The 123,464-nt window shown below is 36.2% G+C and overlaps 1 protein-coding gene across 6 annotated transcripts; it reads right to left on the bottom strand.

Annotated features, from left to right (window-relative positions):
- Nucleotides 1-31,369: 31,369 nt before the first annotated feature.
- Nucleotides 31,370-120,363, bottom strand: PRDM5 (PR/SET domain 5). Of its 6 annotated transcripts, XM_085222822.1 has the most exons (17): nucleotides 120,115-120,360; nucleotides 114,765-114,848; nucleotides 102,795-102,917; nucleotides 90,464-90,647; nucleotides 87,591-87,765; nucleotides 86,413-86,505; nucleotides 86,030-86,151; nucleotides 82,298-82,377; nucleotides 76,126-76,210; nucleotides 74,684-74,841; nucleotides 69,483-69,569; nucleotides 67,929-68,022; nucleotides 65,102-65,262; nucleotides 63,658-63,751; nucleotides 50,743-50,828; nucleotides 39,179-39,283; nucleotides 31,370-34,084 (listed from the first exon to the last, which is right to left on the bottom strand). In XM_085222822.1, exons 1-17 carry the CDS (start codon nucleotides 120,205-120,207, stop codon nucleotides 33,920-33,922), a joined length of 1,989 nt encoding a protein of 662 aa, XP_085078948.1. In that variant the 5' UTR covers nucleotides 120,208-120,360; the 3' UTR covers nucleotides 31,370-33,919. The 6 variants fall into 6 exon arrangements, with proteins under 6 accessions (XP_085078948.1, XP_085078947.1, XP_085078945.1 ...); XM_085222821.1 differs by lacking the exon at nucleotides 69,483-69,569 and having other exon boundaries at nucleotides 120,115-120,363; XM_085222819.1 differs by lacking the exon at nucleotides 74,684-74,841 and having other exon boundaries at nucleotides 69,483-69,574; nucleotides 120,115-120,336.
- Between the last annotated feature and the right edge of the window lie 3,101 nt (nucleotides 120,364-123,464).

The raw sequence follows: 123,464 nt of genomic DNA, 5'->3' as shown, positions 1-123,464 counted from the left end.
CTTGTGTGTTCACCACATATTACTGTTTTATTCCCCAAATCAAAATCCTTTCTAATAGCATATAAATTAAAAGTGTGTCTTAAAAAATACAAGGTCAGTTTTGTCAGATCCAAGTATTACTTCATTCTTCTATAGTAAAACTCTAGTACGGAGTTTTTTTCAGCAGATAAAACTCAAAAATTTTGTTCTGCCTAAAACTCCATACATAGATGGCTAATTAAGATTTTTAATTACTTTATTTTAATGGAATTGCTTTATAGCATGCTGCTCATGAAAGCCCAACAGAATACAATACAAAAAATGCAGACCACAGAATTTCAAATAAATTAAAAACAACCCAACAGAATCTTAACCATTTCACTACATGACATTTCTTAATGTTTGCCACTAATTATAAAGTCATTTAAGTCCTTCTAGTTTGGCCAGTGCTTTACATATATGAGATAAATGTTTTTTTTTCTTGGAAATCTTGCTTCTCATGTTTCTCACAACAGACAAGGAGCAGCATTACACAGGAATAATCAGGCTTCAGGAATATGTCTGCAGTTATACTATAGCTGAACTGCTTACATAAATATTACACATGCATTTCTAATAATCATAGCAAATTTTCTTTTTAATTTGATTTATAAATCTGCTTCTTTTTCTACCGGAATTACTAACAGACGCTGAAGAATTAAAACTTTCATTTAACAGTTCACAATGCAAATATTATCAACTACAGTGCAATTGGCATTTTTGTATCCAATAGTAGAACTATCTGAAGACAAACAGGAAACAAGGCAGATTTTCTATTTCCATACTTCTCAGGCAGGAAATTTAATTTTTTTGCCTTCTGGAAGGGTTTCAGTTGTAAAGATTTTTGAAAGAACACAATGGTGGTATGACCTAATTTAATGGTTTTAAAGAGAGGAAACACTAAATGGTAGGGACTATATTATAATCCAGCATCTTGGCCTTTGTTAGAGATAGAACAACTATTGCCCTGGGGTTTCAATGACTTTTTGGATGATCTTAGGATCTTTGCCATTGCAGCCCTTCCAGGTCACAGATAAATTTCTTTAAAAAGTAGCCTAACATTCTGCACAGGTACAGTGGAGGGAGACCCTAATTAGTCCTTTCTTCAAACAACATAATAAATAGCAGGCTTGCTATTTTAATGTTCTATTTTTTCTCTCTGTTAACATTCTTCTCTTAATAAATCAGTCAGCAATATTTAAAGATTAATTTGTATCAGATTATTACCAAACCTTTAATGGCAGGATTCTCCATAAAACTTCAGCCCTTTATCTGCTGTTTAGATCAGAATTAGAAAGTGCGAGTGATAAGACAAAAAATAATTCTAGCTGCTGTTCATCCCACATTTTTAGATTACATCAACTGACCTTGAAAATTGAGCCATGTTTTGATCAATGACCAGCTGCATCCGCCTCAGGATAACATCAATTATTTACCCAGGCCTGGCAGTACACACTGAAGTGGTGTGAATTATTTTTGCTCCATCTTGAACCAACTCTGGCACATCCTGAGTTGTCTGTTTGAAATGATCTTCACACACGGGCACAGGATATTTGCACAGCTGTGAATTTGGCATCCCTTCTTCCCTATCTAAAGACATATCCTACCATTTGACCTCTGGAGGGAAAAGCAGAAGGACAGGACATAAGGTTAATTTCTGAAAACATTTAAGAGTGGTACTGGGATTTGCTGACAGAAAGGAGATAGCTACAGAACAAGGAACCCAGCATCTTCCATAACAAATGGGAACTTACACACCCTAGAAGCGTTGCCTTTTTCATTTACAGGATGCTCTGTGGAAGAATACTTAATTTCTTCTTGAAGATACAGAAAAATATCTGAGAATTCTTTTTCTGATGAGAGAATCTGTGAGATTTATCCATTTGTGTCTCCACTGAGCAGTATTTGTTGCAAAACAAGATAGAAAAATACAAACCCTTTAGAAGGATTTACATGTATGAGGTGCAAATCAAATGTTTCTGTACTAAATATGTACATGCACAAATATCTATCTTAATATGTTTATACACTCAGAGGATATTGCGTATTTGTCTATATATTTTCTGGAATTGGTTATGAATGCAGGATTACCCTGGCAGCCTCTCTCCACCCCCAGTATTTACACATTCCTGGATTTGCCTAAGAGGATTTGGATGTTTTCAAAGACAGGGAATGCCTAGGTCTTTCACAGCACATGGAAATAAGATGCATTTTTGCTGGAAATTGCTACATGGGAAAGGAAAGGACCGAGGAGGAATCTGAAGAATTCCTACGTAAGTTCAACTCCCTGTTGCAAATTCAGTGGAAGTTTGGATCTGTGTGTCTTGATCTCATTTTCCAATAATTTGCATGTATGTTAAACACATACCAACTTCAACCTTTAAAAAATTTATCGCAAATGAGCTTCTGTTTAAATGCTGTTAGATAAACAGTAGCCAAAAAGTCACAACACCAACAAGTAATTGGAGATGATTACTACAGCCATGAAATGCTTTTGCCAGGAGCAAATGCATAAATATTCTTGGTGTTGTACCCTAGCATATCTTATGCAAAATGCCTGCATTTAATATTTATTTAGATGTGTGCAATGAGAGATGAAGCTATGGATTCTGTCAAATCCCCTAAGGGGAATCGGATAGAGCCAACACATCAAGGTTTTCTTTTGATGCTGTGTTCTGTAATATCTTTGTATGCATTGCCCAGCTCTACGCATATAAGATTAGAAGCAAAACAGATCAACTCTGCAGCAGATGCTATGTGACTTGAGAGGTGGCAGTGCGTTCCTTACTGCACTATCATTTCACATTTCCTGTATCCTTGAAAATTTTATTGTGGGGGAGGCAGTAGCAGCAAAGATATGCAGTGATGATGAAGCATCATTTTCAGAGTGCATTCCACTTCTTCAGCTGTATTTTGGGGATTTACTCTAAGTGCCTATGCTCAATGTACTTTCAAGCCATAGGGATACTCTTTATTCCTGTACATCAGCATATACCTCTCTACACATATCCTCCAAAGTATATTCCCACTTGCAACACAGAACCCATCTGGAATTGTTTCCACTGGCACCCTGTTTCTTTTTTAGATCTTTATATTCAACAAAATCACATAGACACACAAATAAAAAAAGGAGGAAGCATAAACTTTAAACATAAATTATGCACAAGTTCTTCATTCTCCAAGTTGCATGGCTTGTGTAAACTCAGTTAAATGGTTTAATTAACAATATTTTTACTAGATACGTAAGGACTCTGATTTTTATTCATTCCAAAACAAAAGGCTTATAGTGAAATATTGAAACGACTCTATCAGTTCTGTGAAAAGGGCCACATGTTTTCACTAGTCAGTACCATTAGTTCTATAGTCTCCATAAGCATGTAAATTTGTTTAGGAGAACACAAAAATCTCCTTTCCCCACTGTTGGTACATCACTGCACAGGTCACAACTGCCTCATCCTAAAGATGCTCTATGTCCCTAATACATGACAAGTCAGGAGCAGCTTAGATCTAGGATATGGATTATTTAAGTATTTAAGCATTAATAGGGATTCTCACAGTGGATTGCTATAAATTACGAGTGAACTTTTTGTCTTTTTTTAAGAGGAGTGTGTTTCCTTGCTGGACACTGCTTTAGAACTTAATTCACTTTAATGCAATTAATCCTCGGGAAGAAACAGCTCTGGTGAACATGGAGGAACCATTCCCAGAGACTGCAGCCACTGATAACAGACAGAGCTATCACCAGAACAAGGAAGATTTAAATCACAGACAGGACCCTGGAGACTCCCAGAGCAATACAAGCAGGAGATCATAGATCATTGATAAAATAGGATCCTCCAATTCTAGCTTAGCCACATTACAGTGAAAATAATCTTAACAGCTTTTGTGTTAAACAGCTTATTAAACCTCAGGAAGGACCTACAGCTGAGGCTTTTTTGAACAAACGTGGATCTGGAATTCCATTTTTTTCCTGACAGAGGTAGAACATGATTATTTCCATAAGGCCTAGTAAAAAGGATTTGGATGCCAGAGCAGGTCATGTCCATTTCTGTAAGCAAAAAACCAGCCTGGGACTTGGGAACTCTGACAGAGACTCCGCAACCTTCCCCAGGAACTTATTATGCAGAAAATGTAGATTGTATATCAAAAGTAATTCAAAAGACCACAGCCTTGAAACAAGGCTGGATTAGAATACACTAGAATACCAATGGGAAAGATCAAATTTAATTTTGGCATCCAGAATCAAACTCTGCAGCAATAACAATTTTTTGGCTCTCTTTTAGCTTAGTCAGTAGCACTGACTTTGCAATTGCATTTTTCACTATTAAGAAATAGCAATTATCCCTCCTTTTATTCATATTTGTCACAGCACATTCTAGTCAAGTGCAGAAACTTTTTTTCTGAAAAATGCGACAGAGCAAATCTGAAATTCAACCATCGCTTCTTCCTCCCTTTAAAGGAAGTAGAAAAAAAATAAAATCCTGAAAGAGCAACATCTGTAAGCCCCAAACTCTTCCCCTCTTCATTTTTGTATCAAGAAATCTACTCACATAGATTAATAAATATACCATTATTAACAAAACAATATGAAAGAAACAGCTGAAATTCATGTTGTTATACACGTGGAAAGGACAGAGAACAATGAGAGAAGTTAGAAATGCAATATCACATTAAAGAGAAACTAACTAACTACAGGCCCATTTTCCTTCCTTTTTTTGGGGTTTAGAGTTTTGTGTGTATTATAAACCCAAAATACAAAATAACGCTGATACTATAGGAGAAATACTTCAATACTGGCCCTGCACAAGACAATTCAATAACTCATCTAACTACACAAATCTCAAAATACATAAAACAGGAATCAAATCAAATCTGGGATTTCCAGCAAATAGCTTTCCTAGCTACGCATTACAAAAAGTAGCAAAAACTCATGGCTGTAATATTGCACTAACACAATTCTGTGAATATAGAAAAATGTCAACCAGTTTTCAAAAAACAGGTGTTAAAAGCTATGTTTGAGGAATAACATATTTAACACCTGAAGCCTAATTATCTGAATATTCTCAAACTGTTCAAACAAAGTTTGCCGGAAAAGTATGTGATAGCACCGAATGGCCTTTACAAGATCTTGTAGTCAAGTGACACCATCCAAAAGGCTTGCAATGCCATACAGAGAGACAGGTAGACAAAAATCTTGAACCTTCCAGCAAAAACCTTGAGCACTTCATGGATGTTTATGTCCTTTCCTTTCAACCTCCCCTTGCAGAAACACACTGCGTGTGCTTAATACATCCATATTACTTTTTATGCTATAGAAAAAATATTGCAAGCGTGCCCTTCAGGCAATCAGAATAACTACAATCAATGTCACAGCTAATATGAACTGACTGAGAAGAAACAGGAGACACATTTTCAGATGTCTTCCATACTTTACCCTTTCCAGCTGACCTAGATGGACTCCCCAGCAACACCCTTTATTCATGTATTGTATAAATTACATTAATGTTTTTCAACCACGTATTGCAATGTCTAAGGGTGAATAAATTGTAGTGAGATGGAAAGGATAACAATTAGGACAATGATAAGGGAATGTTGAACTTAAGAATACCTATAGACAAATAACAAGCCAAAGACTAGCTGTCATCTGCTTGCAAGCACCTGAGTTCTCAGCATTTATTTTACACTCAGCTTCTATACTACGAAATTATGAATGATGAGATATTCAAAATGAGTGATTGTGATTATTCAGTCTCAACTTCTACTACACCCAAAAGAGCCTTTCTACTATCTTTAACTGGAACATCCATCAGTCAACAAAGCATTTTTGAAAATCCCCACCTTGGAGACAGGAGGGAAGGACAGGCCACTATAGAGACATTAAGAAATATCGAAAACCTGCAAACTGTTTTGTCCCCAGCTCTTTTCAAAATTAACACTCCCAGACCCAGCAAAGATGATTGACAGACAGACCTCTGTCCCCACACAGAGATGATCACAGAAGTGAGGGTTGCATTGCTAGATACATCCTTCTACACTCTCCACAAAGTCTGCATAAGGCAAGGCATAGAAGAGTTCTTCAAGCACTGTATTCTCTTCTGTCTTAAAACATTCAAGTTTTCTTTCCCTTTTCATTACTAACTCCAAGATCACTATGGAAAAAAGACACAAGCATCCAGTTTCTAGATGATCTGGCACAATAATCATGTAAGGCTATGACAGGAGGACAGACATTCCTTCTATTCCTTGTTATTCTGCTGTCACGGTTTGTTTTTTTTCCTGGCAGAAAGTAAGATTTGTAAACAATGCAAATCATGCTTCAAGCAGCACATTATCCCTTGTAATGCAAGGCCTCTTAAGTGGGAATATTTCACAACAGAGCACAGGAATCACACAAGTCAGCTATTGCTGATATGACACTGTTCAGAAAATGTTTCTTTCCCCCCTGACATGGTGTACGTGTGAAACAAAATTAATCAAGTCTTCAATGGAAATTCTGCCCATAGAAAAGGCTTGCATGGCACAAAAGAATAAATTAAAAAAAAAAATCTGTCAAAAAAAAGTCATTAGAATATTTTCTCTCAATCTTTACACAGACTGCAGCATTTCACTGTGGGTGAGATATTGTTGTGCAAATGCAGGAGGCCAGTGACATGTGAGGATGTCCCCAGTAGACTGATCAAAGATTGAAGACCCCAGCTGTACAAGGGCATCCTCAAGAGCACAATATAGCTATGCTTTGGCAACTGCATCCCACCAGAGTGTGTGTAACGTGTGTCTCACCAGCATTAGTGTGCATGTTTGAATCCGTTAAAATAAATTCAGTAGCTTCTTTTTCTTTTTCTGGATGGATGCAATTTGAAAGCAAGGGAGGAAAAAGCACTAGTGAAGCACTGAGAGACCAGGAAAGTCGTAAAGAGATGAAGTAGGAAAATAAACAGAGGGAAAGCAAGCATCAGAGAAAAATCATGGAAGTTGGATTGAAGTGTAGAGTCCCAGGATACCTAGACACAGATCCTGAGGCAGGACAGCCTACCTCTCTTGCAGCCATTCATCCTTACAATTGTCTTTCACATTTGCATTCACTTTTCATCTCACCTCACAAAGTGGAACAGCATCTGAGTGCGGCACAGTGGTAACAGGTGGTGATAATCCCACAGATTTCCTTGAAGATATTATGGGAAATGAAGTTTTCACTGCCTAGCCCATGCTCCTTATGGAAGAATGTGAGCAAGAGCACAGGGGACAGCTGGGATGCAAGTATATGCTTCTGATTAGAGGGGAAATACTGCGCACTCTGCATGAAGGCTCCAGAATGAAAAATATCCTATGCCAATGTCTGCATCTTGCCCATTGTTTCAATGATACTGGTTCCTTAGCCAACTCATTTCAGTGGGCTTCCCAAGCAGGGGATGTATTTATGGACAGCACAGAAAACTTGTCAGGTCTTGCCCAGTGCCAAAAAAGCTCCACTTACTTATTCAGTGATAGAGAGTTCTTACAAAGCCCAAAGGACAGTCCTTTAGGTGTTCTTCATAATTTAAAACCATGCTCCCGAGTATCAAAAATCACAGACAAAATCTGTTACATTAAAATAGAATTTTTAGCAAGACAGAAAATATTCCTCTTCAGGTAACACAATTTTTGAGACATATCCTAAACATTATCTTACTTCACTAACAGCCAGTACTTAAAAAGAAAACAGAAATAGAACATTTACGATGATTTTTCTCCTGAGCAATATGACTAATAGCTAGTAAGTCCTGGTAGTGATAATGCCATTTTTTTCTGTCCTCTTCTCATTGATCTTTAACTCACTAAACATGAGTAATTTTCTAACAGACACAGCATCAATCTTTTAATCATTTGTGCAATATTAAATACAGTGTAATGCCTTAAAAAGGAGTGTGATCTCTAGAACTTTGTCTTCATTTACTATTATTGTAATTCTATTCCAATAAAAAAGCATTGACAACAAGTAAGATTGAGTTCCACTGTGCCTGAAAGAATTACAAAATGATTTGTGACAGAAGCTATCATTACCTTAGCCTCTAAAAGCATTTTAGTTGTTTGGCTATAATTTCATGAAGATCTTAGCATAATTGACCAGTACCTTTTTTCTTTCTTGTTCCACAATGTTTACAAAAAAATTGTTTTATAAAAACACACTTTTTTTTTTTTTTTTAACTGACATTTAATACATGGGCTTCACCAAATGGTATTACCATATCCATAAATGTAATGTATTTGATCATGAAGGTAAATAAACAAACAAGCAAAATACCCCCAACAGTTTGCAACTGTCCCACTGATGCTAATCCTTCTTAAGTCCAAACCTCACGCTAAGCAGCATGAGGTCAGAGTGGCTGCAACACAATGTGCAATTTCTATATGATGCTAAGGTCCAACAAATAGACATTACCTTGTTTTTAACGCATTTTTTCCAGACCTTTGATGTGGATACAGAATGCACACCACTTGGTTTCATTTCAATGTTCCAGTTCACTTTGCTTCTTGCTTCACATATAACGTATGTTCAGTTTTTTGAGGTTTTCTGCATATTACATCACTTTTACAAGTGACCTCATGAACTTGCACCACTAATTCAAAAGGATTAGTGACATTTGCTTGATATTTCTTTGAACTTATTTCTAATAAGGGATGGACTGTTAAACAGAAGTTCATCTTCCTGAAAAAATAACAGAAAATAGGCTTTGGTATCTGTTAAAAACATTTGCATCAGCAGGCAATCTCCTGTTACAATAGGAAATTACTTTTGATAACAGAAAAAACTTTGAGCAAACCTTTAGACTCTGTGGAAATACATTCACCCCTATTGTCTTATTCAATTCCAGTGGCTCAGCTAACTCAGCTTCAATTACTGCATCCCAAATTTGATAGAACACATAATAAAATAGCTACAGTAAATTGTCCAGAATTCTAGAGCATATGTGATTCCAAAGCATTCCCAACTGAATCTGAGGATATAAGACATCCAGTAGCTGACAGTTCTCAAACAATATTTTGCACTGAAAATACCTTTGTTTTCTTTTGGACTTTTGAAAAAATCATCTCTTAATTAGGAGAAAAACATAAACCATGCAACCATTTTTTATTTTCCAATTTCTAAGTTGTTACAGTGTGACAAACATTTAGGTTTTTCTTTTCTTATTCAAATTAAATGGAGAAACACAAGAATGAACAAAGGAGTAGACAAAAAACAAATAAAAGGAAGTGAGTGCAGTGCAAAAACGATGCAAATTTTTAAATGAAAATTGTCTCTATCCTGTCTGGGTGTTAAGACACTGCTTGGTCTGTAATGTCACAAGTCATGGTTCATAAACAGACTCAGCATTCATTTCTTTGCTATTCTGGGCCTCAGAGCCTTGAATTATAAATCCAGCTTTTCCAAGGAGAAAGACAGCCACTCAAAATAGGACCCACAAAAATCATCTTTTGAGGATGCTGATGAATCTGCTTCCCTCCCACCCCGGAGAGGCACATTCCAGTTTGTAGCAAACTCCTCCACTGTAGGCCACTACTATGGAAAAAGGAAAAAAAGCCATCTAATTTTCCCAAATTGAGATCCATTCACTGAATCAGTGCATTAAAGGAACAGATACAAACTCCTTGTACCTGTTCTAAGTGAAAGTGGCAGCCACTGCTGTGATTAACATAGAGCTTTTTTTCCGTTAGTTTCATTGCAGGGAAATGAGCATGCAAGAGATGTAGGAAGTTACAAGCCAAACACAGGCACCCCACAGGTTGGAAGCAAGAAACAAATGGTCAGTCCTGTCATGTGTAATGGTGCCTTCTGCAAGGAAAGAGTTGCAAAACGCTACTTATCTCTGGAATGGTATTAGTAACAATTTATAAAAAAATAGCATCCTTTCAGGCTTAGGAAGCAATTGAACAGGACTTCAGTACATCACTAGAGCATCACAGTAAATCTAATATAGTTCCTTTTTATATTCAAATGAACAACCAGACATATATGTACAATTAAAAATATCCATGTTTTCTGCCTTTACTAATCTTTCTTATTTAAGAGTTTTTGTTCACTAGGTATATGTAGGTTATACATTCTGCAAACAGGTAATCAAATAATCTCCAAGATACAAATAATTTTTGCCACACACATATTCAGCTATGACTTGTCCGGTTCATATAAACACAGTTGAGCAAGAAATAATGTTGAAACTTGCTTCTTCAAAACCTAAGTATGAACAAGTTATGACTGAGGTGGTGGTGTAAGCTCTGGAGAGTCTTTTACAAAAAAAAAAAAAAGCACCCTCAAGACATTAATTCTATAGTAAGAAGAAATATTTAATTCTGTAGTAAGAAGAAATATTTTTTTATTGCTAACAAAATGTTCATTCCCTATTATTCCACAAGAATTTCACCCCAGATTGCACTGGAAATATCAATATCAATGAATTCAGAAATAACTACTTGTGGTAGGATCTTTCTTTTCAAGTTCAAATGCTAATATGTCAGCACATAAGTGCAGAAGGGAAAAAAAAAGAAGATGACACTTATTTCTTGGCATACTTGAAAAATACTTAACTCAGAGATCTTCTCTGCTACATTACAACAGAAGAAATGGCAGACGAGTCTTTGGCCTGAGTGAGGTCAGACCTTCACAAATGTTTCTTAGTTGTCATATCTGGTTTCTCACAAGATGGGATAAAGACCACTTTTATTCTTACATGTGCCCAGTACACAACAGGGAAGGTCCTCTACATTTTACTGAAAAATAGAGGACAAACAAGAAAGTAGAAGGCAAACAGTTTCATCTCAACAAATCTCTAAATAAAATATTTCCCCTTTCATCTCTTTAAAGAAGCATGCGTCTTTCATCTACTGCATTTCACAAAATGTTATATAGAGAATTAAAGGTAGCAGTGCATGCGTCAGCTAAAATTAAGTGTCATGTCAGTTCAAGAATTTGGCACAAAATAATACTATATATACTGTTATCCTATAAATATAAGTCAGCTTGGAAATTGGCCAGTGCTGCACCATTTAATATACAGTTTGCATATCATCACATAGTTTAAATATCAAGACCTATTTTTTTTTCACATGGGGAAAATAAAATTAAGGAAAAAAATAATTACAAAAACATAGCCCAATTTTAAGTTAACCTCAAATCCAAAGAATAGCCCCCAGGCAACCATAAATTATGTGTGTCCTCATTCAATTGAAAAGCCACTGCTACAAGAAGGGATGGGAGGTGGGAGAGTTCTGCTGATCAAATAAACCACAATAACTTAATGCTTGCTTAGTATTACAGAGTTTATTTGAGCAGATAATGTAGGCTGAGAATGTTGTTTCAGCCCCATGGTAGATTAAAACCATGTGATGTGCTTTCTCATCATCTACTCTTAGGTCCTGATGGCAGAAAATATCAAATGCCAAAGTAATGCCTGAGAAAATGCAGGTCCTACGTGCCCCACACATCTCCACTGAAGGCTAACCAAGCTAAAGAACATCTTTATACTAAGGCTGATCTTCACCATATAATAACAAAGGAAACTATAATGAGAATGTGCCTCACAATTCTGTTAAGTTCAGTGCATAAAAGAAATGTAAAGTTTACAGCTCAAGCAGTTTTCTAAAACAAGCCAGTACACCACTCCATCTGACCCTCTGCTTCCATGAAAAGAAGAAAATATACAATTTGAAGCACAGTTGTTCTATTTACTATGAATTCACAAGTGGGTTGATCTCAGTCTGCTGGCAATGCTGAACAACTTTTTTTGGTCAGCAATGTCTGTGTCCCATCAGCTGGGTCAGAGAAATAGATCTTCAGCTAACTGAAAGTCAACATAATTCTTTGAACTTCTGTGCATGTGTTTGTTTACACACCACCCACAGCAAAAGCTGAGAGTTTCATTTTGCAATTCAGTTTTCTTATTTTTGAGTTTTTAAATTTGATTTTTACCCTATTTGCCTGGATGCAATTTCCTTGAATAACTTTATAACAAAATAAATTTCTACAGACAGTAACTCATCGTAAAAAAAATCTCTGATCTGAGAAGCCTGAAAATATCAGGGGAGGACTTTTAACACTGTTAACAAATATTTCAGACTTGAATGCCAAAAGCCGGGTTCAGATCAGTGTTGGCACACTTGATTCTCAGGGGAATTTAACACTACTGAAAATGGCAAACCTTATAAGAAATTGCTGATGAGTTTCTTCGTTGACTGCTGCCTCCTGAAATCTTGCTGAGTTTTCCATTTTGCTCTTCTACAGTGAGATATAACCAGAGAATACCATCTGAGAGAAATGAGTTTGTCTTGAACAAACACGCATTAAAATACTTGAACTATAGCTAGATAAATAATGTCCATTAAGTTCTACAAATTATTCTGCTTCCATGAATGTATTGGAACATGAGTTTGCCTATCACAACACATGTTTTACTGCACTTATCTTTCAAGAGTCTAATTGGTAAACAAATTTCAAAGTTACATGCCTGACTAAGCAAGGAAGATGATTTTTGAATTACCTATAAATCCTAGTTGCAGAGCAATCATACCTTATCCAATGGGAAACAGAAACAGTGCCATGTGACATATATGAAATTTTAAAGATCACTGAATTTCAGATATTAGATTAACTGAAAAATGCAGCTGCAAATTCCATCAACGAGGAGGCAAGAAAATATATGCAGCCTCATAGATACACCTTCAGCGGATATGTACATTAGATTAAAAAAGTTACTCAATGTAGACTTTTTATTCAGCTGTAGTTAAAATGCAAATAGCCCGTGAAAATTCAGTTTGTTTTTCCACTTCCTGTGTTATGCAATGTACTCCAGTTACACAAGGCTGTTTTTTCAGCTGGTTCACAGCATGGCAGCGTTTGCAGACCAGTGCTGATGTTTCATTAATGATCTTCATAACAAGAAGATCATTGTTTTCTTTTATGTAAATGCTGGCTAAATTACAATCACATCAGAATTTACTACCTTCTTTTTTGGTGGCCCAGTATTAGAGAGAAGGTCATGCTTCCTACCAGTTAGGACACTTGAACAACATGTAGACAATTTTTGGTGTGTGCTTAGTGATTAAAAAAGCCACATGGTTAATGAAGTCTGCCAGCAAAAGAGGAAATCTCAATTTTACATGTCAAAACAAGAAGAGGACCTGGTTTGCTAGGTGACATCCAATCTACTCAGTATAAAAAATGTTTTTGTACAGCTGAACACTCGGCTAAGGAATCAGATCTAATGACTCCCTCAGAATACTGTTCCAAATTCTAGCTTTCCCCAGACTTCAGATCATGGCTAAGACAATTCATTATTTAATTCCTCATTTATCATAATACACTAGAAAGAATACTTTCCATCCCTTATCTGAGCTATTGATCTTAAGTGTAAGCTCACCTGTTTGGAATAGCCTCTTGGGGTAGGTGCAAAACAGTGCAAACAAAAATACAAGATTCATCTGTGACTGAGAACAAGCAGAAGATCCCTGTAAACACATTAATAACCTCAAACAAAATTGTAGTTCTTAGAGTATGATTTCCAATTGGAAGTCAATGAGTTTTAAATTCACAGATCAAGAAATGGCCTTTCCCAAATCAAAGTATTTCACTGTAGTAATGAATTGCTCTCATGTTATGAAAAATCCCACTCTCCATAAGGTCTGACCATTCATGTAACATCCGGTCGTTGTTACACACTGAAAACAAGGTTTTCAGACCCTTGTCTCAATATGTGTATTCCAAGTCCCACTGCTACTGTCACAAGCAGCCAGACTCAAGTGCTTTTCTGAATGAACTTAACTATGCTGACTGCCTCTACTCACACAGCCCTGAAAGCATCAGAAAAACTCAGTTTAAACAAACAAACAAACAGAACAAACAGAACAAAGCCAACAGAACTTTAGCTGCCCAGTAAAATACTTACAGCATTCAGGGAACTGTACCAGCCACACTGTGTCAAAGTATAAAATACTTTATAAGATATGACAAAAATAACAGAAAATAGTTTTTTAAGAACTTTGAACTGAATGTGGTTACTCATGTTAGAACAAACTCACATGCAAAGGAAATGTTAACTTTTCTCTACAGAAAAAGCTCCTGATTTTCACCACTCCCAGTCACATTTTCCCAGGTTGTATCTTATCCCAGTAAACCACAGCAGTGCACAGCCACAGCAGTGGGATCTTGAGCAGGGATCAAGATCTGGCAGGTATTTCTGGAGGAAGACTTCCATAAACACTGTGAAAAATATTGTTTCAAGTTGTGAAATCAGCAGGGAATCTCCACTCATTCTGTACTTTTGTTCTTCTGCTTGGAAGGAATATAGAAGAGCACATCCTTCCAGATTTCTTGGAGAAAGATCTAAACACCAAGAACAAGCAAGCCAGGCAAGGAAAGGTTGAGAAGTTGACATGTAACAGCAGTATCTAAGGGGAAAAGGTAAAGAAGAAAAAACACTTCTAGGGAAACAGATTTTGCATTACACCTAATCCACTCCAAAAATTCTACTGAAGTAACAGAAAAGGTTTGGAGAAACTGAGAACACAACAGCAAAATATAACAGGGAAGTACTGGCATCTGCTAGGACTTTGCAACAACCAAAATTCCAGTTCCCTAGATTTCACCTACCACTCTAACTTCCATGAAATTATGAGTTCTTTCTGAGTCTCATTTCCTTTAATCCCAGTCTCTTAGATATTGTCTCACTGGTTTACATAAAAAGCTAGGGAAATCTACCTGAAATTGCACAAAATCTGCTTTTCCATAGCCTTTCTGCTCATAGCCTAGGTTTACCCCAGAGTCTTTCACACAAAGGTGTATATACTTTTACTAAGACAGTAAGACACCAAATCCAAAATGTCCTACAGATATTGTGAATCACTGCTGCTCTTCCTCCAGTCTCAAACACAAGAACACTTGTGGCCTCTCTGGTATCAGACAGCAAAATCTATTTTAATAAATTCAGCAATTTGGGGTAGATAACAGAGCAGCAGTGGCAAATGGTGCAAATAGACTGAGCTGCAAGAAGAGGAAAAGCCATTCTTTTACTGCAGATCTTTATGTCTATTTACTGTGTAGAGTCCAAAAAGATCTTGTCAATAGGTGGCAGACTGGATTAAACTTCATTAAGATGAGTTAGAAAGGATGGATGTACCTTTCACTTAAGATAGTTGTATAAAGCTATTATAGTTGCATCAGTCAGATTTATGAAACTACATATATATTATATATGTATCTATACATACCAAAGCTATGCAGGTAGAAGTATTTCACTGCATATTTTGGGAGACAGAAGTGCATCTGTGCATCTAAGGACAAGCTCAACAATAGCAAAGCTAGACAGGAAGCCAAAGCAAGCATTGTGGGTGTGTGAAAAGAATGGTTCCAAGGAAGAATGTAACGACAGACTTTTAGATTTTTATAATTACCATTACAGAGAATTTCCTGGAAGTGTACCCAAATATGACTTTTTTTCCCCCTCAGAAAAGAAATCTGGTACCTATTTTGTAAACAAGCAAGATCTCATTGGTTATTTTCTTTAAATTGCCATTAGTTTCATGTCTTGAACTAAATAACTTGCAAAACCCCAAATTTTGTCTAGTTCTGCAAGAGAAAAATAACATTCTAGTAGTCTGCTGCTAGCATATCCTAGCTAGCTATTCTAGCAACAGCACTGTAATAACAGTGATATGGGGAAAAATTCCAGCCACTAATGATATAAATTTGATAATATGGCCAAATTAAAGTTAAATAAATATATAAATAAGACTGCTTTTCAGTCAGCAATGCCAAGAGCACTTAGAAATTCAGAAGAGGAAAAAAAAAAGAAGATTCAAAATAAAAAGGAGAAAAAAGACACAACACACTACAATCTAGATAAAAAATAAATCAGGAGTTAGAGATTTTGCAAAAGATAGCAAAGCACCATTTAAAGTGCTTCCAGAAGAAAAAGCTGGACAATGAATTGCACGGAAAATATAAAGCACAGTTTGCTAAGTTTTGTACTATGATAAATGGACTAAATGCTCTTGGCCAGTCAGAAGCCAAATCCAGAAAAGCTTGGAGCATGTCCAAAAAGGCATTTACGTTTCACACATCAACAAGATAGGAATTATTACTGACCAACCTCTGCAATGATACATTGAACAAGCCATCTCCATAGGCACTCCCAAATGTGCAATTTTGCCCATCTCTGCTTTCGCTACAAGTTTATTTGTGGGTATGTCAATACTGTAAGTCCACTACTCAGCAGCAAGATTTACGATTTCCAAGGCTGAACAAAAGCCCCTGTGATTATTTCTTTCTTGGCACATCTATGCTTCAAGGCCCTTCAGAGTGGACACAGATGGTAGTGCTTATTGATTGACGGCAGTGTCAGCACAAAATCATGAAGTATTTTAAGGAATGGACATTTATTTCTGAAGTCTTTGTTCCACAAAAGCAGATCAGTACATCACCTGAAAAGAACTTGTAGGAGCAGTTAAATCTATTGAACATTTTCACGAATGTTTCCAATTTGTTAAGTGTCCAGCAATACTGCCATGCTGAGGTTCTCTGAGGTTTGGCTACAAACCTCGTGACAGGGATGAAAATGATCAGGATGCTACAGGCAGCCTTTCAGTACACATTCATTTACACCAGTGTGAAGTGTGCATTATCTATGATGCATTGTGGGGTTATAGATAATTAGATTATTATAGGTGGAGCCCCTCTGGCAACATGGGAGCTGTCTCTCTTCCCATGTCACTTCACATGAAGATGAATACATCCACATTTCTCAGCTCTGTGCAGCATTTCCTGTTCTCTGCAGCTTTCACATCAGTCATTTGCAGCCCCAGAGAAGCTGATGTGTAGATGTAGGATGATTCAAACAGCCACTGCCATACAGTTTAGCGTAAAGAAGCTCATAATGAATTAGCATATTTATCTGTTTTCTCCTTAAGTCTATATCTACATGTCCATTCTGGCCTACTGCTGAATCACTACAAAGGCTGGGCAAATCAGATGCAACTATTGTGGTTCTTGGAGATCATAAGTATCTGCAGTTCCTATTCCAGTCAATGGATGGTAGAAGTATTTGGATTATCAGCACAAAGGGCAATTAACTGCCTTATGCTTCAATTCTCACACCCATAAAAAGGGAGGAATTATTCTTTTTTCTTACAGTGCCAGCAAAATATTAGAAGAAAACTGCTGGAATAATATGATTATTCCTATTTCCCACAGACAACAGTGGTCTGTCATTATGCTGGTTGCTTTATTCCCTGTTATCAGCTGACTAGCTGCTCTTCCAATTAATGAAACAGACAGAGCAATGAGCTGGATGTCCTCAACACTCTTCACAGTTTTTCCCATATGACTATTTATGCCACCTGTCTGCTTACCCCTCCTTTTCTCTGAGCTGAGGACACATGTTCTGCTGCAACAAAAAATTAGTAAAAATGTCAAAAAGGGAAGTGTCAGAAAGCATATGGCAATAGTAACAGAGTTTTGAATACTACCTTCCTCTGCTTGATAATTACAAGGAAATGGCAGCAGACCTAAATCATGATTAGGTAGGAGTGGCTCTAGCAGTAAATTTAGTAGCCCTAGCAAGCCCCATTCAGCAGCTCTTTTATTACAAATTATTATTGCATAGAAGTGAAATTCTTTGGCCTCATTTCAGTAATGACTAAGGCAGGTTATTGTCTCTGGAAAAAAATTTTGTTCAATGTGATAGAAGCAGTCACTGTCTATGAGAGAGAAAATTATGTAGAAATATTCAGTTCTAATTGAGTTCTAATATTCTAGACTAAGCTTTGATTTTTCTCCTTGATAGCAAAAAAAAAAAAAAAAAAAAAAAAAAAGGGGGGGGGGAGGGGGAGAATACTCCGCAAACGAGATTTTAGCAGCAGACAGTGGTTAGAATATATGTTGCTTTGGGCTGCCATAATACCTATTAAAACAGCTAGACATTTTCTTGCTGCCATAAGACCCTCTGCCTTTACTTTGGGTCAGACAAGTTTACATAAAACAAAGCACAGGGTGCAAGGTAGATCTAGTCCGATTGCATACATTTTACTCCTGGAATCTGCTGGGCATCTTAGAAAATCTGACACTAAGGTCTAACAGCACATCATGAATATAAGTAATTAAAAAATCAGCTAATTAGATTGACAAGTTGAAACCTGTACAAATCTGAAAAGCAGAAAACCTAATGGAACACACTCAGATATTCAAGTGCACTTTACATGCGCAGCCCTTTGGTGGCTAATATACTGAACAGAAAACATCAATAGTTTGCAGAAACAGAATGCATAAAGACTTAGCTACTAAATAGCGCTAACTGCTAGATTCTTACTTCCTGCCTTGTCAGTGACACTGTTACCTTCTAAAGCAACACTGGACAGCAATTAAATAGGGCTGTTATTCACCACTAACTTAACAAAGGAAAATAAATGAATGAGCTTTTCCAGGCTGCAGTAGTTCCAGATTGTCTCTCAAAGGGCTGCATCAATTACTGTCACTTAATTGTCAGCAGTATGACATGATTAATTGGTGAGATCCACATTTTTGCGTGCCTTACGTCACATGCAACTCTGTTTCCCCATCTGTTTTTATTGGTGTTACAGCCCAAAACGTTCCACACCATGTACCTTGTCAAAAATATATTGATGTCTCACAACGGACACAAGCTAAAAACAACTTTAAACCCTACAGATCACCTAGATGTGCTGAAAATAAAGATATAAAGAGAAATGACTAAAAGATTTAGTAGAATTTCAAGCGGAGATGAAAAAAAAAAAAAAGAGCAACAGACTTTAAGCCTTCTTCAGCAAAATGAGACTGTTATGTTGGCAGAATAAAGGAATTTGTTGTCAGGACTAAAATATGTGCAAAAGTTTTTTTCACTACTTCAGAGAAAATAGCACTTTTAAAAAACCCCAAGGCATGTACGAAGTAAATTGTTAGTTAGCAAGAACAAAATGTCAGTGTCAAAAAATCTTTTAGTTCCTCACATACTATTTAGGATGCTGTTTGAACACTTATTTACTTTTCTAAAAGCACACAAGTTATATGGACTCTCACAGAAGTCAGACCATGCATTGACATGTACTCTTGGAGTCTTATAGGGAAGAAATACACATGTACACTATAGATAGTGGGTAAAAACAGTCCCATAAACGTAATAAAGAGCAGTATGGAAGGAAAAATTATGCTAAACATCAACTTATGACTGTAATAAAGTCAAAGCATATTTAATTTCTATGTAGTCTTTTGTTTTTTTTTTTTTGTTGTTGTTTGTTTGTTTTTCTGTCATCTGCAGAGATGAATGTATTTAAAAAAAGAAGTAGCTAAACATTATTTCCAGCCTAGTCTTGAAAGTCATCAGGACATTTAATATATCTTTTGATACCCATTATCTTTCTGAGATCTGTTATTCAGAAATTGTGCCATTTTTTGAATCTTCCTTAAAACACTCCTTTCTCTCTTACCTGGAAAAAAGGTGCAATATATGAAATCATTTTCAGCATCCAGAAGGCTGTTTTTATAATCTACCCCCTAGAACCATAATATCCAGTTCAGAAGATGCCATGAGGAACACTATTGCTTTTACATGGGAATTATGCTTGCCCTTTCACACTTCCTGACTTTCTGATCATCTGAAGCACTCAGCAGATATTTACACTATGATAGTCTTCCTTTTTTGTTGCTTTAGCTGCCAAGATCAGAATCATGAAAATAGTACAGAGAGTAACTAGAAGTGTCTCATAATTACTGGACCATATGCTAGTAATTCTGCATTGATAGCACTTGTCTATGATACAATCAGAAAAGGAAGCTGGTAACAGTCCCAAGTCCCCCAAAATTCACATGTTACTCCTGTTTCCACTGAAAAGAAATTATGTTTTAGTATGATTTCTTAAAACTCTGTCTTCATAGAAAAGACCACAAACTATAAAAACAAACAAAAAAAGAAGAAACAAAAAAAGAAGAAACAAAAAAAGAAGAAACAAAAATATAGTTTTTGATCAGATAAACTAACATAACTAGATAAGATAACCAGAGTTAAATCAGGTAACAACAATGCATGATAAAAGTTTAGTTTCCAACAAGAAATAAATCTCCAAAGGCTCTGAATATTTTTGTTACTTTCTCGAAGGTAGAAAAAAATATTGGGTAACTTCATACTAATAATGCAGATAGAAGCACAGAGGAAAAAGGGTAAAAAAAAACAAACAAAACAACAACAACAAAAAAAAAACACAAAAAACAAGTATGAATATTCAGGCCAAAACGCAGTTAGGTGTACTTTTGTCAGGCTACACGCCATATCTGAGTAGAGATTATCACAGTACTGCCGTTATGGGTAAAATGGCAAGACAGGCTATGACAGTTACCTTCCCGTGTTGCTGTATAGAACAGAAAAAAAGCCTGCAGTTGACGGATCTGTCCTTTACCTGAAGGCTCACTGATTCCAGAAGGGAGGTATGTAATCCTCTGGTACGGAGGCTCTCCGATGCTTCCGAGGTGCCATCAGCACCTTGGACAGGGTGAGTCTGGACGGAGTGACTGGCACGTGCTGCAACCCCAATGGGAACCGCAGAGAAAGCAACCCCCGTGCTCACCTTCTTACAGGCTATAATGGCCTAGGGATATTTTTAACACAGCCCTTGGACAAATTTTCACGGCTTCTGTTACACACGATGAAATTCTTCAGTAGGTCAGTAACCAATGCATCCTGAAAGAGAACAGGAGTCCAAAAAATAACGCTATTGATGCGAGCTGTTGCCAGTAACTGCTGATAGCAAGTGGTAAAACAAACAAACACAAAAATCTAAGAGAAGAAAAGTAGGACTAGATCAGGCTTTAATTTTTACCTCCATTTTGTTGTAAAGTTCCTAAGACTGCTCCTTCAGAATCCTCTCCCTTCAGACCACTGCCTCCCCTAAGGAAACTAGCAATATATTTCATATTCCTATCTGAGAATTCACTTTTCAAACATTTTTAATTCCCTACTTTGACCCCATGCTATTTATTTCTACTTTCTTGTCCTGTTACTGTTGTATTTCACAAGACACAAGAGGAGGTATCTAAATTTTGCATTGACCATTATATAGCTACAACTATACTAACAGGTCATTTTTTATTAGCTGTGTTTTTCTGTGTCTACACACTATGAACATACCACATATCTTTTTCTTACTAGCATATGAAATTTAAAACTACGTTGGCTTAAAAAACCAGAAACACAATTAAATTGATAAATTTAATGACTTCGGGGAAATGCCACAAAGGAGCAGAGTCCTAAAGCATACATTCCAGAGTTTTTTTCTAGAAAATTTACATTAGTCATAAGATCTTTACAAAGGCCTATAGTCTTAAAACCTTAAAATATAGATGTATAGTATTTAATACATTAGAAATCCACAAGAGGGCAGAAGCATAGGTAAACTACTGAATGTAAAAAAGACATACACGTAGACACCAGATAAAGAAAAGCTAGACTATATCGTATCTTGCTCAAGATTTTAGCATTCTGAAATACAGGTGGGTTTTGTGTACATTCTTATTCCTGTTGTTTGGTTGTGTGTTTTGTTTGTCTTGGTGTAGTTGGTGTTTGTTTGTTTGTTTGTTTTTTTAAAGGAGAATTTGACCACTTACTAGAGGAAATCATAATTGCATTTACTTAAACATATAAACTTGCCATATGGTGAAAATATAAAACCTATTAACTAGTTTCAGACAATTCTTCATTTGTTCTGAAACTGACCAGCTTTGGTTTGGTTCCACAGAATCAAAATTATCACAATTCAGTCATTCATATGTATTCACTGATTTCAGCTGGAACACCATTCATCACTGCCAATGATATAATGACTTCAAAATCACACAGAGGAAGCCAGCATTCTCAGCTTGGCAGTGTTATGATCAGTTTGTGTAACAGCTAGCTCAACTCAAAGCTGCAACTGGAGAGATTTAGTTCTCACATACAGTACCTCATACCGTTCCCTGACAGGACAGGACAAAGTTGCTTCAACTGACTTGGAAGCCTACAACTTCAAAAGATATTTGAGTATTTGGGACTACAGCCATAAATAAATGTACTCCTAGATATACTTTTACCCAGTGGAGCTTATGGTGCCAAGTTAGATGCCAAGATCCATTTTGTAGTATAAGTATAGGAAAGTCTAAGATGACAAAGTACAGGAAGGAAGTTGGCTCACGTAATCAGTATAACGTCAGAAGAATGATGTGGTCCTTCATTGTAAAGCAGGTAACTACATACTTGATTAGAGATTGTTTACTCTAAATTCTCTCCTCCACAGTACCCAAGCAAGAATAAAAATTTACATGAAACAGACTTGTCCACCACAATCTCTCTACTAATATTATCATTATCTGCAAGATGAGCAGTCTGTTTTCAGTTCTCACCCTTCTCCACTAGCAAAGGTACCCAAATGTAGCAGTTTTTGCCACAAGTTCAATACAATTTAGATGCATAACTATTCAGGTTGTGAAAGGTTTGCAAATAAACATATGCTAAGTTGCCATCTGACTTACCAACTACTTCTGCAATGCTTGCATGAGAAAATGCCTTTGAATTTTTGCCACTAATCAAGTACATAGTCTTGCACTGATACACAGGGACATGAGCAACATCTGTGTGAGCTCAGAGGTTAAGTACTTTTAAGCACAAGGGATTTTCACACTTAGGAGAAATCTACTCATACACAGGGATGCTTCTGCTAGTTTTGGACATGGAAGCAGTATCCTGTGGCTCATCAGCAGGTTGTTCAATGAACCTTATCAATGAAGGACCTCCCTACTGGTGTCAGTTTTTTCCTCATAGACACTATGTAGAGATAGAGTCAGTTCTCTGCCTAATAGGCAGACCAGGTTTTCATCCTTTCACATACAAAAGTGGACCCAAATTGTATTGTTTTATCATTATGTAAAACTTAAATTATATTTATAACATTCACCTCTCTCTGTGTACACATTTTGATCTATGTATGCACATGCATGCATACATACACAAACTTTTAAACTTAAATAAAAACTCCACACAATTTCTTGCATCTGTATTGGCTATAGCATTTCATTTTCTTACACCAGTATAAATCATACTCCCAAAGTAAAATTGAGAAAGTATGAGATAAGAACAAGAAAATATTTTCAGTTTTCTCAGACTCCTCTTCTCCATGCCTCTGTGAACACATTGCCAAAATCTACAGCAGATGTGGATTCACCTATGGTTAAGTCTGAAAAGGAATAGAGACCCAAGAATTCATCCGTGATTTATTTTGCTGACTTCCTAGAAAATGTTGTTCTTTATGTCTGGATCTTCTCAAAATATGTAATGATGAATACTGAGTGGGAAAAGAGATGGTAAGAACAGTCACATTATCCAGCCGGGATCTGCTTACAGAAAAAGCAAAGGCAAATGCCACAGCCATTTCCAGTGCATACCAAATACACAGCTCTAAATTCTAGACTTTAGAAGTGAATGACTTCAAAAGTTGTTTTTATCTTTCTGAAAACATATTTTGAAGAAAAGCATGTAGGTATTTATCCTTTAACGATGAAGAACTACTGCTAAAGTGAACCACACCCTTGTGGACATTATAGTAGACCGTCCCCTGAGCAGAACTCCCTGGATTCTAATTTGAAAAGCAGCACAAATAACCACTGGGAACTTGCAATTACAAAGTTGACTACTGACTGGGCTTTTTTATTTACAAAGGAACCTATCCACAATTAGGAACGAAGTCTGCAAGGAAACCATACATATTGAACTTTCCAAAGTTTAATGTATTTATTCACCTTACTAGTAACTTACAATGATTGGTACTGTGCTGAGGAGTAACAGCCTACAACCGTGACTAAGAACTCTTCAATTTATTAATTTTGCATTTATAGTAGAAGACTCTACTCCTAGCTCTACTGCCTAGGAACTATATTTCTGCTTACTGACAGAATGTTAATTTGGATTAACATGTTCCATATTTGAATAGGAAAATACTGACTTCTGCTGATAGTCTTTTATAAAAAAAAAAACAACAAAGCATGTGCTAATCCTAAAGGATGAAGTTGTTATAATACTGAAATACTCAGAAAATAGAATCCAGTTCAGAGTACATAGCAAACAAGCACAGGGCTAGTAACTAGTCAACTGAAACCTAAGCAGGATGATTGATTTTAAGACTTATCAATTAACAAAAAAAAAGACAATCTCAGCTGATAGAGTAGATTACTTATAGTCACTGAAATATACAGAAGTAAGCTGCCATTTTGGTACAAAAACAAATGTACTAATAGACACAAGGAAAATGAACAGTAGTTTTATTTCTGAAACAATGGGCTGCTATCCCTAAGTTTTAAAAGAAACAATTAAACGTGCAGAGCAATCACAGTGATTTTTCCATCTGACTGAGAACAGCTAACTTTTAACCAACAGGCAGCCCCTTTGCCACCTCTCCTGTGGCCAGCTGAATGAAGGGTCTTCAGAGTTCTACACTGACATGAAAAGCCTTCCTTTGCATGACAAATTTCTAGAATCAGGAAAATAAAACTGAAATCCAAATAATGAATTATACAGCTTTTTTCACTCTAATCCTCATTTCAATTCTAAGGCAATATTCAACCTAACTTGTTTTGCTATAATTACTGACTTGATGAAAAGTATGCAAACAGAAAGGAGAAATCACTGCTTACCAGCCAGCCTAATTCCACTGTAAGGAAGTGAACAGACAATTTAACAGCAGCTTTGCTTTGTAGGTCAGTATATCTGACATCCTTTATAGCTCCAGGAAAGGGCTTCTTGATTTTATGGTCTTTCTCTGTACATAAAAGCTAAACATAGCCTTGTCAACCCACACAATTGTCTTGGAACCCTGTGAGGGGATGCTTTAGAAAGGGATAACCTCACCTGTTTGGCCTTACCCAAAACAACTTCCAAGGCAGAAGAAACCTCCTATTGCATTCCTTTGAGAAACACTCCTAGATCATGTCACTGAAACAACCATAAGATATTATCTCAGATGCACACAGTGAGTTTTGAAAACAGAAGTATAGAAAAAGATTAAACAGAAGGGGTTCTTGCACAATTCAAAGCTGCTCAAACAGCACACGAGGATATGAAAGCTCAAGGCTTGGGACTGTTTATCCAGAATATCTGTGTAATTCAACATTTTCTTCAGTGTAAAAACAAAACAATAGCAGATTTTATCCATGTAACCTGCCAGTGTCAACACAAATTGAACTCTGTACTCCAAACCAAAAGGAAAGTAGCATGTAACCCTGGTTAGAAACAGCAAGCTCCAACAAAGAAAAAAAAGATACGTCTTGACTTTTCACAAAGCACTGAAAGAAGTGGGCTTGAAAAATGAGCCCATGTGAACCTAATGAGGTTCAACAAGACCAAAGCATTGCATTTGGCTTGGGGCAATTCCAGATATGAGTATATACCGGGAGATGAACTCACTGAGAGCAGCCAGTGGAGAAGAAGTTGGGGATCGTGGTAGATGAAAAGCTGGACATAAGCTAGCAGTGTATGCTGGGCTGCATTAAAGGAGGGGTGGCCAGCATAGAGAGGAAAGGTAGTGTTGCTCTCTACTCTGCCCTATCTAGAGTACTGTATCCAGGCCTGGGGCCTCCAACACAAGAAAAATGAAGAGCTGTTGGAGAGGTTCTAGAGAAGGGCCACAAAATGGTCAGACGGCTGGAACACCTCTTCTGTAAAGACAGACTGAGGTAGCTGGGCTTGTTCAGTCTGGAGAAGAGAAGGCTTCAAAGAGGCCTGCTAATGCATTTCCACTAAAGGGAGCTTATAAGCAGGAGAAAAATCAACTTTTTACATAGGAAGATGATGATAGGACAAGGGGGAATGGTTTTAAACTAAAAGAGGAGAGATTTAGGTTAGATGTTGGGGGTAAGTTTTTCACTGAGAGAGTGGAGAGGCACTGGCACAGAAGCTTTGGGTGCTTCATCGCTGGAGGTGTTCCAGGTTGGATGGAGTTCTGGGTAGCCCAATCTTGTCCTGATTTAGTTGTTGGCAATCCTGTCCAAGGCAGGGGAGTCGAAACTAGGTATTCTTTGAGGTCCCTTCCAACCCAAGTCATTCTATGATTCTATAATCACCAGTCTACCTACTACGAAACTGAACAAACTACATACAGATGTTGATGATGTAGAGAACAATCTTTCTGAGTTTTACCACAGCATAAAGAACTTCTTAGAAAAATCAGTATATATATTTTAAAAAGGGAAATGGTTTTCCAAGTCTTCATACGTCTAGAAATACTTTTGTTGTAAAATGGATTTATGACCTACCCTGAATTTAGCAGGTATAATTTGTTAAAAATTTGTTAAAGAACATTTTGAAGGGTAAGGCATGACACAGATAGAAAATAACTGCAATACTGGTACCAAAGATTCAACCTGGATAACTTTGCACTGAAGATGTCTAATCCAGCAGCAACATTACCTGTTGTAGCATTTACTCCCAGTTTTATTTGAACAGCTGTCAAATCAAAAATGAACTTGTGGATATAAGAGCTTAGAGTCTTCTCATTAAAGAAGGATAAAACAACAACAAAACAACAACACACCAGATTTTTATTAATGGTGCCTTTTTGCAGAATGCCCTTCTCAAAGACAAATAAAACTGAAAACTTTGTAATATGCAATTTTTAAAGACAAAGATTTCAACGTGTTTCTCACCTATACTCACATGTCTCTTTTGAATCAAAGAGCAACTGTTTTTCACCTATGCTTGCCTTTTACAGAACTGAGTTCCTTCTTGTGGAACTCTGTTTTAAGAAAATCATAAAGAATGTAATTTCCAAGACTTACTTAAACTTCACTCATTCAAGGAGCTGTGAGAATCCATCTTCGTTTTTTGGCTCAAAGCTTGCTTCCTGAGGTATTTCTTGTGATAAGACTCTGACTGATTTATTGAGGAGGCAAGTGATGAGTGCTACAGTGTGACAATTAACATCATTTTGTGGACATTTGAAAGCACCTTCCTCAATTACTTTGGATTTGAGCTGTCACTCCAAAGAGAGTTGACTCAATCACTTTGGACTTATAAATAAGTGGGTACTACCATTGAAAAGTGGCTGTTGTCACTGTGGTCACCATCGTCATCAACAGAACAACAATGTCTGATGACACACCACTACTGAAGACCAATGACTGAACTACAAACCACTGGATCCATGGTGGTGACTATCTCCCTCTTGCTTCTTATAAAGACTCCTTGCTTCTTCTTTCCTATTTTTTCTATCACCCTCCTTCCCTTCCCATTACCCTAATTTATAATAGTGTCTGTCCTCCCCTTCCCCATGTCCCTGATTAAGATTCATAATAAACTGGTTAGATCAAAATTTGAACCGTTGTTTCTTAATACGCCAAGTATACAGATATCAAAGAACCTCCTCTCCCTCCTATAAATTGGAGTGAGACAGGAGCATACACAGAATCAGCCTTTAGATCACTACAACATGATCTCATCTTTTCATACGAGACTATATCTTATAGATCTGACCTATATAGCAGTTTATGCATATGTGTGTATGCACGTCTGTGATACACTACAAGCATGCATGCAAGACTACAATCTGATAGACTAATACCACAACACTAGTTTTTTGTCCTTCAGAAAACATTTCATCTGAGATTTCAGCTGCATAGAACAGAAAAGTGATAGGAATAGAAGGCATTTAAATTATTTATAAGTAGATTTATAAATCATCTCAATTGAACAGTGGCAGTTTATCCAATTAGCACATCTCAAATACATTTCTTAAATATATCGCATATGCCATTTCTCCAAGTCCAACTCCACTTAGGCTGCACAAAGACTGACAGCAACGGGAACCCTCTCAACACTCAGTTGACTCTGGTTACAAGAGATCACTGAGCATTCAGTGCAGCAGGCAACTCCGTTAACCAAAATTCAAGTGATTGAAGTTTCACTTCAAAATGACACATATCTCCTGATAACACAATGCTCACTCCAGCCACAAGCTCATTTCAAATAATTTTTTCTTAACCACGAAGCATTTGCCCATCACTTTCAAGGACTGCATCAAAACACATTACTGCACACATTTCTACTAGTAAGTGAAACACTGTGTAGTTTTGTTTCTGCTGCTCCTTCTTTCCTTTTTTTTTTTTTTTTTTTTTTTTTTTTTTTAAGATCAGGCCGAGAACACATACAATGATGGAGATCCAATAATAATTTTTTCCTACTGTAGCTGAATTCCAGAAACACAAACGGGTCATCAGATCTCTCAATCTCTCATCCACACAAAGCACAAGTGGTTATTTTCTCCTTGTTTCTTTTGTCACTGGAGAGTGATGACATTTTGCATGTAATGTACAGCATCTGATCTCACTCCTGTTGTAATATGAGATGCAGGTGATGTTAGCAAACTAAGGGATGCGTGCTACTTGAACATAACAAACAGGGCATTAAACAACTGATGCAACATAACAGCTAGTATTCTGAAAACACTGAGTCTGCTAATATATTGCCTGCCCTTGCTTACAGGGTATTACAGATTCACTACCAGTTTACAAGGGAATGGCAATATGAAACAGAACAGACTAAAACAAAGACGGCTATTAAATAAAACTAAGAGAGGTAGCCTAAAACATTCAGTGAACAATTCTCCAGGTCAAGCGTACAGGAATTTCCTTCAGAATAAAATTTGAACTCTGCCTATTTTTTATACCAGTTTTGTTTGTTTGTTTCTAATGTAATTCTCTATACAAAAATAAATAAATAAATAAATGTTAAGTGAATCCTAAGGAACACACTTAAGTGTGCAGACTCTTTTACATTCACTTGTCTTACTGTTGGGGAGGGAGAGTGGTAGCGTTCCAAAGCATTAAATAGATCCTTTTCAGAGATGAAGAAATACAAATACTGTCTTCTGTTGGCCAAAGGTGATTGGTAATGCTGTGGCCAGGTGTCATTCTCTCTAACAGTCCAAACTATTGGCTATGTTAATAATGGAAAGTCATGAAGCCAGCTCTGTTAGGCTAGTTATAGCTTAGAATATGATAGGAGTTACAGCTGTAGAGCTGTATTCACTGAACACATTTGAATTTTGTCAACTTATTTTTGTCTTTTGTATACACCAAGGCACATTGAGAAGGTGGAATAACTTAGGGATGCAAAGTAACATCTGAAAGGTTGTCACTGATAAACAGTTCACTTATGCCACAAATATTTATGTAACTGCATTTATAACACTTTAGTATCACTTGAACTCTAAAAGTGACACTTCAGAGGGACTAATTACAATGTCTTCTAAATTGAACTTGTTATGAGTGGCTGCCAAACAACAGACAGATCCATTTGTGTATGGTATCTAAGCCACACACAAGAGATCAGTGGATCTCAGACTACATTTTTCAGGGAAGCCATGGTTTATACATCAGCACTTGAACTTCAGGCTGGACAACCAGATTGCAACTGCTTAGAGCAGAAATCTTTCAACACAGTGACTTTCTTCATAAGCTGCCACAAGGCAGACAGCAAAAGAATATCCTCCCCTCTTTTAATGTAAATGTAATGTAAAAGAAAATAAATCAATTTCTAGTTTGGATTCAGAATTCCTTTACTTTTCCCAGCCCTCAGGAAGCAAAAACATCTCAGTAGATCAAAATGCTTTTGCTAGGTTGAAATACTCCTAGACTTTCTTCCCTATAACTTGCACACTCACTGAAAGCACTGGTGAGATGAAGAAAAGGAGGCAGAGCTAACAGGGTAGAGATGGTTATGGGTTTTTTTGTTTGTTTGTTTGTTTGTTGTGGGAAATACAGATTGAATCTAGCACGATAAACAAGTGACAAAATAGTCCTATGATGTAATTTCTTCAGACTGTGAGAATAATTTATATAATCACATATTATGTCATCAGCTCCATAAAATGTCATTGTTATGCACTGCAAATAGCTCTAAGGTAAAATAAACTACAGTAAGAGGTCTTTGAAGAATAATGGCATTAGTACATATTGATGCAAATGGAGAACATTAAAGGCCACAAGTTAAAACACAGACCAGAAATGTATATTCTTTTAACAGAACCACAAGTTTTGCTGCAAAACACATAAAATGTTTTGAATATGCTATGTCTGTACATTTAAACACAACAAAATCGCACAGAACACATTTTTTTTTACTTACCGTATTTCTTCCTCCTGATTTTTAATTAGAATTTGCTAGCATGAAGGATCCATCAAATCCTTGAAAATCTTACAGGCAAAAAGAATTACACGTATCTTTTGTGTTTGCTGTTATTATCACGTTAATGATTTGTATCAGCTTTTGGCTGTATATCTGATCAGACTGGAAAGCAAAAGGAAGGAGCTTGTTGCTGTTCCTATCATTAGAGATGGAACTTTCTCAATGTTAACTGTAATAGAAAAATAAAGAGAACAAATTCAATGTCATGATCTGGAGAAAACCAGGCAATAAAAAGAAAACACAGCCTTCTAAAATGACAGTGGCACTTGTTTTTTCAGGAGGATTCCTAACTCTTCATATCAGTCTGTATTACACAACTCACCGCGGAGGAGTCAATATTTTAACTAATGATGTTTGGTTTTTTTTTGTTTCGTTGCAACAACAGTTAACAAAGCAAAATAAACATACAAATACATATACAAAAAAATCAAAAATTACCTTTAAACCAAAATGTTTCAATTTCTCACTTCTCAAAATCACCTGAAGGGAATATTTGCCAATGGAAGATTTTTACTCAAAGGAAAAAGTTTGAGGTTTTTTATGTTTTGTTTTTATTTGCATAAAAAAGGTATGATCAAGTAGAAATATACAAAGGTAAGTCTGCATTGCATATAAACTCCACTATACAGTTCACCACCATGAATTCACCTTCTGCATGAAACACAAGCACCTCATGAAAAGAACAGGGCAGTTCCTAGCCGAGCCAGGTGCTGGTTCTATAGGGGCTCAGACAGATCTGTAACCACTTTAGTCCGCATGGGAAGATACTTGTCTTCTTACATATCTACAGTTATATGAGGTGGAGCTGGGTTCCTGCACCTATCTGTGTTTTCCACGAAGCATTGGAAGCATTAAGAAGAACACTACTCCACTCAGCTAGCTGCTGCAATTGAATAAATACGTGATTACTATTAATATGTATAAGGTAATTTTTCCAGCAGCAAAATAAGTAATTTACCATTTTCATCCACCAACTTTCAGCAATTAGCTAAGATTCTCAAATAAAATTATTAATCCTAAACATTTAAAATTGCAGACCTCTGGCAACAAAATATGAAACAACAACATTTTAAAAATGATCCCTCTTTTTTTTTTCTTTTTGCAAGGTGATTCTCTTCTTAGTGTTTCTTTAGTGTAGTCACTTAAACTCTTCTTTTTTGTTTGTTTTTTTCTTATTTTCTTCTGCTATTCCCTGTGCTTTAGTTTGCACTGAGTACAGGGAAGAAAAAATGTAAAGGAAGAAAAATATTTAAAAAATCTGTAAGTCTCTTTTGTGATGTCCTCCTATTCCAGCCACATTAATTATCTTTGCAGATTATTAATAACGTAGTTAAATTAAAAACCCTAAATACAGTCAGACATCTCAGTATTCGATATTGATTCTGCTGTCTGAACAGGTTAACTACATGATTTTTTATAATAACTGCAAGATTAAACTATATTTCTTTGGATTTACAAGTCTGATAGAAATAACATTCCCAAATAAGTAGAGAAGTATTCTTCAATCAGCCTGGTAATATCTATTTCTATTATATTCATCTTATATGTGTACAACATATTTGATTTATATGGAAAAACATTTAGATATGGAACTCCAATTTTCATATAACTCACAAGTACCAAAAAGGGAAGAAAGAGGACTTCGTATATTTTCACACACAGATTGGAGATGCAGAGTAGTAAATCTTTATAATTGCACTTCTTTAAAGTCTGCAGGAATCCTAAACAATCAGAATCAATTAAGTATATGCATTTTAAACACACAAATCGAATAGAACAAAATAGTCAAGTGTTACTGAATAATTTTAACTTGTGAAATATCAGCTATGCAGTTTATCTTCAGAACTAATACTCTGAAAAACTACTAAAACACAGGAAAAAAAGTTCTACATTTAATTGAAATTAAAAAGAACATAGATTTTATGACTTTACACAGTAGAGATTACAACATAACACAAGATTACATAACACATACATGTAGTCTTGCAACTTTCTCTCACACACCAGCTTGACATCTAAGTAACTTGTTCTGCACTGAACTGGTATGTTAAGGAACAATATAATATTAACTGTGTTCTTCACATGCAATTCTCATTCAGAACCCTCTTCATATGAATTTATCTCAGTATGTAAATGCCATGGATTATTTTACACCATTACAATACAGTCTGGCAGACTACGCCTGTTGCCTAACTATGCCTTATTCTTTTTAAATATCTAGGGGACACGGTTCTAATTTCAAATTTGCAGATTCAGCTAAAGATCACACCACCGCCAGCAGAAACCTTGCAGGTAAATCACTAAAGCCAAACTGGTCACATGTAGCTCAGGAAAGATCTATTGCTATTTCTGTGCTGGTTGAAAAATCTATCACGAAAGACAGATCTGAGAAGAGAGATTAAAAAAAAAATATCGTGCTGTTCATTCAGCTGTTCCCACTGCAGTTCAGAAAACCTGAACTCTCTTCCCATAAAAACTAGAACCAGGATGTTTCAACACAAGTTCATTTTGTAAAACATGGTCTAAAATAAATATGAAAAATTTGCCAGTGACAGTCTTAATATTAACTGCTGATTAACTGGATTTTCAAATCCAATCACTCTCTGAAGTTACATTTTTTTTCTACTCTTGTAGATAACAATTTCTTAGTTATCTAGATGTGATATAAAGAAGATATGCAGTAATTTTTTTCCAGAGTTTTACTCCAGTAAACAACTCAATGTGATATTTCGGAGAATTTCATTGTTACCTAAGTTTATTTCTCCCATGGCTCATTAACAAGATTAACAAAACAAAGGTAGTTAAATGGGATGAAGAAAACTAGGGCATCTGATTTAGCAGTAGGAAAGACTGGGAACCAGCTATTCACCAGAAAATCAAATGCATACTAACCAGACAGCTGGAGCTGCTCAAGTCACTCACTCAAGAAGTCTTCCCACTTGCCTTGCCAGTCACAATGATGAGTATGAATATAATAGTTGAACTAAATTGTTTATTTTTCTTTTACTTCTGTCATGTTACACGCAACCACAATCATTTCTGTTAGTGTCTAAAATCTAAGTTGACAGATTTCCACAGTTTCTATGTCCATACATCCTGACATCTCAAGAACTAATTCAAGTTAATCAGTTCCATCTAGAATAAGAAAGCTGTAAATAAAGTGAGATAAAGTCATGTCACAATAAAATGCGGCATTATAAGAATTGAATAAAACATGCCTGAATAGAATCAGCAATCAATTACATAGAAAAATTCTGTCTGGCTTCCACTTTAAGATTTGTAATGGAGCGTGAAGCTTAGATATAGAAATAGTTGCAGACAGCCAGGGGTTCAGCTTTAGATGTCCAAGCTTTCCAGGCTGCATCACTAATATCTAGGTTTCTAAGGCAGGAGTTGAGAAAGCAAAATTTATTTAAAGCTGGTTGGATTTTTTTATTTGTTTGTTTTAAATTGTCTCTTCAACTTCTTATTTTCAACTTCTTATTTTACTTCAAGTGAATGTCTTTGTTTTTGTCCTGCTACCATGTAAAAAAGTGAGAAAAATAATATGCGTACACAGTTGTTTCTCCTGACTATGCCTACTAGTCAGGTGAGAAGTCTGGAGTATGTACACATACAAGTGGAACACTTTGGAACATGAGATCCATTCTTCTCACACATCATAATTAGCTGTCAGTTTCACCATGGACATTTTCCATGTGCACTTTGAGGTAGTCGTTTCTTGTAAACTTCTTGTGGCAAAGCTGGCATTCTGCCATTGGTCGATTGGGGTTGTGAGTCAGCTTGTGTCGAATCAGCATTTTCTTCAGGCTGAAGGACAAATCACAAACCTAGGCCAGAGAAGACAATACAAAGACAACAACAGAGGTCTTAAAACTTCAAATATGTATAATTTTACATCACTGAAGCCACAGCTATGCATACCTGCAAGACTTAATAAATGAGTTTGTCTTCAAAAGAATAACTGCTTCAGAGAACACTTCTAAGATTATTACTTTGTCTTTCAATGCTGTACCTTAACAATCTGCAACACATTGAGGTATTCCAGTAACATTACTTTTTGAAAACCTATTTTTCTTTCTGGACACAACAAAAATTTAGACAAAAATCTCACAAGCATCTGTCAATTTAACATCAAGGGAATCTCAGCAGAATGAGATCTGTGGGATCATAAAAATCAGTTCAAATTGCTCAGTTATGAAGAGGCAGAAATGAGAAAGAAGGGGTTCTCAAGACTGCAACAAAGGTTAATAACAATAAAAGAGGAAGCCCAACTGTTGCGGTGATCTTTTGCCTGGCCAAAGAAAAAGATAATAGTTGCAAATTAAAGTGCAATTCCTTTGCTCTATTACCGGCGGCTGCTTCTTCCCTTCCTCCTCTGCACTCCATGCTTTCAAGTCCACTCTACTATTTGAACAGACAGATGGATAAGGGACTCAGCTATGCTAAAACAACCATTTCTTACACAAACTTCTGTACTGCAGTCAAAATGAAAGGTTAACAATAAGTTCAGCTAGGAGGAGTTAGAAAAGAAAGAAAAGTTAAGAATCTGTAGGCAAGACATCAAGTTACTCGATGTCATGTAGTTAATGCTGTCACATTCAACTTCCATCCAAGTATATACTGTAGGCATGAATTTCCCAGAAAAAAATATTTTTAGAATGCATGCTCCTGATTTGACAAATGAAACAGTCAGTGAACATATCAGTAGATAAAAATGAACATGTACAGGCTTGCAATCCTAGAATTCCAGACAAAAACAAGTCTTGTGCAGAGGAAATTCACGAGAATCCAGCAGAATCTCTCTGATGGAAAACAGAATTTTAAATTTATATTGGTATCAAACTAGTAATGAAAATGCTGGATGACTCTTTTTAAAAGCAAAGTGCACAAACAGAATTGACTATACAAACAGATAATTGTGACTTGCGGAATACATATACTTTGGTATACTGATAGACAGTCAGCTGAACATAAGCCAGCAGTATGCCCAGGTGGCCAGGAATGCCAATGGCATCCTGGCTTGTATCAGGAATGGTGTGGTGAGCAGGACTAGGGAAGTCATCCTGCTCCTGTACTCAGCACTGGTGAGGCCTCACCTCAAGTATTGTCTTCAGTTTTGGGCACCTCACCACAGAAAGGACACTGATATAATGGAGCAGGTCCAGAGAAGGGCAACAAGGCTTGTGAAGGGCTTGGAGAATATGCCCTACGAGGAGAGACTGAAGGAACTGGGGCTGTTTAGTCCAGGGAAAAGGAGGTTGAGGGGAGACCTTATTGCTGTCTTCAAATATCTGAAAGGTGCTTACAGCGAGAGGGGGTTGGTCTCTTCTCACTGGTGACAGGTGACAGGATGAGGGGAAATGGACTCAAGTTGCACCAGGGTAAGTTTAGGTTGGGTATCAGGAAAAACTTCTTCACAGAAAGGGTTGTTAAGCACTGGAATAGGCTCCCCAGGGAGGAGGCTGAATCATCATCCCTGGATATGTTTAAAAGCCATTTGGATGTGGTGCTCAGGGACATAATTTAACAGAGGGTTGTTAGAGTTAGGGTAGTATGTTCAGGTTGCGGTTGGACTCGATGATCTTTAAAGTCTTTTCCAACCTGAACAATTCTATGATTCTATGAATGCCAGCTAAGGCAAAACCATACAATGACCATAAAAAAAGCAACAGCCTGAGGCAAGTTTTGTACCAAAAATATTTTTCCCAAGACAAGAACATTGTATGTGCTATTGCGATGGAACATTTCTGAATTTATGACATGATGTAACAGAGAGAGCTATTATACAGCGACTGTAACTCTCCAACTTTTTTCCCTAAGCACATAATTACCTCTTTCAGCCCCAAGCAACAGTCACTCTTTGTTAACGGATGATGAATGTTACTTACAGCATTCACTGGTCGGGTCTTAATACTTCTTTTGTCAAGTACCATTTTCTATTTCTCTTCCACAGAAACACTCATGTACCTAATCACTACCATCACACTTGCTCTCACGTTTCAATGTGTTAGAAGTATCATGTCTTTGTAAACACACATTTCCTGGAAACTAGGAAGTCAATCATGGATATACACACATACGCTGCATGTATTCTGTGCATCTTACATACACCTCACAATTTAAAAAAAAACAAAAAACAGTGAGAATATAACAGGTAGGGTTCAAGATGCCAAATTCAGCTTCCATTAACTTCCAAAAATTTCAGCAATGACTGTATATTGTATTTATAAAAAGAGAAGACAGACAATTTGCAGAAACACCCCAAGGTAGAAGGAGAATCTGTAGTATCCACTTTGAATATGATGAAAATGTCAGAACATAAAACCACAAAACAAAAAGAACCAGCCTAAGAGCCATTCAGACCAGTATTAACCTCCCTCCAAAAGTTTTCAATAGCAAAAAAGGCTAAGGAGCAGGGCAAACATAACATAAATCTCTCTGTGATGCAGTAGGCCAATCAGTTTTGGAGATTTCCTCAGAAGTTCTTAGTATTAAAAATGAACTATTCATATAAACATAAAGATAAATCTCTTGATTTCTAAGGTGAACTGCTTATAGCACAATCTCATGGTAATTTTTTTCATTAAACAACTGGATCTAGAACCACACGTCCTGCTGTTGCTTTAAGGCTCTAGGATATTTTACTACGACACTTCTTCAAAAAGAAAACAGGGAATGCATTACCTAAAGTTATGACATATCTTGTGCTGTGCTCAAGCATATAAATATCTTATTTTAGGACTTTGCTTCATATTTCAGTTTTACAAGCAAGGCTGACATTTTATGGATTTACAACCATCTTGCTTATTTACACTGGTATTCTAATCATTCTCTCCAAAATGATAGAAGTTTTGATTGAATAGGGAGGATGGAGACAACTGACGTGTAAAAGTGCAGAGTCAACTAAAGATGGAGTGGTGGGAAATACTGCACTGGAAATAAACCAGGATAAGTAGCACTTGATCTTTCTGTCCCAAAAGAATAATATCTTGTCTCCGAGGAAACTGAAGTTCAAGTGGCCTTCCAGTTAAAAACAGGCAAGTCTTCAGAGGACAGAAAGCCAATATACGAGGATATACATATTTTGTGTTTCTGTATTTCAGTTTTCATTTTCCCTTGTGAAATATTAGAAGTTTAAAATAGGAATATTCAATTTCCACTATCATCAGTGGAAAGTGAAGTCTTTGATTCATTAGAAGTAAGGTCTAAAACTGCTTTTGATGATTGATAATACACAGAAATGTAAAGAAAGTGCAGCACCTTCAAATGGGCTATATGGATTACTTTTACATGTAGCACAAGCCTGTATTACATGAAACAGGAGAGCACTGAAACATTTGAGCAACTGAATATTGTATGAATGAGCAGTAGTGGCAACTGCTGTGCATGTTAAAACCCTGAAAACTCAGCAGTCTCTGTAGTGTGTTGTTGGCCAAACATGCGTGCTGAAGAATGATTTTAGTGAAACATGACAGTAATTGAAAGCATTAAAAAAATCTGCAATAAGTGAAGGTACGTAAGAATTCTTGGGGAAGGATGAGGGCTAGGTATAGATTACAGCTGTTTCAAGAAATATCATTATTTGGGAAAATAAAATGCTATCTGGTTAATGAGGAAGACTGAAGAATTATTTGAAGTAGGAAAGTACATTTCCAGGCAGTTCCTATAACAAATTAAAGAAAGAGAAAAGAAAAAAAATAAAGCAGCCCTCCCCATATTGGTCTCAAAAAGCATACAGAGACTTTCCCCAAAGTGTGGGAAAGGTTGCTCTTACACTGCAAGTCAGCCAACAGTTGCTAAACAGTACAACAATCTGAGAACTGAAAATGTTACTGACAATGATCTCAAGCTAGAGAAATCCTCAAGATACTATCTGTAACCAGGATAAGATTATCCCAAAAGAATACAGCAAATCTCCTGACTTATAGACATTAGTAAAATTGCTACTATTGAGTCTGAAATTTTTCATTAAGTCTTAATGAAATGTCAGACTATGCCATTAAAAGCCAGATCAATTAGTAGAACCTTCTGACTTTCATGCAAAGTGATTATTCTAATCTTGCATCCAACTGTAGAAATTTCTGAACAACTTTACAACTCTTCTGACTGAGCCACCTAGAATGTAACTGAAAATGGGCAGTTTGCTAGAGACTAATTCAATCAGTGCTAGAATTACAAAACAAAGAACCTGCACTCATTTTATTCCTTGGACTGATGCCCTCACTAAATCCTTGAACAACAATTTTAAATCCAGTATTTGATAATTCTGAATGTCATTCCTTTCCAATTGTTTCTGCACAATCAACCTTTTCACACACCCTGGAAGTGATGAGATGCATTGTACACAGGATGGGATATACTGTAATTGACAGTGATCTATGAGCTGTAATACAGTATTCTGTGTTTCAGAATTGCAAACATACACAGCATCTGTGATTTCTTCATTGTTCAAAGAAAACACATGGATAGTTATTGAAAATAACACACCAGATTTCATTAAACAAAAATAAGAAATTCTGAATTTATACTTGTCTTACTGAACAACATCAGAAGCATTCAGATTCCATGTAATGTCTTTAATAACTTTTTCTGTATAAGCTGCTCTCGCCAAGTATTAACCTGTCAAACAGTCAAAGGGAAACCCAACTAGCATGAATTTGTAACATGCAACACCCAAATTGCATTAAGAACAGTGAAAACAGCACTTATGGCAGTCAAAACCATTAAAAAAGTGAGTGCAATGCTCTTGGCAACTGCAGAGGATACGTAAAATTCACCAGAATGGTCTTTCATGAGCTAGGCAAAGACCCTATTAGGGGTAACTTTATGCCGCGGCTAATGGATGGAAGTCCATATTCTCACTGAAGATAAGCCTTGTTCCTGCACTGAAGTCAAGAAAACAAAGTGATAGATCAACTCACATCACACTGAAACGGCTTCTCTCCGGTGTGGGTTCTCATGTGCTCATCTAGGCCTCGTTTTTGACTGAAAGCCTTGTTACATTCAGAACATTGGTATGGCTTTTCCTGTATGAAATGACAACAGTGAGTGAAAGTGAGTCAACACAGAGCCCAAGTCATTAAAGGAGTGGAATTCCATGCTGGATGATGGTGCAAGTTTTATATTCTCTCCAAGGGATTACAGTCAGTGAAAACAACAGAAAACGACTTTCAGATGATTAAGTGAAAGCTGGGAAAGCTGTGGCCTGACAGTTTCCACTTCAACACCCACTTATGAATTAATTATCTGTTCCAGTCTTTCAAACCCAGCCATTTTGGAAGTCTGTTTTTTGTAACATGAAAGGTATGAAAACATAAACTTTCAATGTGTTTTCCTTCATCCACCACAAAAGCTTAAAGCAAAAAGACTAGTAAGATGTCTATAAAACCTTACATTCTTTACCAGGTTTCCAAGCAAGGAAAGAAACGAGGGGAAGAACTGGGGGTACAAGAAAAGTTTGCAGTAGAGAAAAAAAGCTTATTTTGAAAAAAGTGATGACAGAAGGTTAATCACATATTCACTGCAGAAACCCAAAAGTACAGATGGCAATCTAGCCATCTGTATTTTTTTTAGAACTATTGGTTAGCAGCTACTGTAACACACGATGTTATAAAAGTAGCAAGTTCACTGACCTCAAATACTTAAATATTAGAGGTATGTATGGAAAATCACTTATATAGAGATTTCCATCTTCAAAGTTCTTCCATAATACATAAATCTACATATAGGGAATTCCTTCTTTATTCCACTACATTTACGAAAGAACCACATGGAAAACAACATCTAAATAAAGTAATTAAATATGAACATAAGTATTATGGCACTACAAATTGCTCCACTGATGATTCTGAAGGTCTAGAGGCACTTTTATTTTCAGTCAATTGTACTTCTTCCGTTTTCACCCTACTTTCTTTTTCCAGTGTTCCCTAATTACATATTGCTTGAATTCAAAAGACAGATAGATGCTAAAATATCCACTAAGGATTTTTTACTAGGTAAAATTGAAAATAAAGACTGACAATCGATAGGCAATAAAAATGTTAACAACTCCATGAATTAACAAATAATAATAATTAACCTTATATGGTCTTTTGGGCGATAGTGTGAGACTGGGAGAAAAGGGAGACTCCACTAAGGGAGAAAGAACAACTCAGGTAAGGTTTTGAAGCTAAAAATTGACACTGACTTCCTATTCTGAGTATGTAGGGGAAAATAAATCTCTCTATATTGCTTAATCCTGCCAGGTGCTCAGCATAAACTGTACAAATTAAACAAATAGCATATCAATCAGTGCTGCTCTGGGTAAATCCCGAGCTCTTTCTTTAGGGCAGCTCTTCACAGTATCCAGAGTTCTTCTGTTGGAAGCCATGAGAGTGTACTCCTCATGAAGTTCCCTAGAAAAGGTTCTGTCAAAGAAATGTTTCAGCTTGCAGTGACAGGAAGCTCTATCAACATGGAAAAGTAGTTCTTCAGTAATATCAATTTTACATTTGAGTATATTATGAAATTTTTAAAAGTGCATTCTAGTTTGATGCAAGACAAAACTGCTGACACAGCCTGACTATAAGGTGTCCAGCTGCACATCATTAAATAGGCCTAATAAAAGCCCTAAACAAAGTTTTCTTTGCAAGATTCTCCTTACATGTTTATCTTCTTTGTTTTTTTTTCCCAACAAAAACTTAATTTTGTAATTTCCATAATGCTTCAGTGTACAGTAAAACATAAATTACTTATAAAAGATCTCTACTGATCTTAAATTGCCATTTACTGTAAAAACTCCGAAATGAAAATTTTTTCTGGACTGCCTGAAGAGTTCGTGAAGCATTATTTTTAAGGCAATATATGGATAAGCCATATGAAAAGCAGGTTACTGCAACACTTTAATTGGCTCAGCATTATGCTCAACATAAACTACATTTTCTGTGAGTTCTCAGAAAACAACCTTTCTTTGCATGGGTTGTTTCACAGAAAGGGAAAATGTAAAGTATATGATATGTGTATCTAAAACAGCTCTGAAAAAATTCAATTATTGCAAACAGCATCAGGTGCATTTACTTCCTTTTTATCATCTTGTTCTAAAGGAAACTGAAGGGTTAAACTTGATAATGATTAACTTCATCATTTCAGAGCCAGATGGGCTTCAGAAGTGCCTAAGTTCCATTTTAGAGAGAAAGCCAATATGAACACCAGGAAGTTAGTCATAAGCCTGGGCAAGAATATTGCCCCTGAGGTCATATGCATTTATTTGTATGATCTGTAAAATTCCCTACTGCAGGGAAAAAAAAAAAAAAAAAAAGGCATATCTATTTATTCTCTTGGCATTTACATTCAAATTCACATTGCATCCAATGCTGCCTTTGATCTTATTTTAGATCCCTTACATCTGTATTTACCATTGACTTCAGCAGACACAGTTTTGATTCACATCAGCCTGCTCTCTCCATTAAACTGCCTTTCATTCATATCTGTGTCCATTAAAAAAAGCATAAGATAAATTATAATAAAAAAGCTGTGTTATCCAGTTATATATATACACACATATATATGTATGTTTGTATGTATTTAAAAACACAGCAAGGAGTCTGAAGAAATTGAAATGCCATCAGAAAAAGACAAGATGGACAATGATGAGATTTGAATAAAGTTGGAAAAGGGAATAACCAGCTGACTGTCAACAAAACAGGAAGTCAGTGGAAGGATCATATAAGTTTGACTTCAGAGGAGTTTAGCAACTGCTAGTAGTATAACTCTACCCTCAGTTCTAAAGGCATCTGCCAGCCCATAGATATGATGGCAGCAAAGCCAAAGGACTACATGTGTTTCCTTTTATTGATGATTCAAGTGAGGAAGGGAGCTGGGAGATTGAGAGAGAGGATTTGGCTGATACTGAAGTGATTTAATATTACTCTTTTAAGTATACCAGGTCTAAATAGAAATATATAGATGGGGATTTGTAACGTTTCTGCCTCTAAACACAGAAAGACAAGAAAGGTCTAGGAGAGCCTAAATGAGACTTGCCATTCTGGAAGATGTTTCTCTGTAAAAATGGTACTCTAATGTAGAAGCATCCATCTTTGATGATTTTTAGTATATCAAATTAAAAAAAAAAAAAAAAAAGAGAGAAGAATTTTAACAACAACTGTGATAAATAAAACAGAATCTTCTCTCCAGTGCACACCTTCTCTGCCTTTGGATGGCAGAATCATAAATAACTTCCTTGGATTCTACACAAATTGTGCATTGCACTGAAAAAAATGAGAACAAGACAAATTTTAAAGGCCATTTGATGCCAACTTTAACAGATTGGTAGAACATGTGTAAAGTGTATCCTGCAACAACAGCAGATGGAAATACTTACGTGCATAATATCTGAACTGCTAACTGCTGCTGTAGTTGTCTGTTGCTGTAGTTGTAGTTGTTGCTGTGTAAACTTGTTAAAATTGATTGCAAAGGAAAAGCATTAATGATTTTGGTATGACCCTTTCCTTTTAAATCTGGAACTATCTGGACCCTTTCCTTTTAAATCTGGAACCTGGAACTATCACATCCGTTCATCATCAGCAACAAGAAAAACCACAATCCAGAAGATAGTATTTCCAAATAAAATACAACTCAAGATTCAAAGTTAAGAGTGTAAAGAGTTAAGGATAATTCTGGCAACTCTTTCAAAGATGGCAAGCGCAAGCTAAAAGTGGGATAAACCCATACTCAAGAGACCCCATTCTTTACCTTTTTGAGTAATTTTCTACAGTGATTGCAGAGTTATACTACTCAAAGTGAACTTCTTGACTACCGGAACATTACTCAATAATCCTTTTCAGAGCTTAGAATTTTAACTGACATACAGAGCATGCTTAACATACCACAGCTATCCAGAACTGTGCTCATTTTTTAAATCTCCTGAATTCAGCTGATTCACTTCCTATCAAAAATCCACATATTGCTCATTTCTTTTTGTAGATCATATTCATACATTAAAGCATTCATGAGAGTTATTAGAATGTCAGGGAGAAATACACTGACCATCTTAAGTGTTACATGACAATCAACAAGCCGGATGTGAATTTTCTTTGTGCTGACAACTGAACATTCAGGGAAGACAACAGAAACAAGGAAAAACATATTACATCTTATATTACTTAAATAATAGTAAAAGATAGTAAAAGAATTTTTTTTCCCTCTGGAAACATATGAATTTATCTCTGTAACACAGTAGTCTAGAGGCAAACATGACATATTTGGGGAAAATGAACAATAAGGCTGCTACCTGTTATCATACTACACGCACAAAGCTTCTTGGTAAAGCCAGAATAATTCTGAAAAGATCTCAATCCAAGTTCCTTAGTAAACAGCAGATATAGAACTTTTAGGGGTGTGATCTACTAAAGGAAACATAAGAGCTAAAAAAAATAAAGTGCTGTTGAAAATATTAGCAAGAATGGAAAAATGTGGACTAGAACAAACATGATCACTCAGAAAACATTAAAGTATATTAGCCAGGCTTGCAGCTACCAATAACTGACGTCTCAAACTAGCATCCCTGGAAATCCAGAAGCTTAGTCACTCTAAACAACCTAGGAAAAGCAGTGGTGTAACCTGCTGTAGAATTTAGGACAGACATATACTGACTTCTGGGAGTGTTATATTAAAGGTCATCTTAAGCATTCAGAGAAGTTTAAGACATAAATGTTTTATACTTCACATGTGCTGTTCCTTTGTATGCTTTAAATCCTTTGCTAACACCTGTAACAGCCTATTTTATTCATCACAAATTACAAATGTTGATGTGTCCCTCAAACTACAGTGAGAAGCTATTTGGCCAACTAGAGGTGACATCTACTAAAAAAGGTGACCAGAACAGGTACCATTTTGGTCAACAGTCCCATCTGAAAGGGAGCTGAAGACACAGAACTACAAGAGCCTGGAAGGAGTTCAACCTAAGGTAACCTAGACAGGGTTCATGATGCATACCTGTAAACTACTAAAACTGCGAGGTGAGCTGCGTGTAACAGCAAATGTCTACCAAAAGTAAAACAGAACATCAATGAATAAAAAGACAGAGAGAACCTGAAGGATCCTTCTGTTTGGTCTAGAAATCCCACAACAGATAGTGTCAGACCATGCTGAGGGAGCCAGGCCAAGCAGGTAGCTCTTAATAATAAGACCTGTTAGACAGTAGCTATGTTAACAGACTGTTAAGCCTCAGCAAATTCCAACGTCAATACACATTTTTTTCTATACAGAGAAAGACTGATGGGTAGTTTCACCATCAATGAAATGGTGACATGTAATATAACACTCAATTATTTTAAAAAGATCAGCTTTCATCTTCACTGAAGGGTAGGAAATTGAGAAATAGTGCAGTATGAAAGACAGTAAAGTGTCTACTGTGGCTTATGTAGTTACACTTCAGCCCTTAAAACAAACCATTAAGCTGATTAATGTCAGGAAAAAACCATCAGTGACACTTTCTTCTAGGTCATCACCACTAGCAACACATCCCCCGTTGAGAAGAGAAGCTAAGTCACTTCAGATCACAGATGGTGCAAGTTAATGGAGTCCAGTTTTGTATGTAAGTGTGAAAAATGTGAAAAAACTAACAAGATGCTCTCTTAGTAATTGGAGGGGGTTTAGAAGTCATAGCAAGCAGATCTCCCACAGACAAAGGTCCACTTAAACTATCAGACTTGCATTAAATTACTGAAGAAATGTTGACACAGGAAGACAAAGGCTGATGAGAATTTATAACTCCGCAGAAGTAGTAGGGCTTTGAATCTTATAATGGTTAAAGCTCAATAAGCAAGAGAAAGTTAGACAGTTAATAAATCACTTTAGAAATACACACTTCCTCCAGAAGAAGTAAAATTCTTCTAAAAATATTTCCAATGGTTGCAACAGGCACAATAATCTTCCTGTTGAAACAATAGTGAAATGCTCCCAGCAAATTTAAACAAAAATTTTTGTTAGGAAAGTTCTATATTACTTCAGTTTTGGGATTTTTGAAAAAATTCTGCAGTCTTCTAAAGACAGCTCGAGTGAACATAAAAACACACATCTTCATTTAAATGCCTGTCAGAAGTAGAGGCTGTATTTCTTCAAAAATTCTATTATTTGCACTTAGTTGGACTTTACTATACCATTAGCATCTTTCTTTCCACAGAAGTTCTACCCATTTGCTATCTACAATTAATTGTGAAGTTTTACTTTTTTTTTTTTTTTTTTTTTTGCTTTGTTTTAAACTGCTGAAACCATTTCTACCCTAAGATTTAGAGAAAGAGGTGACTCTTTGATCAGCCATGATGAGAACCAAACAGATGTTGATCTGCTTTTGGAAGAATAACAATATCAATAGCAAAGATATGTTTTCCTTCTAATAGAAAAAAATAGGAAAAAGTGCATTAATCAACATTACTTTTTTTTTTTTTTTTTTTTTTTCTTTTGGTAAGTGTGAAAATACAGTTGCATTGGGATACAATCCTCCTATATTCTGTATACAAATAGAGATCTTGTATGCAAAGAAAACCACAGCACTGGCAAAGTCATCATCCTCAGGCACAGATGTTTAGAATTCACTCATGTTACACCAATGGGGATATATAGAGAAAATATAATAATGAAAAAAAATTCAAAATTCAATCAACACCTTATATATTATTTCATTGACAGTTTTGTTCATAGAAGACTATATTTAGTACCCAAAGCTTTTTGCTTCTTTTTTTTTTATTTTGTGGGTGAATAGGACAATGACAATTTTTGGGGGGCAGGGAGGAGGAGCAGTGTCTCTCCCACTGTACATAAATACCAGGTTCACAACCACCTGAGAAACCTGAACATCTGTAAGTCTATGGGTCTTGATGAGATGCACTCCAGAGTCCTAAGGGAACTGGCTGACACAGTCACCACGCCACTCTCGAAGATATTTGAAAAGTCATGGCAGTCAGGTGAAGTCCCATTTTTAAGAAGGGCAGAAGACAACCCAGTGAGTGATTAACTTCTAAGCATATATTTACATTGAATCCACTCATATGATTGCAGCCTATACAAATACATCCATTCGAGCTTCAGTGAGATTAATTCTCTCAGCCGCCACTGAAAAAATAATTATGGAATTTAGGAATTCAAGACTTGACTTTAAAATCATAGAAATATATGAGATTACTGAGCCAGGAGTTGGATTTGATGATTGACCCTTGTAGGTTACTTTCAGCTTGGGATATACTATGATTCCTTGTATCCAGAAATACACAACATCAATTGCAATCTACAGTCCAGTTCCACTTAATATCTGTGTATGTGTGAAATAGCCTGCCATATATTTCATGTGTGGAAAAGTTAGTGGCAAAATTACAAAAAAATATGCTTACCGCCTGATTTTTTCATTTCTTACATTTCTGAACTTTTAAGAACATAGTTCAACATTTATACTTTTTTTTTTTAAATAGTAGGAATCTATGCATTAAAAAAAAGTAAATGTAGCTAATAATACACTGTAATTTCTCTATTTTTCAACTACTATCTCAGAAACATACAATGAGAATTAAAGCCAGCAGCCTTTCAACCATCAGAAATCAGATTTTTAAGTAAACTACAGGAGTCAGATCTGTTACACATTAGAAGTATAAATGTGAAATATTCTAGCCAAATGATGAAAGAGCATTTGGGAATGACTTCTACACTACCTGTTTTCCATCACTGCCATGTATTTAACTGAAACAATGTAATAAATCTACATTTTCAAAAGTACTGAAAATATCCATTTGACACAACAGTAATTCTGGGCACCTATCAACTATTAAATTTCCAAACATTAACAATTATATTGCAGTATTTTCTCCCTGTTTAAGTTTAGACTACGTAACATTGTGCCCAGTACCGAACAGAGCCTTAGGGAAAGGTAAACTTTACTGTACAGCGAAGGGTGGATGCATATTTCCTCAATACAGGCTATAGCTTATACATTTACTTCATTAAGAAATTCACTGAGTTTCTCATTTATGTTTTCTTAGGCTGTTATCCTTCTTAAGAAGAAAACCAAACAAGTCAGGCGCATTTGCTTTTAAAGAAGCAAATTGACACTCCAGTGAAATTTTAATATTAGATGGTATTTTCTTCTCCTTATATCATCAGTAGGAATTTTGGCTTACCCTCCCTGCTTACTCTAGAGCTTGAGCTGACACCTGTGGCCACCCAGGTTGTACCAAGTTTAACAGCTGCCAGACCTTAACTTTCTAAAATGATTTTTCCAGCAGTCTTCCCTGATCCACAGGATTAGGTTTGGCATTTTATCCCACTAGTAAAACATATCTAAATTTAAATTGTTAAATGTCATATTATTACATTTAAGCTACTTCACAATTTTTCTGGCCAAAAGACAAGACCTTTTTTTTCAAGATATCCACAAGAAAAGCTCTTGAGGAAGGGTGCTATAATTATGCTTATTCCATGTTGCTGGGTATAGCTGAAGATGCATAGCGGGGGGTGTTGCAGCACCAAATGACAAGACTACACAAAATCTTCAATAAAATCCTTGAAACACATACAAGTGACAGGAGGTCCTCAGGCCCAATTGTTTCATTTCATGTAATTAACTGCTACTGCATAATACTACTTGCTACCACAGATGCAGTCTCTGAGTTCCAGAATGAAGAACTCCACCACAAACACTGCAAGCACCTAAAGACAGGCTTCAAAAATAACTTACATTAGTAGCTCAGAATTTTCAGTCTATGTTAAAGATCTAAGATGCTCAAAACCAGCAATCCAGCTTATCATTATTACATACAAATTTGCAAAGATACCAGCCTTGTAAAGGAAACCATCTTAATCTTTTTAAGTCTTGATCATACCCAGAAAACTAGAGTGAAGAGATAATCTGACAAAATGGGCAGGAATGCTGGAGAATTACCACCTCTTCTATAGCAGTCAACGTATATCCGATTCAGAAAAATAGAATTTGGGGAAAAATTAATATAACATGCCATTTCTACGTAAATTAGCTTCTCTGTGAAGCTTCGTAAAAGGAGTAACAGATAAACAACATGACAGAAAAAGAAGCATAACATGATTGTTTAGAATTCATTTTGTGGTTTTGCCTGCATATTTTTAATCATCTAATGAAATGGTAAAGATTTCTAGTCATCTGCTTAGCACACTTACACATAGGGAAAAAAAAGAAAAAAAATTGAAATATAAACTGGATATAGATGATTACTACAGCCTAAGTATATGGAAACACTCAAATCACATTTGGCATGAACCGAGCTGTACAGAATCTCTCATTCTTTCCTTCTGTAAGGATACTGTAACAGCACATTGTTTGATACAATTTAAAATCAGATTTTATTACCCTCTTAGTGTAATAAAATTTCTGTTTCTCTGATTATAACATCTACACTCATTAAGAAAAAAATCTCTACTCTGTAAAAGTTGTTTTCTAACTCTTCCCTTTCCTATTACCTAAATAAGTACTGGTTGAATTTTTCTTCCATCACTCATAAGTAGTTTAAATTATTTTCTTTTTCCTCCTATTCTCACATCAATATAAGTTCTCAGTTTGCCTTTCAGTTCTATTTGATGGAAGCATTTTGAATCAGATGATAAATTTTGAAGATTTTAATTTTTTCTGCCTACATGTAAGAGTGGCAAAATGTTATAAGAATATATGTAAGCAATAAATTATGTAAAAGAGATAGTAACAAGTAACTAAAAGCCAACAATAAAAGAGCAAATTCTTTACTAAGGTGTATGATTACTTTTCAAAGTATAGCTAAGGGCAAGAAACATCCTACAAAAGTACAAGTACACTCAGCTGAAGAGCAATTCTATTCAGTGCTCCGTTCAGCACAATTAGAAAAAACTTTTGAAATACTTTGATACATATACAAAAATCAGAAAAATACAGAATTATCAAGAAGTAACCGCACAACTTTCCTCCACTGAAACACTTCATTTGCTAAGGCAGTAGGATATGCAGTTCTGTTAAAAGTAAATACTCTTCAGTCTATTTACCATTTTGAAGCAATGAAGATAATGTTTGTAAAGCTCTCAAGCCCCACTCACAATCAAGCATTCTGAAGAAAGAAAGTACCATCTGTTGCAAAATATTACATTCAACAGAGATGCACCTATTCAGGCTTTAAAGGCCTATTCTTACTCTTTTTTTTTTTTCTTCTTCTTCTTTTTTCTACATAGGATGTTGGTGGTTTTGAGGTGGTTTGGGGCCTTTTTTTTGGGGTGTTGGTTTTTCTGTTTTTACTCAAACTATATAGAAATCAGGCAAAAATTAAGCTTTTATTATGACATAGAAGGTTTTATTTACTGTTCCTCCCATTCACAGTCACATATGTGATAATGAAACTTTTTCTTATGAAGAAATAATAAGAAGAGACAGTAGTAAAAAAAAAAAAAAAAAAGGTTTCACTGCAATTCTTAAAGCGATTCAGCCGTTGAAAACAGGGAGAAATAATGAACAACATGGAACTAGTCTGTTCTCAGTGAAACACCAGGAAGCTATACCATTAGCTACAACTTAATGTAAGTCCCCCAGTTAATGCCTTGAAGACCTGGGTAAAATGCTAGAAAATAAAATATGTGGCTTTGATATTATCTTCATGTACTCAAAAAGCTATTCTGAGTGAAGGTTTGCACAAAATTCACTTCCACTTCCCTCCCTGATATATCCTAACTGATAATTAAGTTGATGGATTTGGCCTCTAGGCAGCCTTGATTTCTGTAAGCAGCAACAGCTCCCATGCAATTACCAGTAAAAGCTAGATTTTTATTTTTATTTTTATTTCTTATAGCAGAAGGCTTACAGAGGCAGTTAACACAGAAACTGTTAGACCTCCTTGACTTTGCCAGAGATCACCCTTTCTTATGGGAATTCACATCTGACTGTTTTAGGACAGCTCTGCATATCTTTGCTAGAAAAGAAAGGAAAGCTGAGTACTGCTGCAGTTTCGCCTCACCTCGAGCAACTTGATCTACCTGTAAATGTGCCTGTTTGCTGCAAGGGAATTGGACCAGATGATCTTTAATGGTCCCTTCCAAGTCAAATGATTCTATAATTCTTTCCAGCTTAATGTTTGTCACCCATTAATAAACTACAGCCTCTACTAAAGCTTACTGTGACTGGTTTTTACGGAAACAATAAGAATCAAAGTACTGGATACTGAAGTTTAAAGGATGGTGAAGCCTTTTTAGAATTGCTTTGTAAGGAAACAATCACAAATATTAGTTTATAAATAACCACAGATTACAAGAACAAAACCATACTGTTATTATTTTAACAGAAGACAATTAACACAGGAAAAACAGAAGGCCACTAAGAGAGTCAGAATTCAACAGTTAATGATTTAAACCATCGTATTTGGGTAAGCATTAAATACCTTGATCAGTTTAGCCTTACTTCTGTGTAAACAGGAGATATTTACTTTTCCCCACATGTGATTTATAAGTAATTCTCAAATAACACCAAAGCACTTACCCTTGTGTGGGTGCGAATATGCATCTTCAGTCCATCATTCTTGCTGAAAGCTTTGTCACAGTAAGGACACTGGTAAGGACGCTCACCTGAAATTAAGGAAAGAATAAGAATACACAAGTATGCCCTCAGTACATGAAAGTCTTACACCATGGTTATTTGACAAACTGAGGCACTTTTTTTCTGATCTTGTCTTCACACTCAATTCAAACAAAAAGAAAGATAAGCATCTGCAAAATTATAAATTAAGGTCTACCTGGACAAGATGCAGAACTGGTTCAAAATATTACTCTTCATTGCTTAGTTTTGTCTTAACAAGATTTCATTATGCAGAGAGAAACAAAAAAATAATAAACAAACAAAAAAATCAATAAAATATTTAAAAAAAACCCTATAGTCTCCAACCAAACCACATTCTGCAAGTGGTCACTTTCTGGGAGGTAGAATCTAATTTAAATATGAAATACACTCTTTTTTAATGCTATGTCTAAACTATCCCATAAACTATTTTTCCATGAAAGTTTCTGCAATTTTTCCTGCCACAGTTTGTAACAGAAACAGAAGCATAATGTTCTTTGCATCTCCCTTGCAGTTCTCTTATCTTAAAAGTATTCAGTTTAATGCTAAATTAAATTAGTGTAGATTAGCAATGATCTGGCTGATTTTCCCAAACCCAGTGTAATGTGGATACAAAGCTATTCAGAATCTCAAAATTAGAAGTTTCTAAGATAGCTCAATAATACGTAAGAATTTTAAGGCTCTGTAATATCTCAAAGATCTTTTAATTTTGAATTCTTTAGCCTATGTACTGGAATCTCACTCTATCACCTGCTCTTTCCCATAATGATGTTTCTAAAAACACAGTTCAATATCTCAAGATGCAATAATTTGTTCTACTAACACATTTGAATCTGCTCTACACAATCACAATGCTGAAGATGCAAAAACCTTTATGTGAAAATACAGGTGAAGTAAAACTTGTTCTACCAAGCCAATGCAAAGGGTTCTGCTCAAGAAAGAACTTTTGCATATATAGAGAAAATTAACATAGTTCAAATGTCTGATGAACACTTACTAACACTCAATCACAATTAAAAAAACTGAGACATCTTTCATTGATTATCCAATGTAAAGAATTTAAGAGAATGGCATTAAGAGAGATTAGCTTTTAAAGTTCCTCATGTCCCTTCTAACACTGATATTAATCTTCTCTTGAGAAGTGAAGCCTCATCCCTTTTCTAATCTTTTCCCCACATAAGGCGTTCCTCCTTGGTTATTCAGAGAGAAAATAAAGGATGTATTCCTTCCTCTGAACAAGATGTAAAAGGATCACAGAAAGTACATAATGGAGATACCTTACAGAAACAGTTTTTCAGAAGGCCCAGTTGTGAACATAGTAAAGCTGATTGATAGTCAACAGTGTACTTAAAATTTCCATACAGCCGCAGGGTATGCAAATATTTGAGGACAGTTGAGATTAGACGATTATTTAAGTAAAGGGATACAAAATCTCTTTTATGGAATATTCTGTTATTTTCTCTTTCCTTACTGTTCAGACAACTCTCAATGACAGCAGCAAATCTTTGTAGTTAAATAACTGTGCAATAGAAATATTTCTTTCTCTTTGTACTCTGTCAGTAAGCAAAGTTACATGAATTCGTGTATTTTTAAAATAATAACTGCTGAGTCACTAGTTGTGTTTTCATTGAGTAGCTTGAAATCTGACTCTCTCTTACGACCCTTGATGTCTTTAATCCATGCCCCACCCTTTTAAACTGTCCAACAGTTGTCAGTGTTCAAATATTTAATTAAGCAGACATTTTTACGTTTTAGGGCTTTTGGATGTAGAAGTTAAAGCTTTCAGAGATTTGTAAGTAGATGAGGAGTCACAGGTAGTAGCTGTATCTCTCTCCCTCACTCTGCCTATCCCCAGCTGCTTTAAATAGAAATCATTTTACATTCAAGAGATGGTTTCGATCTTGTCTGACACTCAATAAACAGATAAACAGCATCCTTCAGCAACTAACCATGGAGATCACGTCTGATTGAGTAAGGCCTTAGGAGCTTTCAGCAGATGCCAGTAGAGGGCACCAGCATGACTTCATATCAACTTGTTACACCTGAAAAAGATCAACTTCAGGCAGCTATTATGCACTGTAAGTTTTCAAAAATCTCTACTGTTCCAGAAATTGAGTTTACCACATAACAAAGACTGAGCTCTGACTTGACATTTGGTGACACCCTATTTTTCTAAATTACACAAACAACTTCTCACACATTTGTGTCATTAATAATTGTTAGAAGAACAACTTAAAAGATGATCCCAAATAAATTTACTGTTGCTCTTATTTTACTTCATTTAAGTTACTCTTTGTAGCCTGTAAGTTCAACTCCCAGTATATATATACGTGCCTTTGTACTTATATTATCAACTGTTTCCTCTGTGTACACACATCTTTTATATGTATAACTTATGTACTCTCTCATCAGGTTTTAGGATTTTCAGGTTTTAGAATTTTACAAGATGAAAGCTGGGTCACAAGATAAATCAGTGCATGCAACAGTCAAGTTTTCTTGAATGCCTCCAGGGACAGGGCAGCCACCATACCTCTGGCAACTTGTTCCAGTGCCTCACTATCCTTACTGTAAAAAACTTCTTCCTTATATTAAGTCTAAATCTCGTGTTTTAGTTTGAAACCATTTCTTTTGCCTTATCACAACAGCCCCTGCTAAAGAGTTTGCCCCATTCCTTCTTATAGCTCCCTTTTAGGTACTGAAAGGCCACTTTTAAGTCTCCCCTGGACCTTCTCTCCAGGCTGAAAAGCTCCAGCTATCTCAGCCGTCCTCATAGGAGAGGGGTTCCATCCCTGGAATCATTTTTGTGGCCCTCTCCTGGACGTGAAGGTAAGTTTTCAAAAGAAGTGTTATTTAACCCAGCGAGAGTTGGTTTGGGTTTTATTTTGTTTTAAATTTTACTTATTAAATATACTGATAACATGCAGGAAAAAAAATCATCAACATTTAAGTATACTACCATGAACTAATCTTGAAAGTTCACATTTGGAAAATATGTGAAGGTCCACCTCCTATGCTGCTGTTCACAACTCTGCCACTAAACTGCAACTGAGAATATGATCTGCATTTAAACAGGCTATTATACTACAACATCAAAATCCACTAGGCATATTAAATACAGCTTGTTCAGTTAACATGGCCAGAAGTAATGTTGTAAATGTAACAATAACTAAGAACAGCTTATATCAAAATAGCAAAGCATTCAAGTAAGATGGAAGTAATAAATGCTTTGACTACTGTCGAGTTACAGCCTACTGTCACGTTCCTGCTAGCCAAGAACAAACTGGTCAACACATTAAGGGCACTCCTGTACAAATAACCCCAAATAAATAATCCTTAGATAAACTGCAGTGGATTTAATATAATTCAAAGTCTAGACATTCTACTTCCAGATATTGTATGAATAAAAACAAAGCTTTTAACATAATAAGAATAAGTTTAACCCTAATACATGGATTATGAAAAACAATTCCATGATGGAAAACCATATGGGATTTTGATTTGAAAAGATACCATGATAGAGTTGGTATCTTTTTTTTTCCTCTGAAGTGTGTACATCTCTATCTTGGGATCATAATATCTACTGGACTTCATATACGGCATAAAAAGTTAAATTTAAAGACCAGGATGTTCCATTCCAGTTCAACTTGAGACAGTTTTCTATGAGATGTTTGCAATCAAAGGTGCTATGAGGCAATACTTTGAATGAGTTGAAAACTCAGATTTTCCAAACTCAGATACCTCAGCAAGTAAAACAATTAAGAAGCAAAACCAAACTCTTATTATTAGTTTTCTATGGCTAATGCAACACATTTAATAAAGATGTGAAGACCTAATAGGTCAAGTGAGTCCAATATGCTGCTATTTCCAAAATGTACTTTGCAACTAATTACAAAATCAGGTAGAAACCCAATTTAAACAAACAAACAAACAAACAAAAAAAACCCTCAACCAACAAAAAGATTTGAAACAACGACCTCAACTAAGATAGATCTCACAGGTTATGAACACATTTATATCAAATGAGAGAAGGCTACTGTAATTTACAAACATGTAACAGATAAATAATCCTAATCTGAAAACTATAATAAAAGCCTGAAGACACTAACAAAAGGAGATAGTGGCCTAAAAAAAGATGGTCAGCAGCATGCAAAAGTATGCATCCAATGAGCTATTACACTGAGTTTTGGAAGCAATCTATCAAAAAATGTCTGATCATTCTCAGGAAAAACTTCTTTACTAAAAGGGTTGTTAATCACTGGAATAGGCTCCCCAGGGAGGAGGCTGAATCACCATCCCTGGATGTGTTTAAAAACTATTTGGATGTGGTGCTCAGGGACATGATTTAGCAGAGGGTTGTTAGAGTTAGGGTAGGATGATCAGGTTGCAGTTGGACTTGATGATCTTTAAGATCTTTTCCAACCTGAGCAATTTTATGATTATATGATTCCATGATTCTGTTTAATTTTGAGTCATATTTACTGTCTCCATTCCCATGCGGCTTGGTCACTGCTATGAAATTCTCAATTGTGTACATTACCCTTCATAGACAAACTTCTGTCTTTCTGTCTTTATTGAAACCTCTGCACTAGGGGATAAGAATTATAGACTGAATGTGTCAAGTTGTTACTTTTTTAATTTTAAAAACATAAGCTTTATAATATTTTATGCTGGCATTCAGCACCGTCAATCTTGGTCAACACTCACTAACATTAGATAATGATTGCACTGAGCATCAGATCAAGTGCACTGTGTGCAACCTAAAAGTTTGCTTTCTTTAGAAGGTTAACAGACAATCATGGCAGTGTGGTCCATTTGAATCTTTCGCAGAACCTTTACAATCTTCTACACATTGCTCCTTTTCAGATGTTGAACTGTAAAGACTAAAAGAAGATTTATAAAAATAAAAATCTGCATTTATTATTTTAAAATGTCAAGATTCCAGGCTAAAATATAACCCCAATTAAACATCTAACTTAAGATTGGGGTAGGTGAGAGGAGAAAATGGGAAAATCCACCATCATCCAATTTTTGTGGAAAATAACAGTTCACCTGGGGAAGAATTTGGAGGCAAAGGGGCCATCTGGATCACACACACAACACTTGATACCAGGTGATCAACAGGACGGCCCAGAAAGAGAACTGCAAAAGGGCTTTTTTTGTCAGAGATAATCTGTGGTGATGACACTATTCAACAGCAAGTAAGGATGGGCAAAAGGTTAACACATACAACAAAATTATAATCTGTGACATATGCTTAAGAAAATTATCTGTTCTTTCAGTGCACTTGACAACTTTACATATCTATCCTTAGCTATTGTTTCTCTGTATATGAAGTTTCCATCAAATAAAGAGGGAAGGTTGTGTCCTTAACTATACAGAAGTTCAGTTTTTGCATTGTATACACACAGAGAAATAAACCTGAAATGCAAGAACTTAATTTCTTCCAAATGAACTTAATTTCATTAAGAACTAAGATTAAGTTAAATATGAACTCAAGGAACAAAGTGACTTTGACAGAACTTAAAGTAGAAAATGCCTGAAAAATTATTATTGAGTGAAGATTAAATACTTACACTTTAAGAAAATATTCAGTAAATTAAATCACCACTGTGCTGTACACATGTCAAATGGCTTTTGAGAAAGAGAAATACTTCCTCAAAATAATAAATCTCCTCTTGTGTGGAGGTGGCTGTTTTCTAGATACACAAAAATATTTTTGAAAGTGTTGAATAGTCCTAAACGTTATGGTCCTTTAATGCTTAAGCTCTCTTAAGGAATTTTTATAGTTCTAACCAAGGGCTCTAGGAATGGAAAATAACAGTGCAGTAATCAAGAAGCAGGGCCAACTGCAGCAGCTAGCTGCTATTTACAAGCCTCACCACTAATCTGGACTAGTCAATGCACACAGTGATCTGGCTAATACAAAATTCTGACCTGCTTGATTTTCAGCCATTAAACTTAACATTCAAAATAAGCACTAGACAAGTACAAAAGTACCACACAGGGGTAGCTTTCACATGCCAAGAACCAAATAACTTCATGATCTGAAAGATAAAATACTTGCGGATGTCAGCTGAGACAAGACCCAGAAACACCAAAACACCTGTAATTCTACACTCAGTCAGATAAAGAAAGGGACAGGATTCTTTGATTGGTCTGAAGAGAACAGTTCTGTGCAGGCTGCTATTACTGTTTGAGAGAAACAGAAAAACAGTACTGAGGTATGGGTTGATTAGAGAAATTTCTTCAAATTTAAGAAACATGCAAATTTTGCAGACTCCATAGACAAAAAATCAAATATTTCTGTAATTGTTTTTCTCCCTTGATGATTAATAATACTAAGTCTATGTACTTCTGAACGCTTTCTAACCAAGCTCCAGTTACTTATGTATTTTGTAGGCACAAGGGAGAATTAGAATTTCTTTTATGTGATTCAACCAAATATATTTTCCAGTCACTAGTAATGGCACATTTAATAAGGAAAAAAGAAACAACCATACACAAATTTAATGCTATTTTAAAATAAAACCAGATTGCTTTAACAAATTTGTTTTTAGTACTCTTTCTTGTGTTTTTTTTTTTCTTTGAGGCACAACAGCAGTGCTTTCACAGTTGAGAAAGTTTGCTTGCTACAAAGTTTAGGATTTATTCAGAGAATTCAGATTTGACTATAGGTCTAACTAGGGCTAAATATTTGTCCTATCTGACTCATTATGATTATTATGTAATTGAGGTTTTAGCTGTTTGCAACTAAATAAATTATTAAGATTAGTAAATAACTTTATCAAATCTAAGGTTATTATCCTTGTTCCTAAATATACCTATGTTACCTGCAGAGAGACAATAGAATTACCAATATTAATTACTTACACTCTTACCACTTCTAGTGGTATAGGGATTCTTAAACACACAAAAAAAAACCCTATACCATTACTTTAAAGAATAAAGCAGTTTGATTATTTGCATCTGTCAGCAGATGTAAGCAATTTGGTTTCACTGTGAATGGAGCATTAACATCTATGACTTCAGGTCATACTTGAAATCTTTTCAAGTATATCAGGTGGTATAATTCATTTGATCTAAAGATGTCACTACCATCCAAATAATCTATCTTTTATAAGAACATTTCTTCACTCATGAAGACAAGAAGAAGCTGACAGCTGCATGAAACTTTACAGGTACTTTTAAAGATTTAACTGTTGTCTGGAGATAAATGGGACAATGATGTATAAACTGAAAGGCCTAGAAATGCAGAATCCTTACCTTTGAGGTTTTCTGCAAACTTCTTTTTAAATTCAGTAGATAAAAGAGAGATCATCTATAAGTTACTGAACAACCTATCAGCAGACATTCGCAAGCTGTTTGCTGACTAGATACAGATGCATTTTTTCAAATACTTGATTCAGATATGAGAGGAAGTTCCTTCAATCCCCTCTCCTATTTTCTTTTTTTTAATATGAGAAATTATATATAACTTAATGGCAATCTGCCTGACAGTTTGCTATAATGATGATCTTCGCTGTACATCTTTTCTTATGCATAAATAGTTCCTGCTTAGCTATTAACATTTTGGAGACATACTTTATGCAACAACAAGCAGTAGTCACAATGTGCTTGGACTCTATTTTCCTCAAATATTTTGAAGACTTGTTTTCAGAGATGGCTGTTTACTGTTAATAAGCAAAAATTTTTATTTTAATTCCATAATTAATGTTTGGTGAAATTTTGATATGTGAGTGCAAAATTTGGACCTAGACTTTTATGTATAATAAACATGATTTGAAATATGCTCACATATCTTGTTAATCAAATTGCAGAAGTGTGACTACAATGGTAAAGATGAACTATTGTATCACACTGTCATTGCAGAGCAAGAGATATCCCAAAAACAAACAAGCACCTATAGTTATAAGCAACAATTATGATAAAATGTTTCAGTGAGCTTCTAAAACAGTTTTTATTATGGAGATGGAAATTTTAAAAAGTAAGCTTAGCTGTGTTGACACAGAGGACAATGAAGTTGATGGCCTGAATAATTTTTGATATTTTCATGTAAATTTGTGGTATTACCTCTAATTCATGTACGTGGAAATTAATTTCCAAACAACCACCTCAACTCTGCTTTTTTTCAAATATCAGAGAATATTATGTGGAAGAATGACACATCAAGTAACTTTAAAATGGCATAGAATGAAAACATGAATCCTTTTAGAAAACATTTAGGACAGATGAAGTCATTACCTTAACTGTCTTAACAGACTTTGAATAAATACTATGGGGGAAAAAAAAAAAAACGAAAAAAAAAAAAAACAGAATAAGGCTACATAGCCTCCAGTTTTAACCTATGTTTTAAGGCTCAAGCATTTTCTGAAATACATGTATGATCGTTAGCTATCCCTCACTAGTCCCTGTGTAATGGAATAGGAAAAACATATCATGGAAAAGACAGTTACAGTTTAAATAGACTCAGTTATCTTTGATCAAAAATAAATGAACCTGCAAATATTGACTACTTTACAGTAACTTTCATTGTTCCACAACTTGATGTGCTACATCCCAAAGATGGAAGGGATTAGAATACAACTAATGAGGCAAGAATCAGTACTGGTATCAGGCAGATAAAACACATGTATACAAATAGCACAGACACACACACAGATACATATATACACAGACACAGACACACATGTAAGACAGCAATTAACAGATTTTAATACCTATGCGTAAGGCAACTGCAAAACTGCACAAACCACAGTCAGTATTTTTTAGCACTGAAAGCTGCTTGAAACTTTAAGCATATAATTAACCTCCCAGCCCACAGCCTTCTAGCCCAAGGAGCAGTCCATTGAATTTTTTCTACAACTTATGAACAAGCCAAGGAATTTACATCACAGTCAGAGGATTCTTTTGCTGAATTAACCCCATCTCCCTCTGACCCTAAGAAGCCATAAACCAACAGGATACAGCAGAGGGAGAATGTGCTATAGTGTTTCAGCTGACCTACAGAGAGCTGTCTCTGTCATTCCAAGGCTGGAAAACCAGATGATGAATTACAGAGCAAAATGCTAGGTTCAGATGCAAACATCAACCACTTCCCTCCACACATGCACATGCAGACATGTTCACTCACCCCAAACCATCTCAGTTTCTGCAAAAGGCCAAGTACTGCTAGGGCTCATTTACAGAGTCTTATTCTAAGATAAAAGAGGGAAGAAAATTGCTTATTGAAGAAGCATGCATCCATCTGTAAGTAACAGTATTTAAGAATGTGTGCTGCGTATTGAATAAAAGCCTGTCTTTTTGTACATAGATTACTAAGTATGACAAAAGTACAAGTCCAAAGCAAAATAAGCAGGATTCCAAGAATCTTAGCTCGAACAGCCCTATAAAAAAATAATAATAATAATAAAATACAACATGATACACAACTCTTTTTAAAGGACTTCTGCCTGGTTTTATTTGGTAAACACAGAACAAAGCCTCTTATATAAAGTAGCTAATAAAGTCTAGTTGACCACATGCACAGCAAATGCGATAATACAAACATCTGCAGTAGGACCTCAAAATTAATCTCTAAGACATGAAGCTCTTTGCAGTCTTTACACTTACAATGTACTGCTCAGCTGCACTGAAAACTTATCCCCATCTGAAGACTTATTTACAAAGGCAAATAATCTCTTGCAAATGGACAGTGGCTGACTCACTTCTAACTCAGAATGAAAAGTGATACTTTGCAGTCTGACTAAAAAAAGGAGTCCACAGTTTTGAATTCAGTAATTCAAAAATCAATAAATTTAACATATACCAAGAGCCAATTACCAATGAGGTAATCAACACAGTGACATTTCAAAACCAAATATTCCACTGAATGTAACAAGTTTGTGGCTCTCCTCTGGTGAAATGAAGACTTCTCTGAAAAAACCTGACAAGTTGTCAAGGATTTTCACAGTACTGTGAACTTTATTACTAACAGCCTTCAAATGAGTACTTTCTTTGTACTGTTTCCAGATAATATTAATTTCCTTTACCAACTATCCTGACTTTCTTTTGAAATGATGCAAGATATCCTTCAGAAAGCTGTGCTTCACTCAGATCCCCTGAATACAGCACAGTTTTTTCACACTAAAAAGCAATTTTCTTTGGTAATCACCAAAGTAAACTGTCTGCATACAAAGCAAATTGTCTGCATACATTATGATCTCAAAGAAGTCTTCAGCCACAGGGCAAGTCAAAACCTCCCCTTCTCAAGTGAAACACAAATCTATGGAGGCATTTTGTCACTAAACTTAGTATAAAGTACTGCACTGTATAACTCACTAATTACTACTTTTTTAACCACTGGGAAGTCAAAACTTAGAGGCAATTTCCTCCTACTCCCTTTTTTCCACCTTTCATCATAATTACCATGAAATGATCAGGAGCTGTATGAAAATGACATTAAAATACATATAAGTGAAAATGTGTATCAGTTTTAGAGTGAAGAATGCAAATAAAAAAATCCCTCTACCAAAAATCCCATTGGCATCACTATAGGAACGGAACTGAAAGAGGAAAGGATCAGTTGCAGGTCATTATAAATTAATTCAGCAAGATATTTTTCTTTAATTTGTAGCTCTCCTTAAAATGAGTACTTTAAGCTTTTTATATAGGGGACTTGAAAGTTTTCGTCATTTTTATCTGCAGTGAGATTCCTCATGAGGTACTTTCACATTGAATGGATATTCCACTAACTGAAACATGCACCATCGCCTGACACAGAACTGCCTCCCACCATATTTAATCCACAAAGATAATAAAAAACCTCAATGCCTTTCAACTTCTCCTAAGTTTAAAATGTCATTGTTTACAGCTTCTGGTATAATAGCGGTTAAAAATGTTGCAAGCCTCTATCCCCAAGATTAGAGTTGTCTGGTGTAATGTTTCATGAAACTCACCTTAGCATAACTCCAAATTTTGGAAAAATCTGCTTGAGAGCACTGAGACTGAAATTAAATGCAACTGGTAGGAGAACATGTGTGAAAAGCATTTTCACTTGGACATCTATAAAACTTTTCCCAAGATCTATCTGCACTATCAGCTTGAAAAACTAGAGCCTCCTGACTGTGCAAAGCGATGTGTAACATGCACAGTACACAGGAACTCTACCTGAGGTTTCAGAAAAAGACCTATGAAATAAGAAAGAAAACAAAACAAAAAAATATATAAGTTCTAATTTCCATGGAAGTCAAGTACATAAAAACAAGAAAATTAAAGGTTAATAGTTTCCTCATGAGATGGCAAGAAATATCCATAAATAAAGTAACAAAATAATCCTCAAAAAACAAAACAAAAAACAGACAGGTAATTGAAATTGAGGCAGTTGTGGTCCTAGAAATCTGGAGTGGTGGGCAGAGTGACTACCAGTGCTCTCAAATTGCTTCCTTTCACTCCTGAAAACATGGTTCTTTAATGTACAGCCCAAGCAAGTAAGTAGCTGGTCTCCTTCTGATTGCATTGTACCCAAGAATTTTCTCTTTGTTCTCACATCATATGCTCCATGAATGTTATTTTGTGTTTTCATGTTTGTTTTTTTTCCCCCTCCTCTTCTGTGCATCTTGAGGAAGTAAAAAAAAAAAAAAAAAAAAAGAACAAACAACAGCTTATGGGATAGAAGATAGAAAAGAAAGACACAGCATGCAGGGAGGACTTTGAAAGAGGTTGTGGAGGTGCAGTTGTAGAAGAAAGAAAAAGCGTAAGGAAGAGGAATAGACAGAAGAGAGAACTGTTGCATAGTGGTTCTGTCTTAACAGCTTTGACTTTCAGGGTCTTTTGTGTGTATGATTACAATATATACTAACCACCTAAGCAAAACGCTTATATACAGGCTCATAAGTATGTTTTATAAAAAAGTTGTCATGAGTGAAAAATGATCCAAACATGAAATTTAGCAAAGATGAAGAGCTAACAATTAAACTGAAGTTTAGTCTTTTAAATTGACTACAGGATCACAAAATTTGTTAGTGGTAATCAAATCCAAAATCATAAAATACATCAAACTAGTAAAGACCTGTAATCCCAACAGGTGGTCCTGATACACTGAAGTGATTAATACTTATGCCAAAAATCACATGAAGCTGAGTTATTAGACACCAGTTCTGTCATCTTCCTGCAAAACAAATATGCTTATGTGAAGTAAATGGAATGCCACAGAAATACTACTTGTTAATAGATGCTTTGGCTGTGAAAAGCAAATCTACACAATTTTATGTTGGAAACAAATTATCACAAAGCGGCCCCTTTCATTTGCCTGCCAATTATATGAAATGAAAACATAAGCTCAGAAAAGTGAAACCTATCTAAATGACATGACTAATTTATTTTCAGTGTGTTTACAGAAGCACGTAAGGAAACAGCAGCACAATCTGGGTGACAATATAAAACAAGTTACATAACTCAAACTTAGGAATGCTAACAGAACAGCAGAATGATTCAGATGTTGCAACTAAAAATAAATTTGGAGCTAAAGTATTCTAAAAGTAGAACATTCTAATTTGGCTAACATGTAGGCTGTAATAAAGTCAGTTTGGAGTTTCAAAACACCTCAGAAGTCATAGAAATGAATGAATTCACACTGAATGGTCATATAAATAACCATATATATGTGTATATATAATCACAGTTCAAAACAGAACCTGGTTTTACACATTATGCAGGTAAAACATCTGAAAAAAAGGCTGTTAGGCCTATCTGTAAATTTCTGTTTCTAGATAAACTAAGCATTTCTAGGTAAACTTACAGATATCTTGGTATTCAATTTAGACATTTTTTTTTTTCAGCTCCTTACAGTAAGTATCACTGTACCTGTATGGCTTCGAATATGAACTCTCAGTGTTCCATTGCTCGCAAATTTCTGTCCACAGTACGGGCAAATTTTTTCTTTTTCACCTGTGTGAGTCTACATGAAGTGAGGAAAGATAAGAACAAAAGTTACAGCATTGCCTTCAAATAGTAGAATGTGGAGCAGTTTAACTGTATTTCACATTGACCACTATTCTCTCCAACAACCATTATTCATGTCATTCCACCACATCAGACAGAGATTTAAAGGAATTAAATTGTTCTTTTTATTTTCTTCTTAAATTTCTAACTAATTTCATTATTAATATATAAAAAATGTTTTTATAGTTCATAAGTTCACAATTTCCTCAATAGTTATAACAAATTTCCAATTCACCTTTGTATATTTTCATCATTAAAATAATAATAAATCCATTTTTCAGATTAATTTCTCTGATAGCAGTTTATAAACTAGAAAACAGAAACTTGATTACCTAAATAAAATTAACCAAAATGGGACTATTTTTAAAAGCTTGTAACTTCTCTGAATTTTATTTCATTATTAAATGTAGTTCAGAGTTTTACCAAATGTAGTACAGCTTTTTCCACTGACAACTTGAACAGGAGCTTCAGAAAGTCTCTATGGAGATTTGTGTAAATGATTTGTGACACTTTCATATGAATGAATCACAGACATCAGTTCATCTGAAATACGACAGACAGCAATGCTCCAAAGTGTAAGTTCTCACTGATTTCAGTCAATACACATTGCATATTGGATCCTGTCTGGTTTGTAATAAATGCTAGAATCAGATTGTATTTACAGAATTAATCATAAGAAGGATATTGTGATTGTCACTAAATCTGAATCATAAGCTGAGCTTGTCTTTTCAAATCAACCTTTTAGGGCTAAACTGCCTTTTATAAAAAGAATTATTTCAAATTCTCCCATCCACTTTCTACGGTCAAAAGCAAGACCACCTTCAAGTAAGTTATATGCAAGGATTCTCCTTATTTTTTTATACAATACTTCCCAATTCTGAATTGAAGATTTATCAGCCTATTGAATAATTTCTCCTTACAGTCATGACAGCTTTGTGTAGGGTTTTTAATGACATTTTCATAGAAAGAATGTATATACATATTTTTTTATTTAACAAAAGGAATTGATTCAAAGTTCTTCATTACATTATAAAACCCGTCTCTCACATGGTACATGTTATTGCTGCAGTTGAAGGAAGATTTATACAAAGATAAGCATTAGTTCCCACATCTATAAGATATAATAAAGTTGGAGAGGCGAGTCAAGACTCCTCTACATTTTACCTCAATTCTGAAAACAGATTGATGGGATAATGCACAGTATCTGTCTTAATTGCACTGAAATGCACTGAAAATACTGTACCAGTTGCTCCATTACATTTAAGGACATGCAAGGAATAAATACAAAGTAATTGATTTTACTCACTTTTTTATGACTTTTCAGAACTGAAGGTGTCACAAAAGCTTTGTCACAGAGATCGCACTTATATTTCTTATGTCCATCATGTACAACTTGAATATGAACATTTAAGGTGTCCTTTCTTTTGAAAGTAGCATCACAGTGATCACACTTGAAGGTCCTCTCACCTTATGAAGAAGAAAATCAGGTTTGAACATATTAGCTTTCTGTGAAAGTACATTAATGCTTATCATTTCATAAAATTAATGGAATTGAAGAGCTACATCCTGAGAGTAGAAAGATAATCTCAAATCAGGTAAAAATATCATAGGGACATTAAGAAAGTAGAAAGTAGCTCTGACAATAAGGTAGTCAGAAATGTGAGATTAAGTATAGCTAAGGATGAAATGGCTACCAGTGGAAAGGAACATGGGTTTTATCCTCCAGCACCTCTAGTAATAAACTGTATGAAAAAAATAAAGGACTAATAGACTTCATTTGAAACTTAAATGGTAAGAAAGATCTTTCTGAATACAGAGGAATTCTCAAAATAAGAAATACTTGCTTCTCATTCATGTTAATATAAGTAAACTCACATAAAAAAGATGAAAAATGTTATAGCCACGTTACTGTTCAAACTATAAGGTTAGGATTATGACAGAAAGTTAATATTACTTTTTAAATTAAATTAAGTACCTCAGAGAAAGGAAGAAGCACTATACTGTGAAAATCTGTATACAGCTTTTCAGAAAACAAACAAGATATACAATCTGGCAGAGAAATCATCACAATGATTCTTCTTTTTATTTTGCTACTGGATTAGTTAACTTATTAAGATTAAATCATCTGCAATGTGGCACACATTCAGAAATCAATGGTACTTAGGGTTATAACGAGAGTCACAGTCTAAACTTGAAATTGGCTTTTTATATCCCAAAAAACTTTCTAGGCAGCAACTATAATACAAAAAAAAGACCATCATAATCTCAGGACTATTGTTCACTTTTTACTTTTCAAGACAGTGCTCTGTGTTGCAGCCTCCAGTTCTGAGTAAGACACAGACTTGCATATGCATTAACTAATTTTTCCAGTAGCAATGATATATGGAGAAAGGTAACTTATTTTCTTGATACAGATCCACAAATCCTAAAATAATCCCAGTCCTAGTCCAAAATGAATGTAAATTGATATCAGTATGCTGCATATTAAAGCCCATCTGATACTGCATGTTGAGGCATTCAAAAACATTATTTCTTTATTACAATTTATAGATGTAATATCTATAAGTAAGGCTTACCAACACAGTGGTGCAACAAATACCCACAGACATTCCAAAGCTTGGAAAAACTGTTTCTCTCCACTATAAATCAGCCAAAATTGCCCTCTTCTCCCCAACTCTCAAAACGCTTATTCTTTTTCACTTTGGTAACAAAAGCTGTTTTGTCTTTGATGACACTGGAATATGCTAAAAGATGCTAGAATAAGTTGTCTTGCCCTAAAATACTTGCAGTCTAGCACTCCAGAAAAATTTCAAAGGATAACAGGGATACAATTTAATATGCTGCTATGTGGAGGATTAACACTTCTAAGCTTCTAGTGAACTTCTTCAGTTCTCATCTTGGAAACATGAGACTACTTTGCAAACAAAGTGAAGTCATTACTATTTTTACTAAATAACATTAATTTTTTTACTGTTTTGTCAAAAGAAAATATCCAAGTAATTTCCATTAAAGGAAATTACATCTTATCTGCCAGAGGGTAGAAAGGCATTACAGAGGGACCTAGATAGAGCGGAGCGATGGGCCAAAGTAAACCAACTAAGTTTCAGTAAGGCCAAATGTCAGGTCCTGCATTTTGGCCACAACGCCAGGCAACCCTATGGGCTTGGGGAGGAGTGGCTGGAAAGCTGCCTGATAGAAATGGACCTTGGTGGACAGTCAGCTGAGTATGAGCCAGCAGTATGCCTAGGTGGCCAAGAAGGCCAATGGCATCCTGGCTTGTATCAGAAATGGTGTGGTGAGCAGGACTAGGGAAGTCATCCTTCCCCTATACTCGGCATTGGTGTCTTGCTCCAATTATTGGAGGAGATGGTTCTCTCTCTTCTCTCTCTCTCTCTCACTTAATTCTTCTTTAATTCTAGAATTAAAGTTCTGTTGGATCAAAAAATGTAAGTTTATTTTTTTTTAATTCAACCAATGTAAATATTCCTCAAATCAAAGCACTCTCTTCTATGCTACCAGGATTTTAGATCAGTAATATATTTTTTTTTAATTTCAATTGCTAACACTAACATGGCTGAATGATCATTCAGAGCTCTGTAAATAGTGAGAAAATTCCACAAAAAATAAATCTGCACATAATAGTACAGTACAGAATGCCATGAACACATTAGTCATAATGGAAAATGGCCACAGAATTTTTTCTGGGCTGCTAATTCTACACTATTGGCAGAAAACACTAGCATGTAGTGAAGTCGGGACTGGCACAGGAGAGTCAATTTCAGTTTCGAGCTCAGAAATGTATCACCTACAAAATCTGAGTAAGGCACCTCCTCATATTTATTCCCAATTTCCATTTCTTAAAATGAAGGTAATTTAATGCAGAAAGAAATCTTATAATCAGATCTCAGACCATGGTCAATTTCCTACAGTGCATTTGTATTTGCATTTAAGTGCATTCGAAGGCAAGGTTTGAATTTGCTCTGAATTTTCTAATTGCTAGTGATTAGAGTTGAATTTTAAGTCTCATTTAATATAGCAAGTTGTATATTAGAACAAGGTGCTAGGGGTCTATTTTTTCTCAGTCAGACAAGAGAACTGAAGATGTTCTTTTTCCTCTGTGACTTAGCACTTACTGTTATGAATTAGTAGATGTCTTTGTAGAGAGAATGGGGTTCGGAACAAAGCTTTGCATTCCTCACACTGGAATGGTCTCTCTTCAGAATGGGTCTGCAGATGAAAGACAACATGTCAGAGGAAAGGCTCAGAGAAATCAATTAGCTGTCATTACAGTAATTATACTTAATTTTCCAAACTGAATTCAGGAGGGGGATATATTAACAATTTGAAATATCAGGGGACAGAGAATTAAAACAATCTTTGTGCCATTATTCTGAATCCTAAAAGCCAGCAAAGCTGCCTCTGAATTAAGGTACCACCTCAGAAATGTTGTATGTAAATAGAAATAAAAATAAGGAATAACCTGGAGGAAAACTTCAAGTTTAGTTCTGATAAAGAAATGAAACTGATATTGACCTTAAATACTTACTAACGTGAAAAAAACATACAAAAATACACGTACACAAAACCCTGCATTGTTTTCACTTAACAGTAGAACTGATCTAACTGTCTCAAGACAGTTGTCTAAAATTTAGCAAAAATTTCTTAAATCATATGACTACTCTTGCACATCTTTATTTCAGCTTCATGTTTAAAAAAAAAAGAACAGATTGAGAGATCTGAGAGAGAATTGATTTTTGTTTGCTGTAGTAAAAATATACCATAGCTAAAAAGCAGCATCAATAGACCTCATAAAGAGATAAGTAGAAATAGCCTTCAAAGCCATAAATAAAAGAAAAGGCTAAGTTTGGATGAATCTCATAAACAGCAGAGTTGCTGAAGCACATTTCTTTTCTGGAGCTTGGGAAACATCCAGCTTCAACCTACTGTTGTAAATTTTCCTTTTCCACTCCTCATTTCCCTGGTGCTATCTCTATAGTAAATTCAGATAGTAAATTCATCTGTACAATCTCTTATCTACTCAATTTCCTACAATTTCTCATTAAGGGTATAATATTTTTAAAGCATTAGTGTCTGAACATTGTTTTAGCTAACAAGGACCTTAAGGGGCAACTATAGTGCCAAGGGCAAATGGGGATGGACAGTGTTTTATAATATGCATGAAATTAAATGAATTCATTTTGTAGGTTAAGAGTAAATATTGATGTAGTACATATGTATATTATACATTTCTGCTTATGGCAGAAAAATTCATAATACCATAAGACATTTGGAGATATCCTTTAAAGTAAGGAGAAAAAAGGACTATGAGAAACCAGCACAAATATTTAGATGTAGACTCCTGGCCTCAAACTCAAACTGATTCTAACACAAATGTCCTCTCACATAAACAGCAGTAGCAAAACATTAGAGTACTTGCAATGTTATACAGATGTTTTAGACTCAAAGTAAATTACTTGAGTCCAGTCAATGTTACCTAAAACAAAAAATCAAGTGGAGCACTATCAAACATGTGGGATATATTATGCATTATAAAAAATATGCCGAATGTTTCAGTCCAGCTGTTGGAGGTTTACATCACAATCTGCATTAGTTGACACCCTGATTGGTAGTCTCAGAGGTCAGACCAAGGATTGACAGGACATGAAGAGACTGAACTACCTTCTCACCTCAACAGGTGGTTCCTCCAGAACAGGGTTGAGACATATTGACGAGACACTGTGGGGAAGCTCGCAGTGCTGATGTCTGTGCTGTACCTGTTCTGTGGATAAATAGAAGGGTTCAGTCTCTAGGGCTGTCAATCTGGCACCTTTCACGAGCGCAAAGTTCATGTCATTTACTTAAAAAATGCCCTATTTTAGAACACTCACCACTTGAGTGATAGTTCTGAAGAGTGCAGTCATTTGTATATAAATCGTTCTTAGCATTCTCTTGCCAGTTCTAGTCTTTTGACCAAAATAAAAGAATTCATCCATATTTCTGAACTTCACTACAAATGTTTAACTAGTCATACCCACACACAAGGGTGAAAAGATACCCCAACTCATTTACTCTACTTGTGACCAGACCAGAAACAAGCTACATATATCACAAAAAGCAATGAAAATCTTAATGAGCAGAGGTATATCCACAAACAAGCATATTAATTCTGATATTGTCCACCTTTGTCCCACTAACAGGTTCCAGAAAAGAGATGGCTTCCACTAAGAGTATGGTGGGAAAAATTCAGGAGCCAGGAGTTAGACTCGATGATCCTTTCGTGGTTCCCTTCCAACTCAGGATATTCTATGATTCTATGTTCAAGGCAAATCTTGAGATGCATAGCACCACAGCTTTTCACTCTTCATTCAGTTATGCAAGCTTGCAATAAACTATAAAAACTCCACACTCCAAAGTGGGCTAAGTACACTTGTCAAGCTTACATTAGATCTCAAAATTTCACTAACAGTTTTGCTAACTATTTCACTAAAAGCTGCTTGAAGAGACATAATACACTAAATATATACATACAATTTTCTATATAATAGGATATGTATATATCTGGGAAGCAGATACACAGTGCACACACGGATTAGCTTAGGTTTAAGCTACATAATTAATACGTACGTAGCAATACAAAGTAATAGACTAGTCTATACTTACACAATTATATATGCAATTTTATTTTCAGAAAAGAGCCCCACCAGCAGTAAAATGCAGTAGATTGATCTGGATTTGAATACAAAAAAGACTGCTCTCATGTCAGAAGTATTCTAGAATGGTATTCCACTCAAGTAAGATGAAGCATGAGGTGCTAAAGTCTGCAGCATCAGAATTCAAAAAGGAAGGTGGTCATACTGAACGATCCAAGTTGAACTCTCATTTTATGACCTGATTCAGAGCAGAATATAAGCAGTACATATTGCCAATATTGCTCTTATTTTCAGTAACTTGATGTTCTACAAATGAATACGAACTTTAGACAGTTTTCAAAACTGTCCAAAGCTTTTACTATAAATCAGTAGCAAGCTGAGTCTTGAAATGAATTAAATGTTTGGATGCAGTACTGCAATTCTTTATAATCATAGTGTGATGGGAAAGATTATGTCTACACCATGAAAATACCATTATCTTCTGCTACTATTTCATCAGACCTTTCTATCAAGCTGGGGAAAGGAAAATAAAGCACAAAACAAAAATTGATGTTTTTACTGTATCTCCTCTAGAGCAGGTCCAAATTGCTGAATAAATCCTTCCACTGTTAAAATACCAGCAGGACCATGAACAACAGTACAAAGACAAAAAAAACAACATTAATTTACACATTTCCCTCTACTTGAATATTCATTAGGCAGAAGAAAAACATAATTTATGAATTCTAGTTAAATACTTGAAAATAAAGTAATGATTTCTTTTTTAATTTCCTTGTTTTCTCTTGGACACCAGTGATTGCAGTATTTTGAAAGGTATAGAAATTGCAGTTGCTGTATTATGCTCACTCGGAAACAGTGCGGGCATTGACATCTATCATGAGGAACTGTACAAAACTAGGTGGTCATATGTACTTTTTGGACAGTTGTATGATCAAAGTAACTAAGGATGGGCTCTTATGGAATATCTCATGGCAGCCTTTTCTATAATAGCATCTGTGAAAGTTTAAACCCAGCCCAAGGCTACCCATTCCCAATAGAGAAGATGAGGGAGTGCAATTGTTTCAATTCATTATGCACTCCAAGACCAAATAACCTTGGATTAACAGTAAACCCTTTAAAATCCCGTGTCTGGTGACCTACTTCTTCTCACTGTCATATCCTCATATTTCATTCTCTGAATTTATGCTCTATACATAGCGAAGGAGCAGATGGAAGAAGAACTTAGCATTGTCCTGTACAGAAGTAACCTGCATTATATAGCATAGAAGATGTACCTTCATTTAGCCTGACCTGGATGAAAAATGACTTTATCTGTAACACAATGCCCACCTCCTAATTTCAGCTATTATTTTATAATGTTATTTATACTATTATTTCCAGAAAAAATGACATCATTTTCTTCCTATGTTCACTCAGACATTTAGTGTGAGCTTTTTCAAAATACATCTGAGCTAGTTCCACCCTGCATAACATTTCTCAGCACTGGCATCTTCAAGCAAGTGACAAAGCAGACTTGCACATGCACCTACACAGAGCAGTGTAGTACTTGTCTGCAGTAGCAGTACACCGGAGCACTACCACAAAGGGACTAACAGTTCCTGCCTCTCAGATCCTGTACCTGCAAGACTGTAATGAGTACCAAGTTAGGGTTTACATTTCAATGCTCTACTGAAAGAGTAGATGCACTCATAGCACTGTCTGTTCTCCAGCAAGATCCTGTGAAATGCAAGGACCTAATCTCCTCTGTACCTTTGAGAGAGATTTAAAAATACATGTTGCGAGAGCCAAATTTCATTTTGATTCTTCCAAAGTAAAAAAAAATCAAATTAAATAGCTTCCATAAAGGAGTAGCAAACAACAGCAACACGTTTCCACCTCAAACAACAAGAATTCAAAGGTACAAAATGCATGTCCTGTTTCTTATTATGAATAAAATACAAAAAATTATATAATATCTGAAGAGATCTTACAAGTGTGATGCTATCAAACTTGAACATTTGTCTTCTGTCAAAAACTGTTGATTTAACTGTTTTTAACTATAATACCTACCCTTCCTACTGCAAAGCTCCCTGTTACCAGCACAGTCAATGTATTCTGAAAATAGTCTAATTATTCAGTCTGATTTTTTCTTCCTCCAAAAGAAACAAAACACAGAGTGTGGGCTTAAAGGAATACACATATAAAGATTCATTAAAAACCTGAGTAGGAGAAATACACAGAAGAAAGATAATCAATAAAGAATTAAATTTCTGCTCTTACTCACTCGACTTATCTGTGATCAAGCAGCAGAACTCTTGTTCTCTACCCCTTGCAGTAGTATAGCCCTCCCAAAATCACGGCACTTAAAACTATTTTTGCATCTCAAACTCCACATACTTGACTTGCACCTTATGGTTTTTTTTGTGTATATATATATACACAATGTCCTCCATTATCTGCTATCTCTCCTTGATTACTTTGTTAAAGGTACGTTAGTGGACTGAAAACAGAAGGGCCAGATAAGCCCAAATCTAGGTGCCTAGTTATGCTAATTGATATCTTTAAAATCTTGATACTCAGTGTAGAGATAGGTATTTCAGAAAAGCAATTCAGGAAATCTACATCCATCTCCCATCTCTCAGGCTCATCTCTTCGTTCAGCAGTCAAAGAACTAATTGTGGATGGATGAATATGCACAGCTGTTTGGGTATATAAACACAGGTAAAAGTTTCTTTCACTATAGGACAGGGTTGATTCACAGCCAGCACTATGGGCAGATAGGTTCAGGAAATAAGTATTCCAACATGCTTTGAAGAATTCTGTCAAAATTGGGTACTTAACTACATTTGTATAAATTTTACTATTTCTTCCATTAGGTGAAGCCTCTAATCCTTGTCAGACACAAGAACCAATTCTGCAACATTCTCATATGCAGTCCTTGCTTATGTTAGTGGTGAAGCTGTTTTGAATACTGAACTGGGTCAAAATGTTTGCTCATTATTCATACTTAAGCCTGAAGTCTGTTCTCAGCCAAAATTCTGTATCAGTCATCAACTCCAAGGAAATATGTTACAAGTATTCATTGAAGATATAGCACTATCTTTCCAGATAATATTCTATGTATTTCCCTAGAATATATCCAATTTGTGAGATTCTGCCACATTTTATTAATAATTCTAAAACAAGATAGCATATACCATGGCATATATGGGAGCTAATCTTGTCTTTCAGCAGATTTCTCCATGCTTTCTCTTTTAGACCATCATCACCATTTCACCCTATGAGAGGCATTATTATTATTCTTTCATGATTTATGGCTGAAAGTGCAAAAGATGGTGTAAAGATCCTGTGCCAAAATCCCAGATGGGATACAACATGAGCCAAACTGAAAAAGACTTCTAAGTAAGGGTATATCAGTTTCAGCAATAAGGGTAAAAAAAAAAAAAAAAAAAAAAAAAAAAAAAAAAAAAAAAAGTGGGAGTATAAAAAATATAAAAATAAAAATAGTGCCAAATACTGGGAGCAAAACTAGAGGGGTTTTTTTTCTGTCTATTAATTCTGAAACAGCAATCCTGGATACAGACTTGCCATTAAAAATGTAAGTTCAAGTTAAAATTAATGACAGGCATTATGAAAATTTGGTGAAATAGATTTGAGCTTAAATGAACAGAAGCAAAACATTTCTTTAAGAGCCTGCTTGTCAGGTGATACTTCTTCTGATGTTGTTTTAAAGTGTGAACACTACTACTGAGTACAAATTCACTACTGCTTGGAAAGCAGCTGGTACAAAGTCCAACAGTGAGGAATGACTACAACAAGACTAAAATTTGTTTTGTTCAAATACTATCTTTTTTTTTTTTTAAATTTAAAATAGAAGACATTTTAGATCAGATAAAAGTTTAATTTGATATCTTAATGTAAAAAAAAAACAAACAAAAAACCAACACTGGGAAAGTCAAAATGGAAAAGTATTTAATGCTTTTAACCAAGCAACTGTGATTTCCCTCTAATTTCCCTTTTTTTTGTTTGCTTGTTTTGCTTTATCTGGAACTCATGTCTTATCTTGAAATTTTGGTTAAAACAACATTCACTAGAATATATATATATATATATATATATATATATATACACACATTTTTCAATGCTTTACTCCCATGTTTATAAGCATGCCAGAGCTTAATGATCAACCATTTAAAAGAAAAAAAAACTGCAAATCTGAGGCTAGCAGATCTGTAAACAACAACAGCAGAGTGCTTTACCTTCTTGTGATTCTTGTAAACATTTCTGTGGGCAAATCCCTTTCCACAAAGCTTGCATTTATAAGGTTTATCTTCACTGTGTATTATTTTGTGTGCAGTCACTTGATCAAGTCGTTTGAAGGACTTATTGCAAACCTCGCAGGTGTAGGGGCGTTTTTCTGCAGAAAATGAGTGGGGGGCATTTAATCTCCTGTTTATACAGGGGGAGAAGATGAAAGGCAGAGACAGTCATCTCCTCAGAGAGATTTCTGCAATTAAGTCAACCCAATTAAGATTAAACCAATTAGAAAGACATCTAATGCCCTTTATGTTAGACAGTTAAGTCACTTCACAAAAGATGAGCCATGGTGTATCTCAAGAAATTGGCACATTCTTTGCAATAATCATTGCTAAAACTAAATTCTGATTAATTAGCTTAAATCAAAAGAGAATGACTTCAAAGAGGAAAACAGTGTTTCCAGATTAGAAATGTGAAGGAGGGCATGACAGTTTTTAAATGTTTTAAAACTTAATTAACAATTAATACATATTAGCTTCCAAAACTAAAAGTTGCTATGCAAAAAGCCTTTGTGTTTCAACTGGTGACTGCAACTTAACGCTCATCTGAAAGTGTCAAAAGCAAGCTAAGAGCCCTGGAATATAGATTATGTTATGAGAAATGAGCTTTTGGTGTGGACTGATACAAAAAAAAAAAAAAAAAAAGTTTATTTACAAGCCTGTACAGTTGCAAAAACCTGCATTTTTAAATGTTAATGTATGAGAGAACAATGCCTGTGTTTCCATTGTGTCAGCTGATGTTTCTAATCACTGGTGAAAGAAATAGAAACACTAGATTTGCAGTGATCAGAAATTCTGGCAGAGCCAGTTTGTGTCCTGCTGCCAAGCTTATGGACAAGGAACTCCCTGCTCACAGTGATCTGTTCTGGCAGAGGAGGACAGGCTAATGAAGCACTTGTGTCATCTATGAAATGGTGTGGGGAATGATCCATTTTCCTCTGAATGATAATTCTGTGCACATGAGCCCACATATATATATACGCATCGCTTTTATCACAGATCTCTTGGCGGACAGCATAACCCAGCTCCCATCCTCTTTTTTTTTTTAACGTAAAATCCCACTCACCAGTTCTTCACCACCTCTATAAGCCAAGCAACAATTTTTTCCCCATCCCAGGTAACTGAAATCACCTACCCCAGATAGCATGAAGCAGAAGCTTGACAAAGCAGCAATAGAAGAAAGTATACAGTATTACACTTGGAATTTTGAAAGGCTTACAAACAGTAACTTAGATGTTTTCCTTGGAACATGAGATTTGCTTGAACAGCCCAGGACAACACAGAATTCACCAAACGTTCTATTTCTAAGTGATTAATGTAAAACTGAAAATATGCTAAATATATCACCCACACGTACATAGGTTTGTGTCATTTTAATATGTTACCTGAATGAGTTATCATATGGCGTTTTAGCTGGTTAGCTGAAATAAATCTCTTGTCACATTCCTGACACTCAAAGGTCTCATGAACCTGCAAAATGAGTGTTTAATGATAATTAAATACCTGTCTCAAACAAGATCACATATCTTACATACATCTAAGTTCTCCAACAGACTGTGACTATTTCTAATTCACTAGTTATATTAATACACAGGGATATTCTGTGATTTTCCCTTTGTTAGTCCCCTAAGGAACAAAATCTCTCAAAACTAATATTCAGAACCAGGAACAAAAAAATCCCTGAAACAATATTCAGAAACAAAGGTTATGCAAAATCACAATATTGGATCCATTTAAAATATCATTAAGGTGAAGGAATAAAACAACAGATGCAGAATATCTTTTCAGAACATTTCCTTCTAATAAACTAAACATAAGTAAAAATAACACAATAACTACTTAATAACTACCATAATTTTGAAATACCAGTACAATCAAACTCTATTACGACTTATCTCTACTTGTAGAAATCTGATTAAATACAAGTGTGGTTTAAAAATGACTGCACTTCATCAAATCTCTTAGGGACACTTCTGTTGAGAATTTAACAGGTCTTAGATTCACTCAGCACAGTGCATTTCCACTTCCATAACATGTACACATAATGCATGCACAAAGGATATACACAGACATAGCTAGCAATCATCTACCCTTTTTGTTGGCAAGATGTGCTGTCTGCTCAAGAACATGGCAAAAAATCAAGCTCTTTAAGGAAAAACAAAAACAAACCAACCAAACAAAAAAAACCTAAAGTAATCACACAGGCAAAATAAATGATTTTACTCTTTTTCTTATTTAATCTGGGGGAGCTGAGGCAACTCCTGCAGCACTCTTTACAACACCAAACTCTTTCCAGGTTGAGGCAAAAGGTGATACTGTTTGTCTGATGAGCTTTGGAGGCAAGACAGTGGAGGGGTAGCAGTCATTCTTAAATTGTAAACATAGTAAGCCTGAGCAGGATTTTCAACATCACAGCACATACTGTCATCAAGGAGTAAGTGCTGGTAAAAAGTTAGAAGCTGCAGTTGAGAGCTGCAATCTCTGATACTCAACTAAATAAAAATTAAACCTGTGCTTTTGTTTACCAAAATCACAAGATATACACCAGTTCTCCAAGTATTCAGATGACAATTCACTCTCCCCTCTGCATTACACTTCCTTTCAGCAGCCTCACCTTAATCTAGTCACAGTGCAACTGAACATACATTTTAGCTTTTCACAACTGCAGTCTTAGACAGCAAAACTTCCTGGCAGAGATCACATTTCATGAAGCACTTTTGGATATCTCTAAACTTTCTGTAGAAGAATCTAGCAGCTAAAAATAACAAACATTAAAGCTTCAACACAACATCTGAAGGGAAAAAACATTTGCAGACAGCACAGTAATGACTTCCACTTAAAACAAACAAACAAAAAAAACCAACGAAATTCTCCATAAGAACCTCTTGTGTTATATGCTAACATAACATTAGTTTATTAAAAAATTTGCTCTAACAAGCAAATTTTGCCGTTTCCTACAATCTCTACAAACTTGCATACCTTGGTCAGCAGTGTTCAACCAAATACTTACCCAGAACCAGATGGTAAGCTCAAATAACAATCAGTATTTGAAATACCCTGTTTATCCACCCGCATTACAGGTTAATTTCCCTGATATATGCAGTCCACTATTCTAACTTTTCCAAAATTATCTCAATTTTGACTCAGATTGTTGACTGAAGCTTACGCTAACTCTGCAATCAAGTACTATCAGAATCCTGCTAGAGTCTCCTGGTTTCAGCTGAGCAAGTGTTAATAGCACAATAGTGTTTTGGTGTTATTCGAAATGACTTGTAAGGCACTCTAAAATCTATTATTTAACACATCAGAACCTAAGGTTGTGCTGTACTTCTATCAAGCTGTCTGATTTCAATTTATGACCACTGTTTTTCAAATAGCCGCACTGAATATATCTGTGTTCAGACAGAGGCTTGTGTGCGCACATTAAATAGCTAGAGCTATCAAATATATATTCTACAGCTAGTACTCTAATCAATTCTTCAGAAATCAGGCACAGTCTGGTGTGCATATGCATTAAACAGCTGTATTTATCAAGCATATATCTACAGCTGTCATTCTTCAATCAATTATTTAGAAAACTACTCAAATACATAGTAAAACAGTAAAAGATAATATAAAATAAATACAGCAAATATTGTTACGAATAAAAATATTCAACCAAATTTTCATTAAGAAAACTTGTGAAGTAAAGTATTTATGAGTACACTATGCAAATTGAGTCAGCCTGTAATATCATAGACAAGTGATTGCACAAAGATTTATTAGTATTACAAAATTACTCCCATTAGGGGACTGTAACAGCTATCACCGTAAACATCAGTTTCATTACACTCAGAACATCCTTACAAATTGTTTCACAGAGCTTTGAAGAGCTGCCTCTTCAGACAACAGCTTGCTAGGTGCTACAGGAACTAGCAAGCATGGGAACAAAATTCATGTGTACTCAGAAAAATATATGCCTTCATTAACAAGACCAACAACTTTAAACTTTAAACTTTTCACAAGGTCTACTGAAAAGCAAAAGGTCATTCAAAGGAGCTTTGGGGAAGAAACTGGAGTAAAACTTTTAAGGTACAAGTCACCCATGATAAACGTTTCCAAAAACTAGTTTGAATTTCAGTCTACCAATCCAAGAACTGGATAAGACTCTGCACTGGAAAACAGAGTTTTAAAAGAGCAAAAGATACCAGCATATTGCATTCAACTGAAATTACTCCACAATTCAACATTTTTAAAGTAGTATTTGACATTTGATTTTCACTACATTTCTGTGACTTTATAGTGATCATAGCAAAGACTGCACAGTAAAAACAGTGCATTGGCTGGTGTTCATATAAAAAAGGATAGAAAAAATAATGGAGAGACACATGGAACTGCCAGGTGAAGAAAGACAGAAAAAAAAGGCATGAAAAAGAAAATCACAGAGAATGTTTAGGTGCAACTTTCCATGGCACACTTTTGCAGGAAATCCCTCTCTGTAAGACAGAAAGAGCACTAAGTTAAGAAGGAATCAAGGTTTGGTGTTTTTTTCATATAATCTCTTAGAACAAATTAGTGGCTTTTTCTTGTTTCTCTCACTTTATCTCCCAGACACCACACCACAGCACATCTGTTAATGGAATCTTATAAATTCTTCTAAGTCTACTAAGAAATACAAAAATGAAATAGCAGAAAGAAGTGTTAGCAGTCAAGTACAATTCCGCATCTCACATAGGCATTTGTTTTACAACACTTCCATTACTCAGTGTACTATAACTTCCTGAAGTACATTTGCTGAGTCAAATGTTGCTGGGATTAATTTTTTTTTCTTTTTTCTTTTTTTTTTATATTATTATGTAATTTAGCAGTCCAAATCATGAACTAAAATAAATATCAGGTAGAAGGTCACCACTTTTCAATTGGAGGACAATACAAAAGAGAACAAGTAGATATAGACTGAAAGAAAAATAAGAAGACAAAGATGACCTCAACAAGCAGTAATATTGGTGGATTGATATAATAAGTGTTGTTAAAGATTTGCAAGCATCATGCAGGATGAGTGCTGTAGTAGCATACGTAGTTTTGGAAAACATATATGAAGTAAAAAAGATGATGTGAGACCGTTCTAGGTAGGACAGTAACCACTAACTCAAGGTAAGAGTCCAAAACTATTTATTTCTATGCTCTGAATGAAGCTCTAATACACTCAAATGTCTGGCTGGAGAAATCAAAGAAATGAAAGCCATACATAATGAGTTTACCTAGCACTCTTAAAGAGAATAATAGTGAATTCCCAACAAAATATGAAAAAAGTTTGATTCTGCTGTTCAAAAAGCAATTCCATTTTAAGATGTATTAATAGACATGTTCTTTGTAGGGATGACCTCAAGACAATCATTCCCCTCTACCTGGGATTATAAGGGTTCAACTAAGCATCACAACTCCTTTGGGCAGAAGATGAGAATACTTACAAAAACTAAATAGATCAGAAGAACAGTTGCATGAAGAAAGGTTGAGATACTTGTGTTTGTATAGTCCAGAAAAGACAAAGGGTGTTCATAAGAATTTTACAGTATGTTAATCTGTTACAAAGATGACAGTGTCGAGTTTTTCTTGTTTCTTGGCATTCTCTGAGAGAAAGAGTTATTAAATCAATTTGTATCAAAGAAGATTTAAGAAGGTTATCTGAAAAAAAAAAAAAAAAAAAGAAACCAAACACTTGACACATTTCATTCTTGTTCATGGCACATAGGATGCAAGTCAGAATTCAAAAAGATACCAACATATGTGGTAAATTTTTCATCAGAGCAGAAAGGGTACAAAACCTTTCTAGGATCTCTTTCAGCCTGACATTTCATTGAATGCATTGTGATTTAAAAGAAAAAGAAAAAGAAAAAGTGATGCCACCAAAGATTAGTGTGGCACAATCAAAAGTCTGGAAAACAAAACGGTAAGACTAACAGACTGAAGATGACACTAAAGTTTAACTTTGAATGGCTAAGATTGGGCTTATCTTTAGACATTTAAGGCAGAAACAAATGGCAAATCACACAAAGCTAAAATGGCAAATCACACAAAGCTAAAATAAGTTTAAATCAACAATGACATGAAAGCTACAGAATTGACTGACCAAGTCTTCACAGAGTGAATTGATCTCAATCTCCCCTCCAGTCATCCTTTTTGTCTTTCTCTGTGACTGTCAGAACTGTCAGTTGTTCAGACTTATTTTCTGTTATATTTTACCTACTTCCTATTTTTATTTCTCTATATTGAGAGGAAATTGGGTGAAAAAAGTGTTTCCTCTCCATTTCACTTATTGTTTTCTTACCTAACTATCTTTGATAACACATACTTCATACAAAAGCAAAGTAGTTCAAACAACAGAAGGTATGAGTCCTACATGCAGTTTCCTTCACTATGTGATATAAATGTGTGAAACTGTAATATCTATTTTCTGGATGTCTTAAAAGAGAAGCTAGAAGCTTGTGTGCTAGTACCTGCACTATGCAGAACCAAAGTAAATCTTTTCATAAAATGAACACATTGCCCATGATATTTTACATTCTCAGAGGCCATCAAAAGGCACAATGACATATAAAATCTGTAATTATGAGTGGCGTGGCATATCACAGTTTGGTATGGGGAGGAACAAATTGAAGTCCTGTTAGCCAAGAAATGCAAGGCACGTTAACACAATTAAAGGGGCAGAAGGAAAAGGGAAGTACATAAATAAATAAATAGAGAAATTAAAGAAAAAAAGGAGAGGCCCCATCATTTCCCGTGCAACAACATATTTTAATTGATATAACCTATATCCTCAATGGACTCAGGTTGTACCCAGGGCATTATTAAAGACTCACAGTTAATCTGATAAACAGTAAAATGCAGCTTTTGTAAAAACAGGATCTCCTGGGTTTTAGCGATTTATCAAATTAATCTTGCATGGACTTCCTTTGGATATAATGGATTCAGAATCTCATATTCTTAGACCATCTGCATTTCCAATGAACTCCCTTATTTCCAATTGATGCTTTTAAAACTGTTAACTCCTCCTGATCAAGTAATACACAAAACAAAAAGCCACTGCAATTTTTTTTTTTTTGAGGAAGCACTTTTTTTTTTTTTTTAACTACCTCATAACTAAATTACAAATAATAACCTTACTGTTGTGTCAGAAGGTAATAAGAAAGACTGAACGCATTTTGCACAAAAACTGAAGGCTCACAAACCTATTTTAAGGCCTATGTGTATATCACATAGTTATATAACATACATTTACATTTAGATTAGTGTTAAAGAACAGCGTTCACATTTGACTTTATGTTGAAAACTACAGAAGATAAAAGCACAAACATTTTTGTATTTGGTAAAAGATGCACTACAACACTAGGAAGACTTTTGATGTAACCAACTGTGATTACAAAAATAAATACTCACCACAAAACACATTGATTTTGTAACCATGACAGATACCAGCCAAAGGTTTGCATTACAGCATCTTACAAGTGACCTAAGCACCACGGTATTACATCTCAGGGAAGTCAAAGCCTGCTGTGGGTTAGCCTTCATCTTACTGACCTTTCGATGCTCTTGGAGATTTGTTGTTGAGGAACATTTCTTATTGCACACTGAACACGTCAGCTTTTTCCTAGAATTTCCTGAAACAGAAACAAAATACCACCAACATCTTAAAAAGGAAGTGCTAAGAAAGAACCTAAATATTTCTACTGAGCTTGTGACTTTTCATGGGTCATTTCACTGACATAAGATCTTTACATTTGTACCCCATCTTGAAAGTATTCAGTATCAGAAGTTCTCTGTGGGTGTCCAACTAGTCAGTTACTAATGGAATGTAGATCAGTATGCAGAATGAAGAGCACAATTCACAACTAAGAACAATTCACTTTAGAACTGGAGAGCTGTATCCTTCCAGAAGTCAATACAACTAGTATCTTCAAGAACTGTATACTAAATTTTAATAGAAATGTTCCTGAAAGGAGTTAGTGCAACAATGATTAAAAAAAAAAAAAAAAAAAAATTCCAAACAACTATTTCCCAATTTTCTTTATTCAAAAAGCATTAAGATTGCCACTGAATAAAATAACATATATTGATGGCGTTTAACTGAACAAAATAGGAAATCTGTATTAGTACCAGATCATGAATTCAAATGTAGTTTGTAATATAAATCACAGTTCAAACTACAAGTGGTACTAAATATATTTTCCTTCCTTTTTCACAGTTGCTTTAAAAATTGACAGAGCATTTAATTGGGTTTCTCTATTATTTAAATTTTATATTAGTAACCTACAAAGTTATTTTATTACAAGGTAAAGACACCACAAACCTAATTATTTGTTTATAATTATATGTTCATGTAAGATATTTCATAGCTTATATGAAAAAATGTTCAAACTGCATTGAATACTAAAAAGAATGAACTCAGAACCAAAGAAAGGCAAGCATTGTTTATTCAAGCACAGAGGAACTGGATCCTAATCAAAATCATTGATGGCTTCCAGCTCTACTTTTCAGACTCTTAGCATTGTGTATCTTTCCTAATCTTGCTGTCCTAAAGAATTAATATGATATGATATGATTTGCTTTTCCACTTTATTTCTTGAGAGGAATTTTCAGAAAGAAAACATTAAGCTTTGCCTTATTTTTGTCTTCTCTTCCAAAATAGTAAGTTTTAATAAATAATTATAATCTCTCTCCCCATCTATTTTAGTACTAAAAAACAGCTCTATAAGATCACTGTACTGCTCTAGACTACATATTAAAGCCTACATACAAACAAAACAGTCAATTAAAGATGGTTAGTAAAAATGGTCATGAAAGCCCTCACCTCAAGATGCATGTGGGTCACTCAAAACTTTTGTGTATTAAGTAAATGAGGCAAGAACACCAGCAGTCTGTGGCTGCAGAGCAGTGTGTGCACCAAATTTCTGCTTACATATGCAATCAAAATGAAATCACTTATTTTTGCTGAAATGGCCAAAGGATAAATCATCCAGGACACCAGGAATTGCCCCTGAATAAAGGAACTCTTCTTCCTGGGTTCACTTAAGAACAATGACGTCATAGTTAACTACATCTGCTTAGTTGGTACACAATACAAGCAGATAAATTACTCCTTTGGTTTACTAACATGAGAGGTAAAAACAAGATCTTTTGTCTAACTGAAACTATAACATATCTTCCTAACGTATTTTTTCTATCCATTGATGCCAACAGTGTGCATGAATGTAAACACTGCAAGTCTAAAAAGAACATTTTATACCACTTCAGGAAAAGTAATTTCTCATGCAAAAGTACAGACTTTCAAATAACACTGCTAACAAGACATATTTATTATTTATGTTGTTAAAATAGAACTACTTTTTGAAAATTCAGTGCAAATATGCACATAACATTTTGCTAAAATATGTTGAAATTACTTCTAATCTCAATCTCAAATGGCCCATGGGGACTGTAACTAGAAACATTAGCATTTCTTAGTCCTCTGAGACTAGCAAAACGTGTCTCAGTCTTCATGTTTCCGTTCTGTTGATGATAGATAAGATTAAAATTAAAGCAGCTAAACTGGAAAATAAAGGTTACGTATTTCATCTTGATATATCATAGCCTGGTGTTAATGGAGGAATTTGGATAGAATGTTATTCATTACTAGACTATTTTACTGCCCACAGTTTTATTTCCAAATAAAGAATTTTATTTCCAACAAATATTTGTACAAAGAAATGAAAGAATCTAATAGCAGGCTTTAAGAACATATAGGATTTCAAAGACTTTGAATGTAAACTCAGTATGACCAGCTCAGGTCATACTACCACAATGGATCAGAGGAGTGAAAGAGAAATAGTCATGAGTAAAGCTGCCTATGCGTAGTGAGGAGACTGTGAAAATATAATACAAAGTATGCTTCTCACTTCATTATACCATGTCAATCAGTTCAACACTTCGACTCATAGTATTACATAAGTACTTCATCTCATAACTATATTTGCTATTGTAAAATTTAAGTATTGGCATATGCTGATACGCATATAAATACAGCAACTTAATACCTTAACTTACAAGAGCAATCAGAAGAGGAAGGTGATAATGAATATCTATGTCTCTGTTCATAGCTTTGCATAATGAACTACATATGTAGCGGTTCTATTTTCCCTTGCTTCCAGGTTTTGCAAGGCGTGAAGGAATACTAGAAATCTCCCTCAACAATAGTAGGCTATTTTCCCTCCTATATTGACACCAGTTGTGATTTCTATGACTCCCAAATGGTAAAATAAAAGCTCTGCTCACTATATAGGTGGAACTAAAATATCCTCCAGGGGCCTAACCTCAGTCATGCCTGGACTGATCATACAAGAGAGTAATTGTGGGATTTGTATACCTGTATATAACTAACCAAAGTTGAGCCTGAACATAACACTCACAGCTGAAAAAAAAATGTTATTGACAACAATAAATTAAAAAAAAAGTAGATAAACTTCTATAAAAATTGTTATGGAAGGGCTTCTGTACACTGTAAGCATTTGGCAGAAGAAAGAAACTTCATGTAATGAAAATCTTACAAAGCATCTCAGTGTTCTCATCAAGTAAAGACTGTTTTCTTCACACTGTGGTATTCAGCTGTCCCCACACATACTAATCTGCCAGTGACACTGGGAGGGGACGTGCAGAGAGAGCAGAATGACAGCTGAGATCTGCATTGTGGACCTGAGAGAAGCATTTTGCCCTTTCATGGAAACAGACTGATGTTTGATTGAAAACTATTGATTCACAGTGCACAGTTATAAAACAGCTAGGGCCTAGAGGGACTAACCGATTGCCTGATTTGGCTTTTTGTACAGCAGAGGCTATAGAATTTCCTGCAATATCCTCATCAAGTCTAATAATTTGTGAAGCATGTCTTCCAGAAAGACATCCCACTGTGTCCTGAAAATACCAAAAGATCAAGAACTCACAGCTTCCTGTAGCCATTTGTACCAGTGATTTTGATTTTCCTCACTACTGAGATGTTTTGCTTCATCTGACATATGTCTAGTTCAAACTTACCCAGATACCCTTACTTTTCCTGCAGCAAACTAATGATTCATCTGGTATACAGTAATTTCTCCCTGGGGGAGAAGGAATACTTATGCAATTAGTTACTACTTAATTTTCTTTTTGATACAAATGAATCCATTAAAAAAGAAACCAAAGACAATGGTGACTTGGATTTGTACATTCAAGGCCAGCAACACGTTAGAACTTCTTTGGTTTTTATTTTTTTTCCCAAAGAAACATTAAATTCTTTCTTACCACTATGAACATTTTCTTTATGTTTTTTCAGGGCATCCTTACTCTTGAACCTCTTCCCGCAGCTATCTGCCTTGCATATGAATCTGGCATCTCCTCTGCATGCCTCCTTGTGCTGTTCATAACTATATGGGATAACCAGCAAATAAAAACAACACATGAAGCAATATATGCAGAAATCAGACATATAGTAAGTACTCTGAGCTTTAGACATGCTGCACTGCAGAGTTCCAAGGCCACCTCATGCATTACTTACAGCAAATAAGAATGAAAGCATTTGACTTCTTTCATTGTTAGGATTCACATACACTAATAAGCTTGAAAGCTAACATGCAAAGGAGGGCCAGCAATGGTATGACAGCAGTCCAGTAACTCGGACACAAAACCTCGATTCTGAGCTGAAGGAAGTATTGCAAACAGAACACTGAAAACTTCTTGAAGAGTCTCCTGGATTGATATTCTCTGTGCACTGAAGTACACTAAAGAAAAATAAAAAATAAAAAATAAAAATAAGGGGACCATTTTACAACTTACACAGAATTGAAGTAGCAATAGATCAAAATACAAACATTTCGGTATGTGAATAACCAATGCAACATGAGAGGTATTCTGGAATTTAGGGGGACTAATCAAATGCATGAACACCAAGAGTTGGGGTCCTATTGCTGTATCCTGAGAAATTTTACTCTGCATAATGTAAAGATTTATTTAACCAGCTATACAATGCAAATCCAACTCCCACTTTGGACTGTGCGAAACATGTCTATATTCAATAAAAAAATATTTAATAATCTCTTAGATAACTTAAATATTTCTCTACTATGTTTTTTTCATCTATTTCCATGAAGGAACATAGAGCTCATAAAGAACTACCAGTTTAACAAACATTGCTATTCAGACATAAGAAAAAGTCTTATAATACACAATGCAATATGAGTCTCTTTCTGACATGAGTTAGATTAAATGTATTACTGATAACAAGATATTTGGACATCCAGTGTACTACTATAATTAAATGTATAATAAAAAGTAACGTAACTATTTAAATGCAAGCAAATTTATATACATAAACAAGAAAAGAAAAAAATGGTTATATTTTTGTACAAAAGCATAATGTCAGACTATCTATCTGCTATCTTCTATGTTTCTTTTTTTTCATCCAAATATTTAATTAAATCAAAATAAAGTATAGCTTTTCCTTTCTATTTCTTTTTAGAATATCATTCATTTTTTTCTAAATCTCATTCTAATTCAGTAATGGCAATTTCAGCTATAACAGACCTCCTACACTATTAAATAACACGCTTGAGATGGAGATCAAGGGCTTTGCACCAATCAGTAGCTTTAACTGGGCTTACAGTGTATAATTTGAAAATATTAAAAAGTACTGACATTTTTTGATTCAAATTGAAGTCTTCAACAAATACAAGAAACTAACATATTAGGAATGTATTAGAAGACTGAGGATACAAATACAAAGGCATAAAAATTGTTGTGATTAAGCCAAGGGAAATAAATGATTGAATGAAAAGGAACTCTGAAAAACATTCTTGTTTCTACTCACTGTCTTTGTAGAGCTTGTTTAACAGGGAACTTCTTTCCACAGTTTCGGCACTTAAATTCCTTTTCCTCACTAGGTTTTTGGTGTAATGTCTGAAGATGTTCAGCTAGAATCTCCTGGCTTGCAAAACTTGACTCACAGTTTGGGCATGCATGGTCCTCTTTACAAGTGAGGGGATCTGAATGATTGGAGGAGAAAACAGTAATACTTTCAAGAATATTTTGGTTATGTTAAGAGATACTCCTTTATGGAAACTGAATATGCACAACAGCATCATGAAATTCACGAGAGACTATGTCTTTCAATTGACTGAAAAAACAAAATGTCAGGAAAAAAAAAAAAAAAAAGGATAAGCATTTAATGCTAATACTTAAGCAAATTATGCTCTTTCCTGCTTAAGGCATCTGACAACAGTAAAGATTTTGACCACAGGTTTACCTGTGCAACCTTATTCACTTCAGCAGTTGTTTAAAGACTTCTTCATATTACAAAATAAAAGTCTAATACCATATAATTCTCCTTCTGTTATGCAGGCTCTGGGAGGGGCAGAGACCACCATCTCTGTAGACTGCTTAGATACAATGCAGACATACTTTTCTGAGTTAGTTATTCTAGATTCACTTTGAACCAGGATGCAAGACAAATCTATTATAAGCAAATTGTGTTTAAAGAAAAGAAAGAGACGTCACATTAAACAAACTTTTCCTTACAGGGAATTGTCTCACATCCTCTCCCACAATTTTTGTGAGCAAATACAGAGTACAGACCTATATAGCTTGGAATGAACATTATCTAATTTTGGCATACTATGACTACATCGAAGTTCCAAGTGAGACTGATTCAAAATATTAAAAAGACAAGCTTGCATAGCATAATATTAAAAAAGTTTATAAAAATTTTACAATTATCACAAGACATCTTATAAAGCCATCTGTGAAACTGACATAAGAAATAATTGCACTATATTAGGTCTGTGTTAAGAGGAGAACTTGCATAATGTAATGCATCTTAGGTAATGTTCAGTTGCAAGAGGACCAAATCAATCACTGAAGGAAAACATTTGCCCATTTTCCTTTCAGAATGACACTCACGTGATGCAGTGGGCAACAGACCTACCTGCCTTTTCTCTAATAAGCAAATTCAGGGTCATCATATCCCATCAACTTCTCAGCATCATGAATGAGACTGCTTATAACTCCTCCTGCCACAGATAGCACTTATTTTGAACTCTCCAAATTTGTACAGATTTACATTACCTAGCAAGATTTTCTTCTTCCAAAAGGAAGATGCTTAGTTAACTGAACACAGATTATAGCAAATCAGCTATGTAAAATCTCAGCTAGTTTACATTGCCTTTACTTTTTGAGCTAGTCTTCAATACAAGAATACTTAAGAGTTATAGCCTTGCATATTTTTGAAACCATCTTGCCTCCTTTCTTGGATACTAATATTAATTGTGGTATTGTACTCAATATTTATTATCAAGGACTTCTTAGATTTTTAATTTTATTAGCCAACCTGCAACATTATACTTCAATTGCCTCATAACTTTGGCACAGACTTTTTAGATTTCTCCATCCCTGTGCACACGAGATGGAATTTCACTGTCATCTTAGAAGTGGTGGCAGACATCGCTATTTCTCCTTACAAGCAAACAGTCTATCTTGAGTAGATTACAATCAGCATTACTGAAAATGCATATCAAGTATTAAGTTAGATGCAATTTAGGCTGGAAGTCTAGGTTCTACAATCCATAATTATGCATAAAATCACATAGCATCTCAGGTCTACCCTTTTGTAGACATCTTATCTTAGGATAGGCTGAACTGTTTCATGAAAAGGTTTATTTCTCTCAGTTTCTAACAGAAGGAATCATCTTACTTAGATCATAAACCTTTCATGAGGCTATAATTGGGTGAGATTAACTCCTTTAATTCAAAAAAATTAATGGTAACTTGTCACACAGTCTAAGTTGGTAACTCGGTAACTCAGAGGACCCCATATTAGGGGAAGCAATCCAACTGAAAATAAGATGAAAACCACAGAAGAGCTCAGACTTAACCTGGGGAACCATACAGTTACCCAATACAAACAGTTAATGTTCTTTTCCTTCCTTGTTAATGCTACCTTCATTGTTACTTTCAGGCGGTGAATGGATTGAGAGCAGCTAAGCAGAGAAGCACAGGGAGTACTGATGGAGTACTGCTATGTACAGTAGGCTGGCAGTACATACTTAAAGCCTAGAAAGCCAGGTGTACTTTGGGTTGCATCAAAACAAGCATGGCAAGGAGACCTCTATTCCACTCTCTTGAGACCCAACCTGCAACACTACTGAGGTGCTCAGCAAAAGGAAGACATGAATCTGTTTGAGCAGGTCTAGAGAAGGGCAACAAAAATTATCAGGGAGCTGGAGCACCTCTCCTACTAAAAAAAAAGCTGAGACACATAGGGCCTGGAGAAATCTCTGGAGAAACTGTCTTGTAGCCCTTCAATACTTACCAGGGGATTCTGAGACATAAAAAGACTTGTAGAAGGGCATGTAAGTGATAGGACAAGGGGCAATGGTTTTAAACTGAAAGACAATAGATTTAGATTAGATATAAGGGAGAAATTCTTCACTATGAGGATGGTGATGTACTGGCACAGGTTGCCCAAAGAAGCTGTGGATGCCCCATCTTTGGAAGTATTCAAGGCCAGACTGGACAGGGCTTCAGGTAATGTGATCTTGTGAAAGGCTTTCCTTGCCCATGGTGGAGAAGGGGAGAGAGGGAGTGGTATTAGCTGATCTTTAAATATCATCCAACCCAAACCATTCTGTGATCCTATGATTCTATTTTTAAGCTCCCAAGCTATACTAGTTTTCACATATTGCTCACCTGCAATTTTTTCACCAGCTGGTTGCACTTCTTTATTGTTGCCACTGTCTTCATCTTCCTGAATAACAGTTACTTCCTCCTCATCCTCCTCCTCTTCTTCCATGTCACTGTCCAAGTAACCAATCAGAAGTTCTGTATCTGTTTCAATATCGTCCACAGCGAGATAGAAAATATTTTCTCCTTCCTGTTACAAACCATAAGTAGAACAAGAATAAATAACTACTTCAGAAAAAGTAAAATTTAAAGTCAAGTCTGGGACCCTGAACTAATAATAGCCTAGAACTATGACAGGACTGGCTCCATTCCCCAGAGGGCACAAAGCTTGAACACCCATCTAGGATTTCTTTCCCAGCATGGTTGCATGGATAAGGTGCTTTTGTGATTCAGAAATATGTTCTGTCTCACCTAGGAAGCTTTTTCAATTAGGACTGTAGTCTAGACCAAGGTAAAAAGCTGGTGTTAAAATTGCCCTCTCTTGCCACACTCTTCCTAACAAGAATTTCAGAGTTTGAAAATGAAAAGTCCAAATATTAGAAAAATAATTCAATTTGAATAATGAACAAGCTTTAGCTTGGTCCTCTGTTGGATACATGAGTTAGAATCCAGCTTTCAGGAGCATGTTTACTTATTGCTTTTTAGGGTATTTCCAAGATTCCCAGCTCACTTCATGAACAGATCTTCAACCCTTGTCAGTTATCCTCACTATCACTTTAGCAAGAACATCTATTAAATGAATATACTTTAAACCATCTCATCAAAACCCTCTGCTGGTTTAAATTACAGAAGACAAGCCCAGATTCCACATGAAAGAACAAACTACATAACAATAAGATGCAAAATCTTCACCAAAATGAACAAATAAGCTTTCAAACAGATACATAACCTAACATATTTATTCTTCAACAGCCTTTAATTAATGTTACCAAGGTAGATTGGGATGGAAGCAGTAGCAAAAACAGCTATATTCCTAATCTGATATATAGAGTTGCTTTTTTTGGTGTATACGAACCAACTTTGTTGGGTGTTACTCAAAGCACCAAAAGTACAATCATGTTTATGCAAGAAAAATTTCCAATAGTATAATAAATCTTAAAGCTTATTTGATTTACATCCAGGAAAGTTAATTGCAGCTTCTTTAATGTACATTTAGCTGTAGACTTTATAACAAGCCTCACAGCACAAGGACAAGATAACGATTTTTAATTCTCATAATATATTAAGATTAATTTAAACTGTCAACAGAGATGTAGGGTTCCTCTTATTTAGAAGGTCTGTTAAATATTACAGATGTTATTGTCACAGTGAAACCTATTTAATTCAATGAACTCGTAGGTGCTGCTGCCTTCCAGGATTCACCGCTTCTTTTCTCATCTCACCAACCATATTTGAATCAAAACTAATTATGTGTTTTTCCAAGATACATTGCACAGTCCACATATCTAACAGCACATTACTAACTTATTTGTACATCTAAGAGTGGCTGTTTTTAACGACTCTGTCAATAATGTCAGAATACTTAAATACTTAAATTTACAAATAATCTCCTGCAACTCTAATGTGAGGAAAGATAAAAGGTCTTCCTACACTCAGCCTCCATTTAGGATAAGCCATCCCTGTCCATGCCAATCTTATCAGAAATCAAGACAATCTTATAAATGCATGCATAAGCTTACATCAATTATTAACTTCTCTTAAACTTTTATTTTTAATTTTTTGATACGTATCACAGGCAAAAATAGGGCCCTAGAACTTATGAATTACAGAAGTAAATAGTGCACTCTTCAGTTACATCACATGACATATCTTACACCACAGAGTAAATCTAAGAGTACAGCACCCAGAACTAAGGATTTTTTGTTAATCTATACCAAGTGCATAAATCCTAGCAATCAAGATTTTATCAATATTGCTGCATCCTCATCATCTCTCTACCTCCCCAGTCTCCCACATCTTTTACAGCATATCAAAAGGCATCGTAGTTCTGTCCTGTTAGCGTACTTTTGGTCAATTTAAAAATATAATGAAAAAGTATTAAGGACTCTCAATCAGCGTCAGTACTAACCCAACATAAATCACAGCTCAAGTTCATTCTCATTCTTCCTCCAAAGCTAATTTGTTTGGCTTTTCAATCTATGCTAATTGTCACGTATTTGGAGTGCTAATTAATAGACATATCCTCACTGTAGAAGCTCCTCAAGCTGCAGTGAGAGTTCTCCAGAAACCACAAAGGAATTTAAAACTCTCCCTCCACCAACATAAAGTATATTTATCTACATGCACACAGACATGGTGAAAGAAGTAAAAAAATCATTCAAAAAATGTTAATAGCTCTCCAATTTACTAGCAACATCTGTGCTTTGTAGTAGAGGAAGCTGGCAGGAAACATGGGCCAAAAGCACTGACAGCACTGCATACTGTTTCATCCAAAAAGCATAAGACAGTTGCATCATAGAATCATAGATTGGCTTAAGCTTTAAGGGATCTTAAAAATCATCTGATTCTACCTCCCATGCCATAGGCAGGGTTGCCAACTACTAGATCAAGCAGTAGATCATGTTGCTCAGGGTCCCAACCAACTTGGCTTTGAACACCTCCAGGGATGGGGTATCTACAGCTTCTCTTCTGGGTAACATATTCCAGTGTGCCACCGCTCTCTGAGTAAAGAATTTCCCCCTAACAGCTAACCTAAATCTCCCCTCTTTTTGTTTAAAGCAATTCTGCCTTGTACCATCATTGGAAGGCTGCAATGAGGTCTCCTTGGAGTCTTTTCTTCTCCAAGCTAAACAAGCTCAGCTCCCTTTTTTCATAACACAGGTGCTCCAGCCCTCTAATCATTTTCATGGCCCTCCTCTGTACCCACTCCAACAACTGTACATTTTTCTTGCACTGGGGGCCTCAGATCTCATTACTCCAGATGAGCAGAGGGCAGAGTAGAGGGGAACAATCATCTACCTCTCCCTGCTGCCACTGCTCTCTGTTGATGCAGCCCAGGATACAGTGGGCCTTTGGGGCTGCAAGAACACACTCCTGGCTCATGTTCAGCTTTTTTCCAGCAGGATCCCCAAGTCCACAGAGCTTCTTTCAGTGAATTCTTCTCCCAGTCTGTACACATATCTGCAATTGCTGCAACCTTGCACTTAGCCTTGGTGAGTCTCATTAGATTCACATGAACTCACTTCTCAAGTCTGCATATACGATCACTTCCTCAAAGCTGAAAACACAGTGACCACAATCACTGCTCTTAAAGCAGTATTAGTTGGAGTTGGCTTTCCTCCACCTCCAATTTCCTGCAAGGAAGCTCTTCAGCCTACTTGTTATGCCAGTTCTCCTTTAGTAGTTCTTCAAAAAAGAAAAAGAAAAAAAAAATCAAAAATAAAAACTTGCACACCATCTTCCTTCAGCAGGTTCAAGCAGATTCAAGGCTTCATGCTTGCCAGAGTACAACTAGGCAAGATCTGTGAGGGCAGAAACTCCAAGACAGCAAATGGGTGGAGGTGATTTCATGGGGAGGTTAGCAGAAGAAGACAAAGCCACAAGTTCAGACAGAAAGGTCAAAAAGGACATGCAGTACTAGAAAAGCACAATCAAAATAACACCTTCCAGGAGAAAGAGTGGATCAGGTCCCTCTGAAAGTGCTTGGGTGAAACAAAACCCTTGCAAAGTTGCTGCTGGGGACCCAGGTTTTCCCCTCCCAAGCAAGGAAGGGAAAATGGATGACAAAAAGACCAGAAGAAGCTTTTCTGTTTTCATAATTGCTCATATACTATCAAAGGCTCAACTGTTTAAAGCACATAGCCCTATCCCACACAACCTACTCCTAAGCATGCAGCATGGTTGTGGCTCTCATCAGACAGGAAGCAGATAGATCGCAGACAGACTACTCTTCAAAAATGGGTAACGGAACAGTTTGCCCAGGAGCCTAGACAAAATCTAATCTGAAGTATAGCACCTGAATCAAATACAAAGGAAACACAGGACCCTCAGCTTTATCTGCTGATCTTACTCTATTACTTGTTAAGGCTGACAATCTTTGAGATCTAACTGAGATTGAACAGAAAACTAGATTAAAATAATATGGTAATTCCTACATTTCTCCTGTATTCTTATCCCATACTGCAGTTCTGAATGCTTAACCAATCTGGTTACCTTCTGTGATGGATTGACAGCATTGGTGGACAAGGGAAAGGTGATTGATGTCATTTACCTGGACTTGAGCAAGGCCTTTGACATGGTCCCCCACCACATCCTTATCTCCAAATTGGAGGGATGTGAATTCGATGGGTGGACCACTCAATGGATAAGAAATTGGTTGAAAGACTGCACACAGAGAGTAGTTATCAATGGCTCTATGTCCAGGTGGAGGCCGGTAACGAGCGGTGTCCCCCAGGGGTCTGTCTCGGGACCAGAGCTCTTTAACATCTTCATCAACGACATCGATGACGGAATTGAGTGCACTCTCAGCAAGTTTGCTGATGACACCCAGCTGAGTGGTACAGTTTACACAGTGGAAGGAAGGGATGCTACTCAGAGGGACCTCAACAGGCTTGAAAGGTGGGGCCGGGTGAACCTAATGAGGTTCAACACAGCGAAGTGCAAGGGGCGGAAGAATCCCAGGCATCTATACAGACTGGAAGGAGCGGTCTTTGAGAGCAGCCCTGCAGAGAAGGACCTCGGGGTCTTGATGGATGAAAAGCTTAACATGAGCCAGCAGTTTCCTCTTGTGGCTCAAAAAGCAAATGGCATCCTGGGCTCCATCAGAAGAGAGGTGGCCAACAGGGACAGGGAGGTGATTGTCCCCCTTTACTCAGCTCTTCTGGAGTATTGTGTCCAGGTTTGGAGTCCCCAGTACAAGAAAGACAGAGAGCTGTTGGAGAGGGTCCAGAGGAGAGCCACAAAGATGATCAGGGAGCTGGAGCACCTCCCCTACAAAGGTGTTCAAGGCCAGATTGGATGGGGCCCTGGGAAGCCTGGTCTAATATTAAATGGGGAGGTTGGTGGCCTTGCAAGTGGCAGGGGGGTTGGAAATTCATGATCCTTGAGGTCCTTTCCAACCCTGGCCATTCTGTGATCTTTCCATTTGAACATTCTGTATTATTATAGACCTTTTTTTTTCTTTTTCCTTTATTATTTGCTTACAGCTATTGCCTCACATTGAATTAGAAGCCATTGTTTTTAGTCTTTCATCTGCAGAAATGTTTTTTACTGAAAAGGTGGTACTACATACCATTATCTTGCAGTTAAACTCTTCAGAAATTTGAATGTGTATGATACCTAACAACTGATGGATGACTGATATTTTTTCCTGAGAAAAAGGACTTCTCCCACTCTTCAGTGTGCACTTAAATTCAATACATATTTCCCAATCTTCCAGCTAAAAACCAAAATACTTTTAATTTCTCTGACTTTTGTTGTAACCTCCTGTTCCACCATTTTCCCAGCTAGTGAAGAGGGACTAAAAAAAAGAAAAAAAGGAATGAAATATTAAAAGAAATTAAAACAAACAAACAAAAATATATAGAACTTGGCTTTGAATCTTAACCTTGAAGCCAAAAGTTTCAGTTTCTATCCTACTTAAATCAGCATCATGCAAAAAGACTGAAGGTGAGTTCTACATACAGGAACTGGTTTTACTTTTGACTTGGAATTTCACACAGTCAAGCCTGAGAAACCATTTGATTAGAAGATTGGACACTTTTACAGAATTCATTTCAGCCACCATCTGCTCCTTGTATCACTTCTGTTTTGACATTTTTCAAATATTAATTTAGGGACACCTTGCTGGCAATTTAATATGCTACCATAACTGTATTTTCTGCCCAGTGGTACAATTTCTCTCAGAAAATCCTTGCAAGATAAGTGTATTAAAACCTAATTCCAGGAAGATCACAATTCCAGTGGCTTTAGAGAGAAGCACTAAAGCTTTTGATTCTTCTTCTTGCTAAAGCTTTTGTTGCAAAAAATAAAGCAGATTTTCTTCCCCTTGCCTTCAGAATGTGGCACTTTAATGGCATGTACTTTGTACATATCTAGTATAATGCTCTACTAGCAGGGGTTAATAAACCTTTAGGAACCTAAACAGAGATGCTACAATTTACTCTTCTTTAGAGGCTCTGTGGAACACAAAAGGCATCAATAAAAATAAAACAAATAAAAAAGTTTAGTTACACCTTCTCTCAGAATCACAAAACAAAAGGATCTCCAGAGTCACCTGGTCCAACTGTCCTTTTCAAGTAGGGACATCTAAAGCTGCTTGCCCAGGACTATGTCCAGGCTCCTTTTGAATATCTCCAAGAGAGATGGGAGAGAATGCACAATCTCTCTGGACAGCCTGATGGTCACAGTTCCTGTTTTCCAGTTTGTGCACACTGCCTCTTGTTCTGTTACAGAGCACCAAAAGAGTCTGGCTATGCCTTTTTTGCACCCTCCCTTAAAGTACTTGCACACATTAAAAAGATCCTCCCTGAGTCTCTTTTTCTCCAAACTAAGCAGTCCCAGCTCTCCCTGTCTTTCCTCAGAGGAGAGGCATTCCAATCCCTTCATCATCTGTGTGGTCCTTCACTGGACTCTCAGCATCTTCATATCTTTTTTGTGCTGGGGAGCCCAAAAATGGACAGAGAACTCAAGGTAAGGTCTCACCAGTGCCAGGTACATGAAAGGATCACCTCTCTTCAGTAACAGACTAACTCAACAGCACTAGTATATAATTAAATACAGATAAATGTGTGTCACTCTTAAATTAAAATTTTTCCTCTTTCCTACTGAAGAATTCAAGAATCAATATACTTTTGAATTCTCCCCTCCAATTACGTTCATTTTGATTCTTAAACTGCTTCCAAAATACTATCTCTCCTTTGTAATGCTGAAGCTGCCAGTAAAATTCAGGCATTCACAAAACTGTTCAGCAACACTTACACTTAGTAAGCAGTGTAACACAATTTGGTTTTGCTTTCCCTGTTTCTTCTGTCACTCTTGCTTTTTAGATCATCCAGATTTACTACGCTTACTATAGCATTCTCTCTCACATACTAATAGTCCTCTGTTAGACTCATGAAATACAACTTCAAACCATGCTACCTATTCACAGTAGATATCCTCCTTCATATCAGTTTTTGCTAATTATTATTCTAACTCATGATTTTCTGAGCTATATTAGACTGACTCATTGCCTGCTTATTAATGAAATAATATTTGTATTTAAAATTCTGTGATGCTGTTTGTAAAACAGTTTTGGTGTTAACATCAGAATGTTTTTCACAAAGTAATCTCCAGCACAGAGTGTTTAATAAAAATACAACTGAAAAACAGATAAGTTTATGCATTCTGTATAAAAGAATAATGAAGATGTAATACTTCAAATCACTCCAAAAAATGGGAAAAAAATGCAGATTTTTTCATAGGAGCCATTTTCCTTAGATTATTATAATTACAACGTATTTTTTGCTACATATCCGAAGTAATATTTATAAGTAAATAGATAAGGAATAACCCAAGGCAAAAAAAGATTACAAATAGTACAGTTTCTGTTAATGCAGAAGTCGTAAACCTGAAGCTACTTTAAATATAATAGGGGATTAATTCATTTAATAAATACTTGAAATAAGTTAGAAGCCCTGCAGCAATTCAACCGCAAAATGCCTAGAAAAAACAATCCGTGCTGCTGCCCTCCAACCTCTTTTGTTATTTTCTAGCAGCAACATATTGGCACAACTGACAAAAGAGCTGTTAATGATATGTGCTGGATGTTCCTAGTCAAAGAACTTAAACATCACTGCTCCACCATTGAGCAGTGCCAGAAGTCAGTGACCAACACGCACCCCACAGTGTCACCAGAAGATCTCTCCAGAACATTTTACTACATGTTTTACTAAGTATTGCATTAAAAAAAAAAAAAGCACCATTATATAAAGTAATTCCCATGCCTTTTTACCACAGAGTAAGCATTTTGTACAAGATCTAAATTTAATCACTGTATACTATTAACCTGTGATGAATTAATCATATTTTCCAGTCAATCTCAGGGTGTGGTTTACCTTATTTGTATACAGAGGCATAGGTATCCAGATTTTTTTTCCTTGAAACAGAATACCAAGCACTAAGCATCAAACAATGAACTCATAACTTTATTTTGAATATAAGATTATAATGTTTATCAATACTGAAGTGAAACAATGTGTTTTCACAGCAGACCAAAAAGCTCCTGTTGGAGTGTTTGGAGACTACTAAAAAAAACTAGTGGGAAAGGGAATTAGTGAAAATTAGCAATAGAGGGAATAAAAAAAAAAGGACTCGTTTGGCTTCCATTTACATATTTGTTAGTTCATACAAAGTTCCCTAGGAAATTTTGAAAGGGGAACTGTGAAGCATACAAGCTTTATTTTCTCATTTTACAGGCTAGTATCATAAATGATCAATTATTTTTTAAGTAATCATTGTTGATTTGTGAGATTCATCAGTAAAGATTCACCTCAGAAAGTAAGCAAAACTAAAAGAGAAAAGTCAAATACTCATTTAAAACTCCCCACTAAACTCAAAAATTCTTCACTAATAAAAGCGTCTTGAGGAGTTTTATATTTCTCAAGGGTAATTATAATGTGCTTCCGAGAACACAATTTCTTTAACCACCTCTAACTATTCTATTTTCTTTTCTTAGTTAGATAATTGGTTTTCTGTAATTATGCAGACATATTCTACTTTATTATATAAAGCATAATCATTCTTTAAGATAAAGCTTTTATTTTGTTTGATGTAGTAATCTGTATTTTGAATTCTTTTAGCCTTTTAATTATCTAGGTATTTGTTTTGAAATGCAACTTCTCAACATAGTTGTAATGAAGCTTTTTAACACAGTTTATACCTTTCCCCTCTTTGTAAAACATCATTCTGTTGTCCTTGTGGTAAGCAGGCAACTCACAATTCAGAGTAAAGAATACTGGAAATTTTCCACTGGCATGTTGTCCACTGATTTCATAAAGCAAAGTACTACTGCCTATCATTAAGTACAAAGATACAAAGATTATGGAATTAAAATACTCATGGATATGTGGGCTTTCTTCTTCCCAAGAGGAATATAGGTGCTTTGGGATTTGCTAAAGTGAAACAAAACCCTGAAAGGAAATATGTGTATTTTTAGCTTTACTTAACATAAGCAGTACCTATTCGTGCTACCTGTAGTTAAATGCATGTGTTCACTCACAAAGAATATACAAGTGTTGTCAGTTGTTAATCAATGGCACTTAAAAAGAAAAGTGATGACTCAGTAAATTTTTGTTTGTGTTCATTAATTTGTGTTCATGATACTTTTCCTTTCTTTAAATGACCATTTTCATTAATAAAAGCACTGGATGTGACATTCTATTAAGACTTGTTCAGAAATTCAGTTTATTTTACTGTTTTATTTAAAATGTAATAACAAAGATTAATTGTTCACATTGCTCCCTCTTGTGAAGCTTACCTCACATTTGCCAACACTGACTGTAATATACTATCACACTGACTATTCAGTGATTATAATACATATTTGACTAATGCCTAGAACTGATGACCACGTATGATGGTCTTTCATAGTTAGTGCTGTAAGCAGGACAACAAATCATGCTAGAAATCTTCATGTTTGAAGCCTTGATATAACAGAAAGAACAAGAAAGAAGGAAAAAAATACAGAAATAATTTCACAGGCAGCAATCATATTAAATTACCCATTGACTTGCCACACACATCATGGAAAATCATAACAAAGCACTCAGTCAATTACTGACAAGAGGTTTTTGCTGAATGGGTGAGTAGTGAACACCCTTAACATTACTCAAAACTAAACTGCAGCCTAGATGCAAGGACCTAAAGAAGCCTGATCCAAAGATTACAAGCATACAGATCCAAAGGATAAACTGATGATAAAGCTGTCGGTAGCAAAGTAAAACAGGAACAATAACGAAGTACAAAGAAACAATATCAAAAGCAAAACTGCAGATATTTTCAGATAGCAACAGCATGCCAGAGATATGTGAAGATTATTACTTGGAGAGAAACAAATTGGTCTGGAAAACAGCAGTAGATATACCTCTAGTTTCTAGAGAGATCATCCTTGAATTTTCATTTACACAGGATCACCTTGAAAAAAAGCTGCAGATGTAAACCTCAGACTGCCATTCAGTAAAACCAGAGCTTTAGAAAGTAGGAGGTGCAAATCAAGTGAAGGCAGATAACAAATCAAATTGCTAGGGAGAAGAGATGCAGTTGAACAGCAGAATGGAAATTCATAGAAAGGCTCACTGCTGAAACAAAAAGAGGGAGGACATATGAAGTCTATAAGAACTGGCAACAGAAATCTCACTGGACAGTGCACGCTTCAAAACCAAACAAGCAAAGAGCCGCTCTAGAGAATATGATATTCAAGGAAGCATCAGATCTTCAGCACAAAAATTGAAGTAACAAGTACTGAGTGCCATCACTGTGCACCTTCCACAAAACTACATCCTGGAACTTAACTAATCTTTTTTTTTATTCTTCTTTTTTTTTTTTAGTTAAACATTTTTCTTGTTTTACTTCATTTGAAATGGTATTTGTTTTCTCAGCAAATAGAAGTATTAAAAATATTTTTGATTGGCTTCAGAATAACTTCTTTTTAATCATTTCTCAGGGATCTGCAGGAAAATCCTAGAGAAAAAAATCATTTCAAGACAAAAAAGCAGAACTAGAATTTTAAGAAATGCTGATAAACATTTATACTGTTTTTCTAATGTTTCTCCTTTTTACTGATTTTTACGAAGGCATATAGTGATAGAACAAGGGGGAATGTTTTTAAACTAAAAGGGAGATTTAGATTGCATGTTAGGGGGATATTCTTTACTCAGAGGGTGGGGAGCTCTTAGAACAGGTTGCCCAGAGAAGCTTTGGATGCCCCATATCTGGAGGCGTTCAAGACAAGGTTGGATTGGGCCTTGGAGAGCCTCACCTTGACAGTGGGAACCCTGTCCACAGTAAGGAGGTTGGAATTGAATGGTCTTTGAGGCTCCTTTGTTTTATGTATGTATCAAAATCTGCATACGTACATGTTGTTTTAACTTGGAACAGCTTTTTGGCAAGAATACAAAAAGACAAAAGAAAAATATAACAAAAGAAAATATAACACAGCATAGTAATTTTTGCTTATGGGGGATTGAAAATTATTTTACTGAGTTGTGTAAAAAAATATATATATATACTCCAAGAGCTTGTTTACTTCATAATCTCTTAAGAGGACAATAGCTATAACTAGAAAAATATGGCTACCTTTGTTATCATTCTGCAAAGTCACAGAATGCTTCCAAAAATTAACAGATTAAACAGACTAAGATTCTTCAGCTTGAGAAAAGAGCTGTCAAATAAAATTGAAAGGATATAATAGTGTTCTATAAAATCAGGGATGGCAAAGGATAAGGAACAAAGTGACTATTCGCTGTCACACACGGATGAAGAGAAATCAAGTGAAATTAAAAAGTCGCTAAAAGAAAAACATAAGCACGTTTCACATAATATGTAATTAAAACAATGGAACTCATTACCACACAATGTTGCAAATGAGAAATATAAAAATAAAAAATAAGCTGGATAAATTCAGATCTGCTGCCAAGACTAGAAAAAGAAAATGATCTTCTTTTATTAACTTATCCTCAAGCACTGCATGATCATCCTATCAGATAATTAGACTCTTGAACTCTCTGTTTTCTACTGGAATAATTTAAGCATCGTGCTTGCTATCAAATTTGGCAAAATGCTGCATTACATTTTAAACAAACTATAAAGAAAAGGTAAGATTTTGCTTTTCTCACACTTAAGTCCATACCTGAGTTCAGCACAAAACACAGGTAGATCTCTGAATCACTAATCTTGATTTAGACAACTATAGAGCTACATAGTTACATTTCTAATTTCCACCATGAGAAGAAACAACTGCATTCAGGCAAAAGCTTAATTGGACTGAGAAAGGCTGTAGTGAGAAAAATTGGCTGTCGTTATAGAAGTCCATGAACTACACCGGAAATGATTTTTTCTAAATGTAAACTGTTCATTTTACTGTAAATGAGAAAAAGTTCATATAATTTACTTAGTGCAATTTCATCTCAGTGGATTAATATAAATCTTTCAAAGAATATCAGATTTTAACTAGCAGCTCCTTCAGTCTTTACATCTTTTATTTATGGTACCATATTTAAGCACAAGTGTTCACCTCCAAAAAGGAAAGATAAGAAAAGGAAGGTTATGTTTCTCAGATGTTTTTTCTGCATGAGATAAAGATTGAACAGGAGATCAAGTTAGTAACAGAAAGCAAATGGTAGGAATGTACCAAATCTACCTGGATTGCAGCCAGATTCTTTTGTTCCTGTGATGGAGCCTCATGGACAAAACGCAGCCAATTAGAATGGCGGGGATTGCTTGCATCCAGGATATAAAGTACTTCACCTTTACTGCCACGAACCTGAAACATTTCAAAATAAGGAAAATTAACTTAGCATCTAGCACATCTACCAAACACACTAACATACAAAACATTAAGGCATGCTGGTATTCAGCAAATGAATCTCGCATAAAACAAGTATTCCTCCTCATGCTTCTTTATACCAAGTACAATTCTTCCTCATACAAGAAACCCATGGGCCTCAATGGGATGCACTCACATGTACTGAGAGAATACGTGTATTGGTAGAGGTGATTGCTAAACCACCTTTTATCATCTTGGAAAGATCTTGGCAAACAGGATTAGTGCCTGAAGACTGGAGAACAGTCAACATCACTCTAGTTTTCAAAATGGGCAAGAAGGAGAATCTGGGAATCTACAGGGCAGTTAGTATCACCTTCATCCCTGGAAAGGTGACAGAACAACCTGTTCCAGATGCCACCTCCAAGCTATTGAAAGAAAAGAAAGTTATCAGGAGGAGTCAACATAGATTCACCAAGGGGAAATTATGCTTGACCAACCTGGTAGCCATGTATGATGTCATCACTGGGTAGATAGATAGGGGGAGAGCAGAGAATGTTTTGTATCTTGACTTCAGCAAGGCATTTGACACCATCTCCCACAACATCCTTGTTATGAAATATAGAAAGTGTGGAATAGATGACTGGACAGTGAGGTGGACTGTGAAATGGCTGACTGGCAGAGCTCAGAGAGTTGTTATCAGCAGCATAAAGTCCTGTTGGAGGCCTCTAACTAGCTGTGTTCCGCAGAGGTCGCTTCTGGCTCTGGTCTTGTTCAACATCTTTATTCCTTCATCCAGATTGTTGATGGAGTCCTCCCTCAGCAAGTCTGCTGATGATACAAAGCTGAGAGGAGTGACTGACACTATGGAAGGTTGTGCTACCATTCAGCAAGACTTGAACGGGTTGGAGAGTTGGCAGGGAAAAACCAGATGAGGATTAACAGGAGCAAGTGTAGAGTCTTGCACCTGGGAAGGAATAACCTCATGGATAGGAAATGACCTGCTGGAGATGAGCTCTGTGGAGAAAGGCCTTAGGGTCCTGGTGGTCAACGGGTTGGCCATAAGCCAGCAGTGTGCCCTTGTACCCAAGAAGGCCAATGGTATCCTGGGGTGAGTTTAAAAGAGTATGGCCAGTAGGCTGAGGGAAGTGATCCTCCCACTTTCTTCTGCCCTGGTGAGGCCACATCTGGAGTACTGTGTCCAGTTCTGGGCTCCTCAGTTCAAAAAGGAAAGGGATCTCCTAGAAGTTGTCCAGCAGAGGGTCACAAGGATGATAAACGGCCTGGAGTATCTCCCCTATGAAGTCTGTTCTGCTAGGGAAAAAGAAGACTGGGAGGGGAGCTGAGAAATATTCATAATTATCTAAAGAGAGGTGGGAGGCAAATAGATGAAGTCAAGCTCTTCTCAGTGGTGCATAGCAATAGGACAAGGAACAGTGGCCTAAAATTGAACATAGGAAGTGCTGTACTAACATGTGGAAGAACTTCTTCACAATAAGAAGAGCAATGGAGCACTGGAACAGATTGGTCAGAGAGATTGGAATCTCCTTCTATGGAGATATTCAAGACGACCTGTCTGGATACTTATCTATGTGACCTATTGTGTGGTGCCTTCTTTAGCACAGGGGTTGAACTCAGTATCTATTGAGGTCCTTTCCAACCCCTGTGGTTCTGTGGAATTCCAAATCCAGAAAATACCATTTCAGTATTGTCAGCACTACTGCTAACATAATTGTATCACATAAATACTAAATATCCCAGAAACTCATAAAACATTTTTTCGAAACTGTATTTCGTAATATAAACTTCCCTCCTAAGTCTCCCATAGTGTTTTTTCAGTTGTTTTTTTTTCCCCTTACACACATCATAAGAACTATCTTCAGAACAGTACAAATGCATTTAACTATTTCGCATACCCTATTCTACGACTCAGCTGAACATCTTTCATATACACCTATTCAAGAGAAATATAAATATGTAGCCCCAGTGATTATCAGTCAGTCTTAATTTTTTCAGTCAGAGAAGAGAGGGTTCCAAGAACACCTTGTAGCAGCCCTCTGGTACCTAAGGGGGGGTCTACAGGAAAACTGAAGAGAAACTCTTTTTGCAGAGTGTAGCAACAGGACAAGGGTTAACAGTTTTACACTAAAAGATGGTTGATTTATATTTGATATTAGAAAGAAATCCTTTATGATGAGGGTGGTGAGGCCCAGAGAATCTGTGGATGTCTGGAGGTGTTGAAAGCCAGGTTGGATGGGGTCCTGGGTAGCCCGATCTAATGGGTGGCAATCCACAGCATAAGGATTGCAACTAGATGATTTTTTAAGGTTCCTTCTAAACCAAAGCATTCTATGATTCTATGCTGGCCTGAAATAATGATTTCAGTAACAACAAACTGACATACTACATAGGTGAAGGGGCATAAATTATTTAGTATGGCAAACAAACACACTCAGATTTAGTTCACTAAATGAAGAATCAACTCTTAAAAGTGGTGCTGTAGAACTGAAGGCACATGTAAGCACAACAGCTTTAACAGATGAATGAGTCATTGCATGTTCTCACTCCAGAGCATCAGTAGTAGCAGAACCAATGTCTTCAAATAATATTTACTAATATTTGTAACACCAGATCTAACAAATTATCTGGTATTTCTGTTAGCAATTTTTTTAAAGAAGGAATTACTTAAGACACAATGTCCACACCAGGAGCTTTTGTGTATCATCGCAGATCCACAGAATTTCTATGATTGTGACAAAATACTAGCTTGCATTGTCAAAACTAGGAATAGAAAGAGAAACCTAATTTTAATCAAGTGATTCTTCACTCTTAAAATGCAAAGAAATACTGCTGAAATAATACAGCTCCCTTTATGATATATTAAAAATTGCTTCCTTGTTTTCTTTTAAATAGTGTATCTTTTTTTTTTTTTTTTTTTTGAATCTTTCTGAAACAGAAGACAGAAAGCCATGAAGAAAGGTCACAGGAACTACAAAAATTCCATATGATTTATTTATATGAGGAACATATTTTCATCCATCAACAAGAAGTTTCCAGAGTAAGTACTTCCTAAGAGCTAGGGATTTCAGCTATGCAAGATCAAAATTAGATTGTCATCATGGCTTTGTATTTAAATTGTTCACATTCTTGCTGTGTTTGTTTTTTACAGATGCAATATTTCTTCAGTACGTCTGCTTAAGTTACCTATACTTTTAAGATACTGTTAGAAAAAAGAACTGTATTTAATTATCATAATAACTGATGACAGCATATTGCTCTCAGATTAATACAAGAAACCTACTGTGGCTCTGCAAAAAAATGTAAGTATTTGAAATATATTACAGTTCTTTTAAAGGAAGACATATCTTAAGAAGCACGTATCATGAAAAGGTGCCAATATTCTAAATTTTAAAAGTTATTCAACTTTCAAACACACAGATCAACCAAAGGCAGAAGTGTCAAATCTACAGACTTAAACACACCTGGAAACAATATTATCTAACACTAAGTGCTAGAACACCTTCTCTAGAGAGGCTGCAGGGTCTTCATTCTTGGAACTACTCAAGAGTTGTCTAGACACAGTCCTAGAAAACTGGCTCTAAGTGGATCTGCCAGAAAAAGGGAGTTGGACCAGATAACCTCCAGAGGTCCTTTCCAAGCTTAGCTATTCTGCAATTTGCTGACTATTCCACTAGGAAATAATATCTGCTCCTTGCTGGACCTGTTGGCTTCACCAGTAATTTGGGCAGAATAACTGCAAACCATAAAAGTGAGTCCCAACTTTACACAAAAATATATGTAAATGGTGTATTTACCTTTTGAAAAGTTCCTACCCCCTTCCTCACAGAACTACTGCATCAATTATACTGTAATAATCACCCTCTTCGAAACTCCCACAAAGCAAAACTTCACTTGGCCTGAGTAATAATAGTTAACAGTGAAGATGAACATCTGTGAGCAATTGAAGTCAAGCTAATGGCTCTATGACTTAGCTTCAGCTACTAAAGACTGCATTACGGAGGCCCACCACACCGGTCCTACAAAGGTTTCTGTCAGATCTTGGGATTAGAAAAAGAATCAAGATCCTATTATAAAAAGCATACTTTACACTACTAGCTTTTCATCCATTCTCCTGCATTTGCTTGATTCTTAAACTATGTAGCAATGATTTATATTCACAGCAGTAATATGTGGTCATCTCTGCCAATTCATGAAGAGATGTCAAATACAAAGCAAGACTTAACACAGAAGGAAACTATTGATAAAAGAATAAAATAAATTCTTCAAAAACATGCTATACTTCCTATGGCTTTTTTCCACCTCATAAAGAAATAATATTGCATTAAATACACAAAAGTGAGGAAGGAAAAAAAAAAATAGAGAAACACAGTCAAAACATCATGCTTAACACAGACTGGATTGATGATATTTACCATTCCTTTCCTCACCAGTTAGATGGACGAGTGAGTGTTTTAAGTGTGTAAATAGTCTTTGAGCACCATAGCAGAAAATATCAAACTTTATCTATTTATTTTTTAAAATCCAAACAAACAAACAGACTAGTTTTGCTTTGCAAGTATACTCTTCAAACTAAAAGGCAGTACAAACTAATCATGGTGGTTGAACAAAATAAACAGTTGGACTCTATAATATATTCAGTTGAAAGTAAGTGTACTTAAATATTATCCATACTGAACTATTAATGAATTGCAATGACAATTGGAGTATGTCCCAAAGGACTCACTCTCCAACAGCAGCCCACTTGAGTCCTCAGTCAGCCTTTTGCTTTGTGACACAACCACCAAACAAGGAAATCACACTAGTAAAATAGATGAACAAATAAAAAATAAAATGCTTTCACTTGGCTCATACTTTTTCATACTTAGAAGGAGACAGGATCAAAAATGGCTGTCACTAAGACAGTCATTGCTCTATTGGACCACAAAATTCTGCTTGCCACAGTGACTGGAAATTTCCTCCTGCATTCCCCATCAGCAGTACTGAAAAGCATGTATGATAATAGCTTCAGTTTATCACCACAATCCTGGCAGTTATGCAAGCTATAACAGCAAGAGAAAAAGAAAATAAGAAGACTGTCAAGCTGCTTATGTGTTCCACAAGAAACTTAAAAATACCGCAATTTCTCTCTCTACTCCCACAGAACAAAGACTCAGCAATTAATTTTCCAGAACACAACAAGCCAACTCTCCATAATAAATAAGCTAAGGTTTCTTGGTCTTGTTTATATCTGCTAACCCTCTTTTACAAGTATTCAGACACACATCCGTACCACTTACTGCGCATGAGACCTGAAGAACTAAACAGAAATCATTCTGCCACAGAATTCCAGTCTGCTCCCAGTCTGCTCCTTTTCCATCACTGAACCACTCCAAAAATCTTCAAGACTACTTGCCTACCACAACTATTTCTTGTAGGAAACTGTTGGAAAACAAAGGATACCTTACTGGGGGAGGAAGTGAAAAACACTTTTGTATATCACAAACTAAAGCAGAAAATGTCTTAAGGAGTATTTTCTTAAATAATCTGCAAGCAAATGACTGCATTTTCCTCAGAAATATGAATGATTATAATGTTTCTTTCTTGATAGCTATCAAATATTTAAAAAAGAGGCAGAAGATTTTTTACAAGATTGAGGTTCCCTGAAAATTTTCTTAAGTAGGATCAATTTTTTAATGCTTGTGAACATATTCCTATTTTAATATTGCTATATCTGAATCTGCCACCTGTCTACATTAGACAGCTTCTAAATAATAGAGAATTTAGTCATCTTCATAGATTGACAAAGACCTAGAAGGGTATAATATGCTGATGGTCAACATGAGAAACCTGTTAAAAGAGCTAGAAATAGAACTGAAAAGGCGTTTTTGACAACTGTGGTCAAGATGTTCCTGTGATTTCTGTAATCTGTAATGGAGATAAATTGGAGTTTCCATTTACTACCACGGAGTAATGTTAACAGAAATGCAGTCGTCATTAGTTTCACAGGCCAAATAATTAAGTAGCAATTCCCTTCAAATTTAAGTATAGGCACAGTGGCCTATACTTATCATCCCCTTGACAATTAACACACAAGGTGTCAGTTCAGTCAAATATCTTTACAATAAGATGAAATATCTGACATTCACTGCCACCATACAGGTGGGTTTACCTCAAGATCAACCAGGATATCACCGGACTATACTGCAATAGCAAATATTGTATCACTATAAAAGTATTAGGGGGAACAAAAATTGTATAAGCTACCAGATGAAACCCTACAAACATCCCAGTAATGCCTAAGATGTTTGTAATGCCCATCCACACCATCACTACTCCATTTGCCAGCATTTCATGCTGACTAGAATTATCTACAGATTTTCAAAATGCATTCAAGGTGTTACATGTGCTACTTAGAAATGTTCATGAGTGCAATTGCACCATACTGTACACATCTGGCAAGAAAAGAAGGAAAAAAACTTCACGGAAAATAAGCAGATGGTCATCCTTGCTGAAGGCAGTTAACATGTCACCTGCTTTCTGGGAAACCATTTTCTAAATGTTTACAAATTTTAAAAAAAAACTATGTTCACTCAAGTTCTGTTTTCACATTTTTTGTGTTTTTTTTTTTTTTAATTAGCAGAAAACATTGTTTTTATTGTTAATGGTATAAAACAGCTAGTAGCAATGCTTCTGCATCCTGAGTTTCAGACCTACTTCACAGAATAGAAACTCACATTTTAATGTCACTATAGAAAGTATTAAAGTAATAACTGAAAGAGAAACTTAACACAGCAGCTGCTGTTATGTGATGAAGAAATACTGGCTCATAGGTGATACACATTTTCCTCCAACCAAAACACAGAGCAACATTTTTTTCATACTAATGAATCTCCGGCTGCTTCATGACATTAATTGACTTCGTCAAAGACAGAATGGTTCACAAGTTTTCATTCTCAGACTTTCACAAGAAGGGTTGAGCTTCACGCTTTCTATGAAGATATCCAAGTCTCCTGAAGCAATTTCTATCTGACCTTCTATTATGAATTCAAATCTGAGTGTTAGCACCTCAAACTATCAAAATGGGCTGTCTAAGAAGCTGAAGACATCACTTAACTGAAGCAGTGATCCTAATATTCTCACTTTCAGAGGTAGCTTCTCATCACAAAAACTAAAGATCATTAAGGTCCTACTTTGACCACTAAGGTCCTACAATGGGCTTGTTTCAAAAATCACTATAAAGACTTCAAAGTCACACACTTAACAGTGATAAAGATGACTAAATTAAGGTTTAAAATAGGTCATTTATGAAATTTAGCTACATAAACAAACTAGTAAAAATAGTAATGACTATTTTTAGATAGTCGTCCATCTCAATAATATCAAGAATCTATGACACAAAATTGCAACTGGGAGAGAGGGAATATTTCTGGAAATCCTAACATCAATGTCCCACTTTTGTTTGGCAGAAGTTGTTTTAAATCAATTTACTTTCAAGATCCCCTAAAAAGTATTAAAAGCAAACAACTTCAAAAATATTTACAGGGAAGCTAGTCTTCACACTGAAAGAAAATAAAGACCATATTGCTAGGAACTAGATTTCCAATACAACATTAATCGCGAGAGTAAATTCAGAAATCTTCAAATTATGATTTACTTTGCCATGAAATTTAGAGCATAATTCAACTGAATGCCCTATATGTAACAGAACCACACTCTACTACCAAGGTGTGGAAGAAAAAAGCAAAGTCATTAGTTTAAGTCACTTGATTTCTCATACCTCAAACAGCAAATATTAAAGCTTTGACCAAAAGCTAGTTGCAGTTAATAGTAGGCTTTATGCTAACTTCATAGTACTCTGGTAGTTTTTGTTGTTGTTGTTGTTTTTAACTGAAAAGAACTGTCACTGCAGTTGGAAGTAGCAGAAACATATCTTCATTTCACTTTTTAATATAAATAAAAGTAAGTATTAGCTTCCCTAGAAAGTCTCTTTGCTAGCATGTTTCTGCTCTTAGATTCAATGTACCAATGAAGACAACAATCTTGGCAGATACATAGAAACCAAACCTGAGATGTGTATCACTCAGTGTTACACAATGTATTAAGTGCCACCCCTATACTGAACATTCCTCCTCAGAAAGTCAGAGATTCTGAAGAAGGACTAAGTCTTTCCAGTCTTTCCTGTTTTAACATTTGCCAGACCAAAAAGTTTGTCACAATCCAACAGTATCGAAAAGAATACCACTTTCTCAGTTAGGAATAATAAACAAAATAAACTGGATATCCTCCCTTTCCATTCTGAAGGGAACAATAAGTATTGAAAAGGACATTTGATCCTCCAGAGGTAAAAACCTCCATGAAATTTAATACCTAAAGATTATTCTGTTCTTGCCCCAGAGAACTTTCTCTTCAAGCAAATACACATAATTTTAAATTGCTCTGTCAGTTACACTAATACAGACCAACAAAAAAGTACTTAATCAAGGCGCAAGTGGGATGCTAAGAAATCTCACAAAACTCACAAATCATCAGTCATAACTAGCTGCACTTCTAACTAGTACAGCATGCAATTTGGTTCAGATACAGTTGCACAGGGGCTGAAGCACAGTTGGAAGGTGGCTTATCAACAGCAAGAAAGAAAAAGCACAATGTCATTCAAACATTTTCTGGTCTTCTTTTATTATTTCTAACTAAATGGTTATTACAGCATCGGATGGTTTTCGTTTGTCCATCAACTTGTAAATAAAATATTTCAGCAAGTAACTATTTACAAAGGTAACACCATGTATGATCCCCTCAATCCCCCCCCAACCTTCTGGAGCCTTCTGAATGAACAGCTTAGGAGCAGACAAGTAGCACTATGCTACATCTTATTTAAACATAAATCTTAATGTTCTTAGAACTGTTTTTAAAATCACTCAACCTAATCAATTTCTTTAGGTTCCATGTTTTCCCAAAGACCAAAGAAAAAACATAACACACACAGTTCAGGCTGGATGGGGCTCTGAGCAACCTGATCTATCTGCAGGTGTCCCTGTTCATTGCAGAGGGGTTGGACAAGATGACCTTTAAAGGTCCCTTCCAACTCAAAAGATTCTATGATTCATGAATTCCATCTCAGCATGATGTCCTAACGATGCCAACTCACAATGCTGCCCTTGGAGAAAGAGGAATAGTTTGCTCAAGACAGGTCACATCAGAGACCACTATTCTATACCACTAGAAATGCATGCAGTAAACTTCCTTACAGAAAATCATTTCACAATGTTGAAGTTAAGAACTCAAAAATCACATACCAAGAAAAAAATCATAGAATCACCAAGGTTGGAAAAGACCCTCAAGATCATCCAGTCCAACCATCCACCTATCACCAACAGTACTCACTAAACCATATCCCTCAACACAAATCCAAACGTTCCTTGAACACCTCCAGGGTCGGTGACTCCGCCACCTCCCTGAGCAGCCCATTCCACTGCCTCACCATTCTTTCAGTATTTCCTAACGTCCAGCCTAAATCTCCCCTGGCACAGCTTTAAACCATTCCCTCTAGTTCTATCACCAGCTACACGAGAGAAGAGGCCGACCCCCAGCTCACTACGACCTCCCTTCAGGTAGTTATAGAGAGCAATAAAGTCTCTTCCGAGCCTCCTCTTCTCCAGACTGAGCAATCTCAGCTCCTTCAGCTGCTCCTCATAAGACCAGCTTTTAAATGCTCCTTTAAGGTTCGTTTTTACTTGACCTTTGAAAAGATTCTACTATTTAGCTTTCTTTCTTAAGGTGCCCTCTCTGAAAGTGTACTTTTTTTTTTTAATGTAGTCGGACTGTGAGTTCAGGCCTTAAGGTTCCTTCATCCAATAGTCATCAACTTAATTATTTTTAATATATTTGGTACAGCTGACTACACACAACCTTGGCTGGTTGCTATGACTGCCTCCCACAGTCTCTGGAATAACCATTTACTTGGACTGTTTTACTTTTTACTTTCTGCATTCCTGGTCTCAATTTTCAACTTAAGACTACTCCCAGCATGATTCAAATTATAATATAAAGTTCGTGTTCAGATCAACTTCAGTAAACATGAACAACTTAGGCTCAAACATTCAGGAAGTCATAAAATTTGGTATGCAGGAATCTTTTTAAGGCTTTCAAAACTAGGTTACAACAAGATATTATGAAAAGGTTTTAGAACAGCTCATAAAAATCTTATTTTCTGGTTTGCCGTCAATGGGGTCATATTAGTGTCATCAATAAATACATGTATTTCCCTTTTATTTTCTGACTTACAGAAACAGATAAATCTCATTTAATCATCAGCAATGAGACATCTGGAAACTCATATGGCTTTCCAACCAACTTAAAAACCTATAGGAGCTAGAAAGCTCCTATAATCCACCTACCATCCCTTCTAAAAACCTTGTTCTAGCTCAAATATTTTATTAATTTAAAATAAACTGCAAAAACATTATTATGAAAAGACAAGTAAGCCAGGGCCTATTAGCACATATTCAGCAAACATCTGTAATAAAAGCACATGTATTATTGTTGTTTTTTCAGCTGAGAACAAACAAGATGAGAACAGTTGCTCTTGACACATAACCAAAGGAATCAGGGGAATGAATTGTCCCACATCTCTGTGGGAACAGATATTTTGGGTAAGTCCCTAAAATAAAAAATAAAAAAAAAAGAGAGAGAGATAAACAAAGGTACAGGAATTCATAGACTTAGTTAATACTCAGCTAGGAATATTTTTGCCATTTCATCACTGGATCTAAACTGAGTCTGTGTTTAACAAAATGTGCATTCAGCTCTTAGTATTCTTTCACATGTCATTCTACTGCATTGAATCTATTTATAGCTCTGCTAAGACTATAACAACACTGTGCTCTCTTACAAGGCTCTCAGTGATGTTAATGCCCGAAGTGTTGGTTGGTTTTTTTCGTTTGTTACCAATAAGTTTGGTTTGCTGTAATGTGGGTTGGTATTTATTTATTTATTTATTTATTTCAATAAATGCATGGATAATCCGCTAAGGCAAATGTCAAGCCTAAGTTTTTGCACTGTGCCATACAACATCAAAATAACCATCATCCTTCCATGCATAGCCACTGAAAACCAAGAAGCTTCAAGAAGCTTGAAAATGAGTATCTTTTCCAGTATCAATGAGGACAAAATGTGCTTACAGTCCAAACAGTACTCTGGAGAGGAAAAAAAAAAAGGGTGGTGGGGGCGAATTATGCTCAAAAGAAAGAAAAAAAGGATTATAAGGATGGAACAGAAGTACAAAAGCAGGTGCTTCAAACAAGTTTAGAAGAGCCCTGAAAACCCCTCACCTTCATTTGTGCATAGCACAGGTATTTATTTTGCTAAAGATCTCATACATACACAAAGAATTACAAGTGCTGGTAAATACAAAAACTTTCATCATACTATTTATCGTACAATTATCATAGAATTACCAAATGCTACTACAAGCATCACAGTAGAGAATGTTTTATATGAGCTGGCACCTGTTGGTAAGCATAAATCAGTACCTCGTAACTGACAACCACCTTCCCATATTCAAATGACTTGAATCATTTTCGTTTATTTCCACATTAATCAACAATTTTTCACAGCACTGCTATGCTTCCATATCTTCACATTTCACTGATAAGAAATTATTTGCCATTTCTTTATCTTTTAAAAGAAGCAATTTTTCCTTCTCAAAAAAAAGTCCTTGAACATTGGCAGTAAGTACAAAGACTAGTTACAGTATCTTTAAGCATTAACTTTAAAAAAAAAAGTTACAGTAAAACTTAATTCTGGGAGCAGTTTTTGTTAGGTATGATGATATCACTGTGGACTACTCACCTCCCACATGAGCCTGCAGTCTGTACTCTCATCCAGTTCCTGAGGCATTCGCTTCTCCCCTGCAAAGGGGCCAAATTTTTCACCCTAAGAAATGATTATAAAAGAAAATGAATCAGTGGACACACACACACAACCACACACACACACACACACACACACACACACACAAAAAAAAAAAATCCAGTGAATTGCCAAACTCCAGCAGAGGTCTCAATTTTAGCTTCAAATGGAAAAGGGCAGTTTTCCTTTGGAAACGCACTATCTGACAGAAACATGCACAACATTTCGAGTTCAACTTCAAGCTCATTCACACTCTTTTTATGGCTTGGTGAATCTCTTAAAACCATATTACCTCTTCACACTTAATTTCCAATTTAGCAAATAGCATTTTTTAGATTTTAAATAAGGGCTATATTTACATTTCTTCTAGCATTCTCAGGAATCACCTTGCAGTAGACATCCTACTAAATGTAAGGTATCTGACATCTGGCAAGCGCCAAGTTTTCATTAGATTTATTTGCAGGATTATTTGCAACACTACTTTTTGAAGTGCCACAAATCAAATCACTAAATAGTTTTGAGGTTTTGAACATATAGAGGGATTTATTTTAAAAAGTAGGAGCATGCACACTTCTGCGAATTAATTCAAGCCTTCAAAAACAGAATTAAAATGTGTTCTAACACCTGCTAGCGCTAACACATACTGTGAAAACATCCACTGATATGTCCTTCCAAACATCTTGGGGTTTGGTGTTCAGTATTTTTTTTTTCTTTTTTTCCCTTCCAGATGTCATGTCAGCAGCAGGGTAAATTCTATAACCAGGGCTTATATAGGTCAAACGTTTTTTTTCCACTTGTTCTTATTTGCAATCATAAACCATACAAACTGGAATGCAGAATACTACTTTCCTTTAGGCAGTATTGAAATAGAAAGGCTCTAATATACTTTAAGGCATTACAAGTTATAACTACACGATAAGAAACAACTTTGTTTCATCTTTACAACATTTTGGTTAATAAGAGGATCGATCTTCTCTGAAAATACCCTCCCGCAGGCACATTCCACAATCCTAGGAACAGTCTGCTACACATTTCCCCTCTTCCTTCCTTGCCTGTGTGTACAGTGTCAATGAAGAAGTGGCACAGAAAACCTACAGGATGACTCCTCCTAGAAACAACCAACTAAATTTAAAAAAATAAAAAAAATAAATAAATCTGAGGAGGTAACAAAGAAAAACAAAATAGGCATTGCATAATAACAACATGGAATTGAGAAGCAATAGTTTAAAATGTGCTCAACAAAGATATCATTAGAAAGACCAGCAAATAAAGGAGCTAAAAAAACAAGAGCACCAGAGAACAACTGGAGCCCAAATAATGAATAGGGACGCAAATATGGGCAGGGATAGCAAATATTAGCAGGGATAGCAAATATTGGCACTGTGAGGCTTCACCTTCTTCACTTCCCTCTGTTTTCCATTCCTGCTAATCATAAGATGTCAGTGGTCCTCTCCTGTCAGCTTACAAATCCTAGGATTTAACATTCCAACTGATATTCCCTTCCTCCTTCACTCCATCTGCAATGAGGGTGAAATTTGGTTAGTACAATTACCTGTGCACAGCCACCAATGTCCTCAGCTTCTCCTGAGTGCCACTCCAGTAGCACAGCACTGTCTAACAGGGGCCATGCAGATGTTACAAGGGGGACAATTTGCTGTGGTGTTCACTTAGGTTAAGGAAGAAGCCAAGATGAGAGCACCTGTTGCGTATGGTCCTTTCTAGGCTCAGTGAAGAAAAGGTAGGCCCCTTCTGGAGAAGATAGCTCATGCCAAGCTGAACTTGCTTTTCCCATTTTTTTACAAAGCATCAAGTAGTTTTAGTGCAGAAAGGAAAATAGCTCACTACAACTGCTGAGCTCTGAAGAAGGGCATAATTGCATCTGCAGAATCTCCGGTTACTTATAATAATTATCAAGACGAAAAGAAGCTTGTTTGGCTATAATATGGATTACTTCTGTTCTATGGAAAGAAAAAGATAAATTCTCCACAAATTTAATACAGAAATAATTTAAGGACATAATGAATACAGAACTTTCAATAGCTAGTCTCCCACACTCACTTCAGCAGCAAAATAACACTTCAGTGAGCAGAAAGTGATGAATTAATTCCTTAACTACTTTGGAGGTTTCCACAACCCTCACCTCAGTAATACTTTCATCCTCACTACCCAAAAGATGCCTAGCTACCAGATAAAGCACCTACAGGATTAATTTTACCCATCACTGAACCTCGCATCGCCTCTGGGGTGAAACACAGCAACAGCTTAGTAGTGCATACTGACTGAAAACATGAAACACCATATGTCATTCCTAGCTCAACTACTCCAAGGTAATAAACCTCTACTGCAATATGTTTGAGCCCTTCTGGAAGCTCAGAACAATAGAGAAAGCAAAAGGCAAGATGCCCACCTCTAATATAAAGAGAACGTAACATGAACTGGAGATGATTCAAACTTCTAAGCGCTTTTTTACAGTTCCTCAAACTTGGACTGAAAGCAGAAATTAGAGACACAAAACCTGGGATCTAACAATACAAAGGTCCATGGGGATAAGCACCATTATTAATTCAGCCTTAAAGATGATCTTTTCTTCCAATATATCTATTAGTCCTAGCCAATAAGTACACTGTCATACTGAATACATAGATCAGAAACATAGTAAGACTTCCTCCCAGATCAATAAAGCAGCCTGAAGTTATGAAAGGCACATCATTCAAAAAAGCTGCTTTTCAGAACATGACTAATCTTGTTCCGACCTCAGCAGAACACTGAGAAATGCAATAGCTTTCTCTCATTACTATACCAGGGGTCTTATCATTCTGGTGCTGCAGCCAAAGGCCAGATGCTGGAGAAAAAAAAATTACAAGAAAATGACAGCTTTTATAAAGGTCACAAAACAAACCAAAAAGATTTCACTTTTACACCTTCAGACAAAAAAATAAAAATAAAACATTGGAAACATGGCATAATGCCTGAAGACACGAAGGCAGATGGCAGGTAACAGTAGTTCAAAATATACCATTTCCAAAATTTTGCAAACACTTCAATTTTCAGAGGCCTACTTCATGACTATTTAACATTTGGACAGTTGTTACTATAATTTCTAAGATCATCTGAAGTGTGCTTGACTTTCAATTACAGCTGTGCAGAAACAATAGGAAATCAAAAAAATTACAGAATGGCCTGGGTTGGAAGGGACTTCAAGGATCACAAATCTCCAATCCCTCTGCCACATGCAGGGCCACCAACCTCCCCATTTAATACCAGACCAGGCTGCCCAGGGCCACATCCAATCCGGCCTTGAACACCTCCAGGGACGGGGCATCCACAACCTCTCTGGGTAGTCTGTTCCAGCACCTCACCACTCTGTCCGTAAAGAACTTCCCCCTGACGTCCAACCTAAATCTTTCCTCCCTCCAGTTAAAACCATTTCCCCTTGTCCTGCCATTATCTACCCTTGGAAAGAGTTGACTCCCTTCCTGCTTATAAGCTCCCTTTAGGCACTGGAAGGGTGCAATGAGGTCACTCCGCAGCTTTCTTTTCTACAGCATTAGCCACTCAAGAACACAGATTTTATTTTTCAATCAGTGTCATATTCAGCAACTACTCTCAGTCTCAGAGCTCCAATAAATTGATTAACAATTAATTACTTGTTTGACAGCTGTTAACTACTCTGTATCAAAGCCATGAAGCATAATATACTGAAGCATAGTACTGCTGCCTCACTCCTGACTGGGCAGGGAGAAAGCTGAAAGCAATTCAGATGTGATTTTTTTTCCCCATGGGAAAAAAGTAACACACAGCCTAGTAATATCTAATGTATTGTTTGTGCTTTTTACACATCTACTGTTCTCTGAACAGCTGAAGCCACACATTGTGCTTAGTTCTTTAACCATTTTTAGAAATACTTGTTCTAAGCAACACCCAGTTTCCATAGGGCGCCTCAGAAGCTGATTCCTCATCTTACCGAGAAGCAAAGTCAGGCACATACTTCCGACCAGGGCTTTGCATACCACATCTGTTGGTGCTAAAAGCACAGAGGATTCAATGCCAAACAAAAATCAAGTCCACAATAGGCACTTTGCAATATGCTCCTAAAACTCTGAAAGATCTTACAGTGTCTCTGCCTTTTCCTTCTGCATTTCACATGCAGTACATGTCCCACTGGCAACTTGTGAGTTTTGCTAGGATGTCCTGAACAAGGAGCTCAAAAAAAAAAACACAATTCAGAAATGATATGGAGCAGTTCTAGCAAGAAAAAAGATCTATTTTCCTAGCAAATCTAAGGGCTTGATTTAGAACAGTATGAAGGAAAGGGATTCAGACCTTCAGCTGATACTGACACGCAGATATCAGTCTTGGTCATTTTCACTCTTGAGTTCATTCTATTTCAGAGTCCAGGGATGCATGTGCAATAGCAGTCTACAACTTTCTTTCATGTGTGAATTCCCAAAGGTTTAATATGAGAGTTCAGACCCTCAGTGGAAAAAAAAAAAGCCATTAAGCCAATCGATAAAAACCTCAATCCCCCTTCTACCTCCTTTTATCCCTAAAGGAGGCCTCAGAGATGAGGCACACCTACCCTACGGTGTTTAAGCCCGGTGGACAACTGCAAAACCTGTCAGTTCTCCCAACCAAGTCAGCACCGAAGCCTTGCCAAAGATGTAAAGCAAGACATTTAAAGTAAGTAGAAGCGCACAGAAATGCAGGATTCACAACTTCAGGTCTGCCTCTAGCGGTTGAAACAAGTTGTTTAAACGTGTCAACTGAGCAGTTTTAATAGGGACTCCAAACAATTAAGAGGCTTTCCCTTCAGACATTGAGCACCAGGGGCCACGTCCTGTTTGGGATAGGAGGGATTTCGGGTAGCTGCGGACGGGGGCATCACACCCTCCCCAGTCCCGGGACGCGGCCCCGTAGTGAGGAATTAACCCTTCGCCCGCCGGCCTGCAGCGGCTCGGAAGAGGCAGGAGCTGCGCACGACAGACGGGCACGTCCGTCCCAGGAGATCTAGGCGAACCCAGAAGCACGAAATAAAGTCGTGACAAGCTGGGAAAGCAGCACCCGCAGAGCACAGCCGCCGCAGGTAGCCGGACCGGCCGGCCCGCTCCCCATTCCCGCCCAGGCACGCCGCCCCACCGGGCACCGGCCGGCCAGCCCCGGGCAGAGGGAGCCTGGCCGGGCGGAAGTGGGGCGATCGCCGAGCGAACAGGGCTGAGCCGACCCGCTCTGCCGGGATACGTGGCAGCGGCTCCCCGCCGGGCCGCGCCGCCGCTCCCAGGCCGTCACCCACCTTCTTCACTTTGCGGGCCGTATAGAGCCCCATCCCGTCCTGCACTTTGGACGACTTCAGGGCAAACCTGTCCGGCACGTACATGCCCAGCATTTTGCACCGGGCCGGGCCGCCGCCTGCTAGCGGGGAGGAGGATTCCCGGGGACTTCCATTGCACCGGGGGAGGGGGCAGGAAGAGGGGCTGGGTGCGGGGCTCGTCCCGCTCCCGAGGAGGAGGAGGGAGGAGCCTGCCCGCCGCGGCCGGGCAGAGGCGGCGGGGCGCCGGCAGGGGGCGCGCGCGCCCGGCGGGGCAGCGGCCGTTGAGAACCATTCGCGGGATTCGCGCCGTCGAGGGGCTGGGTCCGCTTCCACAGCGGCTGGTTCAGCCTTCTGGGTTGGGGCTCGGGTGTTCCGAGGTACTTCTGAGGTCAGAAGTATTCTCGCTGGGCCTAGAACCAAAGAGCTTCCGTGCTACGAAATACTTTCCACAAGCACATTTGTTCAATATCATTCGGGTTTACTCTCACTACCTCTTGCCTTAGCTTAGGAATGCAGACTTGGAAATCACATAATTCTTCACTTAGACAGATAGTTTTCAAAGAATACCAGAAATTTAGCAACCCTAAAGGAACCCAAAAGTAACATTGTTTTCTGTTGAAAAAGCAAACTTTTCAATATCCTGGTGACATATCCAGCAGGGTATTGTGTGCTGACCAGCGCTATGCACAATCTAGTTTGAACAGGGAAAAAGTTGTTGCACTTCAGTTGTTTGCTTCCTTTTCAAAAAACCACAGTGCCCAACACCGATTTTTTTTCTAGAAAGCTGATTAATTTCAGTTGGGATTTCTGTCCACATCATACACATTGCGGTGCTCATATAATAAGTTGAAGTAGAGACTGCTGTACTTGAAAAGGGATTTGTTTGCATCTGATTATGCAGTTAGAAGCAAGTACAAAGGCTTGTGCGGCAAGCACAGAGAAAACATCAGAAGGAAAAAAAAAAAAGGTACATTTATAAACAGTTTAAAGATGCTTCAATACTCAAAAGCAGACCCCTGGAGCATGGTGGTCCTCTGCTTGGTATTCTTCCAGAGACATTAACAAATGGGTAGATAGTAGAAGTTCAGTATTCAAAGTTTCTAGTTCTCAAAAAAGTATAGGAAAAATCTGGTATGAATCTGGTACTGGTATGAAAAATGTCCTGGATTTTAATTACAATATGACAGTCAACATCATTGTAGAAGTATGCGTATCTTAGTGGATCAACTGTGTTTCTGCAATGGCAGAAATTGCCAGCCATGGACAGTCAACTTGGGAAAAGGGAAAAAAAGGAACAACTCAGCTAGCTGTACGAGACTCCCTTTGACGACTTTCTAGTGCCTTTATATGCACAATTAATCAATTTTGTGCTTAAGATCCATAGAGTCATAGAATTGATACACAACTTTTAAAATTATTGTAACAAACATAATATGAATACTCACCAACACACACATATATATACACAGATATTTATATAATGATGCATGATGTCATTCAATATATGAGCAACTACTCTTGTAAATTACCTGGAGCTCTCTCAAACCTAGATTTGATTAACTAAACAATTAACAATTTTTAAGAGATATATATGTAAATAAGAATTGTAATACCTTAAAAAACAATTACACTGAACAGAGAGAAAACAACTTGTCCAGGCCTATAGTTTCAGTGTTAAGAATAACAGCAAAACTTAACTAATCTTTTAATTAAGATTCAGTGCTTTCATATGCACTGAACTTAAAATCTTTCTAGACTATAATACTTTCTTGAATTGAGGCCAATCTGCCTTTGTTCATATAAAACTAAAATATTAGCATAATTTTCTGACATTTTCCAAGGACTATGAATATTTTAAAAGTAATTTTCACTTTATGAAGTCCTCAGTATTTCTCTCCACCAAAAAAAAAAAAAAAAAACCAAAAACTTAGTGATACTTACTGATATTTCACCTTAAAATAACTTTATAGAAATACTGCAGTATAACTTGCTATCCATTAACATCTTTTGCTTTTAAGCTCCTGAAGCAGACATAGTTGCTTTTATCTATAAACTCCATCCATTATTATTCTAACATGAAGTGCAGCTAGTTGCATCTCCTTCAGTTTAAGGAAAATAAGAAAGAAGCTTTTGCACTGGGCAAAACTGATGCCAAAACAGTCTCTCCTTTTGTAGCACTATGGATGTTATCATGTGAATTGGATATTCACAACTGCCCTGGCATCATTTCAGATTTTTTTTCAGAGTTTAATTAGTCATCCATATATATAGGTTTCACATGCTGTTGATATTACCCTTTATGGTTCATAGAAAGGACGTTGCAAGGGATAAAGTCTGCCTTGTTGAACGTAAAGGTAACACTGTAAGCAGAGACGTGTTACAGCTCTTCTATTTTGTTCTATATGCAACTGCAAGGAGGGTGAGATCTCAAAACTCCAAATGACTCAGATTAGACAAAAACGATGAAAGGCTCGTATCGTGATGCATGTTTGTTCATCATTAATCAATAGTAAGAGTGGAGCATTATGTTTTTGAATTACTGTTTTGTATTTTGCATATGTAACATGGGTGCATATAGCCTGCTGTTGTCCTCTGCCATGAACATTATTCAGCTGAGAATGCTGAATACACCAGAAAAAGAAATTTTCTTGCTGGCATAGCAAAGCCATCTGTAAAATGACCAAATGAACAAATAAAAGAATACTTCTACAAGAGCTATGTGTACAGCAGGTTTTGCTGGGATAGCTGGAAGCAGTTTGAAGGCATGAAGCATACCATGTTATGTAATACAGTGACAGAATTAACTTCTCTGTCTCAGTCTCACGAACCATCAGTCTGTAGCAGTCAGGCAGGGATGCCTTCGAGGCCCCCTCCACATATGCAAGCAACCACCAAATAAGAGAAAGTGCACAACAATTGGATATCTTTCTGAGTTAAGGCACTAACAAACAAGCATGGAAAACATTTGTGTCAGCCTGTTGTTAAGGCCATTTTCTGAGACTTAGAAGTATGCCTTTGTGACCACTTCCCAAAGCCTCTTACCAACAGCCTATGTACTGTGATCTGCATTGATCTATTGATTTCTTCTTAGAATGTCACTACCAAATATTTTCTGCACTTGATATTTTAGAAAGTGTTATCTGTTCTGTACAGTTAATTCACCACACATAATGACTGGTTATCTTCAAGTTCTCCACTCCCTCGGAAACACCTGCCAAGGTGTTTCTCTCTTTACTTTGTATTCAGATAGTTTTTCTTGGCACTTGCACTAAGACAGGTGCAATTGAGGGGAGGATAACAATAGTCCAGGAATGTTTGTGCTCACAGAAACA

The sequence above is a fragment of the Meleagris gallopavo genome, chromosome 4 (genome assembly GCF_905368555.1).
Source record: "Meleagris gallopavo chromosome 4, MGAL_WU_HG_1.1, whole genome shotgun sequence".
NCBI classification, from domain to species: domain Eukaryota; kingdom Metazoa; phylum Chordata; class Aves; order Galliformes; family Phasianidae; genus Meleagris; species Meleagris gallopavo.
This window is presented reverse-complemented; position numbering and strand designations above follow the sequence as displayed.

Excerpts from the sequence above, each read along its gene's own strand:
- PRDM5 (XM_085222822.1), bottom strand. The coding sequence starts at position 120,207 with ATGCTGGGCATGTACGTGCCGGACAGGTTTGCCCTGAAGTCGTCCAAA. Across the intron at positions 69,570-74,683 it reads TTTACAAGAATCACAAGAAG|GTACAGCACAGACATCAGCA; the intron begins GTAAAGCACTCT and ends TCCACAGAACAG. Across the intron at positions 63,752-65,101 it reads TTCTGAAAAGTCATAAAAAA|ACTCACACAGGTGAAAAAGA; the intron begins GTGAGTAAAATC and ends CACTTCATGTAG.